General features: G+C 38.3%; 3 protein-coding genes across 8 annotated transcripts; 2 read left to right on the top strand and 1 right to left on the bottom strand.

Annotated features, from left to right (window-relative positions):
• Positions 1–1,712: 1,712 nt before the first annotated feature.
• SORD (sorbitol dehydrogenase) lies at positions 1,713–62,947 on the top strand. 5 transcript variants are annotated; one of them, XM_075208136.1, is made up of 11 exons: positions 1,714–1,809; positions 2,466–2,535; positions 10,343–10,543; positions 12,670–12,703; positions 20,692–20,856; positions 26,005–26,164; positions 43,143–43,261; positions 43,612–43,677; positions 54,538–54,713; positions 61,951–62,072; positions 62,167–62,947. In XM_075208136.1, the coding sequence occupies exons 3-11, from the start codon at positions 10,469–10,471 to the stop codon at positions 62,330–62,332; spliced, it is 1,083 nt and encodes a 360-aa protein (XP_075064237.1). In that variant the 5' UTR covers positions 1,714–1,809; positions 2,466–2,535; positions 10,343–10,468; the 3' UTR covers positions 62,333–62,947. The 5 variants fall into 5 exon arrangements, with proteins under 5 accessions (XP_075064241.1, XP_075064237.1, XP_075064239.1 ...); XM_075208138.1 differs by having other exon boundaries at positions 1,785–1,805; positions 2,462–2,535; XM_075208137.1 differs by lacking the exon at positions 1,714–1,809 and adding an exon at positions 1,861–1,928 and having other exon boundaries at positions 2,462–2,535.
• Positions 62,948–76,947: 14,000 nt separating this feature from the next.
• LOC142151975 (dual oxidase 1-like) lies at positions 76,948–125,292 on the bottom strand. The gene is made up of 34 exons (XM_075208131.1): positions 125,235–125,292; positions 122,464–122,536; positions 120,136–120,219; positions 117,813–117,977; positions 117,488–117,675; positions 114,301–114,502; positions 113,739–113,905; positions 112,906–112,966; positions 111,036–111,132; positions 109,204–109,294; positions 108,541–108,643; positions 107,862–108,016; positions 107,134–107,297; positions 102,325–102,443; positions 100,420–100,557; positions 98,982–99,098; positions 97,737–97,933; positions 96,636–96,821; positions 95,733–95,949; positions 93,632–93,725; positions 91,615–91,787; positions 88,968–89,052; positions 88,466–88,519; positions 88,180–88,364; positions 85,554–85,784; positions 85,280–85,379; positions 84,218–84,267; positions 83,481–83,608; positions 81,849–82,002; positions 80,649–80,878; positions 80,054–80,212; positions 79,572–79,727; positions 78,564–78,692; positions 76,948–77,425 (listed from the first exon to the last, which is right to left on the bottom strand). Exons 2-34 carry the CDS (start codon positions 122,519–122,521, stop codon positions 77,303–77,305), a joined length of 4,560 nt encoding a protein of 1,519 aa, XP_075064232.1. The 5' UTR covers positions 122,522–122,536; positions 125,235–125,292; the 3' UTR covers positions 76,948–77,302.
• On the top strand, positions 116,918–142,742 carry LOC142151977 (dual oxidase maturation factor 1-like). 2 transcript variants are annotated; one of them, XM_075208133.1, is made up of 7 exons: positions 116,918–116,973; positions 132,163–132,336; positions 134,672–134,729; positions 135,245–135,379; positions 135,924–136,137; positions 140,156–140,370; positions 142,115–142,742. In XM_075208133.1, exons 1-7 carry the CDS (start codon positions 116,956–116,958, stop codon positions 142,279–142,281), a joined length of 981 nt encoding a protein of 326 aa, XP_075064234.1. In that variant the 5' UTR covers positions 116,918–116,955; the 3' UTR covers positions 142,282–142,742. The 2 variants fall into 2 exon arrangements, with proteins under 2 accessions (XP_075064234.1, XP_075064235.1); XM_075208134.1 differs by lacking the exon at positions 116,918–116,973 and adding an exon at positions 125,470–125,560.
• Positions 142,743–144,179: the final 1,437 nt, after the last annotated feature.

Below are 144,179 nucleotides of genomic sequence, written 5' to 3'. Positions count from 1 at the left end.
GTGCCACGTGAGAAGAAGCCAGTACCCCAACATGAAGTCAAGACGCAGTTTTTACAGGCCCTGGAGGTGCAGGGGCTACATTTGAGGATGAAAGATGCTGAACTGCGTTAGAAAAATGACTAACTGACATTGGAGAATACACTATGTTAATAAAAAAACTTGCATGCAATATCTTATATAAACAATCGGAATATCGTATCAGCACAGTGGCGTCATTTTGAAAGAGGTAAATTTCACGATCGCCATTTCTCTGATGGTCATGCAGATATCAGCGACAGTGTGGATCTTAAGCGGTGTAATAACACCATTTTGGTGGATAGAAGAAGTGAGCACCTTATCTAGGGAACGGGAGGCACGGGGTCCTTTCCCTTTTGGGAAGGGGCCAAGTACTAAGCCCACAGAACATTATTGCACTGCACTGGGTGATTTGGAGTCATGCACCTCCGACGCAAGGGTTGGGCGGTTCCCTTTACCCCAAGGTTGGAGAAGCTTCCCCCGGGGGACTGTTTCTTCAGCTCCCCCCAGAAGGAGGGATGACTTAGGGAGAGGATTTCCAATGCAGGTCTATACCCAAACCCTTACAAAAAAACGTGACAAAACAAAGACATCAACCAAAAGAGTGAAAAAGTGCTAAGTGTTTATAAATAATAAGTGCCATAAGCCCACTGACTTTTGGACAGAAATATAAAATTTTTCTTGCACTCAGCCAAAGTCTAGGACATAGGAAAAATGGTGCTGCCTGAATTTAAAGGTGCATGGTGCAAAGTGCCTTACTCTGTGCACAGGTGCCTTTCTCTCCACCGTGCATTTTCAGGCACCCCTGGCTCAGGCAGCACTGGGGGCACATAGCACCTTGGGCTTCAAGCAGTCAGCCTCTTGGCCAGAGGACCAGGTGACTGCTCATCGCCTGCAGCTGGCACCTTTAAGTCCCACTGCGTACATGGGAATCTACACCTGATCTTAACCAAAAGGCTGAGAAGCTGCCTCTACGGCAAAGGCATACCTCCCAACTATCCCGATTTAGGCGGGACAATCCGCCTAAAATTGTTGTATGAGCGCAACAATTGCATGGTTTAGCAAGGGATGGACAAGTGATTGAGAAGCACAAAAAACGCCCGCAGGCGCAGATTGGACAGCAGCCGCGGCGCTGTTAAAGAAGCGTCTGCGGCAGTGCTGTATTGTAGTACAATACAGCATTGCCGCGGACGCTTCTTTGACGTGCCGCGGCTGCTTTCCAATCTGCGCATGCCCGCCCTCTCTAATTTTTTTTTTTTGGGGGGGGGGGGGGGGAACCCCCCTTAAAAATCCTGCGTTTGCCCCTGCTGATAGTTATTACTGTTATGCATTTTCTACAGTAATATAACGTTACGACACTACTAGCTATTTTAATCTTTACATTTTTAAATATATGTAAATATGGAAGGAATGTTAGCAGTTCGGGTTTTTTAAATTGTTGCACAGTAAGTGCATTGTGTAAAGGTTTAAATAATCCCAGTCTGTATCATCTATACATTTAAAATGACCCATATCCCTGACTGCAGACTGCTGTTAGTCCATAAGTATTGTTTCAAAAGTATAAACATTTAATTTATTATAATGCATTTCAAATGCACAGATAGGATTCCTATCTTAAAAGAGCTCAAGCAGGTTAGAGTTTAGAGATTACATGAGCGTGTACAGACTATTGTACTTGCTGAAAAAAACCCTGCTGTGTAAAGCTTGTTGAAAAAAAAAATCGGAAGACATCCAGAAACTAATCCCTGTCTGTTGTAAGGAAATAAAGGAGCTGCAGCTTCATATATACTGTAAGTGAACGGTGCTTTTATAGCTGTGTAGATATCAAAGGGGACTGAAGATATGCAACGTGCAACGTTCAATCCTTATTCAGAGAATGCTATTTATGCCATTTAATCCATTGCATCACATTGGTAATAATGCAAAAAGTGCTTAAATATTATTGGAACAATTCCATATATTTTAGACGAAAAAAAAAACTTTAGTCATTTAAATATTCTACTACTTTTCTGCTTAGTTATTTGAAAAATACATCATGTGACTGATTACTGTATGTAAACTTGCTGGAGGCGTCACATATCTTTGCTTTCAGATCAAAGTTGTAGATATGTCACAGATAATGTAGATATATCTAAGTAATTGTTTACAATGTTTTGTATCATTAACCTCTAGTCTGTGTACACAGTGGTGAAAAAGGTATTTCAAAGGAATAGATGTGATGTACCCTATACCTCATTCACATGTATTACCTGGGAAAACAGTAAAAATAAATTAAAACAAATGTGTTGTTTAGTCACATTTTAGTGATGCCTTTTTCCCCATGTGCTTTAATTTTATATATGTTGTACTTTTTCCACTAGCAGGTATTGTGCTGTTAACTTGCATTAATGCATGAGAGATAGGGGTACTTAATAATGATACGGACTCTGCCCCCCTGTCATTCCAGGAAGGATTTGCTCAACAATAGGAAGTGGCTTCTGCAGTTGACTGAATCTCCCCTCCCATCTCCAACTGTTTAAGGTCAGTTGTTTTCACTGTCAATGTGCGGTTTCCCACTCACAGTTCTCTCTAGCAGTAGTTACAGCTGGAACAACTTCTGAAGTGTTTAAGAGGGGTCTTGAGGGCTTACTGAAGTGAGTAAAGGCTGTTAGTGGTACCCAGATCTTCCAAAATACAGACAATATATGAATATAGTAACAAAGTGCTCTAAAAATAAAAAAAAAATGCTAAAGATAACCAAATCCTTTCCTTCTTGGAATGAAAGGTGTTTGACTCAAGTGGCACCCATGTAACTAACAGGTACTGAAATTGGTCATGTCACATTCTAAAATTTTAATAAATACAATTTTCATATATTTTTATGCAATGCTTGAATCCAGACCTTAAGAAATCATTAATCTGATTATTATTGCAGTTTTCAAATGTTAGTGGCTAAAAAGAGCTTTAACAGTGGATAAGTCTGAATGAATGGTAATTCTGATGTTGAGAGTCATAAATTATACCACAGTTTTCTAAAAATTATTCAGTTTATGGTGGTAAATGTTTGTTATTGTTTGAAGTACCCATGACATATTTTACATTTTTCCAAGTACCTTTAATGTGTCTAAATGTTACCAGGAAATGTCTAATTTATTTAAGGTTTAATCTAACAAGTGGAAGTACCACTTGTTTGATGCACCCCAGGGTGAGAAACAAACTAAAATAAATCAACCTTCTATGCAATTCATGATTGTAGATTTTATGACTTTAAACTAGAGATGAGCGCACTCGGATTTCCTGAATCCGAGCCCACCCGAACGTTGCCGATCCGAGTCGGATCCAAGACAGATCCGGGTATTGGCGCCAAATGAAAAATTGAAACCGAGGCTCGGAGTCATAATCCCGCTGTCGGATCTCGCGATACTCGGAACCTATAAATTCCCTGCTAGTCGCCGCCATCTTCACTCGGGCATTGATCAGGGTAGAGGGAGGGTGTGTTAGGTGGTCCTCTGTTCTGGTAGATCTCGTGCTCTGCTGTTTAGTTCTGTGCTGTGCTGTGCTGTGTTCTACAGTATCAGTCCAGTGGTGCTGTGTGCTGTGCTCTGTCAATTTTAAGTTCAGTGGTGCTGCTGGGTCCTGTGTGCTGTGTCCTCTTCAGTCCAGTGGTCCTGTGTCCTGTGCTCTGTGCGTCTAAGGGCATAGTTATTTCCCCAATATTCCCAAGTGTTTAAATTTTTTTAAAAAAGTTATAAAAAAAAATACAAAAAAATAATTAAAAAAAAATGTAATTACAACAAAATTTGCAAAACCAATCCTGCAGTATAAGCCCATTGGTACTGCAATATTACCAAGTTCACACATTCTGCAGTATCTTGTGCTACATATAATGGATAGCAAAAATTTGGAGGATAAAGTAGGGAAAGATCAAGACCCACTTCCTCCTAATGCTGAAGCTGCTGCTACTAGTCATGACATAGACCAGTGGTTCCCAAACTTTCTCAGCTCGAGGCACCCTTAGGGTCACCATAATTTTTCCAAGGCACCCCTAAGCAAAAATAATTTTTAAGTAGTTGGGTCAAAATGACGTAAGATGTATTTAGACCCCTTCACCATCACATTGTGCCCCTTTATCATATCACTCTGTATCCCCTTCGCCATCTCACACCCTGTGTCCCCCTCTTTGCCATCTCAAACTGTGTCCCCCTCTTTGCCATCTCACACCCTGTGTCCCCCTCTTTGCCATCTCACACCCTGTGTCCCCCTCTTTGCCATCTCACACCCTGTGTCCCCCTCTTTGCCATCTCACACCCTGTGTCCCCCTCTTTGCCATCTCACACCCTGTGTCCCCCTCTTTGCCATCTCACACCCTGTGTCCCCCTCTTTGCCATCTCACACCCTGTGTCCCCCTCAGCCTCTCTCTGCCCCCTTCAGCCTCTCTCTGCCCCCCATCAGCCTCTCTCTGCCCCCCATCAGCCTCTCTCTGCCCCCCATCAGCCTCTCTCTGTCCCCCATCAGTGTCTCTCTGTCCCCTTCAGTGTCTCTCTGTGTCTCCCTTCAGTGTCCCCCTTCAGCGTCTATCTGTCCCCCTTCAGCGTCTATCTGTCCCCCTTCAGCGTCTCTCTGTCCCTTTCAGTGTCTCTCTGTCCCCTTCAGTGTCTCTCTGCCCCCTTCAGCCTCTCTCTGCCCCCTTCAGCATCTCTCTGCCCCCTTCAGCCTCTCTCTGCCCCCTTCAGCCTCTCTCTGCCCCTTCAGCCTCTCTCTGCCCCCTTCAGCCTCTCTCTGCCCCCTTCAGCCTCTCTGCCCCCTTCAGCCTCTCTGCCCCCTTCAGCCTCTCTGCCCCCTTCAGCCTCTCTCTGCCCCCTTCAGCCTCTCTGCCCCCTTCAGCCTCTCTGCCCCCTTCAGCCTCTCTGCCCCCTTCAGCCTCTCTGCCCCCTTCAGCCTCTCTGCCCCCTTCAGCCTCTCTGCCCCCTTCAGCCTCTCTGCGTCCCCCATAGTGTCTCTCTGTCCCCTTCAGTGTCTCTCTGTCCCCTTCAGTGTCTCTCTGTCCCCCTTCATCATCTCTCTGTCCCCCTTCAGTGTCTCTCTGTCCCCTTCAGTGTCTCTCTGTCCCCTTCAGTGTCTCTCTGTCCCCTTCAGTGTCTCTCTGTCCCCTTCAGTGTCTCTCTGTCCCCTTCAGCCTCTCTGTCCCCTTCAGCCTCTCTGTCCCCTTCAGCCTCTCTGTCCCCTTCAGCCTCTCTCTGTCCCCTTCAGCCTCTCTCTGTCCCCTTCAGCCTCTCTCTGTCCCCTTCAGCCTCTCTCTGTCCCCCTTCAGCGTCTCTCTGTCCCCTTCAGCCTCTCTGTGTCCCCCTTCAGCCTCTCTGTGTCCCCCTTCAGCCTCTCTGTGTCCCCCTTCAGCCTCTCTGTGTCCCCCTTCAGCCTCTCTGTGTCCCCCTTCAGCCTCTCTGTGTCCCCCTTCAGCCTCTCTGTGTCCCCCTTCAGCCTCTCTGTGTCTCCCTTCAGTGCCTCTCTGTGTCTCCCTTCAGTGCCTCTCTGTGTCTCCCTTCAGCCTGTCTGTGTCTCCCTTCAGCCTGTCTGTGTCCCCCTTCAGTGCCTCTGTGTCCCCCTTCAGTGCCTCTGTGTCCCCCTTCAGTGCCTCTGTGTCCCCCTTCAGTGCCTCTGTGTCCCCCTTCAGTGTCTCCCTTTAGCCTGTCTGTGTCTCCCTTCAGCCTGTTTGTGTCTCCCTTAAGCCTGTCTGTGTCTCCCTTCAGCCTGTCTGTGTCTCCCTTCAGCGTCTCTCTGTCCCCTTCAGCCTGTCTGTGTCTCCCTTCAGTGCCTCTCTGTCCCCTTCACTTCCTTTACTTACCTTCTTCCCTGAAGTCTTCTCTGCTGCTGCTCCTTACTGAGGCTGCCGGACATGATGACGTCACGCCCGGCAGTCAGTGAGGAGGAGGATTCGGCGCTGGATGATGGGTAAGTTTGTTTTTTGTTGTTGTTTTTTTTTCTTCCTTTTTTCTTTTTTTGTTTTTCTAGGGCGATCGCGGCACCCCTGTGACAGCGCCGCGGCACCCCAGGGAGCCGCGGCGCACAGTTTGGGAACCGCCAACATAGACGATGAAATGCCATCAACGTCGTCTTCCAAGCCCAATGCCCAATCTCCTAGTACAGGGCATGCAAAATCCAAAAAGCCCAAGTTCTCAAAAAAAAAGCAAAAAGAGAAACTTTAAATCATCTGAGGAGAAACGTAAAGTTGGCAATATGCCATTTACGACACATAGTGGCAAGGAACGGCTTAAGCCCTGGCCCGTGTTCATGACTAGTGGTCCATCTTCACCCAAGGATCTTAGCCCTCCTCCTCCTCGCCCCCCCTACAAAAAATTGAAGAGAGTTATGCTGTCAGCAACAAAACAGCAAACAACTCTGCCTTCTAAAGAGAAATTATCACAAATCCCCAAGGCGAGTCCAAGGGTGTTGGTGGTTGTCAAGCCTGACCTTCCCATCACTGTACGGGAAGAGGTGGCTCGGGAGGAGGCTATTGATGATGTAGCTGGCGCTGTGGAGGAACTTGATGATGAGGATGGTGATGTGGTTATTGTAAATGAGGCACCAGGGGGGGGAAACAGCTGATGTCCATGGGATGAAAAAGCCCATCGTCATGCCTGGTCAGAAGACCAAAAAATGCACCTCTTCGGTCTGGAGTTATTTTTATCCAAATCCGGACAACCAATGTATGAATGTATGGCCATATGTAGCTTATGTAAAGCTCAAATAAGCAGGGGTAAGGATCTTGCCCACCTAGGGACATCCTCCCTTATACATCACCTGAATAACCTTCATAGTTCAGTGGTTAGTTCAGGAACTGGGGCTAGGACCGTCATCGGTACAGGGACACCTAAATCCCGTGGTCCAGTTGGATACACACCAGCAACACCCTCCTCGTCAACTTCCTCCACGATCTCCATCAGATTGAGTCCTGCAGCCCAAGTTAGCAGCCAGATTGAGTCCTCTCCAATACGGGATTCATCCGAGGAATCCTGCAGCGGTACGCCTACTACTGCCACTGCTGCTGTTGCTGCTGTTAGTCGGTCATCTTCCCAGAGGGGAAGTCGTAAGACCGCTAAGTCTTTCACAAAACAATTGACCGTCCAACAGTCGTTTGCCATGACCACAAAATACGATAGTAGTCACCCTATTGCAAAGCGTATAACTGCGGCTGTAACTGCAATGTTGGTGTTAGACGTGCGCCTGGTGTCCGCCATCAGTGGAGTGGGATTTAGAGGGTTGATGGAGGTATTGTGTCCCCGGTACCAAATCCCGTCGAGATTCCACTTCACTAGGCAGGCGATACCAGTTGATGGTTTTCTTATTATATTGTGGTGACCCACTCCTCTACGCAGTCCAGATACATTTATTGGTGCGAATCATACAAGTTCAGGGTTTTTAATTTATATTGTGGTGACCACTCCTCTACGCAGTCCAGGTACATTATTCGGTGCGATTCATACCAGTTGATGGTTTTCTTATTATATATATTGTGGTGACCACTCCTCTACGCAGTCCAGGTACATTATTCGGTGCGATTCATACCAGTTGGTGGTTTTCTTATTATATTGTGGTGACCACTCCTCTACGCAGTCCAGATACATTTATTGGTGCGAATCATACAAGTTCAGGGTTTTTAAATTATATTGTGGTGACCCACTCCTCTACGCAGTCCAGGTACATTTTTTGGTGCGATTAAGACCAGTTGATGGTTTTCTTATTATATTGTGGGGACCACTCCACTACGCAGTCCAGAAAGATACCTCGTTGCAATGTTTTGGACTAATAACTATATTGTGAGGTGTTCAGAATACACTGTAAATTAGTGGAAATGCTTGTTATTGAATGTTATTGAGGTTAATAATAGCGTAGGAGTGAAAATAAGCCCAAAAACTTGATTTTTTTAACTTTTTATGCTTTTTTCAAAAAATTCCGAATCCAAAACCTTAAATCCGAACCAAAACCTTTCGGCAGGTGTTTTGCGAAACAAATCCGAACCCAAAACATCACAAAAATCCGAATCCAAAACACAAAACACGAGACACCAAAAGTCGCCGGTGCACATCCCTACTTTAAACTTCATTTTTTGCCCTTCAGGACTAGCTTTTTCAATATGAGAAAATTCTATATTCCTGTTTACACACTTATTTTTCTACTACAATAACTTAAGCTAAGATTAATGAGTTTCATTAAATAAAACACCTTTGAAAGACCAGTAAACATCCCCCGTTATTATCATAACTACTATACCAGTGCCAGAGCAATGGCCATCTAATCCCTGCCACCTCCATTTTGGCATCAAGGCTGGAAGAGGGGTGGTCTTTACCACCTGGACAGCCAAACATTTGCATGCTTGGCTAACCAGCCAAAGATTGGCTACATGTTGCTGAAGCTGAAGTCCTGCAAAATGAGAGGACGGTGCAGGACACAAATATGATGAAAGGGAAGATTTACAAAATACTGGTCCTTCCAACACCCATAATCCAGTTCATGCTCTTTCAATTACAAAAGAAGTGTGTAAAACAGAAACCAAGAATTGTTTTATGACAGGCCTCATATGGGAGCACATATATAATTGTTAGCAGATGAGCTGACTGGGCCAAAATGCTGCTTTTTTGATTTATGCAGAAAGCATAATGCTTATTACTACTCTTCAATCTTAGACGTTGGGTGTGAAAAAGGGCACTATCCTAGGAAACTTTCATGTAACATTTTTCTTTCCTGTTTCTAAGTGGTACAAAATAGAGACCCGTACTTCTCTTCCACGTGCCCAGTAATAGATGTGCCCACTTTCTCCAAGAGGATGAACCAATACAATAGTATTTTACATAGACTTGGCTAAACTAAAAGCCTCAGTTATTTCAGGGATGTTGTTTTAGCTTAGGAAGGGCATAAGTCATGCGTGATTTCATATATGCTGGTGGTGCAGAGTTTGTGAAAGCTAGTTGAGCACACATCAGATAATGATCAATAGACTTGCTGTACTTTTCAAATATTTAGCCAACCAAAAACATAGCAACCTGTATTCAGAGGGACTTTAGTTGAAAAATGCATTGAAGCTTGATTGGAAGCTTGTGCTTATTCCAGTGAAAAAGTATGTATATTATACTTTGTAACAAAGCATATTGTATGATGATTTGCATATGATATAGCAAGGTAGAATATATATCCTTTACAAACACTAGCATGCCCCAACTGTTAATGTCAGCCTACAGGCCCTATAGTGCACCAACACAAAATGGTGTTTTTATTATTACAAACTATTTTATTGCCCCACACCCACTACCCAGGGGTGCCTGCACAGGAATGCCCTTACTGTACATTGCCTACGTGAATATGTCCATTCACTACCTGGTTCACTCCCCTAATTCATAGGCTGTAGTAAGTGCCTTTTTCACTCCTAGATCTTCCACTTCTGAGCATGCGCAGACTGATTTTGCGGAGGATATGCAAAAAAACCTGCAGGTACGCTCCTTAATGACTCGGGCCCTCTGTGTTTCTTTAGAGCTCATATTTCTTTTTAATTATGTTTTTGGTGCAATACATTACATTGGACATAAGTACCACAAATGTACTATGTGCAGACTGCTTTGTCGGATAAAGCAAAACTAGAGCATTTGCATATACAGCAATTGCAATTGTTTTGTGATTATTTTTTTTTCTTCTTATGGGTGACATTTCCTCCTTGGTTGTAATTTGTGTATGGTCTGATTTAAAACAATTTTTAAAATGTCCAATGTCCCTGAGACCTAGCACAAGAGCTTTGCGCAACAAGATAGGTTCCATCAAAAGAGTCCCTGGTAAATGAAGAGATTCCTCACTTACATCAGCATTGCTTAGGCATAGCTTCTGGTCGCATCAAGCGTGCTTGTTTACAGAAAAGGCTGGAATCACATGCACAATCTTTACCACCTTCTAGTGTTAATGCTAGTAAGAGGTGAATATACTTTTCTTCTCCTTTATAAAGTACCTACATATTACACTGTGCTGTTCTATGAGGGAGACACATTGAACATACATCGATGGCAGTGATATATACATTGAAACATAAGCTTACAATCTATAAATAAAATACTAGGTTATATTTCTCCTTTAGGGAATTGAAAGACACATATATTTATTTAACAGGAGTGAAAGTTAAATGGTATATTTTGTGGAGAAACTCTTCTTAGGAGTATTATATTACAGCAGTCTAGTGTCTCCAGGCATTTTGACAAAAGAGAAAATAGATTAATAGATAAATATTAGTACATAGTTCTTGTGTGATAATTTTGTCTGACTAAGCAGAAGAGAGCATTGCAAATTGTTTTAAATACTCTGTCTCCCTCAGATCCAGGGTCAAAAGCTGAAAGAAAATTTGGCAAACAAGGTTCAGATAAAACTTTAACCTGAAACTCTGAAAAAACAAGTGCAACATATTTAGCGAGGACACAGTCTCTCAGGAGAGAAAAAAATTATGGCAGCCACAAAGCTGGGACAGTCTGGGGAGAACCTGTCTGTGGTAGTCCATGGGATTGGAGATCTGCGTTTGGTAAGCCTTTACCTACATCCATTGTGTGTGTTGCCATGTACAGGACCTAGTAAGACTTATTTAATCTCTTAATGACAAGGGCACTTTGAAGCTTCATGACCAGACTCTTTTTAGTATGCTTGCTATGTTCCAATTAAACAACAATAATGTTTTAGTGTTAACTAACTAGCTAAACTACACACAAATTATTAACATTTTCCCGGTGTGCCTCCAATAAATATGTGTTCCCATATTTCTCTGGTTTTCAATACCTAATTAAATATGTGTAATTTTCTCCAGTTTAGGGTAAATTATAGGGGCTAGCAGTGAGAGAGTTGGAGCTGAGATAGTGGATTCTGGTGATCATGTGATCACCAGGGATTCCAGGTGCACAACGGTGGCTGATCTTCATTTTGGAGTTAGCCCGGCTCCAGGTATGCAGCTGTACATAGCAATTTGCAGCTGCCACTTCTATTCATCTTGAAAACATGGCATATAAGTATGGTTAAAGCCAATATCCATCAGGGGGGTGTAATAACAAAGTGCAAATAGCAAGGATGTGCTCTAACCTACAGGTGTACTACATGCATCATGTTAATAAATATGCCATATTATATTGTCTTGTCACCTCCAAATCAACAATCACAACTGTTCTGTTTCCTCAATATTTTCTTGAATATTGTAAAATGAAAATATAGTATTGTACTCTTTTGTCTACTGTGTACTGCCTCAATTCAGTTCAATATTTCTTTAGAAGTTATTAGAAAATCTGATCATGTGCTAAGAAATTACTTACAGTTTATGTCAAGACTAAACAAATTGCTATTACTCTGATATAATAGATACCATGTGTTACTTGTGCACATTGTAGACTATTGCTGCATTGAATAACAAGCCTGAAATGGTTATACATTAAAATGCAAACCCTGTAATAAGTGCATATTTTACATATATATTTGATATTAATATTAAATATTAAACAGACATGTTATCTATCAGTAGTTATACTTGGGTCAGGTGTCAGAATTTTTGCTTAATAATTGACTAAAGGTCATTTGTTCAAATGTTATCTCTGAAAATAGATTTGAACAAAGATTTCATCTTTGTCTACTCCTAGTTTCTCGAGCAGTGACCTTTTTTTGTTCTTTGGTAATACTCAGTCTTGTTTTATTACTGTGTTTGTTGCAAATTGACTATATGAATAAATGTTGTTAATAATATCAATTTATATTATGTTTTCATTTATTACAGAACTGTGTTTATTATTGTCTCTATCATTAGTGACCCTGATAATGTTTAACTTTTTTTTAAATTACATTTAACAAATAACTCTACCTCAAATCTCTTAAAAAATGAATATTAAGAAAAATAAAAAATGAATATTAAAGAATAGTAAGTTCATTATATCAAGCCACATTTTTTTAACACTTTGTTCATTGTCAGGTCTACACTGATGCTACTAACATGGATGGGCATTGTTGGAACTTTCCTCAGTATAGTAATGTAATGGTTGAAATGTATAGTTAAATGATCAGACTGGAAACAATAAGTAAAATACTGTGAATTTGTTAGATTTTGCATAATAGAGCTATAAACATTTTTAATGTATTACTTTATCTAATATTCAGTAATTTAATAGTGGGCATCATTACTCCAGGTCACCATGGAGGGCTCTCTTTTTTGATAGTTCCAATACTAGATGGATAGCTCCACCCTTAGTTTTCTGTACTAGGAATGTATAATCCTGTGATGCCAGCAAATGAGGCTGAGGTGAAGGTGGTCTGTGTGCAGCATAGAAACATGTCCACAGGACTTATTAATACAATAGTTGACAGGTTACCGTTTCATACAACATAAAGGGCATCTTAACTAACAGTCAGTGTTTCAGAGACAATTCCATTAGAAACATATCACTATAGGCCAGAGAGATTCAGGAAAAGCAAATGATATTTTTCTTCATAATCTTCAATTTCTTTATTCTTCTTGCATTAATTTACTACTGTGGAAATACCAATCTAGTAATATTGTGATGTTCTGGTTGTATAAACTTAAACTGCTATTACATAAATTTGCACATTCAAATGGATAGTACAACAATGCCTTGTTCATAATTTGATTTCTTATTATTTTTTTATGCTCCCATTTAGGAAAATCGACCAATTCCTGAACCGGGTGAAAATGGTGAGTTTTCTTTCTTATTCATAAAGACCATTGCTTCTATTATTTTTCTGGTACGCAGATGGAAGTATTCAATTATTCTGTGTAAAACCCATGATCCTGAGATGATGATTTGTGCAAATTTAGTATCTGCTGTAGGCTTTCCTATTTACGCAACACATTTCACAGGCAGTACTTGGTCCATCCACAGCTCACTTTGTAGGCTTGTGTTTCCACAAGATTGCTACTGCATGATATATACTGTGACAATTTCTAGCTGCAGAACATCTCTGACAGCCTTTTTATGATCTTTCTTTGACATGGAAGAATCAGTGGAGTGGAGAGCCATAGAGTCTCATGTTGCAGGCCTACAGGTGCTAATTATTATTTGGACTGCTTAATGCCTAGCCTGGATCCCAAGGTAGTTGTCAGTGTAAATGAGTAATTAGGATGTGTTCATTCCTGCCTCCTGGTGGCTGTTTCAAGACCTGCAGAGAAAGAACAACATTGTGTGATAAATATGCCAGGCCTGCTTAAATGAAAGTAGCATTACTATGTTAAACATTTCTACTACACTTCATGTAGAGACTCTGTGATTGTTTTGGATTTTGGGAAATCAGGGATGGTAACTGAAAGTCTTGTGAGAATGACCGTAGTGGATATGGACTGTCTTTTTATGGCATTATGGATTACATTTCTGCATTGCTTTGCACCAGCATAATGTATATTTGTTGTTGAGCGACTTTCTGTCATCCGTTTATCAGAATACAATTCTCATCAGATGCACATAGACAATGAAGTCCTTATGGTGCATCTCAGATTACCCAGTGGGCTAGATAGTTGCAGCATGGATGGTGAAGATTTTTAGCATATTTGTGCAGTGCAGCAATTAAATTCCAGGGAACCAACTTTTGGAGTTTTTAGTGCTTTCAATGAACAATTAATAAATGTGAATGGGTTCAAAATATTGGAATTCAGACAGGGAATACAAAGTTCAGGACATTGACTCCTTAAATTGGTCTTTTAAATCAGATATGAATAAAATAATATACAAATCGGGAGCCAGTCAGTCATATCTAGGAACCAGGGGATATGTGCAACCAGTGACCTCAGTTGAATGAAAGAAAACTTACACTCCAGCAATAATTCTTTGGGGAGTCAGATTGACTACCTGGATTCTGGGATTTGTCCATCACAGTTTTAAACTACTCCAACCTTCTTCATCTAATAGCTTTTATGCGCTGCCAGTGATATTTGTTACTTATACCAGAGGGGTACAGGGTGTAAAACAGTTAGGAGGTAGGTGGGAATACCAAGATACCTTTTCCTGGATAATTACCTTGCCTGCTTGCTGATCTATAGACAGATGATCACAGATGGGATCATATGACTACTTACCTGTGGAGGTGGCCAATTACAAACCAGGGACGAACCTGCTTGTAATCCAAAACTACCTCCCCCTGTCGGTGTAATGCCACTATGGAGACAAGCTCCAATGCCGTATGTGGACTCTTAACTATCAAACTTTGATTCCTGTATCTGTTCCAGGCCTTGGCCTAGGGCAGAAAATACAGACTGTAGGGCAACCTCTGATCGTCCACAAGGGCCTCCAACAGCCAATGAAATGAAAACGTAGCCTGCCTTACAGTAGCTAAATGTGTGTCAATTAAAAAAAATGCATTTCTAAAAACAATTAGCATGTGATGTTTATGTAATAGTCAATTCCATAATCATTAAAATGTTTACAATAATTATTTTTGGACATAAGATTACAGATTTGCTGGTCCAAGAGTTGGATATGTGTATGCTGTTGTGAGAGTATAAAATAATTGATAGTTATTAAGATGTACAAATATATGGTAAATGCCTTAAAAAAACTATACAGAGCTACGCTTTGAAGAAAAAAAACAGAGGCTTCCTATGAAACAGACAGCAACAGGATTCCAGACTGACGGAAGCAGCTGGCAGGAAAAGCATGTAATGCTGAACAGAGGATGTGGGCTTATATGTATATTTGCTGAGCTAAAGAGATTTCCTTATATGTCCTTGTCGTTAACCAGTTAATGCTGGTCACTATGTATAATAAAGGATCAGCTTGCATGGACCCTCAGAGCTGAATTTGAAACTGCAACACCTCGTTTGTGTTTCATTTCTCCACTTTGCTGTCGACGGCAAAATACCACATAGGAAATCAGGTTATCAGAGATTGATAGTAGGGGCACCAAGCCTCGGTACCCCGACACTGTGAACAAAAAAAGAATCCCAATGATCTTTGGCAAAACTGTTTTTGACTATAAATTAATAAACTAATTATTAATCATGCATTGTCTTAATATTATTTGTACTAGTAATTAATATTCTAACAGTTACGTTTTAATAAAAACATTTGCAACCTGTAGTCGTCGGTGAAATCACTAAACAAAAATGTTATTAATGCAAAACTGAACTCCTAATGAGTGAAGCTGATGAATCTTACAGAATTTCGGAACCAACCAAAAAGGATTAATGAAACCTGGGCGAGACACGCTTACGCAGAATTACACAAACTCTTGTCACTTGCTTTCACGATTAATATATAATATGTTATCATGAGCAGAATACTATTATGAAATGTAATGTTTACACAAATTTTTCCTTAGACATTTCTAATTTAAAAAATGCAATAGGAGAATAACAACAGGGGTGTTAAACAATATTGCAAACTAGGAAATGCCATTTTCACCTTCCATATACTTCCTGAGTAGCTTCTTTTACTGGAAAATATTCTCTATCTATATCACTTCTTGGATATGGTTGCAAGTCTGCCATTCCTTATTACTTTCTCGTGTCTTCCCTACCTGTTTAGATTCCACGGCTATCTTGCATTAACGTAAGTAAATAATCGAGGATGATTTTAAGTGCTGCAGAAAGGAGTTTCAGATGCTAATTGAGTTTCCTGAAATATATAGTGCATCTGGAAAGTTTTCACAGCGCTTCACTTTTTCCACATTTTGTTATGTTACAACCTTATTCCCAAATGGAATAAATTCCTTTTTTCCCCTCAAAAATCTACACACAATATCACATAATGACAACGTGAAAAAAGTTTTTTTTGAGATTTTTGTAAATTTATTAAAAATAAAAAACTAAGAAATCACATGTACATAAGTATTCACAGCCTTTGCTCAATACTTTGTTCATGCACCTTTGGCAGCAATTACAGCTTCAAGTCTTTTTGAATATGATGCCACAAGCTTGGCAAACCTACCTTTGGGCATTTTCACCCATTCCTCTTTGCAGCACCTATCAAGCTCCATCAGGTTGGATGGGAAGCGTCGGTGCACAGCCTTTTTCAGATCTCTCCAGAGATGTTCAATCGAATTCAAGTCTGGGCTCTGGCTGAGCCACACGAGGAAATTCACAGAGTTGTCCTGAAGCCACTCCTTTGATATCTTGGCTGTGTGCTTAGGGTCGTTGTCCTGCTGAAAGATGAACCATCGCCCCAGTCTTAGGTCAAGAGCGCTCTGGAGCAGGTTTTCATCCAGGATGTCTCTGTACATTGCTGTATTCATCTTTCCCTCTATCCTGACTAGTCTCCCAGTTCCTGCCGCTGATAAACATCCCCACAGCATGATGCTACCACCACCATGCTTCACTGTAGGGACGGTATTGACCTGGTGATGAGCGGTGCCTGGTTTCCTCCAAACATGACACATGGCATATCTAATCGCTCTTTCAGTGTTAATTTCTCTGGATCAGTCCTAGGTCCTCTGCTATTCTCTATCTACACCACTTCTCTTAGAAAACTAATAAGCTCCTTTGGATTTCAGTATCCTCTCTATGCGGATGATACACAAATTTATCTATCCTCTCCTGATCTTTCACCATCTGTGTTGTCTTGCGTTACTGACTGTCTTTCTGCCATTTCATATTGCATGTCTTCTCGCCAACTCAAACTCAATCTCTCAAAAACTGCATTAATAATATTCCCACCCAAAAACAGAAGCTTCCTGCCTGACATTTCTATTTCTGTTGATAACATGACCATAAATCCCACCCCGCAAGCTCGTTGCCTAGGTGTAATCCTTGATTCACAACTGTCGTTTATTCCCCACATCAACTCTATATCTAAATCATGTTACATACACCTAAAGAACATTTCCAGAATACGCACATATCTGACACAAGACACGCAAAAACATTAATTCATGCACTCATCATCTCCCGCATCGACTATTGCAATTCCCTCCTTACTGGTCTTCCCAAAGGCAGACTTGAACCCCTACGATCTATTTTGCACGCAGCGGCTAGATTGATTTTCCTTACAAATCGTTATTCCTCTGCTGAGACACTCTGTCAGTCTCTACATTGGCTGCCTGTATTTCAACGAATCCAATATAAAATTCTTCTACTAACATACAAGGCCATCAACAAAATTGCACCGACATACATTGTCTTGAAATATCTCCCTACTCGACACCTCCGTTCTGCACAAGATCTACGTCTCTCCTCCACTCTCATCACATCCTCCCATTCTCGGTTACAGGATTTTTTCCGGGCTGCACCCACTTTGTGGAATTCCCTTCCTCGCACAGTAAGACTCTCCTCTAGTCTTCAAACTTTCAAGCGTTCACTGAAAACCCACCTCTTCAGACAAGGTTATGATATTCCTCAACCATCATCTTAATTTCCCTAGATTACCCTATTACCATCCTCTACACTGCTAACGCAAGACAACAACCCTCTGACCAACATTGCCACACACACAGCACACTCAATACTTTTACCTTTGCAGTCTAGCTGGTCCATTGTGCAATATGATGTAGCACATGCCCTTGTGTTTCTAACTCCCATTGTCCCATAGATTGTAAGCTTTCGAGCAGGGTTCTCTTACCTCTCTGTCTGTGTGTATTACCCAGTATTGTCTTATCAATGTTTGTTCCCAATTGTAAAGCGCTACGGAATTTGCTGGCGCTATATAAATAAATGTTGATGATGATGATGATTGATGATGGCATTCACGCCAAAGAGTTCAATCTTTGTCTTATCAGACCAGAGAATTGTGTTTCTCATGGTCTGATAGTCCTTCGGGTGCATTTTGGCATACTTCAGGTGGTCTGCCATGTGCTTTTTACTAAAGAGTGGCTTTCTTCTGGCCACTCTACCATACAGGACTGATTGGTGGATTGCTACAGAGATGGTTGTCCTTCTGGAAGGTTCTCCTCTCTCCACAGAGGAATGCTGTAGCTCTGACAGAGTAACCATTGGTTCTTGGTCACCTCCCTGACTAGGGCCCTTCTCCCCCGATCGCTCAGTTTAGACGGCCGGCCAGCTCTAGGAAGAGTCCTGGTGGTTCTGAACTTCTTCTATTTACTGATGATGGAGGCCACTGTGCTCATTGGGACCTTCAAAGAAGCAGATATTTTCCTGTACCCTTCCCCAGATTTGTGCCTCCAGAAAATCCTGTCTCTGAGGTCTACAGAAAATTCCTTTGACTTCATGCTTGTTTTGTGCTCTGACATGCACTGTCAAGTGTGGGACCTTATATAGACAGTGGGTGCCTTTGCAAATCATGTCCAATCAACTGAATTTACCACAAGTGGACTCCAATTAAGCTGTAGGAACATCTCAAGGATGATCAGTGGAAACAGGATACACCTGAGCTCAATTTTGAGCTTCATGGCAAAGGCTGTGAGTACTTATGTACATGTGATTTATTCGTTTTTTATTTTAATAAATTTGCAAAAATCTCTAAAAAACTTTTTCACGTTGTCATTATGGGATATTGTGTGTAGAATTTTGAGGGGAAAAAGGAATTTATTCCATTTTGGAATAAGGCTGTAACATAACAAAATGTGGCAAAAGTGAAGCACTGTGAATACTTTCCGGATGCGCACTGTACCTGGACATGTTAACAAACACCGCTTTGTAAAGCTGCCATCAAAATTTCTGAATTTAATTGCAACATTATCCCCAGAAAACACAATTTAGTGGTATTTGTTGGTCGAAAATGGGAGTCGTACTTTTCCTAGCTTTGCCCGGAACATTATCATTAGCTGATTGGCTAATACTAATTCTCCAGGTAAAAGGTGATCAATGCTAATCAATGCCTAGTTTCCACCAGACAAGCATGCAGTTATTGAGGCTAAGTATGGTTCTGAAGACAAACTTCACAGATTGAAGACAAGATTAATCAGGACCCTGGTGGACGTGGCAGTTATACAAAAGGAAATGAGACATTTTGTCAGCAAAACAGCCATTATAATTGGCGACATTGAAGAGGACTTGTACGTGTCACACCCTGAAAGATATGCCGGAAATGGAGAAGAGCACTGTGACATAATTTGCTTTCTAACCCAACCCGTTTCCCCCGCACTGTTTTGGGATCTGCTGTTTTCAGTAACTATCCCTTGCTGACTACTCCTACTGGTGCTGACTAAGATGGCCGTTTGCAGAATGAGTACCAACTACACACTGATGTGATGTTGCCAGTTGTAGGATGGTAGAAGCTTCTATCGTCATGCTCCTTCATCGGCACCTAGGGGTTGGGGAGGGAGGGGTAGATTTCAATCTATTGGTCACAGGCATATATAGCAGTGCAGGGAATAGCATCATGGAATTTGTGTTCAATTAACTGTTCTTTGAAGTGCATATACATATACCACAAGATAGTAGTACTGTACTAGACTACTAGTAAAGCACTACTTTTTATGCTTTTATGCCTCCTTTTTATGCTTTTTTTAGTGCAAGTCTGGGGTGGGAGAACTGCCCCTAGCCATTTTTAGCTAATGTGTAACTAGACATTGTCAGAGTAGACATTTGACTTTAATAGTAGTGGCAAAGCGGTGAACCCCCTGTCCATTTGCAATCAGAAGACCGGGGTCAAAGACAACCAAAGGTATATCAAGCTTGCAAATACTGAGAAGGTAAAGGATAGAACAAAGCTTATTGATGTCAGGCACTGCTGAAATAGGCCTATGTGTCCTAGTGGAATGTGATGTCATTGTGCTGGTATACTGTGAAACTAATAAAATGATAGCTGATGCTATGACAGAGCTATTATCAAGACCCAAGCTTGAAGAACTCAGAGCAAATTGTGACTTGCTTGATAACTAGTTGTGAATTGGATCTGTTAAAATCTTGTGTATTTATAGGCCTATTGCAAAAGCTACTCCAATGTTTGTGCTTTATAGTTTATTTTAACTCCCTGTTCTCGTGTTACATTGTTAGGCTATTATTAAAGGTTAAAAATGTTGAACGCATGAAACTAGTGAAGCAAGAGGCCTATTTGCCACATCTCTTCTGCTTAGGGACAGTTGAGTTTGTGGGAAGCCTGCATGGGAAAGCTGCGTACGTGGTTAAACCTTACACAGTCACACACCTAGGTGGTCTAATGGGGTAATTAGACCAAAAGCAGGAGATTTGTATAAGCCAGAATTGTACATTTGTGTTTGTGACCAATGCTAGAAGAGCTGGCCGGTGTCTAGAGAGCTGGTCTCTGATAGTTAGCATTAGGGTCACCAGGAGGTGTAAGTAACTCTGTATTGCTTACTGGTGTCATACTGACAAGACTGCATGCTGTTATTGTGAAGCAAACAATAAAGCACTGTTTGATTTGAAGCAAGAAGTTGTTCATGTATGAATCACCTAAGGGTGTCAGTGTCGCAAGGTGTCAGAAGTTCTACACTAGAAACAGACAGTTGCATGAGATGTGTGTTGCTACAGTGTAAGGAGCAGCTTATACATTTAGCTCTTTGTTAAAACATCTTTATCTTAAAGGTTGATTTAACTAGTATTGCTTTAACATTAAGCCCACCTTCTGGGGAAAAATCATTATAGATTTAATTTATGCCAGTGTTTGGACTGCAGAATGCAACAGTTTTCTGCTGAAGAAAGCCAAACTTTGAAGTATCAATATGACCACAACCAATACTGTGTTTCAGAGAATATGCATACATACAACATGGTATTTTGTTTGTCAAAAAACCATACATTAATCTAATTTAATTTTATTCAATAATATTTATTTACAGAGGTGTTGATAAAGATGCATTCCGTGGGAATATGTGGTTCGGATGTACATTACTGGCAACATGGTCGTATTGGAGATTTTATTGTGAAAAACCCCATGGTTCTTGGACATGAAGCTTCCGGGACAGTGGTTAAAGTGGGAGCCTCTGTAATTCACCTGAAACCAGGTACCCAACCATGATGATTATTCTGCTGTTCATTAATATTCAATTCTTTACAAGTTGAATTTTGAAGAGTACAAATTTAGAATCTACTTTCTTCTGTAGGAATATTTTTTTTTTATAAATGTAACAAATGTCATTGCCAATGTCAAATTTAAAAAAAAAAACATGACATCCCACACCAAGGTAGCAGAACTGCATGATTGTCATGTCCAGAAACCTCATCGTCTGGAAGATACACCCCCCTCAGTAGATTGGTAATGTTCCTACGCGCTATCTGCAGCAGTCAAGAAGATTTTGAATATTAGTGCTGCTGACACCTGTTTGTCACTTATTGTACTGCTAGGCTGCACATGAGCTGTCAGACACTTGTTGCAGTTGCCAAGAACTTCCTAAGTAGTCTGGGACATCACAAGGCCCTGAGATCCCCACAATTTGTGTTGATCACTGGAATCAGGAAATAACTGGCAGCCAATATGCCGTAGTGTCACTTACTAAAGAGAAGAGCTGGCAGTAGGAGTCTCATGAGGAACCAAAGGGAAAGAGGCCAAAAGTAGGACATATAGGGCAGAACCAGAGTAAGACTCTATGGGGGATATTCAATTGTTAGCGAGACGGGTGAAAATCCTGCGCTCGAAAAAAACCCCAAAAACCCGCGCTCGTTTTTTCCTGTTCGAGCGCTCGTTTTAAAAACAAAAACAAAAACGCTCAATTCAATTGTTAACATTGCATCCACCCCCCTCGCGCTCTATTATTGGTCCTAGCGAGTTTAAAATGAGGAGTGGTTAAGGCAGTTATTTTAGTATAAAAAAATAAAAGAAAATTAATGCAATCAAGAAGGGCCCCAGCACTGCAAAGGAGATTGGGCCCCTACACTGCAATTAAGAAGGGCCCCAACACTGCAAAGGAGATTGGGCCCCTACACTCAATCAAGAAGGGCCCCAGCACTGCAAAGGAGATTGGGCCCCTACACTGCAATCAAGAAGGGCCCCAGCACTGCAAAGGAGATTGGGCCCCTACACTGCAATCAAGAAGGGCCCCAGCACTGCACAAGAGAATGGGCCCCCACACTGCAATCAAGAAGGGCCCCAGCACTGCAAGCAACAATGCCCCCCCCCCCCCCTGGACAGCAGATAGATTTTACAAGCAGGTAAATTTTTTGCCATTTACAAACATTTCGTGAACAGTGGCCAAGCATGGACATTTATAAGGTACAAATATTTGTTGGGACTTTGCGTAAATGAGTGTGTGTAGGTAAAGCATCAGAAAACTGAGGATTTCGTCCATGGTGAGTATTTTGTTTTTTTGTTTTTTAATAAAAATCTATGGTGTACATGAGGGTGTTTACTGCATTTCTTGGGGTTTTATACATTTTTAATAAAGATTTGTGGTTGGAATGAGGGTGTTGTGCTTTTATTTAACATTTTGCTTTGTGGAACTACAGATCACAGCCAGCCGTGGGTGTAAGAGCATGTTGGCACTTGTGGTTCTACAAGTGCAAACATGCCCTGGGTGCCAAGGGTACGCTGGTGCTTGTAGTTAGACAAGTAGCAGCATGCCCACACTATTTAGGCCAACATGGCTGGACATGTAGTTCCACAAGTCAAAAATTTTTTTTTGTTTTTTTTCATACAAAATCCCCATTTATTACCCTACTACCCACAGCCCAGGGGTAGTAGGAAGAGCCCTAGTGCTATCGGCACTGGGCTGGGTGTCCCTAAGGGGGTGGCCCGCTTACATTTTTCAGCGGACCACACTCCCTAGGGAATCCAGGCCAGCGCTGAACAGTCTGCGGGTGTTTAGTCATTATGGCCGTGGGACCCAAACTGCGTCCCCCCCCCCCCCCTGCTATAGTGCCTATCAGCCCGGCTGGTTTGCCTAGTGCCGGTTCAATGAAAATAGGGGAACCCTACGCAAAATTTTTCAATGATTTAAACGCACAGCAATAGCCTGCCAGCACTAGGGTTAAGACTAAAGTATAGAATGGGGAGCAAACGCTTTTGGTTTTAAAAAATAAATAAATAACATGCTACTTTTCACAATTTTGATGAGAGCTGCCTGAGGTCAGGCACAACCCCCCCCCCCCCCCCCCCCTAAAAAATAAATAAATAAAGTTTAAATACATGCACCACTAATGGATTTTTTTAAAGGAGGGGGGGACTTTGAAAAAAAAATTACTTATTACACTGTTATTTTTTAAAAAAAATAGTACTTTTCAGTTTTCAGGTTATTTTAATGAACTTTTACACCTATTTTTTCAGTTTAATTTAGATTTTTTTTTAACTTAAAAAATTTTTTTTTTCTTTGAGCAGACCAAGGAGGTGCGAGATGAAACAGCAGATTTGCCTGTTTCACCCACAGCGTTAAAAAACAATTGAATAGCTTTTTCCGCTGAGGGTTTGCATCCAGCCTATACTTTAACATTGACAAACGGTTGGAGCGTGATAAGACCGTTTTGGTAAAAAAAAAAAAAAAAAAGATTAGAATTGCGGGAGAAGTTTCCGCGCTCGAAAAAAAGACTTAACTCGCTCGAAATTACAAACTCGCTAACAATTGAATACCCCCCTATGGAACCCTATGCAACATACTGGTTTGTGCCCCCTTCTCACCACGTTTAAAAAGAAACAAAAAAAGAAAAGAAAATATGCAAATGGACTAGCGCAACTCAGGCACTTCAGAGGCCTAGAACAGGAACCTAGGTTACATAGTGGGTAATCCATTTATGCCTTCTTGCGTATGAGAGGCACCTGATTGTTACCTTGAGCATATATTGTTGTGAAAATACTCTTCTTCACCTGCAGTGGATGACGCGGCAGTGTTAAAATAAGTTAATGGTTGAAATGGTTGTGCAATTACTTTTTTCTTACCTCCAAAGAAAGTTTTAATATGTTAGCTGTGAATAAACACTTTTACCAGGTATATTAAACTTTGAAAGTGTATATTATTTTTGTTTATTGTATAGTGATCCATAAAGCAGTACAACCAAACAGACATTCCACAGACCTTAGACGATGTTGAGCAACAAGCTGAAATTAGAAAGAAGATTATGTTGGATAACTTGATTTAACATTATTATTGAATTCATCAATCTACAGTCTGTAAAGAGCATTTCTTTTTTCAAAACAATTTTTTACTGGGTTTTGAAAAACAAGCATATGTGAAGTACAATGAAAGTTACATTACTCGGCGCCTTTGTACATTTAAGAAGCATTGCGTCACCTGGAGGCATGTAAACGTAACAGCAGCCAAGTGTATCCGAATCTTATAACAGACAACATATAGACAGAAGGGGAATGGGTAAGGTAGAGACAGGGGGGAAGAGGAGAGGGGTACTGAGTATTTAGGTACCGTTGTATTTCTAAATACATTGGATTCTCTCTTAGAGAACCACTGGTATAGCAGAAAACCTTTAGATTCTGACATATGTATAAAATCTATAAACTCCTGGTTAGAGAGATGTTGTGGTGGATACAGTCAAGAATTCTGCTGAATCTGTGAATACTTACCAGTGGCCCCAAATGGTGCAATACATTTCAAATGAGTCCGCTGCTTATAGAAGCATTTCATCCATAGACCTATAGAACTCCAATCTCTTAAACCAGTGCCGGATAGTAAAGATAGATAAAGAGCATTTCTGTTACACAAGAGACTGCATTACATTCTTTAACCAATATATCCCTCCCTACTCCAAGTTCAAAGAAGATTTCATCTATTTTTATATTTATTTTTCAATCATTCTCACAGAGCTGCACAATTCCAGGTTCATTGACAGACCACATTTTGTGCATATTGCACATTACAAGTGTCAGTCACTGAAACATTGATTTTAGTTGCTATACTTTTGATTAATTGAAGCTTTTAACAAGAATAGATCTTGAAGACTAGCAACAAGCCAGAAGTGTGTATTTTCTAGTGACACATATTCAAATAAGCCTCTTCAAATGGATAAGGGATTTCTGGAAAATCCCATTTATGTTGCAGTCCTGTGAGTCATTGTCACACCCACCAGAATATGCAAAGCATGATATGGTTTTATACTGACACATCACATCCAAGTGACAGACTGTTTCTGCAGGTTTGCCTTGGCAGAAAGTCTTCTTATCATATACTCAATGTTCTAATGAGACACTCACTCACAGATATGTTATTTTCGCTATCTACAATTTAGACATGCCCTGGTGGCCCAATTTGACAGAGATATGACACAAGTGGTAGATTCTCCTCTTAAAAACCTCCTGCATACTGTTTCATGCAAGACAATATTTGTACTTTATGCTCTCTTTTTGCCCACACTGTTGCCAGAGGGGTGGGTCCCCCTTAGAGCCAAGTGGGCACTGACCTGGGCGATATCTTTGATGAGGACTGGAGCCTATTGATTGGTTCCTTCATGTCTGTGGTTCCAACAGATGCATTTCTATGTTCTTTACAGAGTCTACTTTACCCCAACTCTACTGCACAAAATGGGACAACGCGCAGCTCCACTGTATGGAGCTGCATCTCCTCCACTTTGGCAGCCGCCTCTGCCCTCTTTGGTCTCACATTAGAAGAGACTTTTAACAAGCCGCTGTTTAAATATACGTTTACCTTAACTTTCCTGGCCAATGTGATCTTGCCAGCGTTTGAATGGCCTCTGAGCCTCCCAGTGTCCACATTTGGATTGCCCTGGTCAATGCTATTTGGAAACATTAATGGTTTATGTATGGGAGCAGAAAGGCCATACACAAGTATCACAAGTTGTGGCATCACTGGTACAAATCCCAGTGTGTCACTCATCCCTATCAGGATGACGATGACGTACTGGTGTAAGCTTGACCCCCTTCGCTATGCATCCCACTCCTGTTCTCTTCATTGGTTCCAAGCCCTGCGCAACGCTGCTATTAGGGTTTTAATGACAGTCCCCTATTATCTTTATTGGTATTGCAATATTACTGTTTCACTGTGTTTAAGGAGTTGCACTAATATGGTCCTACAAACCCTCGCTTTCCTCTGTTCTCTGGATCAACATGTTCATACGGTATTTGCTTATGTTAGAATCTTAGATTTGTCTAGTTAGTTTAGTTATGTAGAAAGTCATTGCATGTTTTGTATCTGTTTGAAAATCCAAATAAAAACACTTTTATTTAAAAAAATATATATTTTGTTTGAACTTTGCAGGTGACAGAGTGGCGATCGAACCTGGAGTCCCAAGAGAAACAGATGAATTCTGCAAAACTGGCCGCTATAATCTGTCACCCACAATTTTCTTTTGCGCTACACCACCTGATGATGGAAACCTGTGCCAATATTACACACACAATGCCAACTTCTGCTATAAGTAAGAAATATGTCAATTTCGGATATATTTAATGTTGTACTGAGTAGGTCTGGAGATTATTATTAAGTGTACCACCAGTTTGTAATCCTACACAGTTATATTTTTCATACACACGCTGTGGGTGGCACATTTCTGTGTGGTGCAATTATAAAATGTAATTTCTGTTCAAAATCATAACTACATGCTCCTGAACCTATTGGTAAATCCAAGTTTCAGTCTTACTCAGTATTAGCCACCACATGAATAAAATATGCACATTACTCTAATACAACTTAAAATCATTAATCATATGTAATATAAGTACAGTCAACAACAAACATAAAATGTAGCCCATACAAATGAATCCAACATTGTGAACTTTACATTTCACATAAATTTTAGTTAAGCATATAAAGCAATAACACATCATGTACACACAAAATACACTTTACATGTCACACTCTCACTTTTTGTGATACTACACTTAAGGGTCATCAAGTACTATAAAGTTCTATATCATATAACACATTATAAGGAAGGTGGGAAGAACAATGAAGTCGCCAATCTGTCGGGCGCCAGATTGCACCTTAAGTCTAACTTTAGCCCATCTGTAAAATTTGTTGTGTGTAAAGAAAAACTATTTATCATAATGTAAGTATTGTATTTTTCTATTAAACTGCACAGAGTGGACACTATATTAGGTACACCAAGTATCTCATGTAACTGACTGAATTATGGGTCTGATTCATTAAGGAATGTAAATGTCGATATATGCCGTATTTTGAGTTAAATTGCTCTGCACATGCCCAGCAACAAAAGAGAACACAAGTGTATGCAATTTGTCTTGGAGTGCAAAGGACACTTATGCCAAGCTCAAGTGCACGCAGCAGTGCCTGAGGTACATGTTTTTTAGACTTATCACTAGCGTGTCAGGTGTAAGTGCCAAGTGATTGTGATTATGGTCATGTATGTATGCTAGAACATGTGTTTACAATCAAGAGCAACTGTAAAAATGCCTTTTATGTACAGTAGACATTAATAACATCATGATAAATGTTTTTCATGGGGGGGGGGGGGGTAAAAAAATAGATTTTATTTTACTGATTTTTCATTAATAACAATAATTAAATACTGCGTTCTGCTAGGACTTTATATTCCACATATGTGTTGTACGTATCCTGCAGTGTATTGTGTCTGTCTGAATACGACCCGGATTCAGCAGGAGACGTTTCTTCAGATCCGCTTGTAGTTGAATATGGGTGTAGGTATGCCTGAATTACATGCGTTTTTAAAAAAACACTTAGAATATGTTTGTTTTGCGTGCCTTAATGAATCTGACCTTGTATGTGTGCAGGTCATGCTATCAAAAGCAGAACGATACATTTTGAGAGACAACGGGCTAGCCAAATATATTTACGTCACTCTGAACATGGCATGATAGTGTGTGATAGTTGCTCTCAAGAATAGCAAAACTAATGGTGTTTCTCCTCTCTTTCATTCTATCTGGTGGACACTGCTACAATGGGGTTGTATGAGGAGCTAGGAGTTGGCACTCAAACAGTTAATTATTTGTTTAACCTACAGACAGACTCTTCCCCTGTGCAACCCCCTTCATCCTCAGTGTAATTAGAGTGCCAAAGGAGTTGGGCTTACTGTGTGCTTCTATGCAGCATTTTCTTACAGACTTAGAGTAATTTCTTTTATTTTCATTTATTTTAACTTTCTTTACTTAAGATTAGGTGCAGGTGCAGCGCTGCTATTACTAGGGCTGTGTTGGAAACACATTTCTTCACAGGATCCCGGCTGCTGCATTGCCAGAGCATGGACGGCTCTGGTACTACAGATCACGATAAGAAGTGACAGGATGGTGACCGGCGCTGCTAGTCAGTAGAGTACGCTGTAGTCCTGATGCACGCCACCATTTTTAGGACGGTACCAAGTTACCCGGTAATGGGAGGGGGAGACTTGGACCACATACACAGATGGGTTAAAGGGCGCTGTGGGCTTATATATAGAAGCCAGAGCAAGAGAGACAAGCGGTAGCGTTAGGCTGCTTGATAAAAAAGACAAGCACACCATAACAGATATTGGAGGAACAAGGAGCAGCAGAAAGAGAGAACACCCCTACAGAAAGTGGCGACTTGGTGTGTTCCTGAAAAATGCCGGAAAATGGCAGCTGCACTGTTATTAACTACTGAGGTAAGCTGTACATTCTCCACGCTGCACATAGACATCTCTCCTCACGCTGTTCAGAGGGTCCCTGGCCACCTAGGAGGGCTAAGTACCTTTCTTATCCTAAAAGACTGTTTTTTTGACAGCTATGTATATAATGTGTTAGAGATGTACACTATATGGACAAAAGTATTAGGCCACACCTGTTAATTATTGAACTCGTCCAAGAAGTGGAAGACCATGTAAAATCATAGAGCGGGGTCAACTACTGCTAAGGCGCATGGTGTGTAAAAGTCGGCAAAGCTCTGCTGATTCCATAGCTGAAGAGTTACGAACTTCCACTGACATTAATGTCATTAATGTAAGCACAAAAACTGTGGTTTGGAGCTTAATGGAATACAAGCCTAACATCACCAAGACCAATGCCAAGTGTCGGTTGGAGTGGTGTAAAACACCCAGACACTGGGCTGTGGAGAAGTGGAAAGGTGTACTGTGAAGTGACAAATCATCCTTCTCTGTTTGAAAGTCAGATGGGCGAGTCTGGGTTTGGTATATATTGAGATTCCGAGCCAGACTTCCTTATCAACATCAGTGCCTGACCTCATAAATGCTCTACAGAATGAATAGGCACAGAAACACTCCAACATCTTGTGGAAAGCCTTCCAAGAAGAGTGGAAGCTGTAATCTCTGCAAAAGGGGGACCAATTCCATATTAAAGTATATGTATTTGAATACAGTGTCATTACAGTCCCTGTTGGTGTAGCGGTCAAGCGTCCTAATACTTTTGTCTATATAGTGTAAGTGCTGCTAGATTACAAGGACTTATAAACGCTATATACAGGTTATACATATACTGTATCCTAAGGTTACTTACTCATAGTATATGCTGGGACTCTACATATCACCTTGTCCTCTGTCCATACCTTTACTAAGGTTAACATTTTTTCGTCCTCGGACGCCAGTTTTGGCCACAGTGTTTTTCATTCCGGGCTATCAGAGCGGTCCCTCCCTTAGGGGGCTGCTTTACATCGACCGACCCCATGGTAGCAGTGCCCCCCAGATAGGATGAAAGAGATAGGAGGATTTTTATACTTATGATAAATCATTTTCTCTGAGTCCATCTGGGGACACTGCGGTCCCTTCCTTCTGCTCTTTTCTCAGTTGTCTTACCATTCCTTGGGGCTTTATAAATACACTGAGGATGGAGAGGGTTGCAGAGGGAAAGAGTCTGTCTGTAGGTTAAACAAATAGTTAAGTGTTTGAGTGCCAACTTTTAGCTCCCCTCATACAACTACATGTTAGCAGTGTCCTCCAGATGGACTCAGAGAAAAGGATTTATCGTAAGTATAAAAAAAAAATCCTCCTTTCTCTTTACTGCCATTGGGGGACACTGCGAGACATTGGGGTGTAGTAGTGGCTCAGGAGTCTTGTCACTTTAACTGTAAAGTCTTTTGGACTCCTCCCCTGCTATGCCCCTCCTCTCCAGAGAGATCCTCAGTTTTTTGTAAGTGACTGGGGAGTCCAGGTCACTAGAGTATAGGCTCCTGCCTATACTCTGTTAGTGCAGGTTTTTTGCATTGCTGAGGAGTGTTTATAGTTTGAGAGACTTTCAAGTTTGGGAGTCTCCAGTACTTATTATCCTCCCTGTTTGTCTGCCTTACTTTTAATAATAATAATTATAATAAGCAGGACAATGGCGGAGAAGGGGACAGCAAAAGGCAAGGGTCACTCTGTGCCTTCTGTAATGTATTATGCTTGTTCTAAATGTAACATGAAACTTTCCGTTGGACACTGTGACAAAACGAGTATGATATGTGAATTATAGCAAATACTTTGTATAGCCCTTCTTTTGTTTCCCCAGCTCATCAGACTACAACTGCATTGTCCAATTACATGTGGTTAAGGGGACATTGTAATTCAATTTAAATATGTATATTTTGTATTATATATTGATGACTTGAAGTAATGTTATTCATTGTCCTTAAACTGAAGCCAGGAGGGTTATGGGTAAAGATCAGGTGGTGTCTAGGATACAGGTGAGAGGGCTTGAGCTGCATTCATTCTCCCCCCTCCTTCCTCTACAGGAAGCATGGAACAGCTGGGGACCCTGTGACATCACAAAGTAGTGTAAGGGGTTAATTTTAGGAGGGGCTCACTGCTACCTTATCCTTGGAAGTAGGGGAAGCCAATTAAGCATCAATTGTTCTCCTTAGGACTAGTCCAGACGTTCTGTCTGCATCCCAGCAGGGGGCTTCTGTGAAAGGACATCTCATCTCCACTGCCCTGTCCAAACCCCCTAGTCCTGCACTGGCCAATGGGGAAGTAGAATAGATGCAGGGGTTTGTCCAGGGAGGGGAAAGACTGTGGAAATTAGACCTGTGATATATAAGGAACAACTCCAGGGGGGAGGGGTGTTCATGCTTGGATTTCATTCAGGAAGGTGCAAGATGGAGTTTTGAATTGTCGTTTTCTAACTCAAGTCTATATATGCAGCTGAGAGGGATCCATGGGTCATGAAGTCTGGACAGCAGGTGACTATATCTCCTTAAGTTATTGGGGTAAGGGACAGATGATGTGGTAAATCAGCCTGGCATTTATTTACTGTGTGTACATAATATTGTAGTGTGATTTGTATGACAATAAATATACTGTTGTATGTTTATAACTGCATTTTGCCTGAGTGACCATACGAATCCTAGAAGGTACTGGGTAGCACTGGGCCAGATAAACCCGGTATCTTCACATTTTTGGTGGCAAGCAGTGGGGTCACTCAGTCCCAGGTCCTATCTGGGTAGAGCTGCAGGGGAACTGTATCGTGATACATTCCAGGGCTCTGCAAAGCAGTTAGCACTAGAAACCAGTTACCACATTATCCTGAACTTACTCCTAAAGGCTTTAAGGTAGAAAGTGTCACGAAAAGCGTTGTGGGCTTTAGGCGAGGGAAGATGCCGTCTAAGTGCCGATTTGATAAGGGGAAGCGCACCCCGCCAGAGGAGAGCGGAAGATGGAACCGTGTCTCAAAGAGAGGAAATCACAGTGAGGTGATCCCTGGAAGTAAAATGGGTGTGAGCTCTAGGAACAAGAGAGCAGATCACAGCCCAGTGTTGAAAAAGTTCCCAAAGGAAGGGATGAAGCAGTCCAGTACAACCAGGAGAAAGGTGTACTGGGATGAAGGACTGTGGGAGTGTCTGCAGGATGGGGATATGGATGTGTTGCACCACCCCACCACAATGCAGCACATTTTGGATTATTGGGATGAGGAGTGCCCAAAGATTATTATGTGGGAAGGAGCCAGTCTACAGGAGAAATTGGAGAACCTGTTGGATGTGTTCCTAATGTTGAAAGAGGAGGCAAGTGCCTGTAATTTTCAGGATGAACCAGCATGGGATGATTTTACACATGAAGTTATTTGTACTATGCAGAATCTGGCCAAGGGAGAATCCAGATACAACAATAATCAGCAGTACAAACAAGACGTAAATGGACTATTACAGCACAGGGACATGCCTGATGAATCCCCTGCAAATGTATTAATAGAATCTGTCCCATTAGCAGATTCTACAGATCCACTAGAGACAATGAGTATGGAGGAGCTGATAGTGGAATGCCAGATCCGGGGTGTACCTTACCTGTACTGCACACACATGGATATCCTGAAACGTTTGTTAAAAGATCAGGAGAATCCCGTCAATGCCTTTAGTGTTTATAGAAAATGGATGCTCACTTTAGGTCCCCACATACCTCTCTGGGAACAAATGCAATGTCTGCAACAGAGTTTTGAAGAAGCAGAGGATGAGGTATGGCGGCAAGGATTTACGGACACTGAAATGTGGCAGGATCAGTGTTATCGAGTGAATACTGAAAAATGCCAATTGGAATATCTTTTATCACACTCTAAAAAGATGGCTGCTCAGTCTGTTAATCAGGGGGAGGTCCATCCCAGTGGATTAAATACAGTTGCCCAAGCTACTATCTTGGGGGAGACTGGAGAAGAACTGCTTGGTGAGGATGTTGTACCTCTGACTACTCAGAAAGGATTAGGAGAAATTCTCCCATTTGGTGACTTGGATGGAAAAGAGCTACCAAGTAAGTACCATGTAGTAGCATCTTCTGATAATTTGCCAGTGTTATTGGAACCTGAGACTGTGTCTGAGTTAGAACAGAATTACAGAAAAGACCAGTTATCCATCCCTGTTGTGCCTGAAAAGAATTTGTTTAATGAAGTAACGCAGGATACCGCATGTGTGCTCTCCGGGGCAAGTGATGTACAGCTTTACCCAATTGTGACAGAAGAGAATCATAAACTTGCGCAACATATGATCTCAGCAGAAATCATGTTTACAGACTGTAGGACAGAATTAATGGGAGAGGATAAAGGAATTGTCATGTCAGAGGCCACTACCATGGGGCCCTGGGAAAATTACACTTATGCCTTCCCCTATGCAGAATTGGCAGATGAGGAGATGTTGACTGAGTGGGTGTCTGAGAGGGCACCAGTACAGCAAGATTCACCAGCCCCACCAGCTTTGATGCATCGCACTCCGGCTCCAAATCTGGGAATCCAGGACCCAATACCAGAGGCCTGCACTGGACCATCCACTTTGCTTTGCTGCCAGGAGGACAAGTCTGTGTCCAATGAGGATTCACACTACCCCGATGCGCCAGAGGCGAGGGAAGTAGTGCAACAGTTGGATGTGGTAGCAGGGGAGGGGAGATGCACACAAACATACTTACAGGGGCACCCACATGTGGTTTGGGAGGGGGACAGAGGATTCCCCATAAGCAAAGAATTAATGGAGCCCCCACGCTTGCCTGCCACTGGGCAGTTGTCCCTTGAGTGTTTGGGGGAGGGGGGATTGGATCTTTGCCAGAAACAAACGGACAAGGAGCCAGAAAGTTTGCCTGCCACTTGGCAGTTTTCACTTGAATATGTGGGGGAGGGGAGCATGGTCTCCAGAAACAGAGGACAGGCCAAGGGACTATTTGCAGTTGGGCAATTAAGGGTGGATAAGGCACACAAGGGATGTTGGACTACAACTCTCCTACCATGGATGTGTGCACAGGAGTGGCCCAGTTTTATTGTTGTCTCATCTTATGACACAGGGCAGCATAAACCCCCACTCCAGCTGAGTGGGAAGATATGCCTGCAGCCATGGGACCCTGGTGGGAGATTGAGGAACTGTGTACTGCTGTCTACCTTGCCATCAGACCCAGGAGAAACCACAGCAGGCCAGAAACTTTGGACTTGGAAGAAATGATTACTTGGGGCTAGGGAGCCACTGGGAAACAAGGGCTAAAAAAGTAGGGGAGGAATGTGACAAAACGAGTATGATATGTGAATTATAGCAAATACTTTGTATAGCCCTTCTTTTGTTTCCCCAGCTCATCAGACTACAACTGCATTGTCCAATTACATGTGGTTAAGGGGACATTGTAATTCAATTTAAATATGTATATTTTGTATTATATATTGATGACTTGAAGTAATGTTATTCATTGTCCTTAAACTGAAGCCAGGAGGGTTATGGGTAAAGATCAGGTGGTGTCTAGGATACAGGTGAGAGGGCTTGAGCTGCATTCATTCTCCCCCCTCCTTCCTCTACAGGAAGCATGGAACAGCTGGGGACCCTGTGACATCACAAAGTAGTGTAAGGGGTTAATTTTAGGAGGGGCTCACTGCTACCTTATCCTTGGAAGTAGGGGAAGCCAATTAAGCATCAATTGTTCTCCTTAGGACTAGTCCAGACGTTCTGTCTGCATCCCAGCAGGGGGCTTCTGTGAAAGGACATCTCATCTCCACTGCCCTGTCCAAACCCCCTAGTCCTGCACTGGCCAATGGGGAAGTAGAATAGATGCAGGGGTTTGTCCAGGGAGGGGAAAGACTGTGGAAATTAGACCTGTGATATATAAGGAACAACTCCAGGGGGGAGGGGTGTTCATGCTTGGATTTCATTCAGGAAGGTGCAAGATGGAGTTTTGAATTGTCGTTTTCTAACTCAAGTCTATATATGCAGCTGAGAGGGATCCATGGGTCATGAAGTCTGGACAGCAGGTGACTATATCTCCTTAAGTTATTGGGGTAAGGGACAGATGATGTGGTAAATCAGCCTGGCATTTATTTACTGTGTGTACATAATATTGTAGTGTGATTTGTATGACAATAAATATACTGTTGTATGTTTATAACTGCATTTTGCCTGAGTGACCATACGAATCCTAGAAGGTACTGGGTAGCACTGGGCCAGATAAACCCGGTATCTTCACAGACACTCAGACCGAAACGCCCTTTGCGCAGCTTGTACTGCGGACGCTCAGAGGCGAGACGGCTCAGCCCAGGAGGGATCTTCTGCAATGGTAGAACCGCCCTGGATGCAGTTCTTTTCTTCGACTATGGAAAAACTGACGACCGTGATGCTGCGGGTGAACACTACCCCACTTACACTTGCAGGCAGCCAGTCTGACGAGAATGCTTCCACATCACAGGCAGGGTCTACCCACAGGAAAGATAGGCTAGTATCTATTTCCCAGAGGGGTAAAAGGGCCATTACTGAGGCAGGTCTGGAAATAGATCAGCTCTCTGATCTCTCCTCAGCCGAGGAAGGTGAGGTAGATATAGACCCGGAAGCGGAGGCTCTCTATGATTCTGACTCTGGCTCTACAAGTGTGGATAGTCTTATTTTGGGAATCAGGCATGCCTTAGGGTTGGCTGATCCGGAGCCCGCAGCACCTAAGGGTATCTCCTTATTTAAAAGACCTAAGGCACAGTTAGCAATATTCCCGCATTCTCCAGAAATGTTGGAGATTATTTTTGAAGCTTGGCAGAAGCCAAATAAGCAGTTTATGATGCCGGGAAAGTTTAAGTCCCTTTATCCTCTGCCTCCTGAGGACACAGTAAAATGGGAGACGTTGCCTACGGTGGACACTCCGGTAGCCCAGTTAGCTTCATCTTCACCTATCCTTGTCCAAGAGCGGATAACCCTTAAGGATTACACTGATAAGAAGTGTGATCTGGCCCTTCGCTCAGCTTATACCGCTGTGGGAAGTTTGTTTAGACCTAATATGGCTGTAGCCTGGGCTAACAAGGCCGTGCAATTATGGATAGAGGCTTTAATTAAGGGCCTTAGAGATAACACTCCGCGTACAGAGCTGGTAAATCTAGCTGAACATGTACTAGAAACTTCGGAGTATGTAGCGAACGCTGCCATGGATGCAGTATCAGTAAATGCTAAGGCCTCTGCTCTTATTGTAGCAGCTCGTCGTAACCTATGCTTACGGACTTGGCCAGTGGACGCAGATTCTAAAATAGCTTTGGAGAATTTACCCTTTGATGGATTAACTCTATTCGGGGCGGAGATCAAAAGGGTTATTCAGAAGACTACGGGGGAAAAGAGTACTTCTCTACCCACGGTTTCAAACAGACCCCGTCAAGGTAGGTTTAGTTCCTTTCTGAGTTTTTCCAGAGGGGGGGTACCCTTAATAGAGGGCAGCTCTGGCGTCTAGGCCAGGCCTGTCCAACCTGTGGCCCTCCAGATGTTGTGAAACTACAAGTCCCAGCATGCCCTTCCAGCTATCAACAGGTTGTCTTCTGGCAAAGCATGCTGGGGCTTGTAGTTTCACAACACCTGGAGGGCCGCAGGTTGGACAGCCTGGTCTAGGCCATCCGCTAATAGAAGCAGAGGAGGTAGAGGTGGAGCAGGGATAGGTTCTGCTCGTCTAGCAGACAAGCCCTCCGCGTGACAGAGTTCTTCAGGGGGAGCATCAGGTGGGGGCGCGACTTCTTCAATTCAGGGATCAGTGGTGGAAATCCACAATGGATCTCTGGGTTTGAGGAATTGTGTCCCGGGGTTATGTCATAGATCTAGCCCACTCCCCCCGTCACAGATTCTTCGTCACTCCTCTCCCCTCTTGTCCCCTCAGACATGTTGCACTTCAGGAAGCTATTCAAAAGCTTCTGACTGCGCAGGTAATAGTCCAGGTTCCTCCTTTAGAAAGGGGTTTAGGGTTTTATTCAAACCTCTTCCTGGTGCCAAAGCCAGATGCATCCTTCCGGCCCATCCTGAATCTTCGATCACTAAACAAGCAGCTGAAGATTCAGAGATTTCGCATGGAATCCCTACGCTCTGTAATAAAAGGGATAGAAAAAGGGGAGTTTTTTGCATCGTTAGACATCAAGGATGCCTACCTGCATGTACCGATTTGGGAAGGACACCAGAGTCTCCTTCAGTTCGCAGTAGGAAAGGCACAATTTCAGTTCAGGGCTCTCCCCTTCGGCCTGGCTACCGCCCCCAGAGTCTTCACCAAGATTATGGCAGTCATGGCCAGTCTTTTGCGCCAGAGGGGCATAACAATCATCCCTTACCTAGATGACCTTCTGTTGAAGGCACCATCTGAGGTTTTTCTATCACAACAGATTTAGACTGTTATGCAGTTTCTTCAGAGTCAGGGCTGGGTGTTGAATTTACCCAAGTCATCACTAGTGCCAACTCAACAGATGCGCTTCTTGGGTCTGCTTTTCGATACTCAGTCTCTGAGAGTTTATCTTCCAGCAGAAAAAGTCTTAGCTTTGCAGAAAAGGACCAGAGCCATGCTATTGAAAAAAAGAGTCTTGGTCCTCAGTTGCATGAACCTTCTGGGGACGGTGGTCTCGGTATTCGTGGCAGTTCCTTTTGCTCAGTTTCACTCCCGTCCACTTCAGGCAGAGATCTTGAGAAAGTGGTCAGGATCTCAGAAGAATCTGGACAAACAGATTGTTTGTCTGTCCACGCCCACAAGGCTATCTCTTGTCTGGTGGACGTCCCGATCCAACTTGGAGAGAGGCCAATCCTTACAGACCTGGGCTTGGACTCTAGTCACAACAGACGCCAGTCTGTTGTGATGGGGGGGGGAATAACAGAAACCCTGAGGCTTCAGGGTCTCTGGTCCCCTCAGAAATCCATTCTTCCAATAAATATTCTAGCGCTCAGAGCAGTGTACAATACTCTGATAGGAGCCCAGGAATTTCTAAGAGGAACACCTCTTCAGATTCAGTCCGACAATGCCACCACGGTAGCGTACATAAATCATCAGGGGGGCACTCGCAGCGTGGCTGCAATGAGAGAGGCCAGACGCATATTAGCGTGGGCAGAACATCAGGTCCCCAAGATTTCAGCCATTCACATTCCGGGGGTGAAGAATTGGGAAGCAGACTTCCTCAGCAGACATACTCTTCATCCCCGGGAATGGGCTCTAAACAGTCAGGTATTCTCCTTACTGTTGGGGCCGTCCGGACATAGACCTGATGGCGTCCAAACTGAACCATCAGATTCCGCGCTACGGCGCAAGAGCTCGAGACCCAGGGGCGGAAATGGTCGATGCCATGTCGGCCCCTTGGCCATACCGGATGGCGTACATTTTCCCGCCCATTCCAATAATTGCGCGGGTGCTAAAGAAGGTGAAGAGGGAGAGAGTTCCCGCTATTGTAATAGCTCCATTTTGGCCACGCAGAGCGTGGTTCTCAGATCTGCTGTTATTAGCAGGGGCTCCTCCATTCCGGCTTCCCATGCAGGCAGATCTTCTGGTTCAGGGTCCATTCCTTTACCAAGGTTTAGATCAGCTGGCTTTGACGGCCTGGCTATTGAAACCCTAATACTTAAGGCTAAGGGTTTCACTCAGGATGTTATAACCACCATGATTAGGGCCAGAAAGCCGGCTTCATCTTCCATATATTACAGAGTGTGGAAGACATATATTGTGTGGTGTGAGTGTAAGGGATTCCACTCTTCAAAATTTAAGATTTCCCGCCTCCTGGACTTTCTACAGGATGGGGTCCAAAAGGGTTTACGTCTGGGTTCCCTCAAGGGTCAGATATCCGCCCTTTCTGTCTATTTTCAGAAAAAGATTGCTGAATATTCAGATATCAAGACATTTTTACAGGGGGTTTTGCGTATACAACATCCTTTTTGTCATCCTGTCGAGCCCTGGAACCTGAATTTGGTTCTGCGTGCTCTTTCTAAACCTCCGTTTGAGCCTTTGCAGTCCATTGACTTACGGTGTCTTACGTGGAAGACGGTATTTTTGTTGGCTATAGCTTCAGCACGGAGAGTGTCTGAGCTTGGAGCGCTTCGCTGTGACCCCTCTTTTCTTATATTTCACGCCGATAGGGCGGTCCTTCGTACCAAACCGTCTTTTGTTCCTAAGGTGGTTTCTAGATTCCACCTAAATCAGGAAATTGTTGTCCCTGCGTTCAAGACAAAGACAGACTCTTCAGAAGGGTCTATGCAGTACTTGGATGTGGTACGAGCTCTACAGAGTTATGTATATCTCAGGTCAGAAAGACCAGAAATCTTTTTATTTTATACGACGCCAATAAAAGAGGCTGGCCTGCTTCTAAGCAGTCAATTGCCTGGTGGATCACGTCCACGATTCGTGAGGCTTACATTTCAGCTTCTCTAGCCGTTCCGCAGAACTTAAGGGCACATTCTACTAGGGCAGTGGGTGACTCCTGGGCGGCTAGACACGGGGCGTCGGCGGAACAGTTGTGTAGAGCAGCGACTTGGTCTTCTGTCCACACATTTACTAAATTTTATAGATTTCAAGGCTTTGCATCGGCTGATGCAAGCTTTGGTCGCAGGATTATTCGTGCAGCTGGTCCAGAGCATTCCCACCCTTGAGGAAGCTTTGGTATATCCCCAATGTCTCGCAGTGTCCCCCAATGGCAGGAAAGAGAAAATAAGATTTTTACTCACCGTAAAATCCATTTCTCTGCGCACCCTCCCTTGCTCTGTATATAGTGCTGTGTGTGAAAACTTTGGTTATGGTTCTTTATAATTTAAGACCTGTCCAGGTTATATTACCTCCTTTACATCACTCTTGGTTATTCAAAACTGAGGATTACTCTGGAGAGGAGGGACATAGCAGGGGAGGAGTCCAAAAGACTTTACAGTTAAAGTGACAAGACTCCTGAGCCACTACTACCCCCCAATGTCTCGCAGTGTCCCCCAATGGAGTCAGAGAAATGGATTTTACGGTGAGTAAAAATCTTATTTTTCACACTTGATTGGGTCATGGTGTATTAAATCAGGACCAACACACAAATTACTTCCAGCTAATCATTGTTTATATCTATGAGATGCAACTTTTCATGTTTTTTTTTGTTTTGTTTTTTACTAGAGATGGACGGGATCGGTTCCCCGAGAACCGAACCCACTCGAACTTAGGCTATCCGAGTACCAAGCCGTGCAGGCTCGGTACTCTCCCGCCCGGAATCCAAATCGAGGCCGCACGTCATCGGATCTCGGGGCTCGGTTCTCGCGATACTTCAAAACTATAAATACCTGCCTCCACAGCAATCCATCGCCATTTGACAGAGGGAGAGAGCAGGGTGTAGTCACAGGCTGATTAGAGCAGGGACAGACAATACAATTTTGATTCCAATTCTGCTAACAATCGATAGAGAAGAGAGGAGGATAGAGGATGTGCATTAATATTTCTGGCTGTCAAAAGTAGTATCTGTCAGCAGATATAAAAAATAATTTGTAGCACTCCAAAGTGCTTTTTGGGTGTCCACCATTCTTTTGCATTAATATTTCTGGCTGTCAAAAGTACTATCTGTCAGCAGTATCTAAAACAATTTGTAGCACTACAAGTGCGTTGGGCTCATAATGGATTCTAAGCAGTCCACATATGAGCAGAATCAACAACCAGGTTCTGTCACCAGTCCTAATGGTAGTGTTTCCAGTACGTCATCTGGGAAAGGCGATGTCAAACTACACAGTCTTTTGAAATCAGTCAAAAAAACACACACACAATTTTTTTTTTACCGTGTTGAAGCGCAAAAGAAGTGTAACTGTGGAAAAGTTAAGTGGCGATAATTTTTTTTTTGCCAACATGCCATTCTATACACGCAGTGGCAAAGAGAGAATGAGGCCTTCACCTTTGTCTATTAGTGGCAGATCAAAAAAAATTACAGAGCCTACAAGTGGTGCACAACTACTGCGTCAAAGCCGAGCTGCAAGATAACAGTAAGGCATTAGAGGATAATGTTTGCTCTGAATCACAAATAACATCAATCCCTGTGGAGAGTCCATCCAACAGTGGGATGTCTAATCGTGAGCATTCTGTTAGTGTACCCATAAAGAGGGGTCCTTTCAGCAGTTCTACTGATGTTTGCCTGAACAGCCCGAGTGTAGCCGGTGATACACCAAGTGATGATGACACTTTGTCTTTAGAAGAGGATGTGGGGGAAATTTGGGTATCCGACGAGGGCGCTGATATTGATGCGGTTGATTGTGTAAGTCCTGCACCAGAGGCAGCAGTGTGGCACCAATGGCAGCAGTTCTGGCACCAATTTGCACTTTCCAAACACAAGCAGGGATGACGCATGTGGCAGACCACAACAGTTTGATATCTGGGCTAATTTGAAGGATTTGTCAAAAAAATGTGTGACCTTGACCATAACTCCAACCAAGGATGGTGGAGGGCCTATTAGGGATTAAACTTTATTTTTCATAATTTGCACTAATAATGTTTGGGTGTAATATACACCCAAAGACGAGTGCTCAATTGCTAAGAGTCATTGATGAAGAGGAAGACAATCAGGCTTGTCTGGCGAATTTGCAGGCAAATTGTGCTGCGTTATATAGGTAACACCCATAGAGAAGAGCTCCATCGCTCCATTGCTAATTTTAATTGCTGAAATAGAAATAATAGGGCTGACAGTCTTGGTCTAAATCTGCAGTTACATTTTATTGTACCATAGCTCACTCTGAAACAGGAGAGGTGTCAGGGTTTAGTGATAATCTTCCTCAAACAATACTAATTCATCCCACCATCATAGAAGTCTGTGTAGTATGATGTAATTGCCGATAATGGCCTTCCAAATGGAATTACTAGTTGATTTTAGGGCAGAGCTGTCACGATTTGTGGGCAATTCTTTTACAGCAGAGCAAATATCAAAATGTTGTGCGGACTCATCTGCATCACCACTGGGTGTCTTGGGAAAGCAATTTTTTTTACAACAAGCAGTTGCCAGAGAAACTGAAGGAGAAGACGTCCAAGCCAGATGTTGATAAGTCTGGGATCCTTGCGAAGAAAATTAATTATTTCATCTACAATTAAAATATAGTTAGCACATTTACTTTGTTTTATTTCACACTATAATTTTCTGTAGCACCTTTTCAAAATGTATTATTAAGGCAATGACTTGACTCAAGCTAACCGTGTCTGCACTTTCTTCACAGGTAACTACTTCGCTGGACTAAAGTATATTCCCCTCAAATGCCAGTCTTCTTGCAGCTGCTGCATTCTCCTACATGCTGTTGCAGAAACCAGAAATTGACCCTAAATGTTTCTGGACACAAACAGCATCTCCTGCATGTCATTTTCAAAAAGTTCTGTAACACCAAGTTGTTAGTGTGTGCAAAACAGGAAATGTGATGGAATTCAACCCCGCTGTAAGGCTTGACCAATATTGGGTCGTAATCAGAAATGACATCCTCCGGAGAGTCCAAGCAAATTGTCAGCTGTATGCCTCTTACTGAAGCCGCTGATATACAGAGTAGCCTACTTCTCACAAATGTGACGTACCTAGGTACATGCTGCTGCTGTCCATGCTGGGGAAGGCGAATGACCAACCCAGTGGGCTTTCACAGTCATATAATCTTTAGTTTGCCCAGTTCCGCTTGTCCACATATCTGTGGTTAAGTGTACAGTGGGTAGAATGCCATTTTGTCGCCCAAAAATTAAATTTTTAGGAACTTTCCGGTACAGGAGACAATTAGGTTTTCTAGTAAAATGGTATAGTGATGACATTTGCTAACAGGGACAGAACACCTCAATTAAATGTCTTAAACCAACTGTATTAATAGTGGACATTGGACGCAGATCTAACACTAGCATAGTACCCAGGGCGTCTGTGATCCGCTTTGCGACTGGGTGACAGGTTTCATTCTTGCTTCCTCTTGCAGAGGATTGTTTAACTGGCAATTGTTGGTTCAGGGGATATTGATTATGAAGGTGTTGGGGGGGAAGATTGCAGGTGCTGGGATGTAGATGAGAGAAGGGAGGTAGATTATGCTGGACTGCTTGTTGTTATTTTTTTTAACCTAAGTTTCTGATTTTCCCAACAGTTTTCCAAAAACTCGCTGAAAAATGACGAAACATGGATGAGGATCCCAGATGGTTAAGGTCCCTACCTCTACTGAGTGTGGCTTTAAAAACGCTACAAATGGATAGACAACTCTTGCCAGGATTTGTGTAAAAATAATTCCACACTTAAGAGGTGGATTTTTGGTCTTATGCCCAGGCATGACAATGGCCTTTTTGTTATCAGTGGCAAGAACTGCAGCCATTTTTCTTTTCTAGTGTATCAAAATCATATTGTGACATAGGAGGTGGGCAAAATGGAATAAAAAAATACTGGAAATTAGTGTTAGTGAGGTTAAAAATAATGTAGCTACAAAATAATACCTAAATTATGTTATTTTAGCAGAAATAAATGTATTTTTTTTAACAAATTGCAAAATAAAACCAAACAAAAGCAAAACCAAAACACGCAAGGGTGGTTTGGCAAAACCAAAACACGAAGGTAATCCAGATCCAAAAACAAAACCAAAACACGGGGGTCAGTGAGCATCTCTAGTTTTTACCAAGGGTAGCATCATAAAATGTTGGATGTAATAGATCTGGATATGATTGATGTATGAATGGACACTCCAGAGTCCACACATGGGTGATTTCCAGGTTGTTTTGTCAGCACTTATTGCCACTCATCCAGTGGACACAGCATTAAAGAGTCATATTTTCTTTAGCTGACTTACATGGGTGTTTAAGAATTATGTGTCTGTTGCAGGCTTCCCGACAATGTAACATTTGAGGAAGGTGCTCTGGTAGAACCTCTCTCTGTGGGAATCCATGCATGCAGAAGAGCTGGAGTTACACTTGGAAGCAAAGTCTTTATCTGCGGGGCAGGTAATTCTAAAGGACTACCATACCTTTTTGTAGGTTGTAATATTTTGAATTTATTTGCATGTTTGGAATGTGGGAAAATTAAATATCCACCATCAATTTTAATAGAATAATGACCGGACTTGCCTTATTACCATGGACCAAGGTATTATACTTACTAGGTTTTACCGAGTAGTATATTTTAAAAGGAAATGTTACTTATGAGTGCTTTATAAAATGTTTTGTTTTCTAAAGTAATGTTTTCCCATGGTGTACCTTGCATTTGTGATAGTCATGTGATCTGAAACACATAAACTAGATAAATCAGAATTTTGTATTATGTATTTAATATGTTTCTAATATTTATTACTTAGGACCTATTGGCCTGGTTTCTCTAATTGTAGCGAAGATGATGGGAGCTTCACAAGTAGTAATAAGTGGTAAGAAAATTTATTTTTTACATTTTTTTTTTTTGCATACAAGCAAACATTATACTTACATAATAGTTGATAGTCATGTTGAATGCAATTCTATATTGGTTTCTTTCTGATGTATATGCACTCCAGAAATGACAGGATTCTGCATTTATCTGTGGTTCTTAGATGGCATGTAAAATAATATTTTTTTTGCCTCCACATGCCACAGTCTTGCAGGAAAAATGTCATTCCCTATAACAGGCTCAGAACCAGGAGGGAGAATTAAAAAATAACAGCAAAGTTAAATGGGTAAAATGTAATTTCCAGTATTTTTTCCTGCTGAAAGTTGCACTGCAGAAACTCTAGAGCTAAATAAGGTAAATCTATCTTTTTATATCATTAGGAGGACATATCCAGAATTTTTCCAATTGTAATTCTGTGTATTTTCAAAAATGGTATGCAGTAATGTAACCTGCCCTTCTGATACATCATTTGTCATGGGTTTTGCCTCTCCAGCATGGTAAATGTGGTATAATTGCAACCCACAAATTCCTGCACAAGGGGTTGTTGTAGATCACGTAGTGTAAATACATTCTCTCACTTCTGACACCTTCAGCTGCACCTCCACCGAGTCTTCTGTGCAGCTTGTGGGATGGTAAAACCGGATACTTCCACCAGGAACGACCCCTTGTACCCGAAACTGCCATCAAACTGAAGGGCAGATTGACACATTGTTTCTTTAGAAACCATACCACCTTGGTGTTCTTATTAATGGGGCAGTTTAGATAGATAGGTGTGAATGACCTAAAGGTCGTTTACAATGTAGAGACGCATTTGAAATATTTGGTTAGAATCAATAGACAGTAAAAACAATAGATATGCTAAGGTTGCTGTCAAACTTTACTCACATAGACACCCCACAATCTCTCACCAATCACTCAGAGTGCACTAGACAGTCTATAACCGGTAACAGTGTTAAACACAATACTGTAACATTTAATACAGGGTGGTACCTTTGGGTGATGTATGTTGGTAACACAGGATTACTTGTCGATTCAAGGCATATAAATGTGCTGCAGGTGGTCTTGGTATGAAGGGTAAACTGTGTAACACTGTCTCAAATGGACACAATCTCTAATGGCTTATCACAGTCACTGTGGGAGTTTTTTGCTTGAATATAAGACTTATCTACAACACAGTCTGTATGATATCTCCTTAAACATGACAGGTAATGACAACTGGACTGGAATTACATAGTTAGAGGGAGTACACGTATCTGTCAGCAAGGGAAGTGAAAAGGGATGAAATGCTGCAACTGTTTCTATATTCAGATTTCATTTTGATTGAAGTCCTCTGCTCATATGACAATCATGAAAATCAGGAGTCTCCCTCTCTGATCATGGGCTAATTTGAATGGCTCCTCTGTAGTTGGCACTCCTGGGCTTGCTGAGAATGAATTTGACTGGTAAAACTGTTCCCACATCCAGATCGGTGTCAGATTTGCTGCTTTCCCGCCTCCGTTTCCCGTACTTGCTTCTCCCCAGCCAACTGTCCTGACTCCTTTCCCCCTTCCACACCAATTCCTCCACTCCTTCTACTATTCAGTACCAACTCTTCTTTTTCTGCCCCCTCCTATTGCTCCTTCTCTTCTAGCTGTTGAGGCTGATTGGAAACATAGTTCCCGGGCCCCCCACACAATACAGGCGGCAGAGAGCCGCGCAGCTGGGGGTACATAAGCATATAATAAAAAGCAAACGTGGGCTTCTTGAATTTTAAATAACATGTTCGTTTTTTTGTACATTGTTTTAAGAGAAACTAATGTTATAATTATTGCATGCCTTCATTGCAAAGTACCCATAGAAGAATTAATTATTGCAGATCAAAATATAATGGCATCAAATGTGTCAGAGACTTCCATTGTGTAAATAGTGTACCTGTTATGTGGCAGTTTAGCTGTGTTCACCAAGCATCAGTCTTCATTGATTCCAAAGTACCAGGGTTGCAGGGAAGACATCCCATGTGTATAATCATGGCCAGAAGTTTTGAGAATGACACAAATATTGTTTTTCACAAAGTCTGCTGCCTCAGTTTTTATGATGAAAATTTGCATATACTCCAGAATGTCATTAAGAGTGATCAGATGAATTATAATTAATTTCAAAGTCCCTCTTTGCCATGGCAGGGAATTTTATCCCCAAAACAACATTTCCACTGCATTTCAGCCATGCCATAAACGGACCAGCTGACATCAGGTCGGTGATTCTCTCATTAACACAGATGAGAGTGTTGACGAGCACAAGGCTGGAAATCACTCTGTCATGCTGATTGAGTTAGAATAACAGACTGGAAGCTTTAAAATGAGGGTGGTGCTTGAAATCATTGTTCTTCCTCTGTTAACCATGGTTATCTGCAAAGAAACACTTGCAGTCATCTTTGCTTTGCACAAAAAGGGCTCACAGGCAAGGATATTGCTGCTAGAAACATTGCACATAAATCAACCATTTACCGGATCATCAAGAAATTGAAGCAGAAAGTTTCAATAGTTGTGAAGGAGGCTTCAGGGCGTCCAAGAACATCCAGCAAGCGACAGGACCGTCTCCTAAAGTTGATTCAGCTGCGGGATCGGGCACCACCAGTGCAGAACTTGCTCAGGAATGACAGCAGGCATGTGTGAGTGTATATGCACGCACAGTGAAGTGAAGACTTTTGGAGGATGGCCTGGTGTCAAGAAGGCCAGCAAAGAAGCCACTTCTCTCCAGGTAAAACATCAGGGACAGACTGATATTCTGCAAAAGGTACAGGGATTGGACTGCTGAGGACTGGGGAAAGTAATTTTCTCTGATGAATCACCTTTCAGATTATTTGGGGCATCTGTAAAAACGCTTGTCCGCACAAGGGAAAGGTGAGCACTACCATTAGTCCTGTGTCATGCCAACAGTAAAGCATCCTGAGACCAATTATATGTGGGGTTGCTTCTCAGCCAATGGAGTGGGGTTACTCACAATTTTGCCTAAGAACACAGCCATTAATAAAGAATGCTACCAAAACATCCTCCAAGAGCAACTTCTACCAACCATCCAAGAACAGTTTGGTGACGAACAATGCCTTTTCCAGCATGAAGGAGCACCTTGCCATAAGGCAAAAATGATAGCTAAGTGTCTCGGAGATCAAATCATCTAAATTTTGGCCATGGCCAGGAAACTCACCAGACCTTAATTCCATTGAGAACTTGTGGTCAATCCTCAAGAGGGCGGATGGACAAACAAAAACCCACAAATTCTGACAAACTCCAAGCATTGATTAGGCAAGAATGGGCAGCCATCAGTCAGTATGTGGCCCAGAAGTTGATTGACAACATGCCAGGGGAATTGCAGAGGTCTTCAAAAAGAAGGGTCAACACTGCAAATATTGACTATTTGCATAAACTTAATGTAATTGTCAATAAAAGCCTTTGACACTTATGAAATGCTTGTAATTTTACTTCAGTATACCATAGCAACATCTGACAAAAATGTCTAAAAACACTGAAGCAGCAAACTTCGTGAAAACCAATACTTTTGTCATTCTCAAAACTTTTGGCTATGATTGTAATAACCCCTAAAGGTGTTATATTTATTTAGAATGTCTTAACTGTTTCGTAAAATTTAAGGATACCGTACAAGCTTTGACATGTACCTTTGCATAACATATACATCGGATACTGTACATAGAAAATTAGGTACACCTTAGGAGTGTGCAATAACACCAGTTTCTTAATAGACTAGTAGTTTCTGCAATATCTACCTATTTACATATCAGAATCAAAATTCACTGCTGGGAACGTCTGGGCAGGTATCCAGTGTTCATCGTGACCATTTTAGCATCCTGGCAAACATGCACAATGTGTTACAGAGAAGCTTTTGATCCTGTAATAGGTCTTAGAGAAGAAACTATAATTTTACAGAATAGGGTTCTGATTGACTGTGGAAGGTCCCATGAAATTACACTAATATTAGACTAATATCATATGATCTTCCCCAATTGATCTAGCAGCTCATTTGCAGACTGCTCACTAACTCCCTATTAGCATACTAATTAAGGTAAACAAGGAAAGAGACTGTTTTTACCTACATCTTCATTCTATATTGCACACCTGACTGCTGCATGTAGTATAATCTCCCCCACATCCCTCCTGGTGTTTCTGGTTTAGCTAGTGTGTTTTATTCAAAGTATATTAGTTACAAGCTTAGTAAGAGTGATATAGCATAATTCAGAGTTATTCTGAAATTAAACAGGAGGGAATAATGACCAGAACACGCTACCTGATATCACTGCTACAGGAGGACAAAATCAAACACTCCACTGAGTCCTGTTATTTTCCAACTTAAGCACCTGCTTTGGACACTACTTACTGATCTGTTAGCATTTGTGATAAGATCACATCTGATTTAATGAACCACTTGCAAACCTTGTCTCTTATTTAAATGCTCAGTATTTCCAATTTGTTCATGTGAATTTTCATGTTGTTCTACCCACACTTTGCTAAATGCTTATCTTGTCTATCCACATTGTACCATATTCTCTCCAAAATTTCCTCCTACCTCTTCTCCATTGTTTCCCTCTTTCCTATTTTCAAGGCCCATTATCCTCACCTACTTCAGCCTACTCTATCGCCACTTCAACCTATCCTCCTGCCAGTTCAACTGTTTAACCTTCACCTCCTCTGATAGCCATGTGGACTGCAAAACATAATGTCGCTTTAAGTTCCTATTGTGTACCCTGTCCCTTTAGAATGTAAGGTTCTTTACCCAATGTCTCACATCCATCCAGTCTGTCTTCCTTGTTTATCCCTTGTCATGACTGATGTTGATTTGTTTCTATATGTCATGCAATTTGTTCTTTTAATTGCATCCATGCATTTATTATTCTGCTCTGTCCCCATGTACATTTTATTTCTACTGCTTTCATGTATGTCATATTTGTACTACTATGTCAGTTGCTAAGGAATCTGTGGCACCATACTAATAAACAATAAAAATAAAGGTTATAAGGTGATATAGGTGATAAAGGTTATAAGGTGATAAATCCACTTTAATGTAAACACTGACCAATCCACACTACTGTATACATTCAATGCGGTTTTTTTTGTAAATAAACACAAAATAACATTTGAATTGATGAAGTTACAATAACCATAATGTAGCTTTGTCATTGCTAACCATAATGGACATCTAAATCCAGTGATGTAGCTACCAGGTGTAGCTGGGTAGTCTTGCGACCGATAATTGGACAAAACCCATAACCCAAAACAGTTTCTATACATCTTATTCTAAAATCTGTCCTGTGATGTCATATGCCATTAAAAACTGTTGTTTAAAATGATGCCCATTTTATATGTCTTGTATCTAACACAACGTTCATTAAGATGTATACATTGATAACAGAAGTTAATTATATTGGATGTGATACAGAGCACACTGTGAGCATAATATGCATTCTAGCTGTCAGTTTAGATGTGAGAGAGAAGGCTGGAATTGGAATTCATTGTTAATGGAATTCTGTCAACATTATGACTGATTTGTAGCTGTCTGTGCAGGAGATGTTTTAAGGGAAGTCACAATTATCACTTCTGTCTGGCTGACTACTAAACAGCTTTAATCTGTCAATGCTACTGAGACCACTGCTGTATGTGTATGTGCAAAAGATGACACTAAGATCATTGCACAGTGTTCAGGGTGTTACCAGAAACAGCATTTGCCAGTTGCAATAAAACATGAATCAGGTCCATTATGTTTCTATTAAAAAGCACATTTATTTCCCTGGAACCTCTGGTGTCTGCACATAGGTCAGTATCAGGATAATAACAAGGAGGGATCATCTCAGTTTACAACAGGTTGACGGCAGAGTGGAGGTTTGTATAAAATGTTATCTAATGTTAAGCAGTACAGAGGTGTAGAGATAAAATACAGCAAAAAATATTTATTCAATACAAGATTGCTAATACATGAATCAAACAATGACACCTATTAGAAAACATTGATTCTCTGGTGGTCGCCCTAGACACAGAGAAAGCGTTTGATAGGGTTGCCTAGACATTAATGCAGCATACTTTAGTGAGCATGGTGATACAGGGAGTCTTCTGTAGATTCATTGCGGCTCTGTACAACAATCCCATAGCTACGGTGCTAGCAAACGACTTCTCCTCTGCCCCTTTCACTATCTGTAATGGGACTTATCAGGGCTGCCCGCTATCAACCCTGCTCTTTGCACTGATAATGGAGCCCTTGGCAGCTTGCATCAGACTGAACCCAGACATCACAGGGATCAACACAGGTACCCGCGATCACAGAGTAGCACTATATGCGGATGACGTCATTTTGACACTCACAAATCCTCATATTGCCCTACTTAAATTATTTCAAGAAATCCAAACATATAGTGAATTATCTAACTACAAAATAAATGCAGACATATTCGAAGTCCTAGACCTCAATATGCCCCCTCACTTAATACAGTCCCTCTGAGCAAACTACACCTTTCGATGGCAACCTCAAAAACTTAAATACTTAGGAATATAACTCACTAAAACCTACCTCCAGTTATATACAGCTAACATCCTCTGCCTTATAGACTCTATCAAAAAAGATTTAACTTATTGGACCAAGCACTTAATCTCATGGTTTGGGTGCATAGACAGCGTTAAAATGAATGTACTCCCTAGGTTGCTCTATATTTGGCAGACTCCCTCCATCCATGTCTCCCCACTCACGTCCTTAGAAATCTACAGCAATCATTGACAAAGTTTATTTGGACCGGACAAAATCCTAGAATAGATATGCAAATTCTCCATAAACACCAGACATGGGGAGGCTGAAAGGCCCTCACCTACGAAAATATTACCTGGCTGCTCACCTTACCCAATGTGTGGCCTGGCATTCCCAGCCACATCAAATCAAACTTATTAACTTTTTACTCACCATATTCTCTCCTATGGACACCCCTAACCCAGAGAACTATGGCAGTCTATCACATTCCCATGGTCAAATTCTTTCTCTCTATGTGGGATGTGGCTACACGCACGCATCAATTACTCCCCAGCTACTCGATGCTCATCCCACTTTGGAGCTCACATGTGTTCGCTCTGGGACAGGAACATCTACTCTTCAAACACTGGGTGAGACACAACCTGCTGTTTATGCGGGACTAGCCCCCAGGCACATTTTCCCTGCATTTGCAGCCTACAGTAGCACACTACAGCTTTCCAACCAGCTATTTTATTAATACCTCCAACTTAGACACTGCTTTAATTCCCTGAAGCTCCCTTGAGCCACTGAGCAACGCTCACTGCTGGAAACTCTCTGTCGCAGTTCCTTCCAGACCATGGCCTTATCTCAACTATCTACCAAATCTTGATTCAACATAATCAGCCTCCCAAAGACCCCCACAAATCGGAGTTGGAGCGAGACGTCGAGGAGGTTCTGGACATAAAGAAATGGTCTAAAATCTGCTTTAATCTTTCTAAAACATCTATATCAGTTAGAGTAAATGAAAATGCTCCCAAAATTTTCTGTAGATGGTACTGAGTCCTCTACCGCATTCACTCAGCTTTCCCCAATGCCTCGGATCTCTGTTGGCGGGCCTGCGGTCAGAGAAGCACCCTGCTGCATATAAGGTGGACATGGCTAAAAATACACTGTTACTGGCAAGTCCACTCTCTTATACTATCCATCACTGACGTTAGGTTGCCTGCCTCCGTACTATACAAACTACTACCCAGGCCCATTCCTGATATCCCCCACCACTCACAAAAGTTGATCAGACACATAGTAAATGCGACAACATGCCTCATAGCCGCCAACTGGAAAAACATCGCTCCACCCACTATCGCCAATACTATTCAGAGCGTGTGGACCACATATTGTATGGAGAGCATAACAACCGCACTTTATGACACCCCTAATGCTTTCCAGGCTGTCTGGTCGCCATGGACCGATCACTATGGAGCAACTCCCCCTTTAACCCTAACATATTCCGACTTACTAAACTCTCCTAACCCACCCTCATCCACATTAGAGACTCTTCTCTGGCCGACATCATTCCTCTGTTCTCACATTCAGTCTAAATAACCCTCCCACCCCCTTGCCCTGCCCCATTGTACGTCTTCCCCTGAAAAACATGGCGTATGGATATTCCTTGGCACACATAGGTTCATTTCCTCTGTTTAGAATCTACCTTTGCCTTCTGTGTTTTCAACCTTTTTTTAAGACTGTTCAGCATACAGGTATCTATGTAGCCAATGACTTATTATTATTTACGTTTGTGCCTTGTAAAAACCAATAAAATTTAAGTTAAAAAAAAAAGAAAACATTGATTGGTTAAGGGGGAAAATAAAGACAAAGTTTAAAAAACATTTACATATTACAGTGGATGCCTATATATAATTTCCCTTTCTCTTTCAAAGCTTTTTTTTCATTATATCCCTGTCTTTATTTCCCCCCATCAACCAATCAGTGTCTCTACACATTTGTACTGCTTTAATCCCGTAGACTATCCATTTGTTTAATGTCATTAGCCTTCCTAGTAACTCCAGTGTCGGATAACATTTTATATAAATCTCCCCTGCCTGTAACCAGTTAAATGGCGGTCATCACTACTTGTTATAGCCTGATACTGACCTGTGTGCAAATGCCAGAAGTTCCAGGGAAACTTATGTGGTTTTCATTAGAAACAGTGGGCCTGATTCATGTTTGTATTCCCATCCATTTGTGTAACGTATCTTGCGTAAAATATCTCTGTGCATGCCCAAAAACAGGCATTGCGGCAATGAACACAATTACATGGAATTCATGTCTGAATGCAAATAACACTTACGACTTGAAAGACGGAATGGGTAAAAGAAGTGTAAATGAAATGTAAAGCCATATACAATAAGGGAATTCCGACACAGATGCTACTGATTCAAGTCCTGTGTTTGTTTTATGTATGCTTGTTTTCAGCTGAAAATGCCAAGTAATGATGATGGACATGGCATAGTCATTTGATTGAAAAAGTACACATATGCATGGCAGTAGCTATCAGAAAAACACTATGCAAGATGTACATACAATGCATTTTTATATTATAATATGCATTGAAATCCTCTTTTTTCATGAAATTAATGTTAAAAAAATATTAGATTTGAAAATTACATTTGATATAAATTATTATATTGTTAGCTGTTATTTTATTCTATGATCAAAAGAAAATTTTACATATTCTTATGTGACCATTTTATTGTACAAATGCATGTGCGTATACTGCAGTCTGTTATGTGTGTTTACGCAAGGCAAGTACTGTTTAGGCAGAGCATACGTACATCCAGATTCAAATCAAAATTTTTTCTTAAGATACGCTTAGATTTGAATACAGTCAGAACTACACACAAGTCCTGTGCTTTTTTTAAACATACAACTTATGTTCAAGTTGCGTTCCGACATGAATTAGGCTCGATATGTTCCAGTTGCAATTAAATGTTTTGAAAGGGTAAGGCAAATACTTTTTAAACTCTTAGTATTAAGATGCTGGTTTGTTAAAAGTTTTTTTCATTACCTCCCTGCCTTTATTTTATCCTGCTTAACCAATCATTGTTTTCTGGTAGGTGTCATTGTTTGATTTGTATATTTTTAAATCATTGCACTAAATATTTTTACTACATGTTATCTCCACACCTTTGTTATGCTTTTATCCATTAGATGACTGTCAACCTGACTAAATGTCATTAGATATCCTAGTAACTCCAGTGTCAGATAACATTTTATACAATACTCCCTTCAGCCTTTAACCAATTAACCAGAAAGGATTCCTCCTTGTTGATTAGCCTGATATTGACCTATGTGCAAACACCAGAGGTTCCAGGGAATTGACATCTACCATTTAACAAGTTCAGGAAAGTTTTCCACTAAGCAAAAAAAAAAAAAATGTTTCTGCAAATTAACCTATATTTTCCAAAGACTGGAAATAAACCGTTAAGTTGTAACAAACTCAAATAAAATACACGTACTATAGAATTGCTATGCATAAAATGGTTAGGTAGGTTAGGTATGCATGCTATGAAATGTTGCCAATATGTGACAGATTTAGACTGTACTATAAAAATATTTAAGTTTTGTTGATTGATTTCAACATAACATGCATTCACTGTTATGGAATGAGAATATCAAGGAAATGAGTATTTCTACATCTTATTATTGAACATGTTTATAAACTTTTATAAAGTTTACTTTTCATTTAATTTCTTAGTGTGACGCAAACCTTTTTGTGTGCTTGTTGGGAACTATATTGATCTCCATAAATGTTTATGACTCCAATGCACTGTTGTTGTTTTTTTTTTTTTTATGTGGGATAAGTATATTAAAGTTTTACAGTTTTATGGTGTGTCTTGAATAGGAGTGGCCCTGTTTTTATTAAATATTCTGGACTTTTTCATTTAAAGTGGATCTGTCGCACAAAGATATGAAAGCATATTGTGCGATCAACCATTTAACATGAGACTCGTTTTGTGGTCTTTCAACTTTTCCTCTTGTGCAGGAAGACTGCGTTATCCTCCTAACTTTTGCAGTTTCAGAGTTACTGAACAGGCAACCACAGAAAGCCTCTATATTTTTCCCGCAGTTTTGAAGATTTAAGAATACTGCCCCAAAAATGTCTCTTCCTGACGACACAATAACAGTGGAGCTTTATGTGCCCAACATATTTTCAATTTATAAAGGCCAACTTTTAAATATGCTGTTCACATTTAGATTTGCAGTTTATGTTTAGACTTCCTAGATATTGCTTTGCTAATGACATGATTATCATATGTAACTCCTTTCTCTATCCATTAAATACTCTGTTTCTCGCTCTACTGACTGTGGAATCTTCCTCCAGATTTGTCATCCTCGCGACTAGAAAAAGCAAAAGAAGTGGGAGCAGATTTTGTTTTCCAAATCACCAGCGAGACACCCGAGCAGATTGCACGGAAAGTTGAAGACTTTTTAGGGTGTATGCCAGAGATCACTATTGAGTGCACTGGAGCTGAATCCTGTATTCAGACAGGGATCTACGTAAGTAGATTAAACAGCAACACTGCCCCAATTATATGCATGCCACAGTGATTTGTTTTATGATGATTTGTTTTAGTAATTTGTTGGCACTAGCAGTACACACCTAGTGGGTGAGACAATGACCAATATTACTGTTATGCCAGGTTCATAAACAGCACAGTAATCAAACACATTGTAATTAACATTAGCTGACGCAAAACAAATATTAGTACCAGTGGTTTTGGCAGGAATTTTACAACTTTCATGAAATAAGAATCTGTCTAAACCAAGAAAAAATGTCATATTGCAATTTGGTATATAATTGGATTATTTGCTATTTTGAAAGGAGTGTTCAATAAGTGGAGATTCATCTCATTTTTGATAATTTTACAAAACAAACATCACAGTACAATATTCCTTGTTGCACTGTTACTTTGACATTCTTTAGAATCATAACAACAATTTTATTGATTAAACTATTCAAAAGATATACCTTTGCTCAAATATTGCTTAAAAAAATATATATATATGTGGAATTCGGGTATGTTTATTTAATGAAGACTTTGGGCTAGATTTACTAAGCTGCAGGTTTGAAAAAGTGGGGATGTTGCCTATAGCAACCAATCAGATTCTAGCTGTCATTGTGTAGAAGGTACTAAATAAATGAAAGCTAGAATCTGATTGGTTGCTATAGGCAACATCCCCACTTTTTCAAACCCGCAGCTTAGTAAATCTAGCCCTTTGTTTCAAAAGTTTTCTAATTCACAGTAGTTACATTGTACTCCAAAATGTATAAGTCAAAGAAAGTACAGCACTCATGTATGGTACAAATTAGAGAATCAGTTATAATCCTGGTAATTTCCACCTTGTATAGAGTGCTTCATTTGGGAAGAATTAAGGTTCTAAAGAATGGTTTTGAGGACACCTACAAATGAGGCACACAAACTTGTTGCTTTAAGTACATTAATAGAACTTAAGTTTTCTAAAAAAGCATGCGCTTTTCAATATATAATTATATTTATATTCAATACACTATAGAAATACATCAAACATCAAACACGTAACCTTTCTTCCATCTCTTTCAAAATTGTTTAACTGCGCCTTATGGAATGCACGCCCTGTTTGTAACAAACTAACCTCCATCCATTACCTCTTCCTATCAAACAACCGAAACCTTATGAAAATAACAGAAACATGTCTCGCACACTCAGACACTGTCTCACCTGGAGCCATTTTATACGATGACTTCCAATTCACCGACACCTTCCTTGCCGGAAGCAGACAAGGAGGTGAGATTGGACTACCCCTTTGCCTACATTGCACATTCACAGTTCTACCAAATGACCCATCACTCGCATTCTTTCTGTGTGTTGCTGTGATCTATCGTTCCCCTTGACCGCACCTACAACAATTCTTGAACACTTCTCTGCTTGGCTTCCTAATTGCTTATCCTCTGACATTACCACCATGATCGTGGTTGACTAGAACATCCCTATTGATAATCCACATTCTCTTTGTGCCTCCAAGCTGCTCTCTCTAACTTCCTCCCTTAACCCCTTCTAGTGGACTGACTCTTCTACTCATCAGGATGGCCACTGTATTGATCTTGTATTCTCTAGACTAAGCTCACTTTCTGATTTTCTTAACACTCCTATCCCTCTCTTGGGTCATCACCTTTTGGCCTGCAGGCTCTCCTCCTTCTGCTTTAAAATTCTACCAAACTTCATACTCACAGAAATCTTAATTTGCAACAACTTCTCTTCACAATTTCTACATTCTTCTCTCCTGATATGGCGGTACTACATTTTAAACACATCCTAGCAGCAGCCCTTGATCAGTCAGTACCTGTCTCCTTTGCTCATTCCAACCAAACTAAAATCTGTATGCTCCCTGTCTCTACTGGCATTTTTCCATCATTATGTAAGGATGCAGCGATTGTTCCTAATCTGAAAAAACAGAGACAGTATTTAATGGATAGAAATAGGAGTTACATATGATTATCCTGTCATTAGCAAAGAAAATTTCTAGGAAGTCCAAACATAAACTACAAATCTAAGTGTCAATCTAAACTATAAATAGACACAAAACAAAAAGGTATATTTTGCCATTCACAAATATTCAAGTTCTCATACCTTAAAAGACAAGAATGTTTTAGTAGCTATTTTATACAAAGTTCCTGGCTGCGATTGTGTCATTTCTTTAGAGGGGCAGCCCAAAATTATGTTTCGTGGCGCCTTGTCCCCCAGTGTACTCGTAATGCACCTTCCCTACAGGATCTCCTGAAGGGGAGAAATAGAAAGTTGGAAGAATGTCCTGATCTCCCTGGAATCCGGGAGACAGACTGAGTTCGAGAGTCTGTCGGCAATTCCGGGAGAGTGGACAACTATGGTATAGAATCCCATTGCATAACTTGTATTATCAGCCTATTATATAATAATAGAGGCATTATAACAAAGGATATCTACATTTAGTCGAAAAAGCTAATTATTAAATAACATGGGAACCATTTTGAAATTATAGGAAATACTTATCACAAGGAATAGAAATAAATATTTGAGGATTAAAAGTTAAGGAAACACGTAACATTGAATATTATTTCACTATTTCTGATTAATTCACATACTTCTTGCATATACTGTGCATACTTTGCTTTTAATATTTCGCTGATTTTATCAGGGACTCTGATAAAATGTAAAGCAGTGTTTTACTGAATTGAAAGTAAGGATTGGTTATTTTAATTGTTGTCACATTCAATGTGAGTGTTCCCCATTATATCACACTCCTTTTCTGTTACAACTTTAATTTATTGTCTTTTATGTGTCCTCCTACATCTTATGCTAAATGTACTGATTTATCTTTCCGAATTTCTTCTCTACTTTTCTGCTATGCCTTTATATGAGTAGGCAGAGTTTCTTTTCATTGGTCTGTGGTAAAGCATCTGTGCTGTACCTTGTGCATTGGACACAATTTTATCCACAAAAAGAGTCACACCCCAGCATAATAAAAAAAAACCTCTGTCTGCTGATATAAGGTCATGGTAGAAACATACAAGAGGATGCCAAAAACAATGTATGTAGTGAAGGAATGCATTCACAAGACCTTAAAAATTACTTTAAAATGTTACAGATTAAGAATAGCAGTCACAATGCAACAATACATACATTATTCTACTTAAGTTATTGCTATACTAAAATAAGAGAAGAAGGGCAATGGAACATTGTACTGAGTTAATCATGGTATAATGCGGTATATAATCTTTGTAAACAAAAACCTCTTAAAGAGGAGTAATTTTCAAAAACAGAAATAAAAATGTAGCATGGCCACTGCTTATTTGTATACTTTGTCGTTGGACTGTGATGTAACATTGCCTCCAATGGTTACATTTTTAGGAAATGTGATCGATTGCTTTCTTGCCAACTTTTGCATAAGACACCTCACAAAAAATAGGATTTTTTTATGTGTCCTTAGGCAGCACATTTATTGGCAGTAAGTATATAGGGTTTTATAACAATCCACAAGTACATCTATACATTATGAACAGTGGCTTTATGACCTTAACACCTACAGATTCACATGATGTGTGATTTTAATATCAACAAAATAAAACTAATTATCCATGTGTAAGAGATCATATGATGAGATGTAGGTTACACCCACTTTTCTGCAGTGATTGGCCATGGTACAGGAGAAACCAAAAGAAAAATTAACGTTTTTTATTCCTAGAGCACCGTTCTAGTCAGCAAAAGCAGATATAAATGGAATGGATATAGTTGCTTTAATGGAGGGAAAGCGGATGTTAAACAAACAACTATTCTTTTGAATTTCAAGTGATAATTTACATTATGATTGGTTGTCAAAACAGCTTCTTTTATTAATAGTTGTTGCATCAGTCCTGATAAGATTGGGATTGCAAACAGCCTAATGAACCAATAGAGAGGAGTAAGGATAATATATGATTAGTATTTCTCAGCCCATCATAACACTGGTGGGTTGGTTATTTGTCTCTGTGGCACCCACTATACTCAAAGTAGAGAGACATGAAAATGACCCTTTTTCTGTCCTCATCTCTCCAACACTGGAAAGAAGAGAAGTCCTGTACCTAGTGGGCTTCATGAACCCTCTGCTTTTACACCCTTTCACAGTTTGAGTGAGGTATCTTTGCGAGTTATTAATTTACGAGATTAGTTATAAAAAAAAACATTGCTTCAATTTTCTCTAGTACTTATTGTTAATGTGGATCAGGTTGGCTATTGTGTATTTTGACTAGTCATTTAGAAATGTGTGAAAATACTTCTTCCTTCCTTCCTTCCTTCTTCTTTAATCCTGGCATCTCGATAATTATTGGACCATACAGTTCCGTGTATGAACAGGTCAATCTTGATACTGTTAGTGAGCTGCTCTTTAGCTAGATTCTGTATTGCTTAAGGATTCCTATCTCCTAGATGTTGGTGCCACATATGGATGCAGCTCATATGTCGGTCCTGCTGGGTAGTGGTTCTTTTTTGCACTTCAGCTGGTACAATTAATCAGTGATTTTGTTCTTTCTGCAAGAGCGTGTTTCCCTTTTGTGGTGATACAGCTGTCATTCTTGAATGTCACAATATGGCCTTGGGAGTTTCTTCACTGATAGCAATTTTCATTGCTTGTGCTGTATGTATGCATATATTAGCCCACAAGATTATCCTTTATTTATAAAGCGCTGTGATGTACATTGAGGGGATCATAACTCAAATAAACTACAGAACCGAAGAAGGGGTAGTTTACCCGTAGGATTATCAAAAGACTCTCCCCAGGTGCGCCATCTATATATGCATAATATGACCCTCCCCCCACTAAAGACACTCCCTATGCTTAACATATTAACACAAAATAATATGCACAATGCTTGCCTACCAGTGTATTTTCGAATTGGTCACACAATCTGTAATTAAAAATCATTGAGGTAATTTAATATTTTCTTAAATATCATGGGGTAAGCCACCAAATAATGGCAAATTAGACCTCTTATCACACTAGCCCAGTGTTTCCTAACCAGTCCTTCAATACTACAGTTCCGCCAAACAGCCAGGTTTTAAGGATATTCTTCAGAAAAAGTAACTTATTTAGTGTCTGTGGTCAAGCATGGATATCCTTAAAATGTGTTATGTGAGTTTGAGGACTAGAGTTGTGAACCACTGCACTAGCCCATATACAAAACTGCACATTAGAAATCTATATGAAGCAGCACAACATTAGTATCATCATCATCAGTTATTTATATAGCACCATTAATTCCACAGTGCTTTACAGAGAGTTCATTCACATCAGTCCCTGCCACAATGGGGCTTAGTCTAAATTTCCTAACACACACACGTCAATTTTGATAGCAGCCAATTAACCTACCAGTATGGTTTTGGAGTGTGGGAGGAAACCGGAGCACCCGGAGGAAACCCACGCAAACACAGGTAGAACACACAAACTCCACACAGATAAGCCCATGGTCGGGAATCGAACTCATGACCCCAGTGATGTGAGGCAGAAGTGCTAACCACTATTCTGCCCATAGTATAAAAAAGTTATGTGCAGAAATACCATCTGTGACCAAAACAAAACAATTAATTCAAATGGATTTAATAATGCATGGTACCATGTTTCCTCTACCAGACACATTTTCTTTTGAATCAATACTTTTTGACTTCAAATGTATCCTACCAGAACAGCTCCATTTTGGTATGCTTTACTTTTGGAACAGGTACATATATATATTCTAATATGCTGCATCTCAGCCTACTTTCTGTTTCAATGCTCATCTGGAGATTTCCCTATAGCCTTAGTAGGTAAACAATTTTATTGATAACCTGCTCTCATGATTGCTTCACCCTAATATGTCATTGGCATATCTACATCAAAACACACTTTGTCCACTTTCAACAGATAGTAAGAATTCTCTCCTCTGTAATACTATTCTGATTCAGGATGTATAGTACTGGGGATAACTCCATTCTTTTTTTTTCTTTTTGTTTTATAACATGTCTTGTGTCTTAGAACGTGTGTATTCAGTCCCATTATTTGCACGTACTATATTTGGCATCCTACCAAACTTGCTGCTTAATGTAAGCAAGATGTTTTGCATTTTTCTCTGGTACCTTATCCTTATTGTGAAACAGGTAGACTATTGTGTATTTTGACTGATCATTTAAATACTTCTTCCTTCCTGGTACCTCAAAGCTGGGCCTGATTATCATATAGGGTGCAGCATATGGTGCAATGACTTAGGATGAGGAGGGGCACAACATTTGTGAGAGTGCAAAGTTGTAACAGGGAGAGGTATAAACTGAAATTCATTTTAAAATATAAGAGATTAGTTGTTCTCCAAAGTAAAAAGAAAACATGAAAGAAAAATGTAGTAAGCTTTTAATCTTGACATATTCCCATGGTAATGGCTGAGTCATTCTTGGTCGGGCGCTTGAGCATAAGCGAGTACGAGGGACGGCGACAGGCACTGGTCTGCCAGCACCCTCCACCTTCACATCTTTACACTACATATCACTTGTTCATGCCTCCATTGTGCTAGTTCTAATTTTAATGACAACAGAATGAGTGACAAAGATTTCTGTGACCCATAAACATTAGTGGTCGCGAGGGGAAGTTTAGGGCGGGTCTGTTTTAGTGTGGAAGGCAAGGGGGTGCTAGCATCATATTACCCTAGGGCAGCCTGAACCCTTAATAAGGCCCTGCCTTGATGATTATCAGTCCATACACATCTATGTGTTACACGACCAGAGGCTGTTCAGCTCTGCTGTTGCTGGCTTTAAGATAAAATGTCCCTGCTCTTTTTTGTTTTGATCGGCTAGTACATATCATCATCTGACTGAACTGGTCAGTCTTGATACTGTTGTGTCGGGCAACCTGAAACATTTAAGGGGCCGCAAAGGTGTGGCCCTCTAACCTTCGAAAGGGCCTCACATTGACCTGAATCTCAGTAGTAAGTTAGAAAAACACATTTAACCAAAGAAAGAGACACCTATTTGTAATAACATATCAGCAGGCTTTTTAAACAAGTGTTACAAGCCTTAACAAGCAAATCTGACAAACCTAAGTGGAGCTGGGGGCTGCAGGTGAAGGCTTAGAGGGCTTAGGGGTTCCTATCCAATGACTACCTTTGTTGTATCTTTTTGTTGCCTATGGTTACAACTATGTCTAAGGATATAATAAAATGGTAAAATTCTCTCTTTGAACAGCTTATTAAGTGGATACTCATTATGATATTATTCCACAGGCAACGCGCTCTGGTGGGACTTTAATACTCGTTGGTTTGGGCCCTGCAATGGTCAATGTGCCAATTGTAAACGCAGCTGTACGAGAGGTTGATATCAGGGGCATATTCAGATACTGTAATACGTAAGTACTATATAACACAACTTTAAATATGTAGATAATAGTTGATTTCCTCTTCATGTAGGGTGGTGTAATTTGGATTTCTTGTTTATTTCAGATGGCCAATGGCTATATCCATGCTGGCATCTAAGAGAGTGAATGTGGCACCTTTGGTTACACACCGGTTTCCCTTAGAAAAAGCTCTAGATGCATTTCAAACCACAAAGAGGGGCGAGGGGGTGAAAGTAATGCTGAAATGTGACCAGAATGATCAGAACCCATAAAACAACAGACTATATTAATGTGGAAAGTCTCCTTAATATTCTTGATTTATCTTGTCTGTTCTGTTCTGGCAGTTTTGAACACCTTGCAATTTAATAACAATAAAATATGTATTTCGTATTTTTAAATATATGCACCATACACCATTTTATAGCTTTTTAAGCAGCATGTGGGGATCAACCACTTTTTAGTGAGAATGTAATGTTTCACTTTTTATTAAAAAAAGATTACTGCAGTTTATTGTTCACTGTTTAGTGAAATTATGATGCTATACAGCAAAACAGTTCAACATAATTATGTATATTCTATTTTAAGGGGCTTATATGTTCTAAAATAATGGTTGGGCTTCTCTATTTTTCTTCATTATTTCCTTAATGGTTTTTGAATCCTAATTGCAAAATGTGTTTACAAATGCACTGCGTTATTTCTGTCGCTACAATGTGCCTTTAATTATGTTTAAAATATGCTTATCTTGTAATGACCATTTGCAAAATGTTGTTCTTTTTATATCACCTTGTTTGCAATGCTTAACAGAATAATGAGACTTCTTTATGTACCTAAACTGAGTTTGGGTGGTTACTCATGACACCCACTAATAAAGTTTCTCATTCACTATCTACATGTCTAACTTTACAACTGGCATTGATACTCGTTAGATAAGCTCAGGAGTTACACTTTATATTGTGTTCAGGAACAAAAGATGACTTCTTATATTGATGCACACCACAAAGCACATATTTCATATTGAAATTTTCTATAATACTTATAGTGGAAAGTACATCTTATACGCACTCATAAATCTTGTAGGAACTCTTAGCATGATAAACTGGGAAAATTAGTGACATCTAAAAGCCATGGGACTTATAATGTATCAAATTTTAATACTGTTTCTTCATGAAAAGCAACCAATATAGTTCCCACAATATAGCAACACAAGTCACTGTGTAATATGGATATGGGAGTTCTTAGGAACTAACCAGTCCCAAAACAATCCTAGATCCAACTTTAAAAACAGAGAAAAAGCTCTGTTTAGAGTGAATGCAGAATACTGTGGGATGATACTCTCTGTAAGTCTTCCAGTGTCAAATAGTCTGGAAGTTAATTGTCCAATTTATTTATTCCGTGGTCTCCATTAAATGAACAGGATTGTCCCTGTGTTGCAGTAAACTGAGTCCCAAATGTAGGCTTTAAAGATTATTGACTCCACTCCTCACGTGTTTCTCTGGCGTGTTTCGTTTCATGAGGCTTTTTCCAATATGGATTACTAACTGCTGCGGGTCTGTATAAATTGTACTTCTCATTTCCATAAAACCCCACCTCTTGATAGGCTTTCAAAACTTGACTGACCTGCACAGATCCCTGACCTCAACCCCATTGAACACCTTTGGGCTGAATTGCAAAGCTGACTGCAAGCCAGGCTTTATCGCCCAACATCAGTGCCAAACCTTACTAATGCTCTTGTGGCTGATTGGATTCAAATCCCTGCAACCATGTTTAAAATTCTGATGGAAAGCCTTCTCAGAAGAGTGGAAGGGGACCGACTCCATATTAATGCCCATGGTTTTGAAATGAGATGTTCGGGTTCCAATTACTTTTGCCTATCTAGTATATATATGTACAATATATGCAAAACTTGCCATCTTTTACAAAACTTGATATTTAAGGCATTCTGTTTGCATTTGGTATGTAGCCAAGTACACACTATTTTCTCAGTTACAAGCAATTTTTAGCAAAATAAACTTGAAAGCGGTTTGCTGTGGTTTCCTTCAATAGCATTATAAATAGGAAGTCTGCTGTGTGTAGGAATATAACTCGTCACATCCACCAAATGATCACGTTATATAAAATATGTACAGTTCTTATAAGCTCCTAAAATTTGTACAACTATATTTGTTAATGTAGCTCTTTTATATCAACAAACTTGATTTTTAGGTTTTAGCGGTCCTTTAACCCCTTCCTGACTACCCACTACCTTTCTATATTATGGAGATGGACTATTGTTCTGAGGCTATGCAGAAAAGAGGCAGATAGAATTAGGACCGTGAGAGCTCACTGGTCCTGAGAGTAAACAGAAATAAAATACATTGCATCACACACTCATGCAAAAATGCATGAATGTTATGTGGAATAAAGGTCTCCCCAAAGTTTCCTAAATTGTAACAGCCCCTTGACTTTTGCCCTACTGTTTGCAACTACAGTCCTGTCACACTTCCATCTATAGAATCTATGCATTTGGGTATTTGTGGTGAGACATGAAATGTGTCAATCCTATACCCAGGAGATAAATATTTGGAGTATCCCTAATTGTGCAAAAGTTTCTAGGGGAAAAATTATGAAAAATAAAATTGTTTTCCTAGTTGTGTCTATTTGTTCTGTTATAATGCCCATAAAAATTATAAAATCAATTTGTGTATAATATGAAATAAAAAAGAAATTCTGTGTTAAATGGACAGAGTGATTATGTGTTTTATATTTTATATGAACTTTAGGTCACTCTATGTTTAGTTTTAACTTTGATTTAACAAAGTCAAATCTGTGGCTGAAAATCATTAATAGCAGTATTGGGAGTGTATTATTTGCTTCGTAGATATGGTCCTTGAACTATTGTCGAAAGCTTGTAGCGAAATAAATCATTGCCTGAAAATACAGCACTCCCTTTACAATGTGACACTGCAAGCAGTAGCACAATGATTAAGACACTGATAGATTTCAGAGGAATAATTTCTAGACCAGGGTTGGTCAGGTTTTTTTGTTTTTTTTTGGAAGGCCATACTGGAGATAGTGCTCATTTCAGTAGGCCACAATAAAACTTAACTTGCTTTAATATGTAAAATAGGTAGAATTTACTAAAGAAAACAAGGGAGCTCTCTGCTGTTATATCATAGTTAAGTTATAAGCTACCTCTCAAGATTGTTGAAAAGCCAGTAGGGTTGTGGCCTTCTCATGTAGTGAGTTTGGTCGTGTCCCATAGAGCCATTTATCTGAATGAAACTCAACTATTCTGACTTGCAAATACAGGTGAATTGGGAAACCAGGACAGAGACACTCTCTGTATCTGTTCTGCTTCATACAACTATATGTTGTGCACCAGTGTTCTAGAGCAGAGATAGAAATGTAAATAAAAAAATAAAGCAATACAGGCAAAACAATAAATCAACATAATAATATAACAACTATAGTACATTGTAAAGTAGGACAATATATATATATATATATATATATATATATATAAACTATTTACAACTTGGAGAGGATATAAACACTTTAGAAATAGAATATGTGTAGTAGTATCATAAATTGTTTGACTCAAACAACTAACTTTTTGGAAAATTATGTTAGGTCGCCAGATATAGATGTCAGTAGATGAGTAAATAGAACAATAGTGATATATACACCGATCAGCCACAACATTAAAATCACCTGCCTAATATTGTGTAGGTCCCCCTCGTTCCGCCAAAACAGCTCTGACCCATCAAGGCATGGATTCCACAAGACCTCTGATGATGCACTGTGTGCTATCTGGCATGAAGACATTATCAGCAGATCCTTTAAGTCCTTTAAGTTGCGATGTGGGGCCTCAATGGCTTTGGCTTGTTTTTTCAGCACATCCATAGTTGCTGAACAATTTTTGCGGTATGACAGGGCATGTTATTATGCCGAAAGAGGCCAATACTATCAGGGACTACCCTTGCTATGAAGGGGTGTACTTAGTCTCCAACAATGTTTAGGTAGGTGGTACGTGTCAAAGGACCCAAGGTTCCCAGCAGAACATTGCCCAGAGCATCACACTGCCTCTGCCACCTTGCCTTCTTCCCATAGTGCATCCTGGTGTCATCTCTTCCCCAGATAAATGCAGCACTTGCACCTGGCCCTCTACATGATGTAAATGAAAACGTGATTCACAGACCAGGCCACCTTCTTTCATTGCTCCATGATCCAGTTCTGAAGCTCATGTGTCCATTGTAGGCACTTTTGGCACTGGACTGGGGTCAGCCTGGGCACTCTGACCGGTCTGCAGCTATGCAGCCCCATATGCAGCAAGCTGCTATTGACTGTGTGTTCTGACAGCTTTCTATAATAGCCAGTGGTAACTTTTTCAGTAATTTGTGCTACAGTAGCTCTTCTGTGGGTTTGGACAAGACGGACTAGCCTTCGCTCCCCATGCACATCAATGAGCCTTGGTCACCTGTTTACTAGTTGTCCTTCCTTGGACCACTTTTTGTAGGTACTAACCACTGCATAACGGGAACACCCCACAAGACCTGTTGTTTTGGAGAAGCCCTGACCTAGTCGTCAAGCCATTACAATTTGACACTTATCAAGTCACTCAGATTTTTATGCTTACACATTTTTCCTGCTTCCAACGCATTAACTTCAAGAATTGACTGTTCACTTGTTACCTTATATTTTGCACCCCTTGTCAGGTGCCATTGTAAAGAGATACTCCGTGGTATTCACTTCACTTGTAAGTGGTTTTAACATTGTGGCTGTGTGGTGTGTATGACCACCTGCAGTTTACTATATGATGCTGTTGCTAGTCAGAAATATATAAATACATACAGTATATCACTGTGATCTTGCTTATCAGTCATCCACGATTTCCGTGTGGAGAGCAGACACCACACAGCAAGTGTCAACTATGGAGTTTATTGTTGGCATGTAAAGCAGATTCAGCTTTGTCTACAAAAAATATTAGTGACTAGGTATTACCCATCTTGACTAACAGATCTTATCGTTCCTAAAATGATGCCCATTCAACAAATATGATGACATCCATTCTGTATCATTTTTGCTCTTGTGCCTGCTGATTGCCTTTTTGTTTTGTGAAGTTATGTCACTAGATTGTTGCGCATCGTGCACAACTGACAAATGTTTGCCACCCTTTAACTTGGTTTTATTTCTAAAGAAGTTGAATGGGAGAGTAGGAAGCATCAGCACCACTTTTCTTCATTACCAAGGGTTCTATCATTGCTTCTTTTTTTCGTAAAATGTTAGTAGCAATATAGGCTATTACACTATTTTTTTGCCCATGCCTGATTTAGACGTATCACTTGGTGGTAAATTTGCATCCTCATCTGACCTTTGAGCATAGGAAGAGAATAAATGTTCATACTTATCATCCCTCTGAGGATGAATATCACATATTCTCACATTGATGAGATCATCATGTTCAATGTACTTTGTTTACACTGTTGCTAGTTCCTGGAGTATTGCTCATAAAATCAACAAAGGTGTAACTAAATAAAATTCAGTGTTACAATTTGATAAAGGGGATGATAGAGAGTCACACATTTTTAATCATCTGAACTGCCAACATGGGCTAGTCAGTACATACTTATGCTATCAAGTCATCACTTTCTATGAAGTATCTGACAGTTAATACAATAAATAAATAAGAGCTTTAATGGGAGGGGATAGACAGATTGGCTAGTGATAGTGACAAGTACAGAAAAATTGGGTTTTTGCACCAATCACTGTATTGTAAAAAATGTATGAGTTGAGATGTATGTATCGCTGGTATATTTGTACATTTAAGGTGAGATCTGTAAATTTTGATCAAGTCTCCTATTTCTTTAATGATTTATATGGCAATTTGCAAATCTCTTAATCTACTAAGAGGGAGGATCTATTAAACGGAGATTTCCAAAATTGGCATGGAAATCTCAAGAAATAATCTCAGTTGTTTGAGACATTTGAGATTCAATGAAAGCGAAATAAGTGAAATGTCATATTCATTTCAATGGATAATGCATTTACATGGACTCAAAACTAAGTAAATAAATATTTCTTTTAAAACAGTAAAAGGTTAAATATTATTGTTGAACTACAATTCCCAGCAACCATTGACAGCCGTTGTTTGGACATTCTATCTTTTATGGAACTACAATTTATTCTCTGTTAATATTACATATCCTTTGTTTTTGATTCTGAATCCATATTTTATATCCTTTTAAATAATAAAATTAAAATAAATGACATTGAAAAAATTACTGAAGCCCTAGACTTAATATTTTGTAAAAAGGCCTTTGGTCAAAATAACTGCAATCAACTACTTCCTATAGCCATAGGTGAACTTCCTACACCTCTCTACTGGCAATTTTGCCCAGTCTTCTTGTGCAAACTGGTCCAGTTCTCCCAGATTTGAAGGGTGCCTACTCCAAAGTAGTGTTTTCAGGTCTCTCCACAGGCATTCTTTAAAATATAGGGCTGCACTCATCACTGGCCTTTCCTGGGAGTTTTTTTGAAGTTTGATTGTCGTGCTGGAAGACCCATGACTTCAACAGAGACTCAGCTTTCTGACCCTGGCTTCTACATTGTGCTCCAAAATGGTCTGTTAATCTCCAGATTTCATGATGTAGTCGTTCAATGCATCCAGTGCCAGATGCAGCATAGGAACCCCAAAACATCACTGAACCTCCTCTGTTTGACTGTAGGGAATGTGTTCTTTTCTTTCAAAACTTCATTTTGCTTTCTGTAAAGGGATGAAGTTTTAATTTAGTCTCATCTGTACACAGAACATTCTCCCAGAAGGAATTTGGCTTGTTCAGGTGTGTTTTGGCAAACTCCAGTTGGGCTTTATTATGTCTCTCTCTCAACAGTGGGGTCCTCATGAGCCTCCTACCATATAGTCCCCTTTTCATTGAGTTGTCGAAGGATGAATCTGTTTGCCAATTGATCAAGGTGCTTCCACCACCATTTGAACAGTCATATGTTGCAATCTTTAATCAAAATTTCTCTTGCAGTCACATCCAGGGAGAGCTCCTGGATCTGCAAAAAGCAATGAATGGGTTAATCCAGGGTGGATGCATTTGTTGATTACATCTTCAATAATTAGGCTCCTTTGTTGAGATCCATAGAGGAAATATGCAGGCATAGTGGAGCTGGTGGCTTATCTGCAAATATAGTGGAGCCGTTGCTTGGAGGGGTCCCTTAGGTAGATTGTCAGCGTCTGATTCCTGATACAGCCCTGGAAGATAAGAGCAGCCCATTGGAGAACCAGAAAAGTGAGTGCCATCCTGTACCCAAAGATAATGAGTGGGAAAACTGGAGCAGAATTAAAAGGACATGCCCGGAAACTGGAGGGGAGCTTGAGTGGTGAAGATCATGAAAGATGGAAGTCAGGACTGAATAGGGTTTATGGCTCCTGCTGGACTGATCAAGAAGCGAAGGTTACATCAAAGGACTTAAGAGGCCTTGTTCCCTGCAGGTCTTGTGTAAGTTTGTGCCCAATAAAAGTGAGGTGACATTGAAACAGAACTGCTGTCTTTCAAACAGCACGGGGAGAGAAGGCATACTGTCATCACACTGTGCAAGTGGCAGATTCCACAGGGATTGGCTCCAAAATGACACTTGCTACCCTTTGTATTATTTTGCAAATGTTATTGTGTGACCATTAACCAGGTGTAGCATTGCTTGGTGAAGGTTTGTGTTAAATATATTTTATCCTACTTTATTCAGTTAATTTCTAGGCGTGAAAATATTTTTCCAATACTGAAAGCAGGTGATAGGCTGAAATAGGACTTGATGTTAGAGTTGCTGCCAGTTAACGTTGTTTATACTCTCTGCCAAGGGGTGCCCCGGTAATGTGCCATGGACCACTACTCTTGTGTCAGCTTTCATGTCAAAGTTCTGTAAGTAGAGATAAGAGAAATTTTCAAAACTGTTCTGTGAAATATGTCCCTCATACTACAGTTGACCACACAATTTTGCATGTTACACTAGCAGAGTAAGAAAATTGTGTCAATGGAACTATGCACCATGTGGAATTACCTGTTCTGTTGCAAAACTTAATTCACAAAAAAAATCACCACAGTTTTGCTCATCTCTACTGGCAAGGTATGGGGACTTTTACATATGTATCTGTGAATGTTTTATTAGCACTTTTATTTATTTTAGGTCCAGTGGTCCTAATCGTTATATATTACAAAATAGCACTAACAAAAGTTGTTTTTTTATCCTTTTCTATCCTACTTATTAAGAACTTTATATAGAAATAGAGTTCTGTTTAGTTACATGCTTTATATGCTTGACTCTCCTCATATTTAAAGGAATTCACTCATAATTTCTCTAAAGCTCTGACACTATTATATATGCATAATGAATTCCTAAACAACTAAAAACCTCCACATTGCATGTGGTTATGCCTGGCTCTCTCTAAAGCTTGCCATAAGATAATATAATTTGACCACCCATTTGTGAACAATAATCGTGACAGTCAACTCTGGGGTCAAATGGATCGTGCCATGTGTGGCCACATTTACTGCTGGCTGCTTATAGAGTACACAACCCTAGCACAGTAACAATAACGCTGAGGCTAGTGATATATGTGAGGTGGGCAGGCAGTAGCTGCACAACTCCATGTCTCCTCTCCAGATCCATCTCTCTTCTCCAATTCCACGTCTTTTCTCCAGCTCTATGTTTTCTCTCACAAGGTCATATTACATTATAATTTTTCAAAGCATTGGTTTACTTAACATTGGAAACAAAATAAAAAGCATTTACTTATCATTTCAAACCATTGTAAATGAGAAAAATTTCTTATCAGCAATTTTATTAATTAGAATTTCAAATACGTGGTATACTTACTCCAGTGTAGTTGTGATATACAGTACATCGTTAGGATGACTAGATCATGGAAAATTGGATTCACAGAACAGAGACGGAAAACTTTAAGTAAAAATGAATACATATTGCATCTCCAGGTATTTCAAGGCTGTACACAATAGTGATCCTAAGGGACTGAAAATATGGGAATCAAACAAGTTACGGAGATAATAAGGGGTGGAGACAGGTTTGGCTGCTTATGTAGACACGAAGCATTCTGGATGCATCATCTAAATACTTTGCAATCAGAAGGCTTAAATGAAGCTATATATCTCAATGGTATTATTTAATGAAGAGTGGTATAAAATATCCTATGAATTCTCAGTATATGCTGGGAATGCAATATTTATATTTATATCCTGACTAACATGTGGCTATGGAAATGCCAACCATGCCTAAAAGGGGAAGATTGTGTTTCTATATATCGGCACTTAACACCATAGAATTATATCCCTGATAAAAGCAAAGTGAGCCATCTAGTCTTTTTTTTATAACATTTTGAGTACAGAAAATAATAGTGTAGTATTTGCATTTCATTAGCAAAAGATACTACCTATTCTAATGTGTTTTTTTCTTGTTGTTTTCTAAATATATTATTTTAATGAATATCTTAGTAATGGCTGGTGGCTAAACCTTCCATTAGATAACTTACTCTGTTAGGGATATTTGATCAGTACTTGGGTATAACCATCTGATTTAAGAGTCAGATAACAACTGGCATATCATCAAGGTTAAGTAAAGCCATGTCATTTGACATCAGTATGCACTGACTTGTGCTTCTGTTATGATTAATAGTTTGATCAATCTATGTATTGGGTTACCAAGGGAATGAGATTCCCAGTAATATAACTATATGATTGGCTGAGTCACTCATGTATTCATATCTTATGTTCCTGCTACGACTGCAGGTCCAATTGGTCTGTGTGTTTTGTTATATAACCTAGGAAACCTGAGTTACTACAACAAAGACATACGATAGACCAACAGGCTCAGGTAAATGCAATTCTGTTGACTGGAGCTATTTGGTATTTACTGATATGGGGATTGAGATATAGGGGTTAATTTATGAAAGATTGCTCATGTTAATTTTCATTTCTTATTGCAATGATAAGAAATGAGTAATCGTGGCAATTTATTAAAATTGATTAGCTGGGACAGTGACTCCCAACAAATAATCTATAGTAAAGTGATCACAATTGTGATCACTTTACTAACAGGCTGTTAATGGCATGGTTGAATTTGTGATGGGGGAGCACGAAGCCTACTGAGGAGGGATCCGAAGATCCCTCTCTTGCGATGATCTCCCTATAGGTTATAACGGTTAATACTACCGGGATCAAGCTCCGAATCTCGGAGCTTAATAATGCGACACTGGCACACTTCGGTTGATGCACACACGAACATCATCTTTCTTTTTAACTTTGCTTTTATTGTCAGGATGGCAAAGTAATTTATAGTATAAAGTTGCATACACTTTTTTGTGACCCTAACGCTAAAGTAGCATAGATCAGCTCCCTAGACTCCGGTCACTGTCTGCCATAGGTCACACACATAAAAGAAAAAGTTTAAATAGTTTACACTCCTCCCTCAGCCCTAACTTGATGAGCAGATCACACTCCCATCTTTCCTTTAAAAGGGAATTCTTTTCAGATGCTCTGTTAAATTGCAGACACACCCTGTCAGATTGCTGTGGAAAGGATGTCTTTTAAACCCCTTCAAAACATATGTTAAATCAGGCTCTTCACTATTATCTTGTCACACGTACGTTTCCACCTGTATCTCTTTAACTTCGGCGAACTACTGTACAAATATGTATTTCTATTTGCAGCCTTTCTCTGTAGATTGCCAGCTAAATACCTATCTCCTCTTTTAGAAGCCTGTAGCAAACATCTCCATTTGTCACAATAAATAGGGCAAAATCGCAGTGCCCATAGACACCTAAGGGAACTGGGTATGCGATTGAAGAGGCTGGGAAAGTAGCAGATATCTCCAATCTTAATAAATAGCCTATTACTATTTCAATGTGATTATAGCTTGATAAATAGGCTGCATAATAGGCTATGGCAGGTCAGGTGACTGGGGGCAACTCGAGTCATCATAGAGCCTGTTCAATATAAGCTTTCATATGGAAGGTGTTTCCTATTTTTTTCATGATGACATCAAAATTCAATATTAAATAAGTATGTTTTATGTCTTGTTTTATGTCATTCTTTGGTACTCATTAAACATATGACTATCTTTTTTTCTTATTTTTACGTAACAGTTTTTATTGCATTTTTAAGTAATGCTGAGGTGGAGTATTCCTGCCCCGCAGTTTCCATTTTGAAACTTCTATGAACATTCACAATCACCAGAGATAATAATGGGGATGTAGGTTCTTTCCATTTCTGTGCTAAAGCTGCACTAGGGCCAACAAGGATATTTCCAGCAACATATTTGTGGTGGGATGGGAAAGTAACAGAATGATGCAAAAATGATGCAAATCTTGTTGATGCAATAAATGATGCAAAAGGACCTTTTCATGTGTTATCACCATGTTGGATCCTGTAACACGCGTAATGAGACTGGTCACATCAGTCCAAAGAGGTTTTACAATGGAACAATCCCAAAACACATGTAATAAATTACCTATAACACCACATATTCTCCAACAATACTGTGAGTGGTTAGGCCATATTTTGTGTTGTCTGGGTGAGGTGAGGTACATTCTATTTATCATTTTAATTAGCCTTTTGGAATGATTAGTGCATTTTGGTGACTATCTCAAACATTCTCTCCCAGTCATCCTCTGAGACAGTAGTCCCCAAGACAGCCTCCCATTTTAATTGGGGCAAAGATTTACTTGTTTTTTTCACCATTAAAATGAGGTTATACCGGTAATACTACCCTTATGGGTTTGGGAGCTAAGTCTAGAAACAATTACAGTAGGCATTGAAATAAGTTGGGATCTGTTTGTGAAGAAGCTGTGGATTTAATGTCTTATCTAAATAAATTTATAGAAATCATTGGAAGAGATTTGAAATTGTTCCTATAGTTTCGAAAAGGCCATGAGTGTTCAATCTAAATACTAATCATAAACAGTATTAACTCCAGACAAATGCCAATTATGTAAACTTAAGTTTGGTACAAGTTTAGCAAGGCTCAGTAGAGGAAAATTAAGAGAGGGTACCAAAAGGTCCTCAGTAATTAGGTCTATCTTTTGAGGAAGCCAAAATAGATCAGTTAGGTGAAAAGAATAATGCATATAATTTTCTAGACTCACCCACGGCTTCAACCGGTGAGTAGCAAACCTATCATTCAATTGGTCTATTAAACAGGCCAAGTAGTAATTTGGAAATTCAAAGCCACCATCTGACTTGGGAAGGGACATATGTTATCTGGCTAGTACTGCTTTATTATTTTTCCATTAAAAGGCTGTCATCACATAATAGAACTTATTTGGAAAAGCGGTCAGAAGTAGACACAGGATAGTTCTGAACAAGTATAACACTTTGGGTAACAGCATAATTATTATATCTGCTATTTGACCTAGCCATGAGACTTCATAAATCATACAATCCTTGGTAAGACTGGTTAAGGAGTTCAATAAGGGTATGTAATTTTTAGTTACGATATCAGCTTCTGCAACTGGGATATGAATCCCCAAATAAGTTAAATAGATTTCTTTCCAAGTATATTTAAAGCTATCTTTGAGTTCACTAAGTAAACCTGTGGGTATCGCCTTAATTTTGGTAGTGTTAAGTCTATCGAAGGATGCCACTGAATATTCTATGAGGGTTAGATGGAGGGACGGAAAAGAAGTCTTGGGGCTCGTGACGAAAAGCAATTTATTGTCCACAAACAGGCGTAGTTTATGCTGTGTGTTGTGAAGAGTAGCACTGTGGATATCATTAGGCAATCTAATCTTTTCTGACAATGGTTCAATGGCAAGCACAAATATAAACGGTGATAAGGAACACCCCTGATGAGTACCATTAGTAATATTGAAATTGGAGAAAAGGAAACCGTTACTGAAAAGACGAGCTGAAGGCTCAGAGTGTAAGGCCAAAATGGACTGTAGTTATTGTTCTGTAGACCCAAATTTCCGCAAAAATGCAGACATATAACCCCAATGTAGTCTATCAAATACTTTCTCTGTGTCCAGATATTAAAAGAGCATCTAATATTATCAGTGGCCTGATGACCCATAAGGAACCCCACCTGATCAGCCTTGACTAAACCAGAAATAAGGGGCCCTAGCCTATGCCACCCTGTCTGTGGTGTTGCTGTGGACCTGCTTGGCTTGCCTTGCCATCGTCCCCTTTTCTTTATCCTAAATGTGCCCTCTAATCACAGTAGGAGGGGCTTAAGCTGCTGCCACCACTGGACTCCTTAGCAGCATCCAGAACTGTGCCCTTCTGGATTAACTGTCACTGCTAGTGTACCCCTTCACTGGGCACCTGGGCTGGTACCCCTGACCTCTTCCTGTAGATCAGAGTTGCTGTGGATGGTCCCCCCTGGCCTATCACACTGGCCAGAGCTCCTGGGTAGCAGGCAGGGCATGGGTACTAGATGCTGGGTCCAAACCTCAGAACAGCTGAAAAATGGATTAGATTTGGGTCTAACCTGCAGGTCACAGGAATTACAGCAGGGAAGAAGTTGTCAAGCAGGATCTTGAAGCAAATGATGTTTATTAGCTCAAGTGTTCTAATAAGGACAGTTCACTCTGGTTTATAGTACCAGTGATCAGAAGGTCAGATGGAACAATAATACATTACATGGTCAAACAGGAGCCTTTTTATACAGTTTTTGACACACATGTGGGCAGGGGTTAACCCAGCCCCTTCCTAGCTGGCACCGGAACGTCTGATCAGATAATTTAACATCAGGATATAATTTAATCTTGCATCTAGCACAATTTAACTTCCACATCAACCTGATTTCCTCAGATTTTCTGTCTTGTTAGGTTTCCTGCCTGTCTAACAAGACATGCACACAAACGAGTCTAACGACCCCCTGCCCGGCCTTCAGGCCAAAGCAGGTGTTTGTCACTTCACAGGAAAATACTTACTTAGCATTTCCTGCTATCAGCAAAACAGACGTCCTCTAGCAAAGTTACAAAACCAAATTATGACATACTGTCTCCAAAGTTACAAATCACTACCTCAGAATTGAATGCATTTGCTATACAGAAACACAGTGCAATATAATAAAGTCAATACATTTCTGATACACAGTGTAAAAAATCAGTATGTTTGCAATGATATAATTTGGCACACTGTGCTAATAATTTAAATATATTATTACAATAAGTTATTTATAAGTGATCCAGCCACAGGAACCATCTCTGGAGTACAAATTCTGACTGAGATAGTATTGTCCAAATGAGGCACAAATTTTCAACTGGAAGATAGGCACTACTATATCTTGTAAGCATATTCTTTGCTAAGCCTAGTGGTTCAAATTGTTTTGACTATAATCTATTATGGTTCATTGAATGACTGCAGGGGGTTTTAGTTCCATGACCACATGGACTTGTTTGTGGATATTAACTTGTAATTGAGCTTTTGTTGCAACTCTGTGGGAGTTAGATCCTAACAGGATTCTAATATCAGAACTTTGAGGGACACATTGTTCTACATTGAAACCTTTATTGAAATCTATCTTTTTCTATGGTGTTTGTGTTTTGCAAATTGCATCAGGAATATTTGATTACCTATAGCTATATGGTTTATGTAGTGACACTTCTGCAGTGTGATAGGTTGAAATGTTGTTTTATCCATACGTATATTAGATTTGAATAAATCTTCAGATCTTTATTGTTTTTTATTTGTATTTCTTAAAATAATTTAGTGCTTTCACTTTTTCTTATTTGATTTCCTACAAAATTTTCATATCTATGACATCTTCAGATCATATAAGGATGAGAAACCAGATGTGCATATGGAAGTTACTTCTTTATTTGTATATCTTAGTACAAACATAAACATTTTTGAAAAAAGAAAAAGAAAAGAAAATACTAATTACAGATGTTTTATATATAAAAAGACTATGATTGCTATTGCACATACACCATGTTTCTTTATCTTTTCCACATAATATAGGGTGACTTTTAAATTGCAGAATTATAATTTTTGTTTAGCATAGTTGTTTAGTATGTAATTTTATAAATGTATATATATATATATATATATATATATATATATATATATATATATATATAATATTCCCTATAGTATTCTACTGTAGATGGGCCTAAAATTTACAATATAAATATATGTGTGGATAGCCAAATACTTGTAATTCAGTAGAGGTTATGGTGTTTTTCCTAAGACACTGTCAGCATGCTTTTATGTAATTAATAATTTAGAAGTACAGAAAATTATAAACTAAAAATTCTCATAGTGATGCACAAAGTACGACTCGTCTCTTTTATTAAGCTTCCGGCAAGCGCTCTCCACATTTTTGGTCATTCCTGGGGGGCCACAGCTAAACACGCCAATTTTCTTTACCTTTTAAAATATGCAGAACAAAAATTAAGTTACATTCACAGGGTTTCAAACAAGGACTCTATTTAAAATAATATTATAACACCCCTCCCCAACTATTGGAGCCACTTATGTCCCATCTCCAGGATCCCTGAGATTCAGTAATTTGTTATCCTCACTACAACTGCCACCTGTCACATCTGCCACTAGCTGTTACAAGTTTGAAGGTAAGATGCCACCATTCAGTTGCGTACGGAACAAGCTGCACATAGCACAGCAACCATTCAATCAGCTTTGCTGACAACCTTTCAATGCTTGCAGCTTACTTGCAGATTGAAGTGTTGGTTGCAGCACTGGGGAGGTTGAGTATCTCCCAGGAACTTTGTGATTCTACTAAATGAATAGATGATAGTTTACAACAAAGGATTTACTTTTAAAAGGACAGCACATGGGGGGGAATTCACTTCCCCCCCATACAATGCATCGCATATTACTGTTAATATGGTCATTTTAATACTGTTCGTGTCACAAGGAGCCTCTAGCAAAAAGCCGGCGTTGATATTACCGAACTAATGGTAATTATCCGCACTATTACCGTATTACCGGTAACAGTGCGCAGGCCATGTTATTTTTGACAGTAACGCAGCCAATTGAAATCCCCCCATAGTATGGAACTAATTGAAACATTTTAAGATTTTTGCAAAGTATATCCTGATCCTTTTGAACTGTTCAGTTATTTAAAGAGAGGAGTAAATCAACCTGGAAGGTGCGATTTTGCACATTAGCAAAACCATCTTGCACTGCCAGGGAAGAGCGCTCAAATTTAATTTGCTCAGAACTCTAAATGAGGCCTTTACTGTGTATATAAATTTCAGTTAAAGGATGTTAATGAGTGGTCCTGCATGTGGTTTAAGTTGGGACCCATTTTCAATGGTGATATATAAGTTAAACTAAGGGCCCTTCTGGACAAGAATGGGACATGTTACATCCATGCATTGATATTTGTAATATCTGTGCATTATTCTGTTTTATGTAGTATAAAATTGTAATGATTTTTGTATCAACATTGGAATGTCAAACTTACTAAATCTATCACTCAAAATTTGTTATATTGACATTGAGGCATATTATTAGGAAACATCAGACAATATTCTATACATACCTTAGGATGGACTTCTTGTAAGGAATTCAGAAAACCCAGAAACGGTGGTCTCCCAAAATGTGTGATAGAACTCAGGCCAGTCAATATACTCTTGTTCTGAACCTTCTGGAAGTGTCGCTCACAAATATACTATAACATATTAACGTTAGATCTGTTATAGTGATAAGGCCACATAAATGTTTACTTATTGAAATTTTTGAGAAAACAAAACAATAGCCCTTAAAGAGTTACAACAAGTGTTATTGTTATATTTTATTTATAGGGTGTCACAAATGGTCCGCAACGCTGTACAGAGGGCAAACAACAAAAAAAGTACATAGTATTATAGGACAATACAGTAAACAAATAACAATATCAATCTCAAAACAGCTAATAATAGCCTTATTGGTCAATGGGTTGCAAGAGGCATATTCAGCGCAAGCTGAAACCTGTCCCCATGAACGTGGGCATTACTAACAGGATCAGAACCACTAATAGAGGTGAGAAGACAATAAGTGTCCCAACCCATGCTGAAACTGTGCAATTTGGATTAATAATATAGGGCAATGTGTTGATAATAAAAGTTTCAGCATAATTGCGGAGATGTTTCCTTGACAACAATAGATAATACCAACAGGGACTCGCTGACCAATTATAGCCTGTGGGGGACGACTCGGCCTGGCAGCTCATTAGGAACATCTTAAAGAATAAACAAACATGCAGCTGGCCCACTGACTCGGCCCAAGGAAGCCCAATATGGGACCAGCAGCTACCAATGTTCTAAGAACGGGGGCTTGTATCTCCATATTTTGACACCACTCATTTTAAGTATAAACTCTTCACATGAAGGCATTTCCCATCTCCGTACTCCTCAGTAAACTACTGCCTATTTAAACTTGCTGCTCTGTTATGTAATTTTAATAATAATAATAGTATTCGGTATTATGTTATCTCTTTGACATTATTATGTCATATATTGTATTATCTAGTGAGGAAGAGAAAAAAAGAGAGGGAGAAGTGTGTGATTACCAGCATGGCTGTGCGGAAGTCAAACTTTTCAGTCAGCTGTGTGATGTATATGTGGACTGACAGGAGCTCATGCTTATCGTTCTCCTCTACCTCACGAATTATATCCATCAGCCATTCAAACTGCTTCTGAGTGCGCGTCACCCATATAAAATAAACCTGAATGGGGAGAGAACATTTTTTTTACAGCTTTTTTATGCATAGAATATAGTCAACTAATTTATTACTAGTTAGACTTATTACTGTAAATTAGAGCTGTAAATTCCCTGAGGGAGGAATCCTGTAATTTTTGGATTGTTGAGAAACATGTTGATTTACAAACTATAGATTAATTCTTATTGTTGACAAATTTTGTATTTTGCAAATAACTCAGTAGGAACGTATTTTAATGTTTCACGAATATCAGTGGAATCATTTTATTTTGATTTTTTTTTTTTTAAAGCTCGGCCTTAAACATTCTGTTAAGAACAATGATATGCTCATACTTTCTTGCAGTGGATCTTTGCGTTAACTGATGATTTAAAGACCAAGTCTTTGAGTATTGAAGCAAAAGGCGTAACACCGATTCCTCCACCAACTAAGACTGACACTTCAAACTTATTCCACTCTTGATGCCCTTCTCCAAATGGCCCATCTAGGAATAGCTGTAAAATAGTTTAGAAAACAGTGTTCATTAGGAAACCTTGTGTATTATAAGGAGTAACACTCGTCTACTATAAAATATTACTGATATTAGAAGTACCTCGAAGACCCGTGACCCGTATTCAATCTCAATATGATCAGTAACTTATAATATCCTTATAACTTAAAGTAGGGAATATTGTTCCATATATTATGCAATACTACTAGTATAAACTTAGAACATTAATTAGATGTCAATTACTTATGACACATAAGTATACCAAAAAAATAACAGGGTCTTTCAAGAGAGGTATTTTTTCTATATACTTGATTAATTATTTCCTATATGAATATATTTTTAATGTAAAATATAGTTAGATATTTCAGTATATTATTGAATTTGAACATTTGGGCCGAATACTATTCAAGGAATATAATACATGAACATTTTGTGTATACCTTTGGGTACTTAATCTCTGCCATGTTATGAGATGAGTAAAGCTCCCTTAGGCGGGTTGTCCATGGTCCCACGGCTCTTATATGTAAACTTAATGTGTCCTCATGGGGTGCAGAGGTCAGTGTGAAAGGATGGTATTCATCTGTACCAAGAGATAAGGAGGCAATCCTAACCCACTGACCAGACTTGTAGTCAAATTCAGTAGGACGCTGGAACTTTAAATGTAGTACACCTGGAAGAAAAGTTACAACAAAAGGCACCATGAGGGCCATTTATGGAAATGGGTGCACAGGAAAAGGGGATTTAACCCAAATCATTCAATCAGATTGTAACTGACATTTTACTTGTGCAGTTTAGACAATTAATCTGATTTGTTACAGCACTTTTTTCCCAGATTTTTAGAAGTTTTTTCTGTTAAAAACTAAGTCTATCTACATATTAGTATGAAAGTATTTCCCTATTGCTATTCATGAAGATCCAATATTGGGAAATCTGGATATAATTTGATGACCTGTTAGTGGAAAATTTTGTTTGAGCAATGTAGCAGGATATTACAATGCAATGCACTATATATTAAGTGTAGGTATCATTTTGTACCATTAATATAATTCTTTGACACAGTGACAGGGGGTTACACTTACAAACTTAGGTGTAACCTAATAGACAGATTCAAAATGTCATATAATATGTGACTGTACAGCAGAAAGATTTTTATTTTCAATAGATGATAATATTTAATATTTCTGTGTTAACAGCAATAAGCAGAATTGTGGTAAAATGTATTGTGAATAGAATTTATTTATTTATATTGTGCAAGAGGTGTTAAGGTCTGGCCATACAATCTTCGAGCTGCGCTCTTGCACTAGATTTGTATATTAACTTTTCCAGAATTTATAGTCTATGAATAATAGAGCTGCAGTGGTCGATGGTCAATTAATTCTACTGTGTGGTGTGGTTGGAGGTAACAACTAAGGCTAAATTCTACTGCTGAGAAATGCACAATTTTGCTGCCAAGTGTGGAATGAGTTGAATATTTTGCTGAACTATTTTTTAAAACTTCATTCATATCTAGGTGTTATTAATAGTTTAACACTCCCATAATGTCAACTCCAACAGAGGCATAATTTCCTTTCACAGCCATAAGTTTTACATTGTGCAATCAATTTAAAATGCATTAGTAAATTATAAAGTAAAAGTCATACCTGAAGGAAGTTGCTGCATATCTAGAACATCAATCTCTGTTTTCTTCCTGCTCAAACTAATCAATTTATCAATTACAAAGATGGTAGCTGGGGCAATAAAAAAGATGTGAAACCGTGGTTGCTGGATGAGAGCAAAGCTGCCATGAATGATAGTCTAAAACACACAAATATAAAAAAAATAAGAAGAACCATTAAAAAATACAACATCAAACATTTCATAAAGTGTACCCAACTGAGTCATGTTACCCTATCAGGGGCAAACGCAGGATTTGTAGAGGGGGGTTTCCACACCACGCCGCCAGTGGGTGTGACCAGCATGCATGGGGGCGTGGCTATAATAGTAGACACTGCTTGGCTGCTCTCCAACTCTTCTTATCCCCATAATATACATGGGCAATGCTACATGCACTACTGTTAAGTGCACACAGCTCTCCCTTTTCAAGCAGAGCCATGTGAAGCGGGGGCAGGGTCCAGCCACCTCAATTATACAGTGCCCCATGCTTAGAGGGGGGTTTCCAGGTTTGCCTATGCCTATCTTGTAACAGCTGCAGTTAAATATATATATATATATATATATATATACACACACTTTTGTTTGCCTCCTCTGACACATTGAGTACAGCCATGAATAGGCTGGAACTTGAGATTTTGGGAATCCCATGTTGTGAGTTGCCCCAAAGTCATGGTGCTATTGGAAAGTGTGTAATGGACATGTGATTGTGTGGACCACGCACCCTTTTACTATTTCTTTGCCAATTACCACCAGTACCAGTGTGGCAAGTAACAGCACTTAATGCTTTTCAGTGTTAGGTTTGTCTTAATCTTTCCTGGCCCTGTCTAGTAATAACAATATACCTTGCTCTGATCAGCTTGGGGTCTTTTTAGTTTGATTACAGGACACCCCAAATTCCAGGTCTCCACTTAACCTTGGCAGTCAGTACAGCTCTTGTGCACATCTGTGGCTTTCAAATCATTATGCTAGTTGATATCATCTCCAGAGTGGCTATGCATTTCCCCTACGTGTTCAGGACTGAAGTATGCTGCCTTTAAAGAGGTGGAGGAGGGGATAACAACTTTTTTGGACATCGATTGCTAAAAGTAACCAGCCCCAAACGGAGTAGCTTTTGCTTTGGCTATTATGATAAAGAGCGGACCAATATGGATGCCTTATAATTGCCATATCTTGGGGCCACATTAATTACTTTAACAACAACAAGCACCGGAGCCCCCTCTCAGTGCTGCAGTCAGTTTTCCTCCTTGTATTATCTTTACGTCATGCATGCTCTACTGAAGCATCTTTTGAAGGCAACTTGGATTTGGTTATTATGAATAATAGTGATTCAATGTGACAGGTTTCCATGAAATGATGCTATGCCTTTAAATATGGTGTACCTGGTAAAGGTCTTTCTGACTCAATTTTAGAAATACAGCAATTGAAAAGAAAGAAAGAGGATCAGAGACTGACAATCTGAAATCTGTGGCAGGTGAAAGAGCGGAGGAATAAAAAATGAATGGAAGCTATAGATGGCACTTAGAGAGACAAAGGATAGATAGATAGATAGATAGATAGATAGATAGATAGATAGATGACAGAGAGTCCCCTAATACGCTATTTTACAATTCATTACTTACCAAAACATAGAAAAGGACATATAGATGATGCATGACCCAGAACCCACGAAAACTAACACGTCGAAAATGATAGGTGGAAAAAACATATATAAGAGCCATGACTGCTAATAGAAGAACTCCAGTCAGACCTGCATGAACAAGCAGAATGGTTATTAAATTGTAGTAATAATAAGCCAGTTTAATAGAACAGTCTTGTGCCAACGTTTCTGGGATATTCCAATATTAACTCATTATAACTGAGGTTGGGATATATTTCCTCTACTGTTTTTCAAATTTAAGACCACTAGATTCAACTTAAATTGATATTGTGCAGATTTTAATCCCAAACATCTTTACATGATGATGTAGCCTCTGACTTCTTTAGTTGATTAGGAGCTGAATGTTGTACTACTATTAGTAACCCTTATGCTGGTTTCTCTGTGTGAGGCTTTCTGAGTGCTAACCTTTTTCAGGGCAGGATTTAAGAAGACACATCAGTTTGCTAGCTATAATGTACATTAGTATATTCAGTATCTATGAGGCATATTTAGCTGGCTCACACATGTGCCAATCCACAGAGACTGGCCCATTAAAGAGGTAAGTTACTTAACCCTTGCTTCTGCAGCCAGTATCACCAGGACAGCTCAGCGTTACTCAGTTAACCCGGCAATCCTTGCCCGGAGCAGTAAAGGTTAACTTAATATCGTCTTGGTATAGATCTGAATGTAGATTACAGCTATCTGCAGAGGATTGCTTACCTGGCACGGTCTCAAAAAACCACCAATAGTATTTCTGTGGGTAGTCAGATCTATGGAAATGAAATAAACTTAGGTCAGCAGAAATACAGTAGTAACAATTTCTTATTTTGTTTTCAAATAATATATAATCTTTGTATGTCAACACTAATCTGTAGAAAGCAGAGAGCAAGCAAACGTTTCATAGTATATCTTACATACTGATTCTTTTTAATGTGTAGTTACAAAAATGAATGTCCTCACAATCTAGATAGAAGCTAATAACGTAGTAGAACATTAGAGGGGGAGATTTAATTGCTGGCAATAGGTGTGCAGATATCACCGAGACGTCTGGCTGTACTACAGTAGGACTCTCAGCTCATTTTTCCTTGCATCTCGTGGAAGAATGAGCAGAGATTCCAGCCATAACATCAGCTCGAGGTGTCTCCACAGATGTTCCGAAGACACCTACACCGAATTGAATCTCACCCTAGGTCTTAATAAAACACTACTATTAGGCTTCACTGACTTTTGTCCATGGAAACAAACATTCCATGTTAAACCAACAATCTTTATCATATAACTATATCATTTGTAAATCACATGTGCTGTAGTTTATGATCTGCTACATTAAAGGTAAACAAAATAACATGTTACCACTAATCAAATATGAACAAGTTGTCCACTAAAAAGATGTTATTCTTGCGTCTGTAATGAGGCTCAGTCATCTTGGTTTATAAACACTCTGTAAGATCAAAATCATTTATTCTCAGGAAGGTTAATTCATTAAAACGCGTATTAGCCAACACTGTTCTTAAGATCTGCTTATTCGTTACTATTGGAAATGTAGTTCTTTTCTCAGATTCTACGCTTTCTAACACCTCCAGTAAAACCAATGGCATTTTGTAAAGGGCACCAGATTTACCAGCAATTTAGCAGGATCTTGAATCGCCTGCTTTTTAATCCAAGTAAATGTCTCAGCTTCAGAATCCATAACTCATGAGCATTAATCTGGTAGCAATATCCTTAACCATTATAAAAATAAATATTTTATCTTTTTGACCCAGACACTATGGTTCTACATACCCGTTATCTGCAAACACTGTAGGGAAGAGGCAGGAGAGGACACTAAGCGGAGTGATTGTAAAGATGTACACGTTGACTAAATGGCCAAGCGTGTGGAAAACTAAAAGGGAAAAAGAAAACAGATCCAATGATTTGCACAACAACAGTGTTGGTTGTATTATGTGGCTTATCCTCAAATGAGGCATAAAACCATAAAGCAAATGTGAAACAATTATAACTTAACAATTCCTAAATGCCACCTTACAAGGTATCTTATGTTAAATATGACTCTTACTACTAAGGACAAGTGCACTTATGGCAATCCAACGGTGGAAATCTACTGCTGCATCAAATGGAATGTATCGGTTCAAGAAGGTTTCTCGGAGGAAGGTTATAAGGTTCCGGCACATTGTCAGAAGAAGATAAGAGAACATGAATGAAATGCTGGCAGCTGAACCCCGAGAAATAATAAGTCCCACATATGTTGTGTCAGCAATTCCAGATCCTGGTGAAGCAAAACCATAATCTGTGGAATACAGAAACATTTAGACATGTAACAGAAGATATGTCAACTTTATCACGATCATTGCTGAAGCCACTATAATGTATTTAACCATATGTTTTAGTAATGTTTTATGGGCGTCTGTCTGTAAACCTAAGATGCAAATTGCCTTATATTAAAGAGCTACAGGTAACATTCAGAGTTTATGTAATTGTTTCAGACATTTATCAGAGCTGAAGATATTTGAACTAAAGTTGTGAATTTGAGAGACCCTTTTATTATTTTATGAACACCAGACTGTCTGAAATCTATTGAAAAATACAAGCAGTGGACCTCTCTTCATTGTAAATTGATCACAGCAAACAAAAAATGCTGTATACCAAACATAAATACAATTTCAAACATTTTAAAAATTTACGAGTGTGAAATACGTTTATATTTGCTCAAATGCCACACTCTGACTGCGTGCATTCTGGATTTTGGGACTTTCTTTGGCTGGATATACGTATAATGAAAAGCGTAAATATGTAACTTCATTTTTCTTCACCTCTTCATTAACTTTAACTTTCCATTGTTCTCCTAAATTACTTCTAAATTTAGTCTCAATTATTAAATTAATCAAGAGAATGATGGGACATCAGGACTGTCTTTATTTGTTTATATGGTGCTTAAATGTATTTATATTAATTGAGATTAGAGATGACATCATTTTCAAAACTGTTTCACAAAATATTTGCCTCATTACGCCACGTTTCACTGATGCAATTTGGCCTTAAGCATCCGCAGCCCTACAGCAACCACCTTATACAGCTAAATGTATCAACCACCATTGTCCCAGATCTATTCATACCATGAATTTATAAATAACGTGCAGAATGGCCTAAATGCTTCTTCTTCGTGCCTTAAATTTTATTTAAATAATCCTATTCCTCAAAATTAAATATCTTTTATTGCATGTGTTGCATATCTAGGTTTATTCATTTGCTTTACTCATAAAGACTGCTACACTTCACCCAGTTCCCAGGGCCGTCTTTCCCATTGGGCACAATGGGCAGGTGCCCGGGGGCCCTGCAGCCCAGGGGGGCCCGTCGGAGGCAGCAAAAAAAAAAATCCTGAAAAAAAAAAGACTTTTTTTTTTTCAGGATTTTTTTTTTTTGCTGCCTCCGATGGGCCCCCCTGGGCTGCAGGGCCCATATATATAATCTTTTTTTTTTGTATATATAGGGGCCCCGGTGCACTGCTGTGCCCGGGGGCCCAAGATGTTCTTAAGAGGGCCCTGCTAGTTCCTCCCACCAGAAAATGCTAAATTTTGCACACTTTCAGATGCTGCAAATCCTGCACTCTTGCAGAAATGGGTGCATAGTGTCACAAAATAGCATTTGTGCTCCGTTTTGGCTCAGTTGTTGTGTATGAATGAATACGTATGTTTTGGCACATCGGATCATATGATGGCATGCCGCATATGCTTTTAGTATTGGGTTGTATTGAAGGCTCTGGGAGCATACGGGTAAGCTGGACAATGTTTCGCATCACCCTAGTCATACATAGGATGACAAGTCAGAGCAGCTGATCATTGCATGTATGCATGTTATGTGGCCCTTCAGCATTAGCCATCTCTCATTATGGTCCTCACACAGATCTGAGTTGTAATCCCCTGACCTAATATATCTCTGTGGATTTCTGTCTTTGAGGGTTTGTTTTACTTTATTTATGAAATTCAATTACACTGTTTAAAAATTCATCTTTAGAAATTGTCACATGAGGGGGTGTTAAATTAACTCAGGATATAATAAACTGATGATGTGCTAGAGAGATCAAATCCCCTGTAGCTAACATTTGTTGTTTTTAACGCTTCATATATCAACTTATGCCCAAAAACAAGTTTCTATGCAATTTTTCATGCAAATACCTATATAAGCATACTTTCCAACATTCAGAATGGTTTCCATGAACATGTTGCTGCAGGGTAGAGGCATGTATGTCTCTTGTGTGCAGCACACACAGTACACATGGCATCGCACAGAACGTTCATCACCACTGCACATGATCATATTTTAATGATACTGGCCTTGAAATATTTCCATTCAATAAATCTCCCAAAGTTGTGGAAAGTCAGTAGCCAATCTGGGGACCATGCAAGAAAGGACCCTTGGCAGAAAATAAGTAAATGAGATAGGGATGGAGTGTAAAAGTGTCAAAACGGGGTATCAGAAGCAGAAACAACTTAATAACATGCTTTTGGTTCCCCTATAATTTGCACAAATACTTTTCTTCAGCTGCTCAGAACAGCCTGTCTCGTTCTCAACAAAAGACTAAAGTTGACTAAAGAACACAATGTGCCTATCATCACCTGTGATCCCAGAAAACACGTTGACCAACTAAACTAAGATTTTAATGGACAGCATGTCGTTATACTCACAGTATCCTCTTTCAGCAAACAAGCCAGCAGATATTCCATAGAATATTACTATGCATACAATATGGCGTTGGTAGTTTTCAATTAATCGCTTAAACTGCTGTATTTTTTGGCGGATTTTGTTTGACTCATATTTTTCCCTTCTTGCCCTGGTGTGTACAGTTGACTGATTTAACCTGTTGTTTTCCCTAATCGAGAAATGATAAAACAGATGAATATTCAGTGAGATAGTTAAGGTTATCACAGGATTTATGCAAAATGAAAAGTATGTGAAATATGCATATGGTACCTCATATTATGTCTTTGCCGAAGTTCCTGTCCATCCATATGATTTTCAGCAATTCTATAAGCAAGATATATATATATATCAATACTTGGTTATTGAGTTCCCGCAAATGTGCCCTAAACCCATGTCAATCAATCAGCAACTAGCCTGTGCAAGGTAGACAGTTTCTGACAGCTGTGCACCTTTTAATAAATAGGCCCCATTATATGTCATTATTTTTTACAACTGGAGTACATTCCTGAAATCCATTGGTCCTCTATTTCTGTTTATTTTTCCAAGAGACCGTACACATTTAAAAACTGTTTATTGACCGACAAAGGTGTTGAATTATTTTTATTTCTGCCACATACATAAAGAAACATATTAATAAATAACTTTTCTTATGATATATGCAAATTGATCCTTGTGGCAAGGTTTTAGGAAAAGTGGTTTATCTACAGGGAAAATTATAGTCCATGGCCATGCATGTAAATAAAATATGCTGTAAATCATAAAGATGTATTACCTATCGGAATGCTCATGATCTCTTCTGCTTATGAATGAGACTTTGCTGTTAATTGCCTGTTTTTTGCTAACAGGAGCTGCTGATCCTTTAAATAGAAAACAATGCAGATTGTATAACAACAACTTCACATTACATTACAATACAATGCATTCAACACAGAATAAAATTAAACAAAATCGGAGAAAAAAATCATGGCTAAAAACATAAATAGTTTATAAAAAAAAACATTGTCCCAACACCAGTGGTTAAGAAGGGACTGTCTGCTCCTATTAATTCTTGTTCTCAACCTCCATATGTAATTGTACACATCTTATCTCAGTAATAAAGCTAAAAACAGTCCCACCATTCCCAAACACCTTGCTACATCCCCATCTAGAAGATACATGTTATGTCCAATACAAATACAGATAATTTTCAAGGAACCAGTCCAAATTGGTGTAAGATCTGTGAAAGTGTAAAACATAAAATAAGTTCAACTAAATAAAGGGATAATCACATAAAGCAGTTTGCAATTGACTGCATGTAAAATATATATGGATGGTTCACTTTCATGGAAAATCACAACGGCACAGTAGAGTACAATGTTAACTTAGGAGAAAAAAATAGAAAGTCCTTTATATTGTATAATATGAATTTTTCAGTGGTAATTAGTTTCACGGTACTGACTACCCCGACAGAGAAGACAACGACATATCTGCCTCCACCATATCGCTAGTACTCTGAGCGGCCACGCCTCATATCTTTATATACTTTGCTTCATATTTGGAACTTTTGGTTCAGACTCTGGGCAATTGTCGGGACATTATCACATAAGACTCTTTGTGATTTGGAAGTTCTTTATTTCTTATGTCCCACATTTGTGTATCGTATATATTTTTTTCTCTGCATGCATTTTAATATTTTGAGAGATATATATTTTGTTTTGCTTTTTTTGCATTTTATTATGAGAGCATCATTAGTAAAATCTTCTTTTATATGAGTACTGATCATATACAGTTTATGTCCATCCTCTGAACTGTCTTTTAGCGCTGGATGACCTTTATCTGTGTATCTAATACAAGTTTTTGATCACCTTGTTTAATTTAGCAGCTTGGACAGGACATAAGACTATATCTATCTATCTGGTTCAATGCGCATATCATCTGTTTTATCCTGACCTTTATTATAGGGTAGCCATCATTACATAGGGGAGGCTGGTAATGGTCTGCAATCACTGCTAGCAGCCTGACCTATGCAATCATGTGGCTGTGGAGATCACTCATATGGTCAGCTTCTGCCCAATATACAGTCTAGTTTCAAAACAGCAGGGCAAGCCTGGTGTTTGACATGATAGCGTATAGTACAGTGTGCAGGAGCTGTCATAGGATGTGCCCTAGCACTGCCTACTCTCCCGGAAAGTCCGAGAGACTCTCGAATTTCTGGGAGTTCTCCCGTACTCCCGGGAGAGCAGGCAACCTCCTGCATCATGCCTACTTAGTTAGAGAAGTGGGTGGGGCTTAGCAACGTGATTCACAGCGAATTGCGTCATCATGATCCCACCCCCTTATATAATAGGCTGAAATTGTGATATTTGGCTGAGGGGGCAGGGCTTAATGCCATAATTCACAGCATTAGGTCACGCCACCAGGACACGGCAGTGAGATCTCCCCTCCCAGAGAAGAGATCTCAGAAATTGGCAAATATGCCCTAGCACTTTTGGGCAAATGCATCATTGCCCCTTTTCCAGTCACCCTCCCTTCTCTATTTGCCAGTGCTTTTATTTTTATCATCCTGAATATACAGCAATCAACCAAAACAACTCTGACTCGTCGAGGCATGGAGTCAAAAAGACCCCTGAATGTTTTCTGTGGTATCTGCACCAAGACGTCAGCAGCAGATCCTTTAAGTCCTGTAAGATGTGAGGTGGGGTCTCTGTGGCTCAGACTTGTTTTTCCAGTACATCCCACAGATAATTGAAATCTGAGAAATTTGGAGGACAGGTCGACACCTTGTCATGTTTCTCAAACCTTCCCTGAATAATTTTTGCAGTGTGGCAGGGTGCATTATCCTGCTGAAAGAGGCCACTGCCATCAGGGAATGCTGTTACCACAAAGGGGTGCACTTCACCTGCAACAATGTTTAGGTAAGTAGTTCATGTCAAAGTAACATCCACCTGAATGCCAGGACCCAAGATTTCCCAGCAGAACATTGCCAAGTGCATCACACTGCCTCTGCCCACTGGCCTTCTCCCTATGCCCCTGGTGCCATTTCTTCTCCAGGTAAACAATGCACACATACCCAGCCATCCACATAATGTTAAAGGAACTATGATTCATATGACTGGGCCACCTTGTTCTTTTGCTCCATTGTCCAGTTCCGGCCCATTGTAGGGGCTTTCGGTGGGTGGACAAGGGTCAGCATGGGCACTCTGACCGGTATATGACTACACAGCCCCATATGCAGCGAGCTGCGTTGCCCTATGTGTTCTGACACCTTTCTATCATAAAAGTTAGAACAGTTTTAAAAGAAAAAGAAGAGTTCAATGTATTTAAATGGTGCACTGAGGGCCTAAAGACCTCAAGCTACATGCTATTGCACACTTCCCTTGCTTCAGGTTGTGGTTTCAGTGATTAGTGTTTACTTGGGAAAAGATTTTACAGATGCTTACCTTGAGTTTGGAGTGTTAATGAGTTTAAAACATATGAATGTTGACTAAATATAGAATAAAATTCCTCCCATGTGATCTCTTCTTTGGAGGGAAGTCCAGCCTCATTGAACATGCTCTCAATTACTTGTTCTGTTTGGTCTCTTGAAAGAAAGTTGGATACTTGACTAAAAGACCTGAAAGACAAAGTAATTACTTGGAACGATAGTTGAATACATTTATAGGTTACAAGAAGACCTAAATATGTCTGTGTTGTCATGGGAAGCCTACAGTAAGAAAACAATTAAATAATAAATAAAATAATCCACATTTTACATATTTCAGGCTTACTGACTATGCTGATGATTTCTGATTCAAGAATGTTTGTTCAGAAGCAGTGTTTGGACAAACAGCAAAGACACATATGTGCTTGTATAGAGCATAATAGAATGTCCAGTGGTCAGGTTATAATGGATATATGCAGTGTCTTAGGTTTGTATAGGACCTTATTTACGAAGTGCAGTAGATACACACAGCAAAATACCTCGCCAACCACACATCACTACAACCTATCACTTCAAAAACACCCATTTCACTAAATTAAACTTTTACATTCTTATTTTAAAGAATGTCTGGTTTATCTTAATATATGACTTAAATTTATAGAGAGCGAGGGGACCTCAGGTCTATCTTTATTACATGCTAGCTTTGTTTGTTTGAAGGTTTTTGTTTTACACTGGGCAAAGTGCACCTGGAAATGTGCTTTCTATCTGAAGGGTAAACTGTAACCAATTAAGAATAGGATGAATCTCCTTGTTTCCTCCAGGTCTCAACCCCAAAACCTTTACTCACTGGACAAAGCATAACTTTATATTTCTCCCTCAAGTGGTTCCAATGGAGTTCTTCCCTTCCCTCTGAACTCTGAGATTGTCTTAATCTTCTGTCCTCTGCTTTCTTTCAATATTTGCAAATTTGACATCTCTTTAATGAAAAAAACAGACCCGCACTCTCCTTGCTGTCCATCCCCCTAGAAACTTTTTGTGTAAATAGGTCATCCTCCAGAGGTCTCATTTCTACTGTTTATTCTCTACTGATGAGCAACAACCTTCCTGACAAAAAGTCACATGAGAGACGCTGGGAGGAGGACATGGCCGAGACCCTAGATGTTGAGGACTGGAGGGAAATTACAGAAGCTGCCGCTAAATCTTCGACTTGCACTCAGATTAAAGATAATTCCTACAAACTCTTATTTGGATGGTACTTGGTTGCTTCTAGAGTGAAGGCTATTTATTCAACTGCTACTGATCTCTGGTGTAACTGTGATCAACGTGGAACCCTGTCTCACGTTTGGGGTAGCTGTCCTAAAATTATTCCTTTCTGGCGAGGTGTTGCTGATTTTATCTCCAAAATTACTCACCTGTAGATTCCTTTTCACCTCTCCTACTTCCTCCTTCCTTGCCTCCCCCTGACACTCATAGAGTAATTTGGAAACTTCCAAGTCACATCCTTACTGCAGCTAGATGTCTAATTGCCAAAAACTGGAAACAAATGGATGGTCCCACTACTCCAGCGTTGATTCAGAATGTTTGACAAATTTATTTTTAATTTAATTTAGTTTGTGTAGCACATCTTGCATACAATCGCACTGCAAATGGCCAGAGATTGGGTGCACGCATATACTCCTATGCAGACTTGAGTGAATCTGGCACTTACGCCCGCCTGGAAAGGGGGCACTGAGAAGGGGTGTGTAAATACAGGCAAAGTACACAAAAGTCGTGTTCGTGCAAATGCGGCTCATGCAGACATGCAAAAACACACATATATGCTGGCTAGGAGACGTATATTTTGCACTGGCTATTATGATGATGACTTATCATAAACCAGGTTCATATGCCTGATTTACGATATCTATCTATCTCCAGTCATTTTTCTGAGTTTCAGTTTATTAAAGGCAATTTCCTTTTATTGTTAACTTAGTATGACCAGTTACACATTTGTATAGAAGCAAGACAATCCAAAAACACAAAACATAAATACATACCTAAGCATCTTGCAGAAATCTTCCTTTGGAAGAAGCCCATTTCCATTAATATCATGCACAGAAAATATAAATTTTAATTTGTCTTCCACAGAACCTAATGCAAGAGTGACAGAGAAATAACAATAAATAAATGTATATGAAAAAATGGCAATTGTAGCACGCAGGCTCATTTTATTTTAGGAATAAAAGCAACTGATTTAATAATGGAAAATTGTTTAAAAGCCCAGCATGGAAATAGATGTGGTAATCCTTCACAGTCAAACGTACCTCAATTATACCAACTAGAAAGGTGATACAAACTGAATAAAATGTTCTGTGCGGTAAAAAAAAGCTAGCTTTACAAATACTATTTTAATGCTGCTTTCTTCCATGTGTTCTTAATAAGCTAATGAGAGTTATTTATGGATGTGCAAAAAAACACCCTGCAATACTTTACCATTTATCAATTGCACTTATATACCCACCTTACCACCGATGCAACTCACATTCTGGGCCTGATTCATTAAGAAAAGTTAAGCAAAAAATTGAGTAAGTTTTCTTACTCAAGTTTTCTGGACAAAACCATGTTGCAATGCAAGGGGTGCAAATTAGTTTATTATTTTGCTCATAAGGAAAATACTGTCTGTTTTTTCATGTAGCACAAAAATACTTGATAGCTTATTTGTACACTGAAATTTAAAGTTAATCTAGGACATGCCCTACCCCAAATATAAATCTGCTATCACATTTTAAATTTATTTCCTCCTCCAATGCAACATGAGTTTGCCACACTTGCTTACTTTTGCTTAACTTTCCTTAATGAATCAGGCCCTCTGTTCTTTAAAATTGTGTCTTTAAAATCTGTCTGTGATACTTTTGGAGTATCGCAGTTTTATCTGGAAATGTGCTTGGTTGGAAGAGTAAGAGTCCATTTTGCCATCAACTTTAGCACCAGCCACTTCAGTATTTAAAACTTTTAGATTTTTCTAAGAAAAAAAACTGTTTTTTTCTAGCGTTATGTCATAAATAAATCATGAGAGTGCAGGAAAATCAGGGATGTTTATTATATGTGTAACTTTTGTGTATTTGAATATTTTCATTGCATAGATATTTGTGTACCCACATCAAATCCTCCTGGAAGGTATGAAACTATTTCACTGAAACTATAGGATGACTCCCTAGCACCAGTAAATATCTGCAGGAACAAATAGATTCTGTGGACACCTGTTTATGTCCACTTTAATGTTCTCTTTCCACCCCCTTAAATCTTCTCTAAATATCTCATTCCACAAAGCAAAATTTAATTTCTGAATGTGAGAACAATTCAAAGTACATGAGTGAGACAGACATGAAGCAAAGGACACTGGGAGCTCTCAGAGACTTAATGAAGCTGACACCTATGGACAACAGGATCAAGGATCAATATATATGCCCAAAATGCATCTGATATACAGTCTGTGACCATGTGTCCCGCCAAAATTTATACCCCCAACGTCTATTTAATTTGATATGTGGAAGTTATATAGATCTGTATACATCCAAACATTTCCTTAATACATTCCAAACACTGTAGCTACCACTAATTCATTTTTAATATACCTTAAATTCCAATATATACATAGAACTGCTGCTTATTTTGATAAAGGATAACATATTTAAACTCATTGAGAGTTTTAAGAAATTTCAGTTAAAATGCAGATTAGCATGAGAACAAACCATGTTGTGATGCAGGGGGTGCAAAAGCATTTGTTTTGCATGCTAGTAAACTACTGGCTGCTTTTGCATATAGCTTTAGTCTTACAATCTCATTTAGAGTTGAGCTAGGATGCGCCCCCTTCCAATTTGCCCGTGCCTATTATATTTGCCACCCTGCATCACAACAAAGTTTTGTCAAGGTGCCAAATTTGCACCTTTTAGTTGGATTTGCTCCTAACTCTAAATGACGGCCATCATTTTTAATGATTCTAAATTCCATAGTTATATTATATCTTATTGTGCTGAATTAAATTATTAATTTATGTTGCACTGTCTTTTTTATTGTCAAATATACATTTTAAGAGAATTCAAGAAAAGATAGGCTAGGTTGAATTGTACAGTAAATCATTATTCAAATCAGTATTACCTTTTAGCAATGTAGCTAATATGAAGCAACATTCCTTAAAGCACAGATATCCATTACCATCCTTGTCAGCCATAGAAAACATAGACTTCACAAAATGGGCATTAGAATTGAGCCCCAGTAATTCTGCAAACTCTTCTCTTGACAGCTCACATCTTAGAACCTCTGCGATCTTCTGCCTATGTAAGGCTCCTGCATCTGCCTTGTTGATGTCTAGGACCTATTTGATTACATTTTATTTCCATGAATATGTAGTTTTAATTTTATTACAAGACTATATTCTGTGGACAAGATTCAGACAAGTTTATTAAAGGATAATTGTGTTTCCTAAAATGCACCCATAAACACTCAATGTTCAATTGTTTCTTTAGACATATAAATATCCTTACATTTTCAATGCTGAAAAAGATTTTTAAAAATTATTGTTAGTTTAAAATGAGAAAGAGTTTGTATTGATTCCATGGGTCTTGCAACCATAGCAGACCAACCATCTGCTACTGCTCCTTTGACAAACTACCCAATGCCTGCCGTTTACTTCCAAACGTTCCCTAGCTGCAAGCCAGTGAGAGCTGATTGTTAGAAGTATCAGTGGGGTGACTAACTCCTGAACCACATGTGGCCTTACAGTTGTAGTAGTGGGTGAGAGGGAGAGCTCATTGGAAAACATAACTTCTAGAAGATGTTCTACTTTATGATGGAGACTCTGTGCTATGTACAACACTTTAAAACCCAGCCAATCCCAAAGAAGAGACTACCCAAAAGGCAGCTGGTGAGCGCTAAATATAAAGAATGTCTGTAGAATCTTGTGAATACCTTGATATATCACTCAAAGTACTGAATTTTTCTGCTTTTGAAAATATTGTTAGTTACAAATAATAATAATACAAATTTCTATAACTGTCTTACATGAGATAGTGAATGTCTGAAAAATGTCTCTAGAATCTCTTGTCTCTGTTTCTTGGAAAATGATTCTTTCAGAAGGTCCATTTCACTCAGCTCATTGAAAGAAAAGGAGACTATACCATTGTCTAAAAAATTTTTAAACTTGTGGAGAAAGGCAGTTCGATCTTCTTTGTCGTTAAAAAACAGCACCTAGGATAAAGATTGACAAATAAATTTAATCTATTAATTTCAGTTAATATAACATATAGTGTGTTAAAGAAGGTAATCAATGTTTCCAACTTGTTAATCACATCAAGTTTGGTCTCATTCTGTTCGCAATTGCATGAGAACGTTTCCGGTATTATATATGTAACATTCACACATTGTCCAATGCTAGGCATAACTAATATTACTTTTCATATACCGAATAGCAACTCCAGAGATGCCATGAAAGAACCAGTTTATACAGGTCCAAGGGTGGGAGCCTAAGGATGTACACCTGGCCACACATGGAAAGATGACCCCCACCTCAAGAACAATGACCAGAAGAATCAGCCAATGGGACATCGAGTTCTTGGGAAGTCATAACTCATCGACCTATGTATCTGTTTATCTGTGTGATGTCACTGTTTTTTATGACCGTACTATCTAGAAATTGTTCATCTCTGGCTTTGGAAACCAGAGCGTTCTTATAGAAGCTTGTTGTCGGTGCCGACCGCGCAGGTGTATGCATTGCATGCAATACTTTCCTCTATTATCTGTTTTGTGACTAAAATTCTTGTGCTTTGGAACCACAGTGATCGCATTGGAAAATCTTTTATTTCTATAAGATACAACGGACGTATCAGTATTGAATCACACTAGTGTGCAAATTTGTATGCATACAACAAATTAAAAGCATGATGTATTCATTTATATTTTGATAATAAAATTTGCTTGAAATAATGTAAACATAAATCTAAAAATGTAATAGTAATTTCCATCTATATTACAATGTCTTGTGTGTATGTAATTAAAATATATTAGTAATGTAGATAGATATACTAATGGTACAAATGTATTTAATGCCAATACTGTATACAGTTCAATGAATAGATACCACTTATGATAATTCTATACTCTTACCAAGTCATACTCTTTGGGAATCTTGATACGGACAGCTCTGCTACCATTATTGTTAGAGAGGGTTGCCTGCACATTTTGCAGTCTCTTAAATTCGATTGTCCTGATCTTTTTACCATTTACAATGTTAATGATTTGGTGTTCCTTTAACTGAATAACAATGGGTTGGAATGGCTCTTCGACTCCACACCATTCAGAGGCTAAAAGACAAGTACATTCAACAGAAAATAAACTATATATGAAACTTAGCATTTCCAAAACAACATATATAAATAATTTTAAATAAGAAAAATAATTATCCTAAACAATTTAACCAGCTGTGACTATATGTACCTTCATGATTGTAGAAAATCACATACATTGTGATGAAAATATCAGACAGAGTGATACAACTGAAGTATTTGTGCCATGCACTTATTTACACTCGCTGATTTCTACCATCCCTTTCACTATCTGTCAGATATAATCTGCTTTGCTTTACCCTGTCACCTGTGTTTGTATATATTTTTGTATCATGTTGGGTCTCGGTTCTGTTTTCTGTATATGTACTGTACGGTGCTGCGGACCCTTTGTGGTGCCTTATAAGTCAAAGACAATAATAATAATAATAATAATAATGTATTGTTCCTGAACATTTCCATTGTTCAAAAGAGGAGATTACAGCACCAATGTACAACACTATACAACACTATATGCATCAGTTTCCTCTGCTTAGAGTATGGATTTGGTCATTTTGTAAATGGCAGTAAGACAGTTTTTTTCCATAATTTAGAATTAAGCCAAATACCAAATCTTACTACAAATGATTCTGATGAATCCAATATCTAAATATTAAACAATAAATGCAGGGATTGCAAGTTGCAGTTAGGGTTCCTGTGATTTTAAATTAAAATTTGGTACTGAAACTTACTCAGAGCATAAAATACTCCCATATAATCATGTTAGGTTCTTAATAAGGTAAATATGTTATTGGAACCTATTCCAATTTCTTTTCAGAAATTTAAAATAAGTATTGTTATTTAAAGATTTTGGGTGGAAAAATCGGCTGTCTTGGGAAAACTGGGACACCCAAGAGCCTCAGGTATTGTAGGACAAAATCTAAGGATTTAGCCGAACCTGACCCTACTGACCTGCATCCTGGAATTAAGGATTTCTTACTCAATCATATTAGATGCATCACAACTGTGTATTTAGTACAGAAAATATATAATCAATGTATTTACAAGCTATATAAAACAGCAATGTTACCTGGAAATCCTTCTGTATTATCCACATTTTTGACCCCACTGCTATTACTCAGTGTCTGGATTTGCTTGAAAGAACGTTTTCTATATTTAGCAACCAGTATTGCAATAAGTAAACTCACTAGAGGAAATAAATAATGCAAAATGTGTTTCAGAAAATATGTCCATTACATTGGTATTACAATATCATGATATTATTTATTTTACTGCAGTGTACATAAAGCAAATACTCGTAAAAGTACTTGTAGTGTAAAGTTAAATCTGTGCATAACTGATTTAATTAATGAATTATACCTCCCTAAATATCCCTTGTGAGATCATAGCTGGCAATGAACGAACAGTTCATATATACAGTTCTAAATAATGAATGAAATTCACAAAAAGGCCATTACGCAGCGATGCCACGTTCTGGTGATACAATCTGCTATTGCCTCACCATTGTAGGGATTCACACTATTTTTGTATTCTGCTTTTCACAGAATTTACTATGCTGCTATGATTGTATCCATTCACTCTGCTCTGTGGTGTCGTTGGGTCAGGGTAGGGAAGGATAGAGGAACAATAGTGATAAGGGGGATCCCGCATGGAACACTTAAGGCCAAATTCCATCACATTAAACATTTTGTACTCAAATGTGGAATGTGGTGTATATACTGCAGAACAGTTATAAAAAGTCAATGTATATTTAAAAAACATTAAATCTTGGGATCTAAGCTTCTACTTGCAAAAGTGCATGAAATGTGTTTATGTTACACTTGTTTGTTTTTTATAAACATATTTAATACTACCTATTTCATGTTTTTCTAAGAAGATACACCTCACAGCATAGCTCTAGTGAAGCATAAAAATATGCATTTATGTTTTTTTCTGCTACCTTTAAAACATTCGGTAAACTCTATTTTTGGGGTACAGTTTAAATTTGCTACTTATACATTGGAAAGTACTAGGAGCCCAAAGATATTGTGATGTTTTGCTCAGAGGTGAATAATATCATAAAGACGAACATTAAGACGTGTCCTTTTGATCTTGTTCCACTGAGAATTATGCCTATCTTGGGAATATTTAATATCTCAAGCAAGAATGTCTCTCCCTTCTGTAAATATAGAGTCTGTCTTTCTTTCTCTCCCTCTCTCTCTCTCTCTCTCCTTGAAATGGCACTGAAGACTTGGAAATGTAGAGAGCTTTGGAAGAGCTGTGCATAATTGTCACCATGGCACCAATTAAAAATTGATATACCGAGGTGCAAATTTTATTTTGTTAAAAGCCTACTAGAGAACATTATTGAACCAGCCAGACTGCTGGATATGTTGAGTTAGCTCTCAGAAACGTAGAAACGCTCAGCTTTTTTCCCCCTAAATATTTGGATATTACCAATTTATTCATTATATTTAACTTTAACACTAAATATAAACATTTATTTATTTTTTTTGCATTTTTTTTACCAATAGGTAAACAACAAAGAGCGGCAATACTGATTCCAAATCCTGCAGCACATCCTTCAAAGTAATCGGTGACTGTTAGAGGGACACACTTCTCCAGATCTTCTGATTTTAGCTGGCTTGGTTGAGGGCATGGATCACCTGGCAATGAGATTTTTGTCTTTACTTGTCAACAAGTAAGTCAAATTAGCTTCCAAAATGTCATAATACAACAATGATATAATAATATGAAACTCAAAACACTCTATAACTATATAATGCCATAAATACATTGTAAGTATGAGATTTTTTTTTTTAAGTGCACTCTCTTATTTAGGAATGAATTTTATTGGAAACTTTATTTATTATTATTATTAATATTTATTTATAAGGCGCCACAAGGCATCCGCAGCGCCGTACAGAGACAAACAAAATTACAATACAATGGGAGACAGCACAGTACAGTAAACACAGCAACTCAGTAAGCTCAATGCACAGCTAGAGAGGGCGGGGAAGGGGGAGGGAGGATCCGCAAACGACGGGGCCCAAGAAGGAGGGCGCGGAAGACAGGGAGACCCCAAGGGGGGAGGAGGGAGCGAGAGTGAACGTGGGGTGGAGGACCCTCGAGGAGAAGGGCTAAGTAGCTGGAGAGCAGAGTTAGAAGTGGTGGAAACAGGAGGAGAGATGGCCCTGCTCAGAGGAGCGTACAATCTAAGGGAGAGTGGGTGGGAGAGAGGCCGCCCTCTCTCTCTCTGCCCCCCTTGGGTCTGTCGACAAAAGCTTGGCTCGAGGGATGACTTTCAATAGATCGCAGCGAGGGAGCTGCTCTGCTACGCACGAAACCCTGACCCAGAATCAGGTCGTCTACGAATGATTTAGCACCGGGTTCCCAAATATCTTTACTCTTAAGCTGGGTACACACTGAAGTATGAAACCATTCAAATTTTGCAGGAACAGGTTTACAGCTTTAGCAAGTTTAATTTAGAATACTGGCATGAACAAGAACCTGCATCATCCACCTATAGACAAACCCACGAAAGAGCGCAATGATCTGACACGCTCTCTCCACTTAAATAAGAGCAGGGTTCTTTTAAAAAAAATGTGCTTTATCTCCATGCCCAACCATGGCATGTCATTATCCTGATAGCACTGTTTTTTCAAACAAAAATCCCTATATCTCTTTCAGTAGTAGCTGAGACCTGGGTCGCAGGCCATGACATCACTGCACCTTTCTGTTTCCTGTCCCAGTGTACCTGGAACAGTGGTGAGCCTGTCCTTTGTTGCCTTTAGTGCCAGAACACTCCATACTGGGCCAATTATTTTGAGCTGGTATAGGGACATGGGACTGGGTGTCACTGTTTAATGTGGCTGCACAATCATGTGTGCAATGTAGTTGAACCACATTGTGTGCACTGTAGTCAATGTCTACTGTGGTGTGTAGCTGGCAATAGGGACCAGACTAGAATAATCATGTGGGTATTGTACTACTTTAATTTGTACGGTGAGTAGGGAACACTAAGTAGAATTGACAGCAAACCTAATACCCTCCCTAGGACCCCATTTTTCTTTCATTCAGCTCAGTGAATGTGACTATGTAAACAGTAACCATTTTTTAAATAAAAGTCTCTACACCTCTACATGTTTACCAGAGAATTTATAATTGGAACAATTCCGTTCACCACTTCCTCAACAAACGCTTCGTATATTTAGTGTTAAGCAACAGAAGCTGCTTTCATGATTTTTTATTAACAAAAAAACATACCTAAACTGCGGGTATTCTATATAAAATTAATATTCTATATTATAATATGTATTCTAATAGATCATCACAGTTGCACTAGCCACGCATTGATTACAATGGTGCTTATTAGCATTACAACATTAAATGCATTTATTGATGCTCTGCTTGAAAAACCACCCACATCTTACCATTCTTCCAGATGAAGACATTTTTTTGCATTGTGTTGTTCATTGTATCGGTGACAGCAGCAAGCACGTCATGAAACGTAGTGTTCCTTATCATAGATATTTCATCCTCTGTAAATAAACTACACAACAAAAACATCTATACATGAATCCACAGGTAGCAGAGGCCTTGGCAGATGTACCTTTATGTGCTACAATTTTATTTGAGTTTACACAACTGAATTGTTAAATTTTAAATCCTCTCAGATCTTCTTTACTTACAAATCTACTATATTGTTAAACTTATAATTACATTTTATACATCGTTAAATTTCATTTCTAAAGCTTAACTAGTTGTGTGTCGTTTCTTTTTTTATACTTATAATCTACACATTTGTCATCTGCACTGAATTTCCGTGGATAATCCTAGGTTTTAAAATGTATAAGTAACATTTTTGAGTGCAAATGTCTGTAATACAAGTGCATGAAGTTTTTCTATGGTTATCTGCTAGATAAACAGAGCCTTGAAAGTTTGCAATGATGTCCATTATATTTAGCTATTAAAGTTATCACCTTAAATTATATTTTTCATTTTTACATGCAACTCTTTCAGTAGATCATCTCATCATTAAAAACTAGGAATAGCCCAAAAAACTGAAATTATTTCAACTGCTTATTGCCTGAACACTTCACTTAATGGAAAATTGCATCCCTTGCAAGCATATCTTTACTTTTAAGTAGGGATGAGCGCGCTCGGATTTCTGAAATCCGAGCCCACCCGAACGTTGCGGATCCGAGTCGGATCCGAGACAGATCCGGGTATTGGCGCCAAATTCAAAAGTGAAACTGAGGCTCTGACTCATAATCCCGTTGTCGGATCTCGCGATACTCGGATCCTATAAATTCCCCGCTAGTCGCCGCCATCTTCACTCGGGCATTGATCAGGGTAGAGGGAGGGTGTGTTAGGTGGTCCTCTGTGCTGTTTAGTTCTGTGCTGTTTAGTTCTGTGCTGTTTAGTGCTGTGCTGTTTAGTGCTGTGCTGTGCTGTGCTGTGCTGTGTTCTGCAGTATCAGTCCAGTGGTGCTGTGTGCTGTGCTCTGTCCTTCTGAGGTCAGTGGTGCTGCTGGGTCCTGTGCTGTGTCCTGTTCAGTCCAGTGGTGCTGTGTCCTGTGCTCTGTGCTTCTAAGGGCATAGTTATTTCCCCAATATTCCCCTGTGTTTAAAAAAATAAAAAAAAGTTTTTTTTATAAAATACCAAAAACTACTTTAATATTTTTTAATTACCACAAAATTTTCACAACCAATCCTGCAGTATAAGCCCATTGGTACTGCAATATTACCAAGTTCACACATTCAGCAGTAAAAGTCCAGTGGTACTGCAATATTACAAAGTTTACACATTCTGCAGTATCAGTCCAGTGGTGCTGTGTCCTGTGCTCTGTCCTGCTGAGTTCCGTAGTGCTGCTGGGTCCTGTGCCGTGTCCTGTTCAGTCCAGTGGTGCTGTGTCCTGTGCTCTGTGCTTCTAAGGGCATAGTTATTTCCCCATTATTCCCAAGTTTGTAAAAAATAAAAAAAAAGTAAAAAAAAATAAAAAATTAAAAAAAAAAAAAATATATATAATAATTATAACCAAATTTGCAAAACCAATCCAGCATTATAAGTCCATTGGTACTGCAATATTACCAAGTTCACACATTCAGCAGTAAAAGTCCAGTGGTACTGCAATATTACAAAGTTTACACATTCTGCAGTATCAGTCCAGTGGTGCTGTGTCCTGTGCTCTGTCCTGCTGAGTTCCGTAGTGCTGCTGGGTCCTGTGCCGTGTCCTGTTCAGTCCAGTGGTGCTGTGTCCTGTGCTCTGTGCTTCTAAGGGCATAGTTATTTCCCCATTATTCCCAAGTTTGTAAAAAATAAAAAAAAAGTAAAAAAAAATAAAAAATTTAAAAAAAAAAAAATATATATAATAATTATAACCAAATTTGCAAAACCAATCCAGCATTATAAGTCCATTGGTACTGCAATATTACCAAGTTCACACATTCTGCAGTATCTTGTGCTACATATAATGGAGACCAAAAATTTGGAGGATAAAGTAGGGAAAGATCAAGACCCACTTCCTCCTAATGCTGAAGCTGCTGCCACTAGTCATGACATAGACGATGAAATGCCATCAACGTCGTCTTCCAAGCCCGATGCCCAATCTCGTAGTACCGGGCATGTAAAATCCAAAAAGCCCAAGTTAAGAAAAAGTAGCAAAAAGAGAAACTTAAAATCATCTGAGGAGAAACGTAAAGTTGCCAATATGCCATTTACGACACGGAGTGGCAAGGAACGGCTTAGGCCCTGGCCCGTGTTCATGACTAGTGGTTCAGCTTCACCCACGGATCTTAGCCCTCCTCCTCCTCCCCCCCCCTACAAAAAATTGAAGAGAGTTATGCTGTCAGCAACAAAACAGCAAACAACTCTGCCTTCTAAAGAGAAATTATCACAAATCCCCAAGGCGAGTCCAAGCGTGTTGGTGGTTGTCAAGCCTGACCTTCCCATCACTGTACGGGAAGAGGTGGCTCGGGAGGAGGCTATTGATGATGTAGCTGGCGCTGTGGAGGAACTTGATGATGAGGATGGTGATGTGGTTATTGTAAATGAGGCACCAGGGGGGGAAACAGCTGATGTCCATGGGATGAAAAAGCCCATCGTCATGCCTGGTCAGAAGACCAAAAAATGCACCTCTTTGGTCTGGAGTTATTTTTATCCAAATCCAGACAGGGTTTTTAATATATATTGTGGTGACCCACTCCTCTACGCAGTCCAGGTACATTTATTGGTGCGATTCATAAAAGTTCAGGGTTTTTAAGATATTGTGGTGACCCACTCCTCTACGCAGTCCAGGTACATTTATTGGTGCGATTCATAAAAGTTCAGGGTTTTTAAGATATTGTGGTGACCCACTCCTCTACGCAGTCCAGGTACATTTATTGGTGCGATTCATAAAAGTTCAGGGTTTTTAATATATTGTGGTGACCCACTCCTCTACGCAGTCCAGGTACATTTATTGGTGCGAATCAAACAAGTTGATGGTTTTCTTATTATATATATTGTGGTGACCCACTCCTCTACGCAGTCCAGGTACATTTATTGGTGCGATTCATAAAAGTTCAGGGTTTTTAAGATATTGTGGTGACCCACTCCTCTACGCAGTCCAGGTACATTTATTGGTGCGAATCAAACAAGTTGATGGTTTTCTTATTATATATATTGTGGTGACCCACTCCTCTACGCAGTCCAGGTACATTTATTGGTGCGATTCATAAAAGTTCAGGGTTTTTAATATATTGTGGTGACCCACTCCTCTACGCAGTCCAGGTACATTTATTGGTGCGAATCAAACCAGTTGATGGTTTTCTTATTATATATATTGTGGTGACCCACTCCTCTACGCAGTCCAGGTACATTTATTGGTGCGATTCATAAAAGTTCAGGGTTTTTAATATATTGTGGTGACCCACTCCTCTACGCAGTCCAGGTACAATTATTGGTGCGAATCATAAAAGTTCAGGGTTTTTAATATATATTGTGGTGACCCACTCCTCTACGCAGTCCAGAAAGATACCTTGTTGCAACGTTTTGGACTAATAACTATATTGTGAGGTGTTCAGAATACACTGTAAATTAGTGGAAATGCTTGTTATTGAATGTTATTGAGGTTAATAATAGCCTAGGAGTGAAAATAAGCCCAAAAACTTGATTTTTAAACTTTTTATGTTTTTTTCAAAAAAAATCCGAATCCAATACCTTAAATCCGAACCGAGACCTTTCGTCAAGTGTTTTGCGAGACAAATCCGAACCTCAAAAATAACGAAAATCCGGATCCAAAACACAAAACACGAGACCTCAAAAGTCGCCGGTGCACATCCCTACTTTTAAGCTGGGTACACACTGAAGAATTTTCCAACCAACGTATCTTATCTCAAACGATTGTACCCACGACTGACAGTCCGATTAGTGGGACGACTTTAGATCAGTGTGTCACTATACACACTCCATGGCCGTAACTAGGGCTGTGCGACAGGGGCGACCGCCCAGGGCGCAACCCTGAAGGGGGGCGCAATTTAGGAATATTTTAGGTTCATTTGGTTAAAATTGAGGGCTAAGGGGGGGGGGGGGGGGCATTTGTCTTTCTCGCCCCAGGCGCTAGAATTCTAAGTTACGGCTCTGACACACTCACACCATATCTGACCGAACGGTCATATGCGGGCTGATTGGCACGAAGATCGGATGAAAAGCTTCTAGTGTGTACCCAGCCTTACCCTGTCTGACATATTTAACCTGTATCATTAGTCAAATGTATTTTATAATCTCCAGTATCAAACCTAAGCTACACTATTGCCCTCTGATTAAGTCCTTCTTAACATTCTCACTAATGTAATGGGAGAAGGTTAAATTAGTAGAGCAATAAAAAACAGAAATTTTATAAAAGGACATCACAAAACAAACATTTACCTGACCAGTTCCTTAATTTTTCCATGCTGTCTTAAGCCATCTATCTTGTCCTTTTATTTAACTATGATACATTGAAATTCCATTACATAGCAATAAGCACACAATAACTACTGATCCCAGGTTGCAATTAGCATTTCAATGCAGAATGGTTATATTTGTTTCTTTCTCTTCTTACTTTCTGTGCATGTGTTACTTATAATATATTATTATTATTATTATTATTATTAGTATTATTTCTTGTTCCTTTGTCATGGATGTCTCAAATATACAAATATCAACCACCAGTTCTGCATATAAAAATACATTATCCATAAGTAAAAACAAAGACATACCCATTTTTCTTATTTTCAAACCAAAATCTGTCCCCTTCTCTTAAACGATAAAATTGGTCCAGGATGATTTCAGATATAAGATCACTGGGGGCTCCATTAATCTCCAACATGGCACCAGGAATAAGCTCCAGCTTTTCAATGTCGTCATCATACAATGATAAAAGCTATTTAACACAATAAAAAGTAGGAAAATCATTTTAAATATTACAGGCTAGAAACAAAACCAATGGTATGTATATTTTATAAAGTCTTATTTATACTGCAACTCATAAGAACTCACCAGGTACAGCTTTCTCTCATTCATCAAAGGAAGAACTTAATAACAGAAGTTGGAAGAGAAATTTAAGCCCAACAAATTATCTCATTAGAATCCTCTATGCAATTATTTATTCCTATATGTGAAAGTTTACGGGGATGGAGCATCCTCATGGTCTATCTGAAACAGCGGTAAGTGTAGGGTGGGGTATAGTATGGTACCATGACAACCATAGAATGCCCTGGCAGATCCAGTGAATGGCATCTGCAAGTTAAGCATGCTTTTGTTTCTTTCATTCTACACTAAATACATTTTGGCTTTCGATATGTGTGTGTGTATATTTTGGGGGAAGTATTCAATTTTCATCTTTTTACAAAATGATCATATAATACACAAATAATGAAAATATCTGTTTAAAGTTTTAACTATTGGGTTGTTTTCATCTCACTATTTAGGGCAAAAGTAGACAAACCTGTTGTCCTCTTTCGGTGTCTTTGATGTTACTCATTGGTAGATCATAGAATTTTTTCACTTTGCTATAGCCAGGTAGCCCCATGTCTCTTCCATGCTGAATACTTGCGGCTAACAAATCTGTTCTGGAATATTTATTCTGTCCATACCAGTAATCTGAAATAGAAACATAAACAACATATGTTTACACACCTCTATCACATAGCACCAAAACAAGAATGGCAAACAATCTATAATTAGTTTCAGTCCACTCCCTTTTTCGGGGGCCCCAAAACGTATTTAAGGTCTATCGATTACTGAAGCTATTCTGTATTAGAAGCAAAAAGGAAGGACTGATGCTTAACTTAAGAAGAATATGTGCAAGGAGACAATTTCTACTGCTTTGCTGAGGCAGTCTAGCATAATAAAGCGCACTTCTAACTGAAATGTGACTATGAACCATAGTGATGGATATCCTAGGTCTATGCCTTGAGAGAAGAATTGTTATCCTACCAAGGAGATGCTAATGGCTACTACTCCAGCTTCAACCATACACCATGTGAATAATAATGCAATTATTAGTATGCATATCGTTTAATACAAAGCTGTGAAGGAGACAAAAAAAATCACTGTATAGTTTAAAACATATTATTATTATAAAGAAAACATAATTAGAATTATTACTACTACACATACTTTACCTCGCAAGTCGGATACTACTATGTGATCTTCTTTCTCAGCTATTTGTGAACACATGCCCAGCAACAAATTGTGGAAATCAGTAGCACTCTTCAGGTTTGCATTCTAAAAGTATTACATAGTTAAAATAAATATAAAAATATAAACCTTTGTAATGAATTCTGAAAAATATTTCAATGCGGTTAACTCTAATGGTATATACAAATAGGAAGCCATTTATGTAAAATCATGGGACAAATATAGCCAAAAAACTAGGGATGTAATAAATACAAAATGTATATTTCTGCTGAATACCGAACTGAATACAAACACTAATTTGCATTTTAAAATTATGAAGAAGTGTGTTTATTGACAGATCTAATCTGTAATTATTAGCTCCTGAAACTGATAATAATTTGTTCTGGGCTCAAAAATGGCAGGGAAATCAGGATTTGAATCTGATGGCCCAATACTAAGATTTTATGCCATAAAGCTTAGAAGGACCAGAAAATGAAAATAACATGAAATTGCTCCTTCTTCCCCACTTCTATAACCATTACTTCAACTTTTGAGCAAACATAAACTAACAACTTGTCTGCCATCCCAACGTCCTTATATAATTTAGCTAAAGTATTTATTGTCGGATAGTAACACAATATACATTCTCAAGCTTTTAATCCTCTAACCTTTCTATTCCAGTAATTGTTACATAAGCGGAGAGCTGTGTTGACTCCACCACCTGAATCTGTCACATTTAGAAATTCACATTGGTCATTTCTAGAATGAAAAAATAGATACAGTTTAGAATTTTTAGGCTGGCATTTAGTATTATTAAAGCAAATAATGAGGAACTGTTAGAAATATGTAATGAAAAATTCATAGTTACATTTAAAGAATTCTAGAGATGAGGGAAATTTTTCAAAATTGGTCTGTGAAACATTTATCCTGTTCCGCATTTGGACACAAATGTTTGTATATTTTGATGGTGGAATTTGACCCTAAGTCCTAACCATACTACACCACACAACAGAATGATTTGATCTTCGCCATCCCAGTTTTATTCATAGACTATAAACTTCATAAAAAAAAACAAAAAAAAACAAAATGCAAAGATTATGTTATCCTATTCCTGCCACAAAACATGATTTATGCATAATTTTCCAGTGATTTTGCTCATCTTTAAAATCCATGTGCAACAATTGATATAATAACAATCCAAAAGGCTTTCCTTGTAGTTCTGTGCTTCACTTTTGTTTATTGTTTCTCTCCTTCTCCAATTTCATCAGTCCACTACAGCACCATCATTTTTCTGGTAGTAACAACTTGATGAGCTATCACCAACTGTTCAGGACAATTGCAGCTGAATCCTGAAACTACTTGGGAAATCTATCAATTTGCCTCTTGTAGATTCAAGTCAAAGGTACAACTACCTAGCTACTTTTTGATTTATATTTTTTACTACAGTATAACATCTAGAGATGTGCAAATTGATTCAGTCACATTGCAGTGATTCACTGCTGGCAAATTTAGTCGTGACTCATTCCCAATTCACCAAAAATTTGGTGACTAAATAACACCCACTAAAGAATTGAGCAACCTCATCCTCTGCTACAAAGCAGCGGTGACCAGCAACAGTGTTTTGCTGGAACACTGCTGCTCTACAATTATTTACTAAGAGGCCATAATGAGCCAAGCCCCCTCCCCCGTAGATCTCAGTACCAATGCTGGCTTCACAAGACTGGTATTGTTTAAAGTACAATATATAATTTTAATAAAATTGTATCTTGCACTGTGTAAAAATAAATAAGTAACTAAAAAATGGGCATTACTGATGTCTCTGTACAATAAACAAATATTAGAGAAAAAAATGGGCCCAGCACCCCTTTACTAGTAGTAGTATTGCTCTACCACAAAAAAGTACAAAAAACTACAATGGATCAAGAAAGAAGAAAAGAAGATTTTTAGTTAATTTGGTCCATGATGAGCCAATAAAGAAGAAAAGAAGATTTTAAAACATAATAAATCAGTGAACAAGGGTTTTTTGCGAAGTCTATTATTCAATTAACATTTATTCTTATATTGTATGTGTATGTTTTATTTTGCTGTTTTGGAGTACTAGGCAAGAGTCTTATTGACCCAATCATGCAAGGAGCAGTTAGCTACCTTTTGGAAAACTTGTCTATCCGGAGTTTCGAATATTGTTATTTACTATTATCCCCACAGGCATTGGAATGTCCACAGTGCTTTTCAGTACTGATTCAGTAGCCATTGGGAGGGGGATGCTATTTTTACTTTAAACAGTGCTGACCTAGTGAAATCAGGACCAGCACTGAGGTCATGTGAATTTCTAAGCCAGACCTTGATCTGTTAACATGACATTTCAGACCTATCTTGCTAAGTTTCCTTACTGCTGAGGTTGAAATGTTGATCACATATTGGACAAGTACTATTTATTTGCAAAAAAACTAAGCAAAGTGGTGAAAGCATTCGAAGAGTCAGCTGAAATGTAAACAAATACCTCATATAGACTCCTGAAGGCATCATAGAGTATATAATCTGTGCTGTTAGTGCTAAAAACTCAGGAGATATGCTTGGGTCCACGTGTTGTTTGTACCCTAAAATAGAAAAAACATAAATAATACAATTCAGAACCATGGACAAATGTATGAAAAGCATTAACATTTAAAGATGCATTTCTTTTTATTTATTTTTTGCAATTCTTAGTCACTGAGCAAAACAGCTGCAACAGCTATCTGTAGTTTAGAAGAAAAATCCAAGAAAATACAACAATAGAAAACTAATAATTTGAATGACCACTTAAAGACAAGGGCCGCTCCATGAGTGCCTTTATGTGGTCAAGAAGCTTGAGAAGACTTGTTATATCCTTATAAACTAAAGGGTTCAGGATTAGTTATACTTTATAATACTGATATTTTATTTTGAAAGTACTTAAAGTTATTTAAATAAAATGTACCTGCAAAATAAGAGGAAGTGTTTGGAGACAAAGAAGGATGGAGATATGTGGTAAATTTGGTTCATGCACTGACTGTTTTTGGGTGTGTTGTATAAGAGACAAGAATAATTTTTTTTACTTGCTTGAAAGCGTGCCAACTACACCCTATTTGTTGCTAGAATTGTCAAGAGGATATAAATGTGTAAAAAATTATGTAACTATTTAGATTACGGATGTTAAAAGGAATTTTAAAATGATATCACAATTTTTAACATATTGAAAACTTAGATTCTAGCTAATCATTGTAATTTTATAAAAATGCATAACCTGTGTATGTTTACAAAACTTAGTTTATGTCCCTCTCTCCCTGGAACTTCCATTTTCCAGTTAAACAATAACTAACAATGCTGAACCAACATAAATATATATATTTTATTTTGCACATTTCCATTTATACACCTCACAGCTTACACCCCTTCTCTAACATTTTGAGTTAACCAATTTCATTTGCTGATTCTGTTTCATAGAACTGGCACAGCCCTGGGAGAAATGTCTGCATGTAGCTCTGGTTGGGGAAGGAGTTGCCCTACACTATCACCTTCTACCTAAATGTAATTGCAATTTGCAATTTATGTGATTTGAAAGAATGCATTCACTTGTTATACTACTTGTTGGGCAATAATGTACATATACATTTCTGTGGAAAAAATAACTTTATTGAGCTGTGAGGTCACAATATATAAACTTTTACTGCATTATAACTTTCTCTTTACACAACTACATAGGTGTTCCGTATATCGAGGTCTATTTTGCCTTCTAAAGCAGAGAACAGCAGATAAATAAATAGCATAGATAGATAACATTACAAAAGGGACACAAGAACAGGCATTTCCTTCCTTAATATCATTGTTATAACAGATATGGACTACCATATACAGGGTAGGGCAAGAACAAAAGATAATTTCTGCCTCTGTAAAAAATACCTATCTTCCTCAATCTCCGTCTCACAACACTTCCTCTTATTTTTCAGGTCCATTTTAAAAATAAAATGTCAGTATTTTAAAGGATAACGAATCCTGTACCTTTTAGTTTATAAGAATATTTCAAGTCTTCTCAAACTTCTTGACAACATAATGGCACTTGTGGAGCGACTCTTCTCTTTAAGTGGTCATTCAACTTATTAGTTTTTTAAACTGTTGCAAGTGTTTGATCAATGAATAACTATTCTCCACAGAATGTTAAAGATGTATCTAATATAAGAGGATATTGTCAAAACATTATCAAATCTATGAATGTTTCTCTAACAAAATTAAGCACACTGTGCAATTACATCAATTGTATACAATATGATTTTTAAAATTGTATTTAGCTGATAATTTTTCTTTAATTTGTACTTTAAGATGGTATCCACAAACAATGTATGAACTTCTAGTACCGTTGTATTTCGACACATCTCTTGACAAAAATGCAGGCAGCCATTCATAAAATACAATTTTCTAGAAAAAAAAGACAATAAGAAAATAAATAAATCAAGTGAAATAAAAAAATAATTTAATTAATTTCTATTTGTGTATTTATTATGCAAAATATTGTTTTAAATCTAAAGCACTATAAATAAACTATATTTATTTATTTTCTATGGATTATATAACTATAACTATATTAACTAACAAACACTGAATTGCACCCTGAAATAAGTACGCTTAGATAAATTCTTTAATGTGACAAAAACTGTTGTCCATAAATAATATTATTTTATAATAACATGTGATTATAGGGTTCGTGTCACCTACAATATAAGGTTCTCATTTTGCTTTGTTTCACAGAACAGTCTAATTATTTTATGTAATTAAATCTTTCTATTTTGATTTATCTTTCTAGTAAAAAGCAATATTTTTTTCTTAAAGTAAATGTGCGCTAAAGACATTTAAATATCTACTTTTATGTTTAGACTGTAACACTTATCTACAGTATGAAATGAATGTATCACATATGTCAAATTACTATGTAAAAGAGATACTCAAGTTAGGCAATGCGCATATATTATTATTTTGGGATAGTATTAACATTATGGTTATAATTGAAACATTTATCTATAACATTATTCAGTAAAGTTTAAGTGTTTGTAATCAAGTAATGTATAATTCCTTTACGTAAAATTACACTAGCTTTATTTTACTAATTAATTGACCAATAATATCTTTTAACTTATAATTTCATATACGTAATTCGCTTATATTCTATAGAAAATAGTAATTAATACATTACCTGGTAAACAGCAATTACCCATTTCCTGGTAATTTGAAACAAGACTTCATCAGACAGGTCAGCTTTTTGTTCTGCAAATTTTTGTGCCTTGTAGTTGTGGTACCAGAACCAAACCATGCTCTCCGCTTGGAGAAATGGACTTTCATTAGCCATATCATTACCAAAGTCTATGGTCCAGAAATAAATATAGTCACATGAGTTTGACATTTATGAAAATTACTGTTATTATTTATTAAATATATAGCTTATTAATTGATTGTCTAAATAATGTAAGGAATGCTACATTGCACAATTATTAATATAATATTATTGTTTAAAGGAGATATATACTCAATTTAATGTGGAACCAGATTCCACATATGTACACATGCTTCACTGAGTATGATTATTATTAACATTTTGCAACAATTCAGAAATTAGCTACTTTTACATAAATAATTACACAGATATGAAATGTTATGCCAATATGGCACAAAAAAGAGGCTCATAGAGACTCATTCTAAATGGACCTGTGACTGGCAGGTTAAGAATGTCTACATTAGAAGGTAATAAGGACACATACTGTATATTCCTTCATCCCCAGTTTGCCCAGTTGAAGGATCTGGCACTTTCCACATGGGAAGACCATTTGTTGCGTACGGTGGTAAGAGTTTGTCAGACCCAGAAGCCAGCTTTCCTCCAGAAAAACTTCTCAGAGCATCACTCCATGAATGGGATGAGCCATAGATGGAGCTGCCATCGATCCATGCTGTTACAGAATTAATCTGGAAAATCATCAGAAACTCATTGTTATACTTTCACTAATGTTAGGCAATTGTTGTTCTGCTATTCGTAGACTATCCTGGTCATGTTTTTTTCCAATCATTTTAGAAAACAATTAGATTAAAATCAGAGATAATCCAAACCTTTTCAGAAACTATCATGTTTCTGGGAATATCAGTGTTTAGCAGAGGGCGAATCAGTTCAAAAAATATGTGCTGAAACAGTTGGAACAAATCTGTTTATTAGAATGTAACTTTTGAACAAAAATAGTTTTTATACCAGTAAAATAATTTCTTTTTAGACAACATTTATAACAATATATTATTTATAATAATTTATGAATAGCCTTCTTAAAACAGGAGTGCAAATGTCTATCAGTGCCTCACAAAACAAAAAAAATGGGAGATTTAATCCTGATTTAAGGATTTGTGAGACCAGAAACTGATAGTTACTTGCACAAAAATAACTAGATAAGTATAGTCATATTTACAAATTACATACAGCAAGTGGTCAGAGTGGGCTGGTATACGGTGGTATGCCACACTGTCACTTCTCCTAAAAGTAATAGAGGATAGAGAAGGAACTTTTTTATATTTTTATGTAGTCTTCAAAAAAATCAACAACATTTTCATTAACGTCAGGATGAGATCTTTGAAAATTAAAACAATACAAAAAACAAAATCAGTCTTACAACTAATCAGTTTCAACCAGCTTATCACTACAAATGCTGCAATATGAAATCAGGCGTTTTGGGCATATAAATTTGTAACACGCTTGGCATGTATGAGTGGTCTTACAATCTTTTTTATCAAAATAGACACACTTGACATCTTTTTCGAACGCCTGAAAGTTTTGCTGGTGGCTCCTCTGAAGATTCTCCAGTGAAATCTCTACATCTTTTGCACATTTCTCTTGGTAAATGAAATACACCTTTGCGGATGCTCAAGTGTTCATTTAGGAGAGAAAGGCCCAAGGTTTAGATGAATTTTTGTCATTTTTGCAACACACTCTTATTATTACACCGATATATTGTGATCACACTGATTCCAAACATATTTAGCATGCATAAAAAATAAGGGCCATTTTCTCTAATTGCAGCTCATATCATATGTCAAACAAAGCTCATTTCAACATCAACTCAAAAGAATAAATAAGATCACATACTAAAATAGCACAAAATTGTTACACTGACATTGAGGATGGGACATACTAAAGTTTTTTGAAGTTTGCGCCCATCTAGTTCTCTGCGTGAATGTCAGCTGACTTAGTGGTAGCAGGGTGGTAGCAAGAAACGAGTAGGGAGGGGTCTTATCTCCAGCTACTGTGATGTTTGGCAACATCACATAACTAAGTTAAAAGATACATGTAATTTAAAATGCTCTGGGTCATTATGACCCAACCTCAGTGACGCCGGGTTAAAGAAGAATATTGAATACCCGACATCAGCCCTCTATGTTAACTTCTTAACCTGGCTCTCCATGCACCCAAACTGCAATCTTTACCACTGAACAGGCACATGTACAGACATCCTCACTCTCAATCTGAACTGCTTCCCTTTAAAAAAAAAAAAAAAAAAAAAAAATCAAAATTTTGAATACTGAGAATTCTCAGTGGAAGAGAATGTTCTGCAGGTGTGTGGATAGTTTGATTTAAGAATATGCATTCATAATGGTCTGCGTGGGTTGCCTTTTTTCATGCAACACTAGCTACCCCTGTTGGAAATATAAGTTTATAAAGTTTCAGATGCTTATGTTAGGGTTAGACTGCAGGGAGGAGGAGTATAGGGTTATGGTTAGAGAGCAGAGGATACTTAAGGTAAGGCTGTTAAGATTGAGTAACTTGAGATCCTCAATTCCTAAAATCACTTTGCAAGATGTTCACTTTTAACACTCCCCCTTTCAGAGGAACCTGCTATATTCTACAGTCTAGGTTAGAGCAGGAGAAATCAGCAGATCCTTTTAAATAAGCCAGAGGTCAGGGCAGGTAGAGATATAAGAGCAGATCCATTTTAGAACTGAGGTCAGAAGGCAAGAGAAGACGGCAGTTCCTTTAAACAAGCCAGAGGTCAAGGCAGTTAGAGATATAAGAGCAACTTTGTTTAACAAACTGAGGTCAGAATGCAGGAGAAGACAGCAGTTCATTCAACGTAGGTACAAATAGTAGAACAGGTGAGAGGTTAGGATACAAGGCACACTAGGTTAAGCAGGAATAATCACCAGCATTGGACTGACAACAGGAAGGCGTTTATAAAGCCATCAAATCAATCAGAGGATGTTGGAAGATTGACTGCATACGTGTAACAGTGATTGTACAACTGATGCTGTAAATTGAAACCTGAAGAGATGCTGCCAGCTGAGTATATGGAAAATGCCAGCAAGAGATTGGATATGTTGCAGTGCTTACCGCATAGTTACACACATGAGAGTCCCAGGCATAGTTAACTGACCAGGAAGGAATGCAGATAACGAATGAGGTATGCAGATGATATCCTATTTCTTAACAAAGGCTGTGGGGCAATTAGTGGTTAAGCTTCTGGGAGGATATAAGGGTTAGGCTGTGAGGAAACTATAGCTAGAGATTAAGAGCAATTTCTCAATGAGCAATTTCCGTTAATCTTTAGAGCAGGGAGAAAATGCAAGTGAGTAGTTTTGCTAAAATATTTGGTTCTTAATGTTCTTGGCTTATATACTTGTGATGTAAAAGGGCCAGCTGGTATTGATGGATTAATAATTTCAATGTATATAAACAAATGACATGTCATTTTTATGAGATTTTAGACATATGTATACTCTTACTTTGGTTAATAAAGTTAAAACCTGTTGATGTATAGGGCAATAAGCAGTATTGCCTGGAAAAAATGGGTTAATAAATAGGCTACAGAAACAGTGTTACATGCAGGTTATAAAAAACATAACAAATACTTTTACAGGTTTGTATTTAATTTTTACATGCATCTGCCATTAAGCACAGCTCAATTTTTATTTTACCTGCTCTCTTGGGCTGTTAGGGCTTTTTCCTGTATCAAAAGCCCATTGACGTCTTTGCAATGGCAGAACCACATTGCTCTTGTTCTCGGGATCAAATACAGGGTCTCCGGCAGGAATATAAATATTCATAAATTCAGCTGGGCAAGCAGGTCTTTTTGTGGCCACTATTTCAGATAGTACATGATAACCTGAAATAAAGTCAACAAGTTTGTTGGCTTTTTGTGTATTGTTTCACTTTTACATTTGTTATATTTTCATAATAATGTAAAACAAAAAGTCTAAATATTTAAATGGAGTTTAAAACTGTAAATTTTTTTCATCTCACCAAAAAATACTGCCATCACTGTCAAGTTGCGAGGAGATGGAGAACCTGATTCTCCTTTCATTACCACATTACTGATTTTCCGTGGGTTAGGGAGCTCCGGTTCTGATGCCACTTGATAAACTCCATCGGAATAACTTGCCGGAATGACACGCAACAGTTTAGAATCTGGTAATACACATATTAAAGCTTAATTTTCCTGCATAAACAACAGGTTTAAATATTAAACAAAACAGACTGAGGCAATATTCACAACTTTACAGTATTTTCTTGTATTTAGAACTAGGCCAACCAAGCAAATAAAACCAATGTGAGCACAGAAAGAACACAGAAACACTTTGCAAGACTGTATGGAAGCTGATAGGTATGACTGCAAGGCAAAAACTCAAAATAAAAATAGAGGATGAGCAAGGCTGATAATTAAATTAACGAAAGAGTCAATGGAGATCTTCACTGTATGTATATCTAGCTTAGATGTGTTTATAAGCTAATTTTATTTTCAAGTATACAAGTGAGCATTACTTTATATATTAGGGGCTATCCACATGTCTTAAAAAATGTAGCATATGTATAGGTCATTTAAAAAAAGTATAACTTAATGAAATCATCAAAGGTATTAGCTACAAACAAATACACTTTATTGCATGAACTTGGGTCAATGATTCCAGAATGTCACATACCGGACCCGCAGACCAGCCTGCCGGGGTCCAGCATGCTTATCTTGCGGCCACTGACGCTTCTCCTGGTGAGGAGCGGCAACTGTCCACTAATGGGCAAAATCTTGGATTCGGGTCTGTGTCTTTTGTCTCCCTTGTTATTCAGCCACAGGCTGAAAGACAGGGGAGACATCAAGGCACCTGTGCCTTTCCCTAAATAGCCAGATCTTCTTGTCCTTTAGCCTGCTAAATTGAGGATTACTTGGTTCCCTGCAGTTACTTGTCTAAACTTGGAAAGTCAGAGTCAGAGTTTCTGAGCTTAACCTGGCAATCCAGACATTTTATATCTGCAGTCATCTGCCTAACTCGGTAAGCCAGAATCTCCAGCATATCAGCTTAATCTGGCAATCCAGACACCTTATATCTGCAGTCATCTATCTAACTCGGTAACCAGAGTATCCAGCTTCTCAACTTAACCTGGCAATCCAGATACCTTTACTAGTTCTTTCTACACCATCTCCAATTAGTCTCACTTGGTGCCTGTCCGGAGAACCACGACCTGCAGGGCTGAACCTCCTGACAGTGTTTTCAATAAATGACAAGTAGATCACTGATTGGTCAGTACTCTCAACCTATTAGAAGGTCATATGTGGAGGAAGCACTGATATCAAAATGCTCCTGTCATTGACTGCTGGAGAATCAACAACAGGTGCCGTGGATCTAGACAATGGACCACTCACCCAAGAGGAAGTGGATTTATTATTAACATCGCTGCCTAAAACCAAGTAATCCATTCTTGTTTATGAGAATTATGAATAAAATTAGTGACATTTCCTTACTAAATGTGAATGTCATGCAACATGTATTTTTGAATCTTAACTCTTCCCATACTTCCAGCTACTAGATGCTTAAATTGTATTAGTGCTAGGCACAGGTTGGTATAATATGTTTAGCTTAGGTTGGAATACCCCATGCACAGGTTGAATATACTGGACATAGCTAGGTATCATATGCTAGGCATTTGGACTGTGTAATATATAGCACAATATTTTTTTTACACTTATGCTAGTCATTGTTAAGTATTGTATGATACTATGTCAGTTTTTCTGCCCTCCATGATTAACGATTCATGTAAGGAAAATATAGACAAAATCATTTTACATCATAGCCACATCCACTAAAATTTGGAGATTCTCACAAATGTTTCCTTGTACTTTATGTCTTCTAGCTTTCAAAGGAATTTGGCATGGCCTGATCATAAAAATATGATTCATTTTTGTTCCTCCACCAACCTATTGCAGACCTACATTTTCTGATCCCTACAGCAATGTATGGTGCTATTTATGATTATTGTAAGTTGCTCTATAATGTGTTACTAGATGTGGTAGATCACTGTCTAGCAGGGAAATCAGGAGAGATGCATGGTAATACAGATCTACAAACCTGTGAAATAGTTAACCAAGCAGTGTACACTATCAGTGCTCTAATAAGTCAGCCCTGGAAGAGCCAGTTAAGTAACAAGAAATAAAAAAAAAGACCATAGAAGAGCTAATAGTGCAGGTGGTGGGAGGAAGGGAACCGTGGTTAATGTTCCCTTCCTCCCACCTTATTATGAAGAGTAATGACTTAATTACTTAATTAATATAACTGACTTAATTACTATAACTTACTTTTGGAACCCATGCTGTGATGTGCCAGATTATTGTACCAACCATCATAACGTTGTACCTCCCAGTTAACCTTTGATTGAGCATCTGTCAAATAGAAGTCAAACCAGTAATGTAATAATTTGTTGGCATGCAGGAATGCAGATCAAAAACCTCAAAGTGCCAGTGCACAACAATCAGAAATACAAAAATGAAAGATATAAAATAAGTGCTTTCCTCATTCAAATAAAAAAAAATAAAAAAAAAATAAATATAGTGCTTTAATAACTGTATGTGAAAATTCTATCTCTCTCACAGAATCCACCTTACTGTGAAGCAAACAAAATACATCAAATAAATAATTAATAAAATGATTAGAGTCCTCCTTTTAACAATATTTCAATATGGCAGCAAAAACGGATGATTGTTTGGTGTGCAGATGCTGTGGCCATTAGGATCTGTGATACGTGCCGTGACCAAGTCCTCTAATTGTGAGGGCATTAACAACATGAAGCAATGTCTCTGAATGGAATTTTTTAAGTTTTCCTGTAATATTTGAATTTGATCATAACATATTGTTAAAAGGAGGAAACTATTACTATAATTATTTATTTGATGTATTTGTTTTTTACACACTTTTATTAACTTTCATTTTTGAATCCCATAAAATAAAATATTACATTTCAAAACATGTACAGCAAATACAACATAAAAAATGAAAGTAAAATGGATAGGAAACCCCCATTGACAAGGAACCAACTTAATTGTTGACTTTTTGTCCAAAGCTCAACATATTTATGAATGCCTTGTATATTTTATCAGCTAGACTGATATATGTAATTATTTGCCTACTTATTAATGACCTTAGATTATGTATATCCAAGGCAAGGAAGTGAAATATTAATACAATTATGACATAACTACGGGGTTGTCAATAGGAGGATTAAGGTGGCTTTCTGTTCCAATGGATGGGGAATATATTGTACCAGTAATACAAATAATAAAAATATTATAGTAAGGCAATATTGCTATTATGTATTACTGTGGTAATATTGGACTATGCAGAGCATTTTTTTCAGAATTGCAAAATTACAAGGGGAAGGAGGTGGAAGAGAGAATTGCAGTAGGGGAAGGTGGGAGAGAGAATTGCAGGGGGAGGAGGTAGAAGAGAGAATTGCAACAGGGAGGAGGGGGAAGAGAGAATTGCAGCAGGGAGGATGTGGGAGAGAAAATTACAGGAGGGAGGAAGTGGAAGAGAGAATTGCAGTAGGGAGGAGTTGGAAGAGAAAACTACAGGGAGAGGAGGTGGAAGAGAGAATTGTTCCAGGTAGAAGATTGAAGAAATAATTGTAGGGGGAAGTAGGTGGAAGAGAGAATTGCTGCAGGGAGAAGGTGGAAGATAGAATTGCAGGGTGGAAGATGTGGAAGAGAGAATTGCAGGGGAGAGGAGATGGAAGAGAGAATTGCAGCAGGAAGGATGTAGAAGAGAGAATTGCAGGGGGGGGAGGAGGTTAAAACACAACTGCAGACGAGAGTAGGGGAGAACTGCAGTGGGAAGGAGGCGTGACAGAATTGCAGGAGTGAGAAATAACTGCGGGGGGAGAGAAAGAGCTGCCCAGGAAGGACAGAGGGGGGTTTCATGATTAAATTAAAATATACAAAATTTCAGAGAGGATGTAAATATTTAAACTAATAAATAGTGTGATGCTAAAGTAGAAGTAGGCAGGGCTACTATCTTAAAAAAATCAGGACATAGATCAGAGGAAATGGAGGGATATGATAAGGCAGCAGCTACATGCCATTCGCAAGATAAGATGCAAAATATCAAAAGATATCTAAGCCATACTTCAGTAATATATTTGATCCTCACAGATCTCTTATTACATATTAAAATATTATTAGAAACCACATGTGATTTTTTATTGTATATTGTTATTAGAAAAAAATATTATTAAAAAGACAAGATATAATGGTGTAACGCACATATTTATTTCAATATGTTTCAAATGTATAATTTTTATGAATATATCTTTAATTTGGCTATTAATGTAAAGTTATATCCATATACAATCAAATAATAATCAAATCATTTGGCTATAATGATGCATTCTGAGGCAGTCGTCCCATGCAGCAAGTTTTGGGGGACATAAATAATAAGATAATTAATATAATTAATAAAAAAATATTGTTGGTAGATCTAATAATTTGTGAAAATTACAACATTTGTATTTTAAAGTGTAAAGCAACTCATATACCAATGTTTATGATAGTTTGTATAAGGCACTGATATATCGCAACAAAGTACAAATTAGCAGATGATAAACTGTCCCCTTTCTTTTTAAATGTACCTACCCAGGCATATCCACACATCTGTCAGGAAGAGCAAGTGTAAGAAGAATTTCTGAGTCATAATTGTTTATTGTGCCTTGGGAATAAAACAGAAAATAAAATACAATTACATAACATGTAATACAACAATTATCTGGAATACACATAGATATAATTTTTTTTATAGTAGTGGGTAGTTTACTATTCATTTGTTGTTTTTTATTTCCTTCCAAGAAGTGTAAATGTCTCAATTTTATAACCAAGTGACCCTTTCTCACTGGCAATACAATAAAACACAGGGCCATTTCAATGTTTTATATTGCTGCAGGAAATATTAGCCGTTTACAGATAAGTCGAGTCATCTGCAATTCTGTCTCCCTATGATAAGATATCCAGAACAGGAAGTCATATAATATTTCTGTTTGTTTTATTTGAATGTACATGAAATGATGTAATCTTATTGTTATATTATAAGGCAAGTTTTCCAATCCATTAAAATACAACTGACAGCAAGTTTATTTGTAATTCTACTTCTCCAGCTCTGGGGAGTGTTAAAGAAAACTGAACTTATAAATCTATTTCAAAGTTGCTTTGTGTATGTCAAACTACAGTGTTAAATGTATATATGTGATTATGCAGTTAAAATACCATTACAAATCTCACCACCATTATTTACACATCACTGTCATAGTTTGAAATCTAGCCACAATATTTTATATATATATATATATATATATATATATGTGTATTTATATATATATATATATATATATATGTGTATTTTGTCTTCACTTATACCAGTATCTGGGCAACAGAGTAAACACTGGTTTGTATATGGGCACTGATTTTATCTTATTAAACGTAAACTTTTTTATTTTGCTATTGATTATTGGTATTGGCATTTATGACCATAGATATACATTTTACAGAGATATATAGATCTATATTGAGTTCAACATATAAATAAATAGTATGCATTCTATATGTAGCTAAGACTTTTTATTTGTGCCACACTTTGTTCATCTAATAGTGATAAGATATATTATTCTCATTAGCTTCTTTGGTAACATGGCATAATACTAAATGGAGGGTTGGTATATTTTGGCTGTTAGACTTTATTAAGTAAAAGTGGTGATGATTTCTTATGTCAAAATGATCTATCATTTTCTTTGTTTTATATTTATCTATAGAAAGTCACATCGACCAGATGCATTGCTTCAGACCTACAATACAAGTTGATTTCACATAAGCAAACGTTACACTGTAATATTTATAGATGCTGTATATGGAAAGATGTGTACACACGGGTGTTAAAATTAAGCTGTCAAACTGTGCTTAATGTGAGGGGTAGACTCACATTACATCAATGTTCACTTATTATAAAATATTCTATAATATCAAATAAAACAACATTTTTCTTAATTAATTACTACTGATCAGCTCAAAATACCCTAAAGTCACGTAATACAAAGTATATAGAGTTGCTTGGTAGTAACAATTTCCGAATAAATCCAATTTGATTTTATGATGTAAGAAAATAAAAGGTAAAATACTTTTTAAAGTTATATATAATCAGGCATCATTTACTGCAAAAGCAGAACAAGTGCATCACTGGAGCTAAGTGTAAAATCGTAAAATAACAGAATGGTGGCTCTGTCAAACTGGTTTTCTAACATGAGAGTTGCTTGATCAAGTCCATAGACAGACCTTTATTACTGATGTTTGTTCAGGCATGCAGGGAATGTTTACAGCATAGACATATGAGTAGCTGGCAACTGGTTTAAACAAACAAGACTTTATTGTTACTTATTTTAGTTTTTACTATATAATTTTAATGTACAGAAATTTTGCTTTATTATGTTGTTTTAATAGATTCTGAATTTTGGAGATCAGATTTGGTGGAACTCCATGTAGATCATGCTCATCCATTGGCTGGCTTAACATGATGGGACATATAAGTCCTCAACAGCTGGGGAGCCACAGGGTGTCATTATCTGACTTAATGACTGGAAGCTAGGTGTGTGTTTCTGTATCACCACCTACTGGTCACAACATCTTAGCAACATCGTTTTTTACTACCTGTGAGTGGGGAAAGCTAATTCCAGACCCCACTACCCAGATCACTCAAGAGACATATATTCTCAAAAGTACTCATGTCTTTCCAAATTTCATAGGATATAAATAAATAAAACATTGCTTTGTTAAACAGTTTTACAATTCATTTTTTGCATCCTTTTCATGATTATCATGTGTTATAGTACTCTATAGGACACTTTCCTCATCCCTCTCTGATTACAGAAATAATCAGTGAACCCATCAATTAAGGTACAGACTATGAAACATTCAGAGTTTAAGTGACACATAAATAATAATTAGTACAGATAAAAGGAGATAAAACAGTTGTCTAATGAAATAACCGTATGTAGGGTAGAACCTACAACTAATTTGCAAACATAAAGTAAATCTTTAATCATAATGTACTTGTGAAATCTAATTCAATTATTAGTTGATGAAATAATCTATGTATACATGGTTAGCTTGCCCTCCTGTGTTCAGAGAAAGTATAAATAAAAATCTTTGCACTGGGAAAAGAACAGATGAATCTTTTAATAAAATTAAAATCTCTAAACATTCTGCTTTGCAGTAAACAAGAATTCATTACAGAACCTATTAATGGTGATTTTTGTTGATATAAATATTAAAGTAAGAGCATTTTAATTCCACAGCACATCAGCATACAACCAAGCAGTAACGTATGGTACAGTATATAGTATTCTCAATAAAATTCAACTCACCTCTTCTTGTAAACGCCTGCATAGGTTCAGTACAGTTAAACACACTGGTGAAGTTGTGTATGTGACATTCTAGAGGAGGTTTATGAGTTGGTAAGTACAGTAACACCTGGGTTGGGCTTCAAACTTATTTGAATAATATCCTCTATTGTTACCACTTGTGATACACAGAAAAAAAAGTATGATGATTAAATGATGTAATCTGTTACTCCTTTTTGTTGGTAGTGGGTATAAAACCAACAGTTACACTTGAGATTCCATTTGAGCTCTTCTAAACTTACTGGCCCTGACATACACCTTAACACAAGGTACAAGAAGAGTGTTTTCAGGTCAGTTTGTTCATTTCTTTGTTAGACTTTTAGATTTAGATTTATTATCGTATATCTATATTTTTTATGTCTAGTGCTTATTGATTGCATTGTTGCTTTTTTTTTAGCAATTTTATGGTTAATTTTTTTCATTGTTCCCTTACTATAGTTTACATTGAAATGTCTTAATTTGCCTTCATTTCTTTCTGTATATATATATATATATATATATATATATATATATATATATATATATATATAAAAAATTATATATATATATATATATATATATATATATAAATTATATTGTAGATTATAGTATAGCATATTTATAATTTCAGTGTTATATAATTATATTAGAATTATATATTATATATGTTTAGGATAAGGATATTAAAACTTACAGTCAACACCAACGATTCACACGCTGGCAAAAATTTTAGGTTCCCATACAGTATAACATTCAACTTACATATTGGAGCCACCATATCAATTTTAATTAGTGATGTGCAAAATATAATGATTTTATTTGAAATAAACACTAAAGCAAGCTAATCTTAATTCATCGTCATATCAGCTATGCAAGCAATTAATAACTAATGTTATATTATAGTTTAGGATATGGAATTCAAGTCACCACTCACCTGTACTTGTAAACCTCAGCACATGGTTGGTGCAGGTAATAACGCCGGTTGGTGGAACTGTGTGCGTGTTTGTATGTGTGTGTATATATATATAGATATAGATATAGATATATATATACCAAAACAGACATAGTATTCCACACAGGCATCCTTGCTACTATATATATATATATATATATATATATATATATACATACATATTGTAGCAGAGATGCCTTTGTGCCACAGCTCTCCATATATATATATATATATATATATATATATATATATATATATATATATATATATATGTCTATACATATATGTATATATATATATATACATATATACACACACATATATATATATATATATATATATATATGTATATATATATATACATACATACATACCACAAAATAAATGGGGTAGGGTGCCACATGGTATAATACTGTATTTAAAAGACAATAATACAGTGACTGTACCAAAAGCCAGCAAATGGAATGCTCCACATGTATAAGGTAGAAAGAATTTTAAAATTTTAAAATTTTAAAATTCTTTCCACCTTATACACGTGGAGCATTCCAATTGCTGGCTTTTGGTACAGTCACTGTATTTGTGTCTTTTAAATACAGTATTATACTATGTGGCGCCCTACCCCATTTATTTTGTTTTAGATTTTTCCATTCCACCAGTGGCGCACGCCGGATTGTTAGGGGAGAGAGCTCCGTTTCGGCAGCACTGTACTATACAGCAGCCACGGCACTGTCAAAGAAGCGTCTGCGGCGGTGCTGTATTGTATAGCGCATCGCCGCGGACGCTTCTTTGACAGCGCCACGGCTGCTGTATAGTACAGTGCCGCTATGTGGGGCACTTTGTTAGCGGAGGGGAGGGGTTTCTGGAGACCCAGAAACCCCCCCTGCATGCGCCCCTGTCCACCATCTGGTTTGTGGGAATCGGCAGCCGCCTGAACAAAGGTGAAACATTTTCTATATAGACTATACTGGGACTATTAATCTATTCGGAGTTACGCGCTGAGATATATATATTTTTGTGTTATATATATATATATATATATATATATATATATGCTCTCCTGCAAAGGGACAGGTGAGGTCCCGGGAACTCTGCAAAGGAAAGCTGCATACAGAGTTAATTCCCACACAGTCTTTCCCATAGCACACAATCACACAGGTGTACCATATGCGTGTTATTGGTTTATTGATTTATTGTCTATGATTGGTTTGCAGTGCTTGAGTGTGTTGTTCATTTTATGTGGGTGACTGATGCTGGAAGAGCTGGCCAGTCAGTAGAGAGCTGGACTGTGTTTAACTTAGCATTAAGGTCACCATGAGGTGTAAACAAATTGGCATTGTTTATTGGTGTTATCCTGACTAAGAATTGCTCTGTATTGTGACACAAACAATAAAGCACCCTTTGAGTTGTGTCAGTGCCAGAAATACTACAAGTGGTGTCAGACAGAAGGTGTCAGAAGTGCTACAAGAAGGCCACATTTGTTACTATATACATATATATATATATATATATATATATATATATATATATATATATATATATAGATAGATAGATATAGATAGATATAGATATAGATATAGACATAGATAGATATATATAATGTGGAAGCCAGCCTGATTGACACAATATTGACTGTTAATGGTTGATATTATACCTTAAGCAATACAGAGTAATAAAGTAAGCTTATACTTTGTGTGTCCATTTCCGTTCTCTTCAGAATTCAACTGGGAGGGGCCAAAGTTGACATGCTTTGAGTAGATATATTCGGTAAAAACTGGATAAACTTGTTAACCCTTAGGCCTAAGAAAGGTTAATGAGAAAGGTCAAGCAAAATAAGGTGAAGTGAGATTTACATGCCACCACACCTGCTTTAAAGAATGTTCATGTATGTTGCTTTTTATCTCAAGGTTGCCAATGTGATTTTGGATTTTTTTCTTACCATATTAGGAAACTGGAATTAAAAGTAAAGATCATTACACTGTATAACATATGCTGTTAAATGGTATAAAGGCTTGTACTCATCTGCAAAAGGACACACTTCTCTCTGCTTGAGAAGTGTTCACATCTGATGTGAATGATGTGAATGCACAAAATACCTCAATACTTCAAAAGTCTTTGTAAGACACTGAGCCGTATCTATCTATCTCTCTCTCTATCTATCTATCTATCTATCGCTATGTTACATATAAACACACACACACACATATATATATATATATATATATATATATATATATATATATATAGATAGATAGATATTTACTGGACGAATTACACCTGTAGAAAAGTTCTTAATATACAATAAATATTTGTTTATATTTCATTATCTTTTCTACAAACTACCACCAATTGTCTTCATTTTACTTCATAGTTTACAACAGTGTTTTCAATTAACTCTGGAATGATACATTCTGTGGAAGTGTAGATTTATTTAATGATATCATGGTTGTTATTTTATTTACTTTTTAATGCAGACAGATAAGCAATGTGTAAATCACCATTTAGGGCATGTACATAATTGTGTGCACACATTGTTCTGCTTTATGTACAGTCATGGCCAAAAGTTTTGAGAGTGACACAAACATTATTTTTCACAAAGTCTGCTGCCTCAGTTGTTATGATGGCAATTTGCATAAACTCCAGAATGTCATGAAGAGTGATCAGATGAATTGCAATTAATTTCAAAGTCCCTTTTTGCCATGACATTGAACTTTATCCTCAAACAACATTTCCACTGCATTTCAGCCCTGCCATAAAAGGACCAGCTGACATCATGTCAGTGATTCTCTCGTTAACACAGGTGAGAGTGTTAACGAGGACAAGGCTGGGGATCACTCTGTCATGCTGATTTAGTTAAAATAACAGACTGAAAGCTTTCAAAAGGAGGGTGGTGCTTGAAATCATTGTTCTTCCTTTGTTAACCATAGTTACCTGCAAGAAAACACGTGCAGTCATCATTGCATTGCACACAAAAAGGGTTTCACAGGCAAGGAAAAACTAGATAAGATTGCACCTAAATCAACCATTTATCAGATCATCAAGAACTTCAAGGAGTTGTGAAGAAGGCTTCAGGGCGCCCAAGAAAGTCCAACAAGCACCAGGACTGCCACCTAAAGCTGATTCAGCTGTGGGATCGGGGCACCACCAATGCAGAGCTTGCTAAGGAATGGCAGAAGGCAGGTGTGAGTGCATCTACATGCACAGTGAGGCGAAGACTTTTAGAGGATGGCCCTGTGTCAAGAAGGCCAGCAAAGAAGCCACTTCTCTCCAGGAAAACATCAGGGAAACACTGATTTTCTGCAAAAGGTACAGGGATTGGACTGCTAAGGACTGAGGTAAAGTCATTTTCTCTGATGAATACCCTTTCAGATTGTTTGGGGCATCTGGAAAACCACTTGTCCAGAGAAGTAAAGGTGAGCGCTACCATCAGTCCTGTGTCATGCCAACAGTAAAGCAACCTGAGACCATTCATGTGTGGGGTTGCTTCTCAGCCAAGAGAGTGGGCTCACTCACAATTTTGCCTAAGAACACAGCCATGAATAAAAAATGGTACCAAAACATCCTCCAAGAGCAACTTCTCCCAACCATCCAAGAACAATTTGGTGATGAACAACGCCTTTTCCAGCTTGATGGAGCACCTTGCCATAAGGCAAAAATGATAACTAGGTGGCTCAGGGATCAAAATATTAAAATTTTGGGTCCATGGCCAGGAAACTCCACAGACCTTAATCCCATTGAGAACTTGTGGTCAATCCTCAAGAGGCGGATGGACAAACAAAAACTCACAAATTCTGACAAACTCCAAGCATTGATTAGGCAAGAATGGGCAGCCATCAGTCAGTATGTGGCCCAGAAGTTGATTGACAGCATGCCAGGGCGAATTGACGAGGTCTTCAAAAAGAAGGGTCAACACTGCAAATATTGACTCTTTGCATAAACTTAATGTAAAGCCTTAGACACTTATGAAATGCTTGTCATTTTACTTCAGTATACCTTAGCAACATCTGACAAAATGGTCTACAAACACTGAAGCAGCAAACTTTGTGAAAACCAATACTTTTGTCATTCTCAAAACTTTTGGCTATGACTGTAGAACATATGATTATTGCATGTTGTTTACACAATTAGAGTTGTTTCATACAATAACATTGAGATCTGCAGCATATGATACCCCTGTCATAGCAGGAACTAGACCCAGACTGGGAGCAGAATAGAACTGGGACTCCTCCAAAGCCCCCAGGCCAATGGGGATTGGGGTATGTTTTAAAGTTAGAAAAACATTAATTTACATTGTTGAAATACAAGAATTTTATTTAACAGAGTTAGTGTCTTCATTTACTATTAGTTTTCTGTGTTGAAGTACCAGCTTGCAGTGGCTGTCGGCTCATACTGTCACTTATAGTTCTCCAAGCATATCAGTATACTCTGGCAGTCATTGACATGCTGGTATTTGAGGTACTGTAAGTACCAAAGCAGTTAATGGCTGTTATGGATTGCTGAGACTTATAGTTCCATGCAGTAAACGTATGTTTTTCTAATTTTAAAACATTACTCCTACTTTTGAGCATGGGTCTGGTCTCCCTAGGGGGCATGCATTCATTTTTTTCTGGGATGATTTCAAAGGGAATTCATCCCTGTGCTGAACAGGCTGGGGCTTGTTCCTACTATGACAGCAGAAAACCACATAGGGTCTCCCTGTTATAGTATGAGCAGCCCAGCCCGACTGGTTTTTGCTGGAGGACCCCACACTGCTTATTTCCACATTAGAAGTAACTAACCATAGCTATGAGTCCATACTTATATTTTTTGGGGGAGGTTAATTTTATTATTTAATTTATGTAAACATTTGTTTTGCTAGTAATGGCGACTCCTGATAATCATGTGAATGTGCAATAAACAAGACAGAGTTTGACGCTTGAGAGTTGGCTATGTCAGGGCCATTACATTTTGGTGAAATTTGCAGTCAACAGTGGAACGATACACCTTGCAGGAGGGCGAGCCTAGTGTTGTTCCTCCATCCACCAGCCGTCTCCTGCTCAGCTCTTCAATGCTTGCACAAGGGACACCTCATGCACAATGAAACCCCATTTGGGCTATGAGGAGTCTGACTTGCAAGCAAATATGTATACTGTTTCATAAAAATAAGCACTTGGTCTGGAAGTACAATTTATTGACATCATGATGGTACTTGTAGCATCCCCTTGTGCTTTGTCACCAATATATATGTGACATGCATTATCAGCACATATTGTGGGTGTTTCCACCCAATAATGGTGTAAGGGTGTTTCTACCTCATAGTCCCTAATGCTTCTTAAGCAACCAATTCTAAATAAAAATAAGTTGCTATTGGTTGGCACACAAGACCACTGCTGTAAAATATTAGAAAGGGGGTTGGGCCACTTTGCAACATTGCATCACTAAACTGGGTGCACAGTGCTGCAGTATCCACCTTGTACAGTCATCTCCTCAACACATACTATGGATACCTTTCCATCAACATCTGTCTGTGTAACATTGGAAGATTCAGGGTGCAACTATTATCATAATTATACGCAAGGTGAAGATATCTTTAAGGGAAAGCCATGGCAGGATGGTGTACTCTATGTCCTCAGAATCATATAAGTGTAAGGGGATGAGGTGGTGACTATTGTTTCATAAGTACTATTCTTTCCAGCCATCAGCAACCACCTGACCAAATCAAATATCTAAATATATAATTGTAAATATGGGAAAACAATCTCATCTTTGAGTAATCCTTCTTTAAGTTCCATATCAGATTCGCATTACTGCAGACTTAGGTTTGCACCCTGCAATGGGCTATGCAAACACTCTCAGGATATTGTTAGAGTTTGAAAGTAGGGTGTAAAAACATTTATAACAGAACAGGACATGATATGTGTATCATAGTCTCTATCAGTCCCATTAATGCATGTTGTAATTAGATTTGATATCTTTATTTTTTAGGTAACAATTAATTCCTCTAGAACAACCATGACCTTCTACGATGGTGTATTCCCTTTCTACCCACATGCAAGAAGGACCTGGGTCTTTTCTGTGGATTACATTGTCGTTATCATTGTATTTTTAGTATTTGCCCTTGCTTTTATTCTCATTATCCCTGGGATAAGAGGCAGAGTGGTGAGTTATTTATACATCTCATATCTCATAATTATTTCTCTGCATATTGTGTACTCTTTGCTATGAGTGCCAATTGATGTTAGGTGCTATTAATGAGGTAAAAGTAAAAATATATTCATAGGGACTCATGTAGACTTATGTCGGATTTTTTGTGTAAAATACACATTTCTGTACTGCACATGTGCACCAAAAATGCATATACATATCTCCGTATGTTGATTTGAATGCAGCTGACATTTACTAGTCATCATTACACTAGGAGAAGCAGAACAGTGGAGGCAAGGAAGAGGTTGAGGACAGTAAGGGTGTATTCACATAACTGCGACTCAAACTTGGAGGCGTATTATTAATGCATATTGTTAAAAACAATTTAGAAACATTAGATTGACAGCCATTCAGCCTTCTAAATTTGGACCATAAATGCGGAGTATATTCTACTTCAATTTTCATTAAAACTTACATTGGTACCATATTGTTTGATTTAAAGGGAGACTACATGATAAGAGAAAAGTATTCAGATAGTATCTAGACAAATTCTTGTATTTTCAGTACCCTTAGGTATGACAACATATTTGTTTTGTACATATAATTGTTTGCAAAGCACAGATCCGAGCTGATATGTTGACAATGAAGATTAACACTGCTGTAGGATAGATAAACCTGATTGAAACAGTAATTTCCTTTTATCTATCTTATTAAAGCCCTGGCTATGTTCCAGTTTCCTGGTTTGCCTGATATTTCATTGTATATTCTGCCTCACCTACTTGTAATACGTCAGCAAGTTGGCCAGTGTAAGCCAACATATAAATATCTTACCTAATCATTGGTCTCAGGAAGTTATGTGATGTTACATACTTTCGTGTCTAGACCAGGACACAGTATGACAGATTTAAAAGTCCTAATACTGAAAGGTCTTTTTAAAAATGACAAGGAGAGAAAAATCTGGGAATTTAAGCTACTAAGAACATTCCACTCACTGATACAAGGGCTCAATCTAACACCTGGATTTATAACCCACTACATGGACACACTTCACACCCCACAGCAAACTGACTCCAGATCTCTGAACTCTTAGGACTTTCACTCTTCCATCCATAACGATCTCCTATTTATTACTTTAGCTTTTCCTAATGATGTATCCCCTCCTGTACAAATTTCTTGATGTAACAGCTCTTAAATTTTGTGCCTTTTTCTCAGTCATTCATTTGTAAACTTGCCTGATGAAGGGGCCTCTGTGCTCTGAAAGCTAGCAAATATAAAACAAATTTTTTGGTTAGCCAATAAAGGTATCACTCCTATAATACTTTTATCATTTTTGACACAAAAGTATTTACCATCACATAGATTTTTCTGGCTAACACGGTACTACAATAATAATAAAAAAATATTTTTTGCTACACGTTCCCAGGAATTTAGGATACACATGGAGTCACATTTAACCCAGACGTGCTTATCTTCAATCTTGAATAAAGCTTAGGAACTAAAGTTAACAAATAAATCAGCTTGTAAACTTGGAGTAAATATAGCTTCTCTTCACCTAAAAATACATTATGTCACAGTGGATGACTCATTTATTTAGCTATGATACAAGCATTTCCCTTTGCTCTCCTATTTGAGGAGCACCCATAATATCCTATACATAATGTATAATATCCTCCCACTGTGTCTTACAGTCTGTAAGGGGAGATACTAAGTAGATCACATGATTAGAAAATGTAACCCCAAGTTCTACCTGTAGTAAAATTAGTATAGGAACCCAAGCGCTCATTAAGGTCTAAATATTTACATACCCTTTTACTAAATCTCCTTAAACTTCACTTCAACATTTTTGCTGCCAATTTTCTGGATTATATTATGCAAGAAAAAATTATACAATGGCTTATCGTAAAAAACATCAAACTTAGATAACTGGTAATAGTGAGGCTAGAAATTAAACAGTAAAATAAGCTTATTTTATACCATTAAACTTCTATCATGTTGTTACGCCAATGTTGTCTGCTGAGAAAACAGACTATGGAGCATATTCAATTGTTGCCGTTACTGCCTAAAGTAATGCGGTGCGCGCACTATTACCGTCATTACGGTAATAGTGCGCATAAATACCATTATTACGGTACATTTCATGCTGGATTTATGCTCGCGGCTCAGGGAGCTGCGAGCTGAAATCCGGCTTAGTATTACCGTAATAACGGTAATACTTTTTCCGTGGCGGAAAACACCAACAATTGAATATGCCCCTATATATGACCAAATGATCTTATTATTGTTTTAAAGCAACATAAATATTTACTTCATACTTAAAATTAAAAGCAATCACAAAATTCTTTGTTCACAGAGAATATCCTGGACATGCAGAGTTCTAACAAGTCTGTTCATAGGAGCTGTAACAGTCGGTAAGCAAATAACTGGTTTCCTGGACACTTAAACACATATCATATTGATCTCTACTGTGTTATTGAGGCAAGTTTGTGTTGTGGCAGATTGATAGTTATTTCCAAAGCACAGTGAAGGTACATTTCTAGTATATTTAGCATAATGTTGTTTGGATAATATACCCTCTATAGAATATTATAAGGGTAATAGAAGTCAGAGAGGAGTTCCTTGGTCATAAAGTCACAAGGCTGCAGGTCAAGTTTTTATATACAGTCCATGAAAGGCTGAGGTCACTTTTAGTATTCATAATTATTCACTTATTATTTACAAGTTTTTCTAATGATGACATCAAAACTCAATAATTATAACTAATGACATCATAGCTCATTGTTTATACATACGTATTACAAAAGTGTACAAAGGTGATGCTAATATCAGTATATTATTTGTGTATAAACAGTAAAAGCTATTGTATTTCTTAAAATAGTAAATAAAAAAAACACCCATTTTTGTCTTTTGTCACTAATAACTTCAGCTGTTAACTTCACCACTGACTGGGAGGTTGGATCCGTTGATGCTACAACTACATATAAATCGTTCAGTAATGCCACGGTGAATGCTAACATTGGAGTACTTGTTGGGTTTAATGGAGTCAATATTACTTTAAAAGGTGAGATTAGTCACATCATAGAATTTGTTTACTGCAGAAATATATAGTAATAATAAAGTATATGTATCTAAAATGATGAATGGTTCTTTCATATGATGAAATAGAATGTACTGTGATAAGAATAATCTAATGTATGCTGAAAGTAGAGGGACCAGATTTTCTGTTCTGCTCAATCAAATCATGTATTAGCAGGTTTTACAGTGCTTACAGTCTAAATTCCCTAACACACACACACACACACACACACACACACACACACACACACACACACACACACACACACAGATTAGGGTCAATTTGATAGCAGCCAATTAACCTACTAGTATGTTTTTGGATTGTGGGAGAAAACTGGAGCACCCAGAGGGAGCCCACGCAAACATGGGGGGAACATTTTGAGTCAATTCGGGTGAATCTGACCAGATTGGTTGCCCAGGTTTGCACATCTGGTAAAAAGGTTTGGTTTTGCAACTAAAATGCTGGCTAGACATGTTACAGTTGATTGTTGTATCTTATTGCTGATTCTATTTAACTGTGTTTCCAAAAGGAATTCCCATTAATCAAATTAATGAGACAATTGACTATAATGAACAGTTTTTCTGGAGTTTTGGATCAAATTTCAATGAATATTACAATGATGGTCTGAAAAAAGGGCTCCCTAACCCTATTCTATATGTGGCAGAGAAATTCACCCAGTATGACCCATGTGATTTATTTCGCCAATACAGAATATCTGGTCATTACGCATCAGCCTGTATGTGGTAAGTACCATTGCCAAGATGATTATGTGCAACATGAATTTTTTTTCATCACACTAAATTCCATGTAGACCTACAATATTAATATTTAGCACATTGATATGTTTTAAGTTGAAACAGCCACAAATGTTATTTTATTATCTTAGTGTACATTTTCTGTAGTGCTCACTTAAACCTCTTTCATACTGTCGTCTCAGCAATATCCCGGGTATATGAACCCGGGATATTGCCGGGGGACAGGCTCCCAGACAGGCAAATTCCCAGGTCGACCAGGCTCACTGTATAATGTAATACAGGTGTAGGGTCCGCTATTGCCGCTTTAAATGCATAATTTTTCCCTGGCCAATAGGAATGACGTAATTTCTTCATGTAACCTGCCGGACAGTCAGAGATGAGGAAATACTAAGGTGTTAAGAGGAGTTTTTTATTTACTTATATACTTTTTTTAAATTCAACTTCTTCTTTAATACATTTTTTATTTTTTTACACTAGTGGGTGAGACCCGGGTTGAAAAACCCAGGTCTCACCTTTCATAGTACAGGCGACCCAGTCGGACCCGGGAATAACCCCACCAATAGACCTAGAGTGATTCATACTGCAGCCTCGACCCAGGTTGCCAGGGCTCGCCCGCGCAAAAAAACCCGGGTCGAGGCTGCAGTATGAAAGGGGTTTCATAGGCAGTTTAAAAAAAACAAACCAGTTTAACACAGTATAATATTCGACTGATTTGGTAGATTTTGCCATTATTGTTGTGTTATTTTCTGTGTAAACCAGAATTTATTAAGTCTCACACTTTCTATGAATTATAAGTAGCTCACTTATGCAATAATAAATGGAGGCCTAGTTTCATGGCTTATTAAATATCAGCACAGCAGAACATAATTAAAGCAGCAACAAGAAGAAATATAATACTGACTTAAGTTTGTATACATTAAAAATGTAAACTACACAAATTGAGGGCAAAAATAGTAGGGGGAAAGGAAAAATGTGAAATAATTCCCACATCTGACAGCTCTATCTTAGTATTGTTCTTAAAGATGAGTATTGCTCACTGACTGATTAAACACTTTGTGCCTGAGTCATTAAGGAGAGCAAAGCATAAAAAATGAGTAACTTTGTACCTGGGCAAAACCATGTTGCATTGGAGGGGGAGGTAAATTTAAAATGTGGGGAGAGATTTATAGTTGGGAAAAGGCATGTCCTAGATAACCTTTATATTTCAGTGTAAAAATAAAGCTATTTGTGTGCTACATGAAAAAACAGCCAGTATTTAACTTATGTGCAAAATAATAAACTAATATGCACCCCTTGTATTGATACATGGTTTGTCCAGGAAAAAACTTACTAATTTTTACGCCTTACTTTCCTTAATGAATCAGACCCATATTGTTTTGTCTTTATTGAGGAAGTTATGTGCAAGGTATCTTGCTAATCATGTCTAGATAGTCTTGTGACAATCTCACTGAAATAATAAAAAGAGGAGCAGCCATTTCAGTAATAATACACTCTGGATTCATGAATCATTAAGAAACCCCTCCTCTTTGTCTGCCTGCATACTGATTTATTTAGAAATAAGACAGATTACATACATTTCAGTCACCTGTGCCAGATTGATGTTGTTACGGTATTTGTGTGTTAGGCATTGCTTTTGGACATAGCAGATATTGGTAGATTGGTGTAATCTTAACATAAGAATAAGGGCCTGATTCATTAAGAAAAGTAAATTTAAAAAAAGGAGTAACTTTGCACCTTGGCAAAACCATGTTGCTTTCGAGGGGGAGGCAAATTTTAAATGTGATGGCAGATTTATAGTTGGGCTAAGGCATGTTCTAGATCAACTTAAAATGTCAGTGTACAAATAAAGCTATCAAGAATTTGTTTGCTACATGAACAAACAGCCAGTATTTTTCTTATGTGCAAAATAATAAACTAATTTAAACCCCTTGCAACATGGTTTTGTCCAGGAGAAACCCTACTCATTTTTTTTTGCTTTCCTTTCCTTAATGAATCAGGCCCAATATATGTGAGGAATGTCTTAGAGCTGCAATGGATCTCTTCAATATTGTCCTATGTTGCATGAGTTTGTAGTTTTGTCCCTGCTAAAAGTTGTGGGAGCTCTAAACCCTAGGAAAAAGGATACTCAAATAGTTATTTTTACATAGCAGGGTAGATAGGGTTTCACCTTTACTGTACTGTTCAAAACACATGCCCTATATGGATTACTCAAGTGCAGAACAGGAATATTTTAAAGCTGCCATTAGTACAGCTTTGTAATATTTCATTTATAAATGACTTATTTACCATATTATGGAACAGTGTCCACAGTTATATGACATTACAGTTCCTAGAAGAGATGTCAACTTCTTCTCTAAATATCTTCTCTGCAATAACTACATATAAAAACTAACAGACATTACTTTTAGGCCCACATAATAGTATATATACTATATATACAATATCAACATACCAGATACACAATGATTTATAGTCATTTCCCTATACAAGAAACCTGGGTTTAATAAATTGTTTCACTTATTTGCATTTTTTACATCAATTAATTCAGCACCTATTCCACAGATCTCTTATTTCAGTACATATTTCACACAGATTAATTAATTCGGCAGAACTGTAAAATAATAATGTATAGATAGGACATAAATGGGGTAAAATTGTTCATTTTGGAAGGTATGTATTAATTAGTCTCCTGAGGGACCCACATATAACATGACAGCTTCTGCACCATGTTTTTCTTTTTGAAACTGTGGCACAACAGACATTTCCCTTGGTTTAAGCATAATTTAGTATCATAGTTTTTTAATAAAAGCCTAATGCAGGAGATATCATAGATAATAGGTATCACATTAAACTGCAGTCCCCATAATTCTTAATAAGGTTTGTGGTCTGGGGCATATTATCAAGCTCTGAACAGCCTAGCTTTTCTGAGCTTGACCCCGATGCCCGTTCTGCCCTATGGGGAGAACATTGCAGGAGGAACGTTCTCTGGCAGGCTTTGTGCTCCCCCCCCCCTTCCATTAAATATCGAAAATGGTTCTATACACGCGCAACCTAAGGTCTCCAATGCGCATTAAAGTCTCTGGTTAAGACCCTGGAGTTGTTGGTATAGTAAAGTTATCGCTGGCACAGCCTCTTATCCCGTGATGAATTTTTAATAAATGGCTGTGGTATAGCATCCCTAATCATAGCGATTAGAGAGGGAAATGCAGCCAATAATAAATAGGCCCCATAAACATTAACATTGAAGTTACATGAACATTTTTGATACAAAACAGGTTATAATAACAGGAACAAGAAAAATGTGCTAGTGTAGAATATAATAAATAATTGTTAGATCTGATTATCATGTAGCTGGAATAGAGTTTATGGCAGTGATTGGTAGGCAGTGAATATGTTTTCCCATTTAACTGGAATATACTAAGTTATACACAAATTATAACAGATATATGATAGCACAGAGTCTCCACTTAGCCATGGTGACCCGTCCACTGCAAGTAACTGTGATCCAACTGTGTATCTATATCTGTATATCTATGCAGCAGCTTTGGCATGGAGAGCAGCCTTATAACATCAACATCAGGAACTAATCATGTACCACCTTTGGCTCAAAACTGTAGCTTGCAAATTGTGCTGCTCTCTCAGCCCTGAGTACCTCCTCTTTCACACTTTATATGGGCCAATAGCTGCTCACACTGACACAAGACTAGTTATACACAACTTTCATTTAGTAAAACAGTGGATATCTGGATATCAGTGTGATTCTACAGGATCTGGAAATGAACACATTCAGAATTTCCTTTCCTGGCCCTAAATTGTTCTTTAACAAAGAAGTTCTGCACAATGCCACACAGAAGATATGTTACTGACACATATTGTACGACTCATTTTTTGGAAAACAAGCTCAAGATGGAAGATATATTGTCTTGCAATGCTGATAAATGAGCTATACTGTATGTTGATATTTAAGGAATGTATTAACCCATAAATCTTGAATTTTGTTTTACAGGGTGGCATTTTGCTCTTGGATTATCTGCAATATTTTGTTCTCTATGCCCATTTTCATATATGGAGCTTATATGATCCTAGTAACAGCAGCTTTCATCATTTTTTCTCTAATTTCATTTGCAACTGTGAGAAATGCAACGTTTTGTAATATAAATTTTGGATCAGAGCCTCTGAAAACACAATTTGGAGTATCTTTTTGGCTGAGTCTGGCAACAGGTGAGTTATAACGCTGATCCAGAAACAAGTTGCTTGTATAAGGTGATCCCCAATCTGTGTTTGGTCTTCACTGTCTATTGTTTATTCCATAAGAAAATAAATAAATTGAGCAATTCTGTGGTCTGATACCTAAATACATAGAAAGACAGCTGGATCAAATAACATTTTTCTCCTTGTCGTTGGTAAAACACACCTTAAATCACATTCACAGTATAACTTTTGGAAATAGTACATGTATGTTCATTCATCCATACAAATTGCTTCAACTATATCATTTATCTGTTTAGTATCTACCTAGGATAAGAAGTAAGACAGTTGCAAGCTTATTATTTCCTTATGGTCAGAGATAGTTTCTTCCTCTGTAGTGGAATGATAAGAAGCTGGAGAGACTGCAGTGGCAAAGTAGGGAGGGCTGGTAAGGGGGCAATTTGTCCTTTAGGCCACTCTTACTCCTGTTTTGGAGCCACAGGCGCTGTATATAGTATCTATAAGCCTCATTTAGAGGTAGGGATAAATCCAGCTGGAAGGAGCAGTTTTACACCTTAGCTAAACTATGCTGTCCTGTGCTTGTTGGGGCAGGGTGAGGCTATTTTAAAATGTGCAGATAGATATAGAGGTAGGATAAGGTGCATCCTAGTTCGACTCTAAAATACTTCCTGCAAAAGCGGGAAGTATTTTCCTTGCAGGCAAAGCAAAATCACATTACACCCCTTGCATTGCAACATGGTTTGTCCTGGTGTAAATTTGCTCCCTTTGTCTAGATTTGTTACTGACTCTAAGTAAGGGCATATATGTCTATGTGGCAGTTACTTGGGATGTAATGTCCTATGCCAACAGTGGCTATGCAGATTTTGATAAAAAAAATATTGTTAGAAAACTGTCATAACTCTAGGCATAACTTTAGCTATCCTGCAGGAAGACATGACTTCTGGCTAATTATATGGTGCTATCTCTGCAGTACTATACACACAATAATTTTAATCTCAACATGTGAGGGTTGTTCTACTGAAACATGTTCCACTTACTTGTATTATCTAGCCCAGATGGCCAGAACAAATTTTTCTGGGCCAACCTTTTAGCTTTTGCCATTCAAAAACTTATGGACCAGCAGTATTTCACTGGAGCATACTTACAATAGTGTCGGTCTAATATACAACTGATGTTAGATAATCATTATTGCGGCCTGGGTAATATTCCCAAAAGCTAGTTTGTTCAACAGCTCATAAACCATTTATCTATGTTAATTGGTATCTATATTCTGTTTGTTTCTGAAATGTTCTTTGTTCTTGTACAACCGTAAGTTCTTAGTAAGCAACCAGTCTACTGGCAGCATTTGGGTGTCATGGCTGCAGGTGCAATGGGGGAGGTCAGCTGCCTTTACAAGAAAAACAAAGGGAAAACTCATAATGAGTATCACTTATATAATTACAAACAAGGGCTTAATTCACATGCTTATGTTACTTAATTAACATATTAAGAATCAAGAATACTTACATTTTATGCAGCACAACATTATTACTTACCGGTAATGTGTCATTTATAGTTTCCATTTAACAACAAACAGTGGGCTTTATTGTAACAATTCCTATACTCTGTAAAAACTTAATTATCCATCTGGGGATTAACATCATTACTTATTAATTTGCTCCCTTTGTCATGCCTGATGCCTCTTTTCTATAATGTATGGCATTGGAGATTATATGGAACTAGTATTTTCACAGTGCCATGATGTTTGTCATTTCAGGCTTGCTTTGCTTTATCATTGGGATAACATTAATTGTTTTAAATCGGTGTGTTCCTGAAAAGCTCAAAGTTTTTTTTAACACGATTGAAGAAGATGAAGAAGAATCACCCAAAGAACAATATAGTAATGAACACTGTTACACTAATGATGCATTTAGACATGTATAATTGCAAAGCAAATTCATGGACATATCAATGAGCTTTATTAGTAAATGAACTATTAACAAGGTCGTGTTGGATGACTTCACAGTATAAAATTTCCAAAATGCCTGAATAAGGTATACTGACAACTGGGAAATTTACCAAGTATAGTAGAGCACCACGTGGGTGGACCAATCAGCATCACTCTGTAAAGCACAACATCCTTTCAAGTATCTTGTTCTTTATTTCTAAAGTAAAAACAGATGTTCGGTTTCCGAGCAGAGTTGAAGAGATGAGAGAGTCATACATTGAATTCTACCTGATTATTAAAGTTGTTCACTGTAAGAGAAATGGTGAAATAACGAAAAACCTTGAATGAGTCAACAAAAATTGTACTAGCTAACATATTTATATTGGTCTAGCATATGTGATTTGTGTATGTTAATATTTTATGGTGAAATATTATAATAATTCCCATTGGAATTAAACTCCATAAAAAGATAATGCACTATATGTGTTCTGTTTTTATTTCTTAATATACTAGAGTTCATTTATAAGTATGACATTTAGGTTTAATATTTGCACTACACAAACACAGCAACTAATTAGCAATGAGCTTTTACCTGTCTATTCAAGTTAAAGCAAGTGTATGATTTGATTCTATATTTTAATGAGCTGGCTCTTGAACAATAGGTAAGAAAAATATCTAGAATTGTTAATTACAAGTTAACCCGTGCATGATACTCATGCATTCTAGTCAAATCAAGCTACTTAAGGTGTTAAAAAGGTTCTTGTCATGCATTTGGGCCATAGCCCAGGCCTCAACCACCAACCACTCCCCACTGTCACCCCCGGCAACCACCAACCACTCCCAACTGTCACTTCTCCTTCAAGAAATATATATATATTTTTTTTAAATCTTTATAAACACTTTTAACAATTAACAAATTAAATTAACAAATTAAAAACATCTTAGTATACCAAATTTCAGCCCTTTCTGATTTTTTTTCCCACACACACTAAGAATTTAGTAGGTCAGTGTATAACTCTACCCAGCAGGTGGCGCTGCAGCTTGGTTTTATTTTTTCCACACACACACAGACAGACAGACTAACACACGCCACTAGACATTTATATATTAGATGTTTATTATCTTTTATTTATAAAGGCACCACAAAAGGTTTGAAATTGACAGTAGTATACAATAAACAGACACCAATGATCTATAACACATTCATAAAAATAAAATAAAACAAAAGCCAGGCATCAACTATTCTACACAGATAACTTGGTAATGCAGATTAAGTGGTTTATGGGACAGTGATGGTAATGTCCAGCATCTGTTTTCCTGGACTCAGGAAAACAGATTTAAGGAATCAGGCCTAGAGGCACAGAGAGTGATGCAATAGTAGAAGGAGAACACAAGGAAAGAGGGCCCTGTTTGTGAAAAATTACACCCTAAAGGCAAGGTAAAGACACAAATAGGGTGGCAATAGGGTGGGAGAGTGGAGGTGGTAAAGAGTCAAAGGATTTAAAAGGACGGCTGCTAGGCTTGAATAAAAAAAATGAGTTTATGGGAATGCATAAGACATTGGAGAATAGAGGCTAATCTGATAGGGCACAGAAGATCGTTCCAAAGGTGGGGAGCAGCCCAGGCGAAATCCTTGAAGTGTGAATAGAAAGAGGTGTGGTAGTGAGGTGGTACACACTGGCTGTAGGGAGTGGGGAGTAGAGGTATGAGAAGAGATGAGGTTGGAGATGTAGGGTGGGGTGGTGTGGTGGATTGGTTGAGAGGTTTATATGTGAGGGTAAGGAGTTTAAATTTAATTCTGAAGGCCACAGGGAGGCAATGCAGTGACTGGCAGAGAGAGACAGCAGAGACAGGGTGACGGGAGAGAAAAATAAGGTGGGCAGCAGCAATGAGG

Source organism: Mixophyes fleayi, chromosome 4 (assembly GCF_038048845.1).
Source record: "Mixophyes fleayi isolate aMixFle1 chromosome 4, aMixFle1.hap1, whole genome shotgun sequence".
NCBI lineage: Eukaryota > Metazoa > Chordata > Amphibia > Anura > Limnodynastidae > Mixophyes > Mixophyes fleayi.
This window is presented reverse-complemented; position numbering and strand designations above follow the sequence as displayed.

What these genes read in the sequence shown, in the direction of transcription:
- SORD (XM_075208136.1), top strand. Translation starts at nt 10,469, where the DNA reads ATGGCAGCCACAAAGCTGGGACAGTCTGGGGAGAACCTGTCTGTGGTA. An exon ending in GGATTGGAGATCTGCGTTTG is followed by an intron (nt 10,544 to 12,669) that starts GTAAGCCTTTAC and finishes GCTCCCATTTAG; the next exon opens with GAAAATCGACCAATTCCTGA. An exon ending in TGTAATTCACCTGAAACCAG is followed by an intron (nt 20,857 to 26,004) that starts GTACCCAACCAT and finishes TGAACTTTGCAG; the next exon opens with GTGACAGAGTGGCGATCGAA.
- LOC142151977 (XM_075208133.1), top strand. An exon ending in AGTCAATATTACTTTAAAAG is followed by an intron (nt 135,380 to 135,923) that starts GTGAGATTAGTC and finishes TGTTTCCAAAAG; the next exon opens with GAATTCCCATTAATCAAATT. An exon ending in TTGGCTGAGTCTGGCAACAG is followed by an intron (nt 140,371 to 142,114) that starts GTGAGTTATAAC and finishes TTGTCATTTCAG; the next exon opens with GCTTGCTTTGCTTTATCATT.
- LOC142151975 (XM_075208131.1), bottom strand. Translation starts at nt 122,521, where the DNA reads ATGACTCAGAAATTCTTCTTACACTTGCTCTTCCTGACAGATGTGTGG. An exon ending in ATGTCCTTTTCTATGTTTTG is followed by an intron (nt 82,003 to 83,480) that starts GTAAGTAATGAA and finishes TGTGTGTTTTAG; the next exon opens with ACTATCATTCATGGCAGCTT. An exon ending in CAAAGATCCACTGCAAGAAA is followed by an intron (nt 79,728 to 80,053) that starts GTATGAGCATAT and finishes CTCCCCATTCAG; the next exon opens with GTTTATTTTATATGGGTGAC.